We start from the raw sequence: 138180 nt of genomic DNA, 5'->3' as shown, positions 1-138180 counted from the left end.
AGCAGTGTGGCTTAGTGGAAAGAGCTTGGGCCTGGGAATCGGAGGACCTGGGTTCTCATCCCGGGTCTGCCACCTGTCTGCTGTGTGACCTTGAGCAAGTCCCTTCACTTCTCTGGGCCTCAGTTCCTTCATCCGCAAAATGGGGATTAAATCCCCATTCATCCTACTTAGACTATGAACCCTATGTGGGACAGGGACTGTGAACCACCTGATTAGCTTGTATCTACCCCAGAACTCAGTGCGGCGCTTGGTACATAGTAAGCGCTTAACAAACACAGTGTGGCTCGGTGGTAAGAGCCCGGGCTTTGGAGTCGGAGGTCATGGGTTCAAATCCCACCACTTATCAGCTGTGTGACTTTGGGCAAGTCACTTAACTTCTCTGGGCCTCAGTGACCTCATCTGTAAAATGGGGATGAAGACTGTGAGCCCCCCGTGGGACAACCTGATCACCTTGTTAACCGCCCCAGCACTTAGAACAGTGCTTTGCATATAGTAAGTGCTTAATAAATGCTATCATTATCAATCAGTCGTATTTATTGAGCGCTGACTGTTTGCAGAGCACTGTACTAAGCGCTTGGGAAGTCCAAGTTGGCAACACATAGAGACAGTCCCTACCCAACAGCGGGCTCACAGCCTAGAAGGGGGAAACAGAGAACAAAACCAAACATACTAACAAAATAAAATAAATAGAACAGATATGTACAAGTAAGATAAATAACTAAATAGAGTAATAAATATGTACAAACATATATACATATATACAGGTATATATACATATATACAGGTATGTAGGTTATTAAACACCTTAATTATGAAAAGTTATGAATATAGTTGGCAGACAATCACTGTCCTCAAGGAGCTCACCATCCCCAGAGCACTGTATAATAATGATGGCATTTATTAAGCGCTTACTATGTGCCAAGCACTGTTCTAAGCACTGGGGAGGTTACAAGGTGATCAGTTTGTCCCACAGGGGGCTCACAGTCTTCATCCCCATTTTACAGATGAGATAACTGAGGCCCAGAGAAGTGCAGTGACTTGCCCAAAGTCACACAGCTGACAATTGGTGGAGCCGGGATTTGAACCCATGACCTCTGACTCCAAAGCCCGGGCTCTTTCCACTGTTCCCCCTTTTAGACTGTGAGCCCACTGTTGGGTAGGGACTGTGAGCCACATGGGGCTCACAATCATAATCCCCATTTTATTCATTCATTCATTCAATCGTATTTATTGAGCGCTTACTGTGTGCAGAGCACTGGACTAAGCGCTTGGGAAGGACAAGTTGGCAACATAGAGAGACGTTCCCTACCCAACAGTGGGCTCACAGTCTAGAAGGGGGAGACAGAGAACAAAGCAAAACATATTAACAAAATAAAATAAATAGAATAAATATGTACAAGTAAGATAAATAAATAATAGAGTAATAAATACGTACAAACATATATACAGGTGCTGTGGGGAAGGGAAGGAGGTAAGGCGGGGGGGAGGGGGAGGAGGGGGAGAGGAAGGAGGGGGCTCATTTTACAGATGAGGGAACTGAGTCTCGGAGTGACTTCTAAGGCACAGAGAAGGGAAGTGACTTGCCCAAAATAATAATAATAATAATAATGGCATTTTTAAGTGCCTACTATGTGCAAAGCACTGTTCTAAGCACTAGGGAGGTTACAAGGTGATCAGGTTGTCCCACGGGGGGCTCACAGTCTTCATCCCCATTTTACAGATTAGGGAACTGCGGCCCAGAGAAGTGAAGTGACTTCCCCAAAGTCACACAGCTGACAAGTGGCGGAGTCGGGATTTGAACCCCCGACCTCTGACTCCAAAGTCTGTGCTCTTCCCACTGAGCCTTGCACAGCTGGTGGAGTCAGTGGCGGAGTCGGGATTAGAACCCACGACCTCTGGACTCCCAAACCTGTGCTCTTTCCACTAAAACCACGCTGCTTTTTGTTAATTATTGTTATTATTAAGAGGGGAGCAGGGGGTGAGTGGAGGGGGGGACTGAGGATCTCTCTTGGCTCCTGCATTTCCCAGAAGCGGCCACTAGATGGCGGACAAAGCCTGGGGGTTAATAATAATAATAATAATAATAATAAAATAATAATAATAAAATAATAATAACGATCAATCAATCAATCGTATTTATTGAGCGCTTCCTGTGTGCAGATCACTGGACTAAGCGCTTGGGAAGTCCAAGTTGGCAACATATAGAGACAGTCCCTACCCAACAGTGGGCTCACAGTCTAAAAATGATGGCATTTATTGAGCGCTTACTATGCACAAAGCACTGTTCTAAGCGCTGGGGAGGTTACAAGGTGATCAGGTTGTCCCACGGGGGGCTCACAGTCTTCATCCCCATTTTACAGATGAGGTAACTGAGGCCCAGAGAAGTGAAGTGACTTGCCCACAGTCACCCAGCTGACAATTGGCAGAGCAGGGATTTGAACCCATGACCTCTGATTCCAAAGCCTGTGCTCTTTCCACTGAGCCACACTGAGGCCATCGGTCAGGGAGCGCTCACTGTGTGCAGAGCACTGTGTAAGCGCTTGGGACAGCCCATAGAACAATAAAACAAACACGTTCCCTGCCCACAATGAGCTTACAGTCTTAGAGAGGCTGTGGAATAATAATAATTAGTGTTTCTTGGGTGCTTACTATGTGTCAAGCATTCATTCATTCAATCGTATTTATTGAGCGCTTACTGCGTGAAGAGCACTGGACTAAGTCCTAACTGCTGATACATTGGGTTTTGGGCTCACAGCCCAATAATAATAATAATGATGGTATCTGTTAGGCGCTTACTATGTGCAAAGCACTGTTCTAAGTGCTGGGGGGGAGACAAGGAGATCAGGTTGTCCCACGTGAGGCTCACAGTCTTCATCCCCATTTTACAGATGAGGTCACTGAGGCCCAGAGAAGTGAAGTGACTTGCCCAAAGTCACACGGCTGACAGAGAAGCAGCGTGGCTCAGTGGAAAGAGCCCGGGCTTTGGAGTCAGAGGTCATGGGTTCAAATCCCCCGCTCCACCACTTGTCAGCTGTGTGACCTTTGGGCAAGTCACTTCACTTCTGTGGGCCTCAGTTCCCTCATCTGTAAAGTGGGGATGAAGACTGTGAGCCCCCCGTGGGACAAACTGATCACCTTGTAACCTCCCCAGTGCTTAGAACAGTGCTTTGCACATAGTAAGCGCTTAATAAATGCCATTATTATTATTATAATAAGCGGCGGAGCTGGGATTAGAACCCATGACCGCTGACTCCCAAGCCCGGGATCTTTCCACGGAGCCACGCTGCTTCTCTACAGCAGGAGGGAGCACAGATTTTGAATCCCGAGGGAACTGAGGCACAGAGAGGGAAGTCACATGGCAGGTACGTGGGATTAGAACCGGGGTCCTCGGGTTCTCGGGTTTCTGCTCTTTCTGCTAATAATAATTAACAATAATTACGGTACTGATGAAGTGCTTACTGTGTGTCAGGCAGTAAAGCCCTGTACAAGCAAATTGGGTTGGACACAATCCCTGTCCACCTGGGGTTCACAGTCTTAATCCCTATTTGACATGAGGTAACAAGCACAGGGAAGTGACTTGCCTAAGGTCACGCAGCAGACGAGTAGCAGAGCCGGAATTAGAACCCAGGTCCTTCTTTGGGCGAGTCACTTCACTTCTCTGGGCCTCAGTTCCCTCGTCTGTCAAATGGGGATTAAGACTGTGAGCCCCCTGAGGGACAACCTGATCGCCTTGTAACTTCCCCAGCGCTTAGAACAGTGCTTTGCACATAGTAAGCGCTTAATAAATGCCATCATTATTATTATTATTATTCTGACTCCCAGGTTCTACCCACTAGGGTAGGCTTCTCGATGCTGCCTACAATGGCCTCCGGTCATCATCATCAATCGGATTTATTGAGCGCTTACTGTGTGCAGAGCGCTGTACTAAGCGCTTAGTCCTTCCAGGGATGGAGCAATCTCACTCCCCGGCTCCATGGTAGACTGAGCACCTATGACGTGGGGAGTGGTGCTGTACTAAGCGTTCGGGAGAATACAAATCCAACAGAGTTGCTCGCCGCGATCCCCGCCCTCAAGGACCTTCTGGTCCAGGGAGGTGGACGGACATTAAAACCAATCCATCAATGGTACTTACTGGGGGTTTACTACGTTTAGGGCGTTGAAGCAGTGTGGCCCAGTGGCTAGAGCCCGGGCTTGGAAGTCAGAAGGACCTGGGTTCTAATCCCAGGTCTGCTACTTGTGTGCTGTGTGGCCTTGGGCAAGCCACTTCATGTCTCTGGGCCTCAGTTGGCGTACCTGTAAATTGGTGAGCCCCATGTGGGACGGGGACTGTATCCAACCTAAGCCCACTTCTAGACCGTGAACCCACTGTTGGGTAGGGACCGTCTCTATATGTTGCCAACTTGTCCTTCCCAAGCGCTTAGTACAGTGCTCTGCACACCGTAAGCGCTCAATAAATACTATTGAAAGAAAAAGAAAAAGCTGATTAGCTTGGACCTGCCCCAGCGGTAAGAACAGCGCTTAGTAAATACCATTATCATTAAGCCTACGGGAGGGGACAAGTCAATAGAGCCAGCGGCCACAAGAAACTTGGTAGCCACCATCCCGACAATCACTGGTGGGGGAAATTATGTTGCCAGCTTGTACTTCCCAAGCGCTTAGTACAGTGCTGTGCACACAGTAAGCGCTCAATAAATACGATTGATGAAATTAACGAAGGATGCGGACATAAAGCGTTGTGGGGGCGGTGGGGGGGGGGGCTCCAACGTAGTCCCCGGCTCCCTCGCCCGCCTTCCCCGAAAACGGCCACACAACTATTTTGGTCAAAATTAGTAAAACTTTATTTAAATTTCCACAAAAAAAAAAAAAAAAAAAGTTAAAATAACCAAGGTGGAGAAGAGGCGGCTTCCCGGCCCAAGGTACGGGGCCGGCCACCTGCCTCGGCCTCCCCCTTTGACTCCTCAAATCAAGCAATCAAGCCACGCAACGAGGGGCGAGACCAGCCCGAGGTGCGGGAAGGGGGGACGCGACCCCTCCGCTTCCAGGGACCTCGACATCGGGCGGTCGAAAGGCAGTCGGAAAGGTAGCACAGTCGGAAATGCAAAAACGGGCAAAGAAAAAAGGCCCCCGCCGCCCCCCATCCCCTGCCGAATCCCGGGAGCGGGTCGCCGGGGCCGTCCCGGCCCCCCGCCCGCTCAGTTGTCCTCGTCGCTGTCGTCGGGGCTGATGGCCGGGCTGGTGAGGCTGTAGGTTGGGCTGGTGGGCGAGTACCCCGGGGAGGTGGGCGAGTAGGTGGACCCCTTCGGGCTGGTCGGGGAGTAGGTGGGGCTGGTGGGCGAGTACTTGGGGCTGGTGGGCGAGTAGGTGGGGCTGGTGGGCGAGTACTTGGGGCTGGTGGGCGTGTAGACCGGGGAGGTGGGCGAGTAGGTGGGGCTGGTGGGCGAGTACTTGGGGGTGGTGGGCGAGTAGGTGGGGCTGGTGGGCGAGTACTTGGGGCTGGTGGGCGAGTACTTGGGGCTGGTGGGCGAGTACTTGGGGGAGGTCGGGGTGTACTCCGGGGAGCTGGGGCTGTAGGAGGGGCTGGTGGGGGTGTACTTGGGCGAGGTGGGGCTGTAGCTGGGGGAGCTGGGGGTGTAAGTCGGGGACTGGGGGGTGTAGCGGGGGCTGGACGGGCTGTAGCTGGGGGAGGTGGGGCTGTAGCTGGGGGAGGTGGGGCTGTAGCTGGGCGAGGTGGGGCTGTAGTTGGGCGAGGTCGGGGTGTAGTTGGGGGACGTGGGGCTGTAGCTGGGGGACGTCGGGCTGTAGCTGGGCGACGTCGGGGTGTAGTTGGGGCTGGTGGGGCTGTAGTTGGGGGAAGTGGGGCTGTAGCTGGGGGAGGTGGGGCTGTAGCTCGGGGACGTCGGGCTGTAGCTGGGGGACGTCGGGCTGTAGCTCGGGGACGTCGGGCTGTAGCTCGGGGAGGTGGGGCTGTAGCTGGGGGAGGTGGGGCTGTAGCTGGGGGAGGTGGGGCTGTAGCTGGGCGAGGTGGGGCTGTAGCTCGGGGAGGTGGGGCTGTAGCTGGGGGAAGTGGGGCTGTAGCTGGGGGAGGTGGGGCTGTAGCTGGGGGAGGTGGGGCTGTAGCTCGGGGAGGTGGGGGAGTAACTGGGTGACGTGGGGCTGTAGCTGGGGGAGGTGGGGCTGTAGTTGGGGCTGGTGGGGGAGTAAGAGGGGGAGGTGGGGCTGTAGGAGGGGGAGGTGGGGCTGTAGGAGGGGCTCTGCGGGGTGTAGCCCCCGGGGGAGCGGGGCTCGTAGGCCGGAGACGTCGGCGAGTAGCTGGGCGACATGGCCCCCCCTGCGGAGGGAGGAGACGAGACGAGCCGTCAGCGCCGGGCCTGCGGGCCGGGGGGTGGGGGTGGGGGGAGGGCAGGCAAGGGAGCCTCGCACTTGGGTCTCGGGACGCACACTCACCTGGAGAGGGGATGTAGGGGCTGGACGGGCCGGGGGAGCCTGGGGAGCCCGGGGTCGGAGACCAGGCCGGAGAGTAGCCGGGGCTGAAACCGCTGGCGTCGGAAGCGGCGCTGGGCGAGAAGCCGGCGGCCCCCGGGGTCATGCCGCTGCCTGGGGCCCGAGAAGGAGGGAGGTTAGTGGGCACGGGCCGCGGCCGGCCCACCCTCCGCCCCTCTTCCCCGCCGGCGGGGCTACTCACCGACGCTGGGGGACCAGGCTCCGTAGGCCGGCGTGGCCCCCTGGTTCCAGGGCGTCATGGCAGGAGACAAGCCCCCCATGGGGCTGGGGGCCGATCCGAAGAACATCCCCGTGGCTGCGGGAAGGGAGAGAGTCGGTTGAGCGCCCGTTTCCCCCGCCGGCCCCCGCCCCCCGCCCGCCCCCGCTCCGGCTACTCACGGCCTGCGGCGCCCAAGCCCGGGATGTTGGTGGGGATCTCCATGCCGTACTTGCACTTCTCGGCGTCGAGGAGGAGGTCGAAGCAGCCGGTGCCGGCCGGGGCCAGCTGGCCCAGCATGATGTTCTCCGACACGCCCTTCATGGGGTCGCTCTCGCCGTGGGCGGCCGCCTCCATCAGGACGTCCACCTGAACGGGCCGCGAGGAAGAGGCTCAGGTCCCGCCCCCGCCCCCCAGGGATCCTTCCCCCTCGCCCCCGCCCCGTCGCCCTTACCGTCTCCTCAAAAGAGCACTTCATGAGGGGCCCAGTGTCCTGCCGGTTGACGCCGTGGCGGGTGATGGCCATGAGGTGACCGCGGCAGGTCATGGTGTCGCACAGCAGCGCCAGGTGCCGGTAGTTGACGTAGGAGCCGTCGAAGGAGATGACGTGGTACAGCTCCCGCTCCAGGGCCTTGCGCACCGCCTCGATGCCCAGGACCTGGCGGCGAGGGGCAGACCGTTGGGCAGGGCCGGGCCGTGGTGGGGCCGAGGGAGGACGGAGCGCGTCGGCCTGGGGCCGTCCGAGGGGCGGGGGTTCTCACCGTGAATATCTCCACGATGTCGTTGGAAGTGGTGCGCACGGGATCCACGTCCTTCTCGCTCAGCACTCGCATCAGGCTCACCCCGTCGGTCTCCAGGATCCACTCCTGCAGGGCCTTGAACTCCCCGTCCTCGGTGATGATGATCTTCTTCTTGTTGTCCGTCTGGGGCAGGTGCATGTACACCTGGGGCGGGCAGAATGGAGGGGGCGGGGGTCAAGGACCAGCGGGGGTGGGGGAGGGGGGTGGGGGTGGGGTCCAGGCGGACAGGGTTACCTTGCTGATCTGCTCAATGCCCTGCAGCGTCATGTCCGTCAGCATATTGGACTCAATGCAGCGCAGGAACACATCGTCGTCCATCTTGTCCACCACCTCCTCCTCCTATGGGGCGCCGGAGGGTTGGGGTCTTCCCAAGATATCCAGCCCCGCCCTCAAAGCACCCCAGCCTCCGGTCCCTCCCAAGGGCGGCCACCCAGTTCCTCTCCCGGCCTCTGGCCTCCCCTTCCCGTCGCACCTCCTGCATCTTGTTCTCGTCGCTGTTCATGATGCGGATCCGGAGGACCAGCTTCTCCGCGTTGTCGTCGTTGAAGATGCAGTTCAGGTCATCCCCGAAGCCTGGGTGGGGAAAGAGAGGCAAGGGGTCTGAGGGTCCGCCTCCCCCCTGCATCCTCCACAGCTCCACAGCCCCCAGACTCGGGGTGTCGAGGGGCAGCGGGCCGGGGGCCTCCCCACCCCGCCGGCGAGCCACCCAACCCACCGGCGTTGATCTTCTCGGCGATCTGCTCCATGGTCAGCTTGCGGTCGGTCATGTGCTTGCGGTCCAGCTCGACGCGCAACAGCCAGGGCGAGATGCGGGCCACGTCGAAGTCGGGCATCTCGTAGTAGACGTTGACCCACTCCTGGTCCTCGGCCACCACGGTGCTCTGCGGGTTCGGGTCGTAGTAGATGGCCGTGTTGGCCGTCACCTTCCGCAGGGTCGTGTGCTCCAGGCGGCAAAGGATGTCCTGCGGGAGGGCGGGAGGAAGGGCTCACATGGGCCGCCCCCGCCTCCTCCTCCCCCCCGGGCCCCACACCCGCCGCCCCCGGACCTTGGCTCTCTCGGCGTCTCGGGCCGATTGGCCCAGCAGGAAGACGGTGAGCGAGGGCGTCTTGGGCTTCTTGGAGATGTTGATGAGCTCCTTGAGGCGGGGCACGCCCAGGGTGACGTTCTTGGCGGACACGCCGGCGTAGTGGAACGTGTTCAGCGTCATCTGGGTGGCCGGCTCCCCCAGGGACTGGGCGGCCAGGGCGCCCACCATCTCCCCGGGGTGCGCCTGGATGGGGCGAGGAAGATGGGTTTAGGGCCGGAAACCCTCTCCCTCGCAGGCCTTCCCCGGGGGAATAACAATAATAACAATAGTAATAATAATAATGGCATTTACTAAGCGCTTACTGTGTGCAAAGCACTGTTCTAAGCGCTGGGGAGGTTACAAGGTGATCAGGTTGTCCCCACGGGGGGCTCACAGTCTTAATTCCCCTTTTACAGATGAGGTGACTGAGGCACAGAGAAGTGAAGTGACTTGCCCAAGGTCACACAGCTGGTGGAACGATGAGGTTAATCGTAGTAATCGGGGGGAACGGTAGGGTGGCGAGGTCAATGACAATAATCCAATATACAGTATATGTTATTGCACATTATGTTACATATAATTATTAAAGCTCTTACTACGTGCCAGGCACTGTACTATGCGCTGGGGCAGATACAAGCAAATCGAGTTGGACACAGTCCCTGTCCCACCTGGGGCCTACGGTCTGGATCCCCATTTTCCCGATGAGGGAACTGAGGCCCAGAGAAGTGAAGTGGCTTGCTCAAAGTCACAGAGCAGACAATTGGCAGAGTTGGGATTAGAACCCGTGAGCTCCTGATCCTAGGACTGGGCTCCATCCACGAAATCATGCTGCTCCTTAGGGACAGGGGTCAACCCATTCCATCTCCCATCCCGTACCCCCGCTCCAGGAGGCCGGCCCGGACCCGACCACCCTAACCCCTTGCTAGGCTTCTGCTCACACCTTCCCACCCGCCCTGGCTGGGCCAGGCAGCTTTCCCATTCCGGCCTCTCCCGGCCGGGATATCTGCCCCGTTTCCCTCGGTCCCTTCTCCTGCCTCTCCTGGGGCTGCCTTCGTGCTTTCTAGCTCCTCGGGACGTCGAGCAACAGCAGGGGCTCGGAGCAGGGCAGGGGGGACCCCCCCCTCACCCCGGCCAACCCCAGGCCGCTAGACTCGGCCCGCGGCAGGGACCCAGGGACCGTGGGGAGGAGGGGCGGGTCCTTACGATGGCCTGGTTGAACTTGGACTCGATCTCCCCGAGCAGCCAGTCGAAGGCCTCCCCGCTGAGGCGGAACTCCTCGGCCATGCGGCGGGAGCACAGCGTGGAGCGCAGGTGGATGTTGAAGAGCAGCGTGGCGTTCTCCTGCGCCTGGCGGCTCAGGGGGTCCTCGCCGTTCACGATCACCAGCTTCTTGCTCAGTTCCTTCACGCCTGGAGGAGGGCGGCGGGGTGTGTGTCAAATGACCGGTCCCCTCCCCACCACCCCCGTCCCGGCCGCCCCGCCTTCATTCATCCGTTCAACTGTACTTATTGAGTGTTTACTGCGTGCAGGGCACCGTACTAAGGGCTTGGGAGAGAACAACCCGACGATATAACAGACACCGAGCTTCTAGTCTGGAGGGGGAGACAGACGCGAGTAGAAATAAATCAATGACGGGCGCGGACGTTAATGCTGTCCTGACCTTCCACGACTTTGATGGGGTGCAGGTCGGAGGGGAGGCGGGGGTTGATGTGGAAGATCTTCTGCGCGTTCCAGATCATGCGCAGCAGGTTACAGGGCAGCACCACCTGGGAGGGCGGGGAGGGCACCGAGGGCGCGTCACCACCCGCCCCGCGCCAGCCGCCGCCGCCCCCGCCCCGGCCCCGGCCCGCACCTTGCTGTCCCCGGTGGGGAAGATGACCCGCAGGACTTCCCTGTCCTCCCGCATGCGCTCGAACTCGCGCTCCAGCTCGTTCTGGATGTGGGCGTTGCTCAGCACGTCTTTCACCAGCTCCTCCTGCAGTGTGCGGCGCAGGGCCCGCTCGTTCGTGTAGTCGAAGCGGAACCTGTGCCGGGGGCGGGCGGCAGCTGAGGCCGGGGGGCTTCCCAGGTCTCCTCGTCGGGCCTCACACCCCTCCGGGCCAACCCCGGCACCTCCGCGGGGTCTTCGGGGTCCCGCCCGCCTCCCCGAGCCCCCTCACTTCTTCTCGAAGGCCTTGTTGGAGGGCTTGAGGGTGGCCAGGTTCTGGAACTCGACGCTCTCGCCGGCCAGCCCATCCTCGCCGTAGCGCAGCTGCACCACCTGGTTGATGGAGTTCCTCACAGTGGCGTCGTACTTCACCATGACCGACTCCATGGACTTGATCAGCCGCCGCTGGATGTATCCTGGGAGGGGCGGAGGGAGAGAAGGGGCCCCCCGGGCCGGGCAGGGCCGCCCCTCGGGGTCAGCGGGACCGAGGGCCGACGGGGAACGCGCTTCTCCTGCGATCGGAGACCCCCGCATCTCCTGTTGGCCACTGGGGCAAGCGCTCTCCAGGCCCAGGAAGCCTAGAGGCTGGGGGGAAGGTCGAGCCCTCCATCCAAGGGGGCTGGAGAGGGCACGGCCAGGGCCTCCTTGGGGGGCCGGGCCAATGTGCCCATTAAAGGGCCTGACTGGTGGAAAGCGAGGGACGGGGAGCACGGCCGGGAGTGCCCCCATCCGCCAAGCTAGCTCTCTTCCTCCCTTCAAGGCCCTGCTGAGAGCTCACCTCCTCCAGGAGGCCTTCCCAGACTGAGCCCCTTCTTTCCTCTCCCCCTCGTCCCCCTCTCCATCCCCCCGTCTTACCTCCTTCCCTTCCCCACAGCACCTGTATATATGTATATATGGTTGTACATATTTATTACTCTATTTATTTATTTATTTATTTTACTTGTACATTTCTATCCTACTTATTTTATTTTGTTGGTATGTTTGGTTCTGTTCTCTGTCTCCCCCTTTTAGACTGTGAGCCCACTGTTGGGTAGGGACTGTCTCTATGTGATGCCAATTTGTACTTCCCAAGCGCTTAGTACAGTGCTCTGCACATAGTAAGCGCTCAATAAATACGATTGATTGATTGATTGATTGAGTACCTCACGGTAGGCCCGACCAGCCCGTCTCTCCCCGGAGCCGCGCTTCATTGCAGCTTGGGGCTCAGGGGCCCGACGGAAGGCTGGGCAGATGCCGACGGGCTCGGCCACCGGAGCGCCGAATGCCCCTCCTGAACCCCACTGCCATCTCTGAAGGCCGGGAAGGCCCCAGCAACCCACTCTCGCCCTGCTAACGGCCCCACCGCCGAGGCCCACTCTGCCCTGAGCCCAGCTCTGCTCAAACAAGTCCGGAATCGGGAGCGCTGGGAACCCCCTCACCTGTCTCGGCCGTCTTGACGGCGGTGTCGATGAGCCCCTCGCGCCCGCCCATGGCGTGGAAGAAGAACTCGGTGGGGGTCAGGCCGGCCAAGTAGGAGTTCTCCACGAAGCCGCGGCTCTCGGGCCCGTAGTCGTCCTTGATGAAGTGGGGCAGCGTCCGGTGCTTGAAGCCGAAGGGGATCCGCTTGCCCTCCACGTTCTGCTGCCCCACCACTGCGATAACCTGATGGGGGACGGGAGCCGGAGCACGTCAGACCGGCTGGCCCCGACCCGCCGGGGTCGCCGTTCCGGGCCCCCATCTCCGCCCCTGCCACCTCCCTTGCCCACCCCGTCTGTGAAACGGTCCCCGGATCATTCACCCCACCCACTCCCTCACTCTCCGGCCCTATCTAAGCTACATTGGTCAGGGGCCTGCCAGCAGGGCACGTCTCTGTCCTCTGCGGCATATTTTCTTCTTTGGCATTTGTTACCCCAAGCGCTGGGGTAGAGCCAAGCTAATCAGGTTGGATAGTCTCTGGTCCCACTTGGGGCTCACAGTCCCAATTTCCATTTTACAGACGAGGGAACTGAGGGCCAGAGAAGTGAAGTGACTTAGCCAGGGCCACCCAGCAGACAAGCGGCAGACCTGAACCCAGGTCTTTCCATTCATTCAATCATATTTATTGAGTGCTTACTGTGTGCAAAGCACTGTACTAAGCGCTTGACTTCTAGGCCCAGACTCTATCCGCTAGGACACGCTGCTTCTGTTTTGTGCCTGCGTTTCGGTTGTCTCTGTGTGGCCTTTGCGGGCAGGCCAGTTGTTTGCCTTCTCTGGGCTTTCTGGATCTTTTCATGAGCGCGTCCCCCCCTCCCCGCCACCCCACACTCTGGGAACGTAAGCCTCCCCCAGCCCCCTTTCTCCCTCTGGACCGTCAGGTCCCCGTGGGAAGGCGACCCCTCTATGGACTGTCGATCTGACCCCTTCCAATCGCTCAGTCCAATGCTCTGCGCATCGAAAGCGCTCCATGAGGACCACCCGACGGCCTCTCCCTCCACGTTCGGGGGGGGACGGACAGACGGATGGGAGAAGGGGTTAGGGTGGGGGGCCCCCCCCAGACCTGGGAGATGTTGATCTTGGAGCCCTTGGCCCCGGAGACGACCATGGACTTGAAGTTGTTGTACTCGGACAGGGACTTCTGCGCCGACGAGCCGGTCTTGTCACGGGCGTCGTTGAGGATGCGGTTCACTTGGTTCTCGAAGGTCTGCCGCAGCGTGTTCCCCGGGGTCGGCTCCAGCTCGTTGTTGTGCGCCTTCTCAATCACCTGCGCGCCGGTAATAATAATAACGGTGGCATTTATTAAGCGCTTACTATGTGCAAAGCACTGTTCTAAGCGCTGAGGGTGATCAGGTTGTCCCATGAGGGGCTCACAGTCTTAATCCCCATTTTACAGATGAGGAAACTGAGGCCCAGAGAAGTTAAGTGACTCGCCCAAAGTCACACAGCTGACAATTGGCGGAGCCGGGATTTGAACCCATGACCTCTGACTCCAAAGACCGGGCTCTTTTCCACTGAGCCCCGCTGCTTCTGGTAGGAGGTGATTTGCTTTCTCCCCCGCACTGGTACTTGGTAAGCGCTTACTATGTGCTAAGTGCTGGGGAAGACCCAAGGTCATCTAGACTGTGAGCTCGTTGTGGGCAAGGAGCCTGTCTACCAACTCTCCTGAGCGCTTAGTCCAGTGCTCCGCACAGTAAGTGCCCAATAAATGCCACTGATTGATCGATCATCAGGTTGGACAGAGCCCCCGTCCTGCCTGGGGCTCACGGTTTAAGTCGGAGGATTTCATCCCCGTAGGTGACCGAGGCCCAGAGGAGTAAAGTGACTCACCCGAGGCTGCACAGCAGAGCCGGGGTAAGAATAATAATAATAATGGCATTTATTAAGCGCTTACTATGTGCAAAGCACTGTTCTAAGCGCTGGTGGGGAATACAAGGGATGAGAACCCGGGTCCGGGGACCAACCCCCACCACTCCTGACCCTGTCCCCGCTCAGCCCCTCAGGACTAAATCTCCATCAGCCACCAAGGCAGCTGCAACCTGCAAGGGGGGAGGCCACGGCCCCAGGAGCTGCTAGGAGCTGTAGTTCTTCCACCTCCTGCCAGATTTATCTGGATGGAAGCACCCCGAGAACCTCCAACCCTCCCCTTTCTGGTCTGCCCTCTGGAAAAATCAGTGGCCCGGTAATCTCCTCCTCCTCCTCCCTCCCCACCCAGGACCCCCTCAGCCGCCCAGTTCACCTCGATGACATCCTGTTTGGCCTTCTTGATGGTGTTCTGAATGTCCTGGTAGGTCTTGGCATCGGCGATGGAGTCTCCGATGCCTATGGTGTGGCCTGGAGGAGAGGGAGGGGAGGAAGCGTCAGCGGACTTTGGGGCGCTGCGGGGGTAAGAAGAGCAGGGGATCGAGGGCTGGAAGGGGAAAAAGGAACCGCCCCAGGGCCCGGTCTGGCTCTTCTGTTCTCGCTTTCCACTTGCCCTCTCAGCGGGCTCCTGTGCTCCCAAGGTTTCCGTTGTCACCTCCGCCCGCACCTTTAGCTCTCGTCTCTCACCTGAGCTGCCATCCCACACCTCCTCCTCCTCCTCCTCCTCCTGCCCCGAGGGGACGTCCCGTGGCACCTCGGACTCATCGTGCACACAACGAGTGCTCCGTAAATGCGAGGCCCAGACTGACTGACCTTCGATGAGCAGCCAGTTGTTGATGACGGTCTGGATGTTGGAGTAGAAGAGCCTAGTGGTGTCGTGGCCCATCTCCAGGTACGAAATGTGGACCAGGGACCCGGCCGAGGTGCCCAGGGACTTCTTACACAGGATGCCCATGATCAGCTCGCCGTTCTCCACCACCACCTGGGGGTCCCCCCACGGCAGCCGGTGAGAACCCAGCCGCCTTCTTCCGAGCCTCCCCGGCCAGCTGGCGTCCCCTCCCGGGACACGGGTGCCCCCCCCACCAACCCCGCCGTCCCCCCTACCTTGGTGTCCCCGGGCGAGATGTGCTTGTAGGGCCCGCTGTCTTCGTCATCCGGGTGGGTGCTGTGGGTGCGGATGCAGTTGATGTGGCCGGGCACGATTAGGGAGAAGATCTGCTTGCCCGTCCACAGCGGGCGCGGCTTCAGGATGGCCGGCTGGGGCACCTTCCCGTCCCAGGTCGACAGGAACATCAGCAGGTTCATCACTTCGCCCTGTGCCCATCCCAGGAAGGGCCGGCAGAGACAGGTGGAGAGAGGAAAGGAGAGCGTGACGGGAGAGGCAAGTGCGAGGGGACCACCTCCTCAGGCCTGAGGGCCCCAGTGCCCACGGACCAGCTGCCCCCAACCCTCTACCCCAAGGGCAGCTGGGGTTTTTAGCCCCACATGGAGGGAAGAAGAAACCCCCACCCTGCTCCGCGGTGCATTTCCCCCAGCGGCGTCCCCTCGACTCGGCCCCAAACTCCCCCGGGCCCCGCTCCCGACTGACCCTCTCCAGGAAGACATCCCTCTTGGTGAACTTGCGCACGGCGGTGAGCGTGTCCTGCACGATGCCCATGACGGGCCGGTTGCTCTGCGGGGTGACGATCATGCGGGGGACCATGGCCAGCTCCTGGATCTCCGCCCGCGTCTCCAGCGACTGGGGCAGGTGCAGGTTCATCTCGTCCCCGTCAAAATCCGCGTTGTACGGCGTCGTCACGCTGTGGGGCGGGGAAGGGAGGGGAGAACGTGTTCAGGCCCCCGTCCTGCCCCCGCTCCACTCCCAGCTCCCACTCTGTCCCCGCCACTGACCTGAGGTTGAGGCGGAACGTGGACCAGGGCAGGATGCGGACGCGATGCCCCATCATGGACATCTTGTGCAGCGTCGGCTGCCGGTTGAAGATGACGATGTCGCCATCGCACATGTGCCTCTCCACCTGTGGCGGGGGGGAGTGTTGAATGGGGTTGGAAGCCTGACCCGGAGGGGATCGGGGGTCGGGGGGAGATCAGCACCAGCCCCCCACCTTGTAGCCGATCTGCAGGTGGAGGTCGCTGGGCTTGGGGTGGAAGCGCAGGTCGATGCGGTCCCCGTTGTCCCGGATGATGTATTTGGCCCCCGGGTACTGGCTGTTCCCCCGGCGCACCAGCTCCTGCAGCCTGGACGGACGGACGGACGGTGGGACGCTCGCCCCCGGCCCCCGACTTTCCCGGGGCTGCCGCCGCCCCCGGCCCCCGACCCCCCGCACCTGTCGATGTTGAAGGGCGTGACGATCTCGGCGAAGGTCATGTTGGCGGCGATGGAGCGGGGCACGCCCACCTGGTCGATGGACAGGTTGGGGTCGGGCGTGATGACCGTGCGGGCCGAGAAGTCCACTCGCTTGCCCATCAGGTTGCCTCGCACCCGCCCCTCCTTGCCCTTCAGCCGTTGCTTCAGGGACTTGAGGGGTCGGCCGGACTTCTGCATGGCCTGTGGCCGGGCAGAGAAGAGGGAGGGAAGGGAGTGTTGGAGGGGGGCGGGGAGGCCTGTCCCCTCCCCGTCCGCCTGCACCCCCCTCGCCCCACTCCAGCCTGCTCGGCACCCCCATGAATCTCACCCGGGGCAGGCCGGGCAGCTCGTTGTCCACCATGGTGGCCACGTGGAACTGCAGCAGCTTGACGTCCTCGGCGATCACGTGGGCGGCCGCCCCGTTCTGCTCGTTCCGCCGCAGCTGGTTGTTGATCTTCACGATGTCCGCCAGCTTGTGGGTCAGGTCATCCTGGGGCCGGCAGAGCCCGTCAGCCCGGGGGACCCCCGCCTCCCCCCGCCATCCCCTCCGCCCCCCAGCCCCCCGGCCGCGGGCCGACCTGATTGCGGGCGGAGCCCTGCATGACGACGGCGGGCCGCACGGACAGCGGGGGCACGGGCAGCACAGTGACGATCATCCACTCGGGCCGGGCGTAGCGGGGCTCCATGCCCAGCACGAAGCATTCCTCGTCCGAGATGCGCTTGAAGATCTCGTGCACCCGCTCGGGGCTCAGCAAGATCTTCTTCTCCTGCGAGTCCTCGTTGACGTGCTTCCACTCGGCGTACAGCTCCAGGCCCGTGCGCCGGATGCGGGGCTGGTAGCGCCCGCAGCCCCCGTGGCCCTGCCGCAACGTGGCCGGTCAGAACGCCCGCCCCCCCGGCGGGGCATCCCGGATCATCCCCCTCAACCCCGCACGTGCCTCCCGGTGGCCCCCAGGCCCGGCCCGACATGGCCCAGTGGCAAGAGCACGCGATTGGGAGTCAGCGGACATGGGTTCTAATCCCGCCTCGGCCCCTGGATGTCCCTGGGCAAGTCACTTGGCTGGGAGTCAGTTCCCTCATCTGTAAAATGGGGATTGAGATGGTGAGCCCCACATAATAATTATAATTATGGCACTTATTAAGCACTTACTATGTGCAAAGCACTGTTCTAAGCGCTGGGGAGGTTACAAAGTGATCAGGTTGTCCCACAGGGGGCTCACGGTCTTCATCCCCATTTTACAGATGAGGTAACAGGCACAGAGAAGTGAAGTGACTTGCCCATACTCACACAGCTGACAATTGGCAGAGCCGGGATTTGAACCCATGACCTCTGACTTCAGAGCCCGGGCTCTTTCCACTGAGCCACGCTGCTTGGGACATGAACCGAGTCCAACCTGGTTAGCGTCTCTCTACCCCAGAGTTTAGAACGGTGCCTGGCATATAGCAAGCACTTGTCTTACTCTAAACTGCGAGCTCGTCGTGCCCAGGGAATGTCACCGCTTACTGCTGCACTGTACTTTCCCAAGTGCTCCGCACAAGTAAGCATTCAATAAATACGACTGAATAAATGAATGAACAAATACCACCTGGAGGCCTCCAGGTCCGGCCCGGCCCCTACCTTCTCCTTGGTCAGATCCTCGTCGCCCTCGGGCTGCTCCACGCCAAACTTGTTGTCCATCTCCTCGCCGCCCTCGCAGATATTTTTGCCTTTGCACAGGTCGTAGACGTGGGTCAGGCGCTTCTTGGGCTGCCCCTTCGACTTGCCCAGGATGTCCTTGATCTTTGGGTTGTTCTGGCGGAGGGACACGAGAGAGACGTCACCGGGCCCCCCCCCGGGTGGATCCTCCCCCGCACGCCCGCGAAGCCCGGGGGCCCGCCCACCTACCGCGTCCACGAGCAGCTTGGAGCAGAAGAAGCAGACGCAGCGGAGGACCTTCATGGTCTTCACCAGGAAGCCCACGTGGAACACCGGCTTGGCCAGCTCGATGTGGCCAAAGTGGCCCGGGCACTCCGTCATGTTTCCTGCAAAGGCCGGAGGGTCGGTCCGGCGCCCGGGACCCCGGGGGATCCCGTTTCCCTCCCCGCCCCGCCCGCTCCAGCCCACTCACCTGCACAGGTCTGGCATCGCCCCGTCCGCTCGATCACGCCCTGCCGCGGGTCCATCAGCCCCCCGAGCTTGGGGCGCCCTCCCTCAGTCGTCTCCGGGTATTTGATGCCCCCCTCTGTCACAGACATCCGTTTCTGGGGCGGGGGAAGGAAGAAGAGAGGAAGGGTCACTGATGCCCGGGGTGGGGAGGACTCCTGGGGCACAAGCCAGTGCGGGCACAGATGGCGCCCGCTGTGCCAAGCACGGTCCGAGGCACTTGGCAAGCAACGGGGAAAGTAACGGACTCGGGTCCCGCCCTTCCGGGGCTGAATCTCAGACAGACACAGAAAGCATCGATCCATCAGTGGAATTTATTTATTCATTCATTCATTCAATCATAATTATTGAGCACTTACTGTGTGCAGAGCACTGTACTAAGCGCTTGGGAAGTACAAGTTGGCAACATATAGAGACAGTCCCTACCCAACAGCGGGCTCACAGTCTAGAAGGGGGACTGTTGAGCGCTTGCTATGCGCAGGGCACTGGTCTAAGCACTTGGGAGAGTTCACTGCAACAGAATTAGCAGACACGATCGCTGCCCGTAACGAGCTGAAAGCCTAGAGGGGGAGACTGCCATTAATCATTGATATTTATTGAGCGCTTACTAGGTGCAGAGCAGTGGATTAAGCGCTTGGGAGAGTACGAGCAGTGTGGCCTACTGGACGTAGCCCAGGCCCGGGAGTCAGAAGGACCTGGGATCTAATCCCGGCTCTCCCATTTGTCTGCTGTGTGACCCGAAGCATGTCATTTCACCTGTCTGGGCCTCAGTTCCCTCATCTATCAAATGGGGACTGAAACTGTGAGACAGGGGCTGCGATCAATCCAATTTGCTTATATCCACCCCAGCACTTTGTACAGTGTCTGGCACAAAGTTAAGCGGTTAGCAAATACCATAATTATTATTATTACAATACCACATAATTAACAGACACTTTCCCTGCTGGTAACCAGCTTCCAGGATGCAGTATGCCTGCAACCTGTAGACCGTCAGCTCATTGTGGGCAGGGAATATTGTACTGTACTTTCCCAGGTACAATAAATATGTTTGAATGAATGGGGCAGGAAGAAGGACGGGGACTAATGAGAGGGTGGAAAACTAGGCAAACCAGTGGAGGGAACATAAAAATCATCGTAGTACTTGTTAAGCACTTACTATGGGCCAGGCACTGTACTGAGCGTTGAAGTAGGTACAGGGCAATTGGGTCAGGTGGCCTAGGCAGCCCATGTGAAGATGCGGTGGGAGGGAGAACAGGTAATTTCATCCACACTTCACAGATGAGGAAATAGAGGCCCAGAGAAATCAGGTGACTTGCCCAGCAGGCAAGTGACACAGATTTGGGATTGGGACGCAGGCGCCCTGACACCCAGGGTGAGGCTCTCACCACTTGGCAACTCTACCTGTGGATGACGCGCTGACCGTGCCCAGGCGGGGAGCTCGAGGTGGGTGGGGGAATGTGCCTACTGATATTCTATGAATGTCCATCTCCCCCTCTAGATTGTCAGCTCGTTGTGGGCAGGGAATGTGTCTGTTTATTCTGCTGTCCTCTCCCAAGCGCTCGGTACAGTGCTCTGCACAAATTAAGTGCTCAATGAACACCACTGATCACTGACAGTGGCTGTTGGGGGGCTGGGGTAGGGGCGCATATGAGCAGGGATGTCAGAAATTGGGAAGGCCTGGTAGTGGTGGAGGACTCGAAGCAGCGTGGCCTTGTGGAGAGAGCCCGGGGGGGCCTGGGACTGGACCTGGATTCTCTTCCCGCTCCAACCACCTGTGTGCCGGGTGAACTTGGGCAAGTCCCTTTATTTCTGAGTCTCAGGTACCTCATTTGTAAAACGGGGATTATGACCGTGAGCCCCATGTGGGGCAGGGACTGTGTCCAACCCCATCTGCTTGGATCCATCCCAGTGCTCAGTATGGTGCTCAGCACACAGTAAGCGCTTAACGACTACTACAGTTACGATCATTCTACTTGGGGAAGGGATAGCCCTAGGAAGGGACTAAGACACGGTAAACAAGGAAGTACCAGAAAATCAAGGGAAAATGGCTCCGTCGAGGGCAAGCAGAGGGTCCTGGGGGGCACACTCTGGTCCCTGGTACCTGACTTCTGTCGGGGGGGGGGGGGGGGCACTGGGAACTCAACCAGGACCCAAGGGGCAAGGGATGTGTTTTGGGGAGGAGTCCCAGGAAGACACTAGAGTCCGGGGCTCCCAGGAACAGGGGCAGACCCCAAGTTTGGGCATTAGGCGCCCGGGTCCCGTGGGCAACTCGAGGCCTCGGGTGGAGGAAGAGCCTGGCCCTGGGTAGACGGGGGCTTGCAAGTGACCATGGAGTGTGTATGTGGTGAGGCGGGGGGGAGCTCCGAACCCGGCCCAAGTGACTAGAAGAGCCATCAGGGCACTCGGTGGTGGTGGCCACCACCCGGAGCCAGACTTGGGGCTCCCGGGAGACCCTGTCAGGCGGGGCCTGTCCCGGGGGAATATCCAGAGCCTCACTGACCACCCCCACCCCCCACGGGCCACTTCCAACCCAACCCCGGGGGCCCTTCCCACAACCCGTGCCAGGCCATCCCCAGTAGCCACTGGCAGCCTGCCCAAGGCCGAGGCCCAGCTCCCACGGGGCCCAGCTCCCACGGGGCAGGCCAGGTGCCTGCAGGAAGCCAGCCCAGGCCGGTGGGTCCTCCCCTCCGGCCCCCCAGTTTTCGGGGCTCTCCCTGGGGTTGCCCATCGGGGCCCCCCGGCTTTCCGGGCCCGGGGGTGGGGGGGTGGTAGGACGTGTCCCCCCGGGGTGGCCCAACCGGAGGACGGGCCCGAGGCCTCCCGACCCCACCAGGGAGAGCCCAAGATGGCGGCGGGGGTCGGTGGGGGGCCGGCCGCCCCCCCCCCCCCGTAGCCCCCCTCCCCCCGGGGAGGCCCCCGTTTTCTCTCCATTCAACGGGGCCCCATTCCCGGTGTCCCCCGGCGGGAGGAAACGGGGAGACCCTCCCTCCAGCCTCCCCAATCCCCCCAACCCCCGCGACCCTCGACGAGGAGGACACAAGCCACGCCCGCCCCCGGCCGGAAAACCCCCCGAAAATCCCCTTCCAAACTGGGAGGGGGGGGGGCCGTCGGGGACCCCACCCCCGCCCCCCAAACCCTCCCACACTCCACTGCCCCCCTCTTGTCGCCGTCGGAGAGCGTTTAGCCCAGTGCTCCGCACTCGGGAAGCGTCTGATCAACTGCACTCTCCCAAGCGCTTAGTACAGGGCTCTGCCGCGGGCAGGGAATGTGCCTGCCACACTCTTCTCCTGGCCTCTCCCAAGCGCTCACTACAGTCCTCCGCCCACAGTAAGCGCTCAATAAATAGGGCTGAATGAACGAATGTTATTAGTAGGCCACTCCTGGGGAGAGGCCGGGGCTGGGAGTCGGGGGGGCCTGGGTTCTCACCCCGGGCTAGCTGTGGGAGCTGGGGCAAGCCACCTTACTGCTCTGGGCCTCAGTTTCCTCGGCTGTGAAGTGGGGGTGCCAATCCCTCTTCTCCCTCCCACTTAAGACTGTGAGTCCCATGGTGGGGGGGCGGCGAGGGGGTCAGGGGTCGTGTCTGCCCTATCTGACCCGGACCCTCCCCAGCGCCCACAACACCGTTTGGACACGTAGTAAGCACTTCGCAAGGTCCATCACACCAACAGAGAAGCAGCCCCTTCTCCCCCGGGCACACCCCAAAATTCGTGTGGGGTTCTCCCCAGCGCTTGGCCCAGTGCATATGCTCCGTCAACCTCCCACAGCCCCATCTAGACTGGGGAGGGGAACATCTCTGCTCTACAAGACTCTCCCGAGCGCTCAGTACACTGCTCTGCGCACAGTGGGGCACTCAAGAAATACCACGGACTTGAATGTGTTTACCGGCCTGCTGCATTTGGACTGCCCGAAACGCTTAGGACAGTACCCTGCACATAATAAGCGCTCAATAAATACCACTGAACTGAATGAATGCTCTGCACGCAGAGCGAGCTCAATACTAGTGATAGATTGGAACGTGTCTGCCAGCCTCCTGCAACTGGACTCTCCCAAGCGCTTAGCACATAGTAAGCGCTCAATAAATACCATTGGATTGAATGAAGTGCACATAGTAAGAGCTCAATACCATTGAGGGATTGGAATGTGTCTGTCGGCCTTTTGCAGTTGGGACTCTTTGAGGCGCTTAGGACAGCACTCTGCACGTAATAATTGCTCAATGCCTCCTACTGAAGACACCCCCCTCCAAGAGGCCTTCCCAGACTAAGCCCCGCTTTTCCTCACTTCCCACACTCCCTTCCGCATCGCCTTGACTTGCTCCCTCTGCTCTTCCCCCCTCCCCGTCCCACGGCACTTATGTCCATATCTGGCATTTTATTTATTTATACTGATGCCTGTTTATTTGAATTGATGTCCGCCCCCCCCACCCCCAAGACTGTGAGCTCCTTGTGGGCAAGGGATTGTCACTCTTTATTGCTGTATTGCCCTTTCCCTAGCGCTTAGTACAGTGCTCTACAAACAGTAAGCGCTCAATAAATATAACTGAATGAATGATACCATTGGGTTGTGCTGAAGTTACGCTGCGCACACAGTAAGAGCGTCATACTGTCCACCGGCCTGTTGCAAGTGGACTCTCCGAAGCGCTTAGGGCAGTGCTTTGCACATAGTAAGCGCTCAGTATCACTGAGTTGAAGGAATGCTCTGCACACAGTAAGAGCTCAATCTCAGTGATGGCTTGGATCGTGTCTGCCGACCTGTTGCAACTGGACTCTCCGAAGCGCTTAGGACAGTGCTCTGCACATAGTAAGCGCTCAATACCACTGAGTCGAAGGAATGCTCTGCACACAGTAAGAGCTCAATCTCAGTGATGGCTTGGATCGCGTCTGCCGACCTGTTGCAAGTGGATTTTGTCCACCAGTCTACATGTTTTGTTTTGTTGTCTGTCTCCCCCTTCTAGACTGTGGGCCCGTTGTTGGGTAGGGACTGTATCTACATGTTGCCGATTTAGTAAGTGCTCAATAAATACGATTGAATGAATGACTAAAAGCGCTTAGTACAGTGCTCTACACACAGTAAGCGCTCAATAAATACGATTGAATGAATGCGCTTAGTACAGTGCTCTGCACCCAATAAGCGCTCAATAACTCTCCTCCTCCCCACCCCCCCCGCCCTACCTCCTTCCCCTCCCCACAGCACTTGTATATATACTTGCACAGATTTATTACTCTGTTTATTTTACTTGTACATATTCGCTATTCTATTTTTTAATGACGCTTATATAGCTTTAATTCTATTTGTTCTGACGATTTTGACACCTGTCTCCATGTTTTGTTTTGTTGTCTGTCTCCCCCTCCTGGACTGTGAGCCCGTTGTTTGGTAGGGACCGTCTCTATACGTTGCCGACTTGTCCTTCCCAAGCGCTTAGTCCAGTGCTCTGCACCCAGGAAGCGCTCAATAAATACGATTGGAGGAATGAATGATTCGCCGAAGCGCTTAGGGCAATGCTCGGATTCTCGTAAAAGCGCTCAGGGGCGAGTGATCCCTTCTGAGGGACAGCGGGTCCGCACCCCGACCTGCCCCCCCCCCCCACCCCGCAACTCAGAGAAGCAGCGTGGCTCCCTGTATATATGTATGTACGTATTTAATACTCTATTTATCTTACTTGTACATATCTATTCTATTTATTTTATTTTGTTAGTATGTTTGGTTTTGTTCTCTGTCTTCCCCTTTTAGACTGTGAGCCCACTGTTGGGTAGGGGCTGTCTCTCTATGTTGCCAATTTGTACTTCCCAAGCGCTTAGTCCAGTGCTCTGCACATAGTAAGCGCTCAATAAATACGATTGATGATGATTTATCACTCTATTTATTTATTTATTTTACTTGTACATATCTATTCATTTTGTTAGTATGTTTGGTTTTGTTCTCTGTCTCCCCCTTTTAGACTGTGAGCCCACTGTTGGGTAGGGACTGTCTATGTTGCCAATTTGTACTTCCCAAGAGCTTAGTCCAGTGCCCTGCACATAGTAAGCGCTCAATAAATACGATTGATGATGATTACTCTATTTATTTATTTTACTTGTACATATCTATTCTATTTATTTTATTTTGTTAGTATGTTTGGTTTTGTTCTCTGTCTTCCCCTTTTACACTGTGAGCCCACTGTTGGGTAGGGGCCGTCTCTCTGTGTTGCCAATTTGTACATCCCAAGCGCTTAGTCCAGTGCTCTGCACACAGTAAGCGCTCAATCAATACGATTGATGATGATGAAAGAGCCCGGGCTTTGGAGTCAGAGGTCACGGGTTCAAATCCCGCCTCCGCCAATTCATTCATATTTATTGAGCGCTCGCTGGGTGCACTGGACTAAGCAGTTGGGAAGTACAAGTTGGCAGCGTGGAGAGACGGTCCCAAAAGCGGGCTCACAATCGAGAACATATAGGAAGTGTTTAACAAATACCACCATCATTAGTATTATTATTATTAATTATTATTATTAACTCACCAGTTCGTCGGGGCTGAGGACTCCGAACTGCACCCGCTTGATGGTGCGCAGCGGGCATGCGCTGTCTCCTGAAGGGGGCCCCCCCCCCGTGCATGGCTGCGGCCGCGCCGCGCAGGCGCAAACCTCCCTACAAAAACCCGGCGCCGCCTCCGCCTCGGCGCTCAGTCCCCGCCGGGGCGGCCACCAGGCAACACCTCTCGGGGTCGGAAAAAAAAACGGGGGAGGAAAAGGGCTGGGGGGGGGGGGGGGGAGGAGCAGAGACAGACAGACAGACGGAGGAAACCGCGCGACGGGCTTCCTCTTTTACCCGGACCGTGGGGTTTTAGCCGACAGCCAGAGGGGGAAAAAACAAAGGGGGGGGTGGGGGGGTGGAAAGGAAGCCCTTAGAGATAAATTAAAAAAAAATAATAAATAAGTAACCGGACTCCTTAACGGCTGAGGCGACGGCGGTTTGTCTCTCCCCCTTCCGGGAGGCCCCCTCCGCTCCAACCGTCCCGACCGCGCTCTCAGCGCTTCTGAGGAGAGCTGAGCCCGGGTCCCGCCTTTTATAGCCTCGCCCCCTCTCCTTTCCCGCCCTCCCTTGCGCCGCGGGGCCGCGCGCACGAGGCGCTCCGGCGCGTGCGTCGGACGTTAATTTGGCCCCGCCCCCTGCTCGCTTCCCTCCCCTCCCCCACCCCCCCGGCTGTTGTTCCCGACTAGTCTAAGTGACGGGGCGGGGGGGGGGAGATTTAAAGGAGTCGACCCCGACTCCTCCTTCTTCTCCTCTTCCTCCTCCATTTCCCCGTCCGCGTTTTCCTTAGGAACGACGTGTGAGGGCGAAGGGAAAAGTGGGAATAAAGCGAAGTCAAGGGATGAAGGAAATCGGATTCCGGCCGCCCCCCCCCCCCCCCGCGACCGCGTCGTGGTTTCGCTTCCCGCGGAAAGCGCGCCTCATGAATATGCGATGAGCTCGTGAATATGCATGAGCCGGGGGGGTTGGGGCCGCCCGAAATCAATCAATCAATCAATCAATCGTATTTATTGAGCGCTTACTGCGTGCGGAGCACTGGACTAGGCGCTTGGGAAGTCCAAGTTGGCAACGTGGAGAGGCGGTCCCTACCCAACAGTGGGCTCACAGGCTAGAAGGGGGAGACAGAGAACAGAACCAAACGTGTTAACGAAATAAAATAAATGGAACAGATATGTACAAGTAAAATTAATAAATTGAGTAATAAATACGTACAAACATATATACAGGTGCTGTGGGGAAGGGAAGGAGGCAAGATGGGGGAACCCCTGTCTTTCTCCCCCCACCCCGTTAGGAGGCAAAGAGGACACCACAAACTGAATGAAAATACTTTAATTTATGTTCAACAACCACCCCTTGATCCCCACACTATGTAACCAGAGGAGGGTTGGGGCAGTGGGGCCCTTCCCCTTCCTCTCTCCGGCCCCAGGGAGCCCCCCACGGCCCCCCTAGAGTCCCCGTCCCCTTCCGCAGCCCTCCCCTCAGAAACCCCTAAAAATCCCCTTCACACCCCTCCCCCGGGGCGCCCCTTCCCCTCCCACGCACCCCCGCCAACCTACCGTCACCTAAACGCCCTTCCGGTCACCCCTGAATCCGGGGCCCCCCGCCTCTTCCCGCTCTCCGAGGGTCCGGCCTTCTCGAAGCGGACCGGTCCGCTTCCCACACGCAGGCCTTCCGGTCACCCCCGAATCCGGGCCCCCTGCCCCTTCCCGCTCTCCGGGGGTGCGGCCTTCTCGAAGCGGACCGGCCCGCTTCCCACACGCAGGCCTTCCGGTCCTAAGCCTCGCCTGAGACCGAGGATCCTGAACGGACCACCGCCTCCCGCCCCGATGACCTCAGTCCTCTCCGCCCGACGTCAGGCCCTCCTCGAGGGAGCCCAGGCGGTCCCGGGGCCGCCGACCGGCCTCGACTCCGGCCCCAGGCGTCCCCACGCCGCCTCGGTCGCCCCGGTCGCAGCTGAGGTTCTGGGCGGTGATGATGGCGATGCTCCCCAGGACCACGCCGGCGCCCATGATGTCGGACGGGGCCACGGCCTCGTAGAGGACGTAGTACTGCAGGGCCAGGGCCACCACCACCTCCGAGTGCAGCACGGCGCACACCAGGGCCGGGTGCGCCTTGGTCACGGCGTAGCTGGCGCACATGAAGGAGACCAGGGCGAGGATGGCCACCGCCACCACGCAGCTCCACGTCAGGGGGTCCTGGGGCCAGATGGGGGTCTGCAGGACGAAGAGGCTCGGGAGGGCCCCCAGGACGCCGACCACACCGAACAGGAAGGCCACGGTCAAGAAGCAGGAGGGGAAGTCTAGGGAGCGGTAGACCAGCAGGCCCAGCGCCAGGGCCAGCCCGCCCAGGACGGCCAGCACGTAGCCCAGGGCCATGTAGACGCCCTCGGCCCCTTCCTTCAGGGTGCCCAGGTTGGGCCCGACGATGATGAGGAGGCCCAGGGTGCTGCCCAGCAGGCCGCACCAGTCGTAGCCGCTGAGGCGCTGGCTCTCGAGGCACAGGGCCAGCAGCGTGGAGCAGACGGTGGACGAGCCCTTGCGCACCGTGGAGGCGTTGCCGCTGGGCACCACCAGGACCGCACTGTAGGCGCAGCCGATGCTCAGGACGTTGAGCAGGGCGTGGAGCCAGGCCCGGCCCCGGGCCCCCGCCGGCCCGAACAGCGGGCGGCCCCGGGAGCCCAGGGCCGCTGCCAGGGGCAGGTGGAAGAGGCAGCGACACAGGAGCAGCTCCAGCGAGGGCAGGCGGCTGGTCTGATAGGCCATGCGGGAGAAGGGCCCCACGAAGCCCGCCGGGAGCCCCCCGCCCACCAGGGCCACCAGGAGCCCCTTGGTGACGTCCGAGGGCTGGCAGCGGCGCCACAGGTTCTGGCAGCGGGAGCCCCGCGCCGTCGGGGAGGGAGACCGGTGCAGGAGGTCGGCTAAGGTCCAGCAGGACGAGTTGGGACGCATGGTGCCCTGGAGAGAGACCGAGGACGCCAGCGGAGTCGGGGACGGGCGGAGGAGGCCGGGTGTCGGGGGGACGACGGGGAGGGGGTCCGGCTGCCGGGGAGCGGAGTGGCCTGGTGGCGACAGCCCGGGAGTCAGAAGGACCTGGGTTCCCACCCCGACTCCGCCACTCGTCTCAGTTCCCTCAGCTGGAAAATGAGGATTGAGACCGTGAGCCCCATCGAGGGACCGAGCCGAGTCCTATTATCTCGGATAATAATAATGATGGCATTTGGTAAGAGCTCACTATGGGCAAAGCACTGTTCTGAGAGCTGGGGAGGTTATAAGGTGATCAGGTTGTCCCCCGGGGAGCTCACGGTCTTAATCCCCATTTTCCAGATGAGGTAACTGAGGCCCAGAGAAGTGAAGTGACTCACCCAAGGGCATCCAGCAGATAAGTGGTGAGGCTGGAATTAGCGCTTAGTACAGTTCTTGGCATACGTTTGTACATATTTATTACTCTATTTTGCTTGTACATATCTATTCTATATATTTTATTTTGTTAGTATGTTTGGTTTTGTTCTCTGTCTCCCGCTTTTAGACTGTGAGCCCACTGTTGGGTAGGGACTGTCTCTATATGTTGCCAACTTGGACTTCCCAAGCACTTAGTACAGTGCTCTGCACACAGTAAGTGCTCAATAAATACGATTGATTGATTGATTGATTGATCGAGAGCACCACTGCTACTACTAATAATGCTGAAAGTAATAATATCATTATAATATAATTATTATCAGTATTTTTAGAGGTCATGGGTTCTAATCCCAGCTCCGCCACTTGCCAGCTATGTGACTTTGGGCAAGTCACTTAACTTCTCTGTGCCTCAGTTACCTCATCTGTAAAATAGCGATGACTATTGTGAGCCCCATGTGGGACAACCTGATTACCTTCTATCTACCCCAGCACTTAGAACAGTGCTTGGCACATAGTAAGGGCTTAACAAATATCAACATTGTTATTATTGTTATTATTAGTAGTAGTAGTATTGTTAGTATTACTATTAGTAGTAGTATTGGTAGTATTATTTGTCCCTAGGAAGGGGACAGACCCAGGTTTGAGACTGGAAGGGGTGGCTGTCCGGGACGGACGGGAAGATCCACCTCAGAAGTCAGGAGTGTCCATGTCCATGTCCCTTGACCAAGGTGGGGACTCAGGATAATACTAATAATAATAAAACTATGGTATGTATTAAGCGCTTACTGTTTTCCAGGCCCTGGAAAGTGGATACAAGCGCTGGCGTGGATATAAGCAAATCGGGTTGGGTACAGAATGGGTGCTATGGCATGATATGGTGTCATTTATTTTAATGTAATAATAATTAATAGTAATTTGTGGTATTTGTTAAGTGCTATGTGCCAGGCACTGTACTAAACGCTGGGGTGGATGCAAGCAAATTGGGTTGGACACAGTCCCCGTCCCTTTGGGCACTTGGTAATAATAATAATTCACTCCACCCTCAGCCCCTCAGCGCTCATGTCCATATCCATGACTTCTTTATGTATTTTAATGGTTGTTTCCCCCTCTAGACTGTCAGCTCCTTGTGGGCAGGAAACGCGTTTACCAACTCTGCCGTACTGGACTCTCCCAAGTACGTCGTCCAGTGCTCTGCACACGGTAAGCGCTCAATAAATCCCAATGGGTAGATACAAGCTAATCAGGCTGGACACAGGCCGGGTCCCGCAGAGGGCTCAACCCCCACTTTACAGATGAGGGAACTGAGGCCAAGAGAAGTGAAGTGACTTGCCCGAGGTCCCACAGCAGACAAGTGGTGGAGCCGGGATTAGAACCCGGGTCCTTATGACTCCCAGGCCCGGCATCTAAAATAAATAAATCAATAAACTTTGTTTACTTCTATTAATGTCCATCTCCCCCTCTGGACGGTAAGCTCGTCGTGGGCAGGGAATGCGTCTGTTCTGTTGTTCTGTTGCAGTCTTCCAAGTGCTCACAGTAATAATAATAATGATGGCATTTGTTAAGCGCTTACTATGTGCAAAGCACTGTTCTAAGTGCTGGGGGGATACAAGGTGATCAGGTTGTCCCATGTGGGGCTCACCGTCTTAATCCCCATTTTACAGATGAGGTAACTGAGGCTCAGAGAAGTTAAGTGACTTGCCCAAAGTCACACAGCAGACATGTGGCGAAGCCGGGATTAGAACCCATGACCTCTGACTCCCAAGCTCGGGCTCTTTCCACTGAGCCATGCTGCTTCTCTACTAATGATGGCATTTGTTAAGCGCTTACTATGTGCAAAGCACTGTTCTAAGCGCTGGGGGGATACAAGGTGATCAGGTTGTCCCACATGGGGCTCACAGTCTTAATCCCCATTTTACAGATGATGGATCTGAGGCACAGAGAAGCAAAGTGACTTGCCCAGGGTCACACAGCTGACAAGTGGTGGAGCCGGGATTAGAACCCATGACCTTCCAACTCCCAAGCCCGGACTTTTTCCATTGGGCCATGCTCCTTCTCCGACTTCCCAATGTAAGCCCCGGATGGGATAGGGACTGTGTCCAACCATAATTTAGACTGTGAGCCCGCTGTTGGGTAGGGACCGTCCCTATATGTTGCCAACTTGTACTTCCCAAGCACTTAGTACAGTGCTCTGCACACAGTAAGCGCTCAGTAAATACGACTGAATGAATAATTTGTTTATTGATATTCATGTCTGTCTCCCCCTTAGACTGCAAGCTCCTTGTGGACACGGAATGTGCCTCTCATATTGTTGTATTGTACTCTCACAAGGGCTTAGTCCAGTGCTCTACCCATAGTAAGTGCTCAATAATAGCAATAATGATGGCATTTATTAAGTGCTTACTATGGGAAAACCACTATTCTAAGCGCTGGGGAGGTTACAAGTTGATCAGATTGTCCCATGGGGGGCTCACAGTCTTAATCCCCATTTTCCAGATGAGGTAACTGAGGCCCAGAGAAGTGAAGTGACTTGCCCAAAGTCACACAGCTAAGTTGTGGAGCAGGGATTTGAACCCATGACCTCTGACTCCAAAGCCCGTGCTCTTTCCACTGAGCCACGCTGCTTCTATAAATACGGTTGACTGATTGCCTGATTGATTGATTGAATTATCTTGTATCTCCCCCAGGGTTTGGTTTCAGGCTGGGCACATAGTAAATGCTAAACACAGACTCTTGTGTGTTATGCACATGGTGAACGCTCAGTAAATGTAATTGATTGATAGACAGCCCCATTTGGGGCTTAGAAGAGTGCTTGGCACAGAGTTAGTGCTTAACAGATACCACACAAAATAACATTATTATTATTAGATGAGAAACGTTCAATGCGTATCAAACGATCAATCGTATTTATTGAGCGCTTACTGTGTGCAGAGCACTGTACTAAGCGCTTGGGAAGTACAAGTTGGCAACGTCTCCATCAAAGGATGGAGATGGCGTGGGGAGTCCGTGCTGTGACAGGTCACTATGGGGGTGATCGTTTCATAGACTGTGAGCCCACTGTTGGGTAGGGACCGTCTCTATATGTTGCCAACTTGTACTTCCCAAGCGCTTAGTACAGTGCTCTGCACACAGTAAGCGCTCAATAAATACGATTGATGATGATGATGATACGTGAGTGTGCACGTTTGTCACCTGGCTGGGGGCACACGTCAGGTGCGTATACTCTGTGTCTTAAGGAAGTTGAACCTGTGAAGTGTGTATCGTCTGATACAGGGTGTCAGGAACCCTATATTTTGCTGTGTTTTTAGTGGAATTTACTGGCCTTTTTTTTAGTGGAATCTGTTAAGCGCCTACTATGTCTATCGCATCTCTCATTGTTGCGGCGCCTGGGCCCCAAAGACGTCGTGCGGACGTGTGTGATTGTGGCGGACGAGTCGAGTGGCTGTGTGAGACGTCCCCCGCGTGTTTCAGGGGGCAGAGTGTGTCTCCGTGAGTGTGTCCGAGATTGAGTGGGAGGGCTCAGAGGGAAGCCGGGGGAGGGAGAACGGACCCTAAGGTTAAAGAGGGTTGGGGGTCGGGGTGGGTGGACCCCCTTTTCCAACCCTCCGCCCCCCAGTTCAGTTCACTCACCAAAACTTCCCGGACTGGCTACTTCCTAAGCATTCTGGTCTCTCCCCCTCCTCACCCCCCCATAGAATACACCTCATTGTGACCCTCCCCACCCTGAGAACCTACTGAGGGGTCAGAGGTCGGGGGAAGGGGTGAGGGGGAAGGGAAGAATTCCAGGAAAAGGGAGAGGGGAGGGTGAAAACAGGATGGCCTTTTTTTTTAAAAAAAAAAAAGGTATTTGTGAAGCGCTCACTACATGCCAGGCGCTGTCCTGAGCGCTGAGATAGCTATAAGCTCATCAGGTTGGACGACGTCCCTGTCCCACGTGGGATTCACGGCCTTCATCCCCATTTTTCAGATGAGATCACTGAGGAAGTGAAGCGACTCGCCCGAGGTCACACAGCGGACAAGCGGCAGAGCCGGGATTAGAACCCGGGTCCTTCCGATTCCCAGGCCTGGGCTCTACCCACTAGGCCACGCTGCTTCTCGTTGATGTCTTCCAGGTCGGGGAATTCTGTGTGGATAGTAGGCGTGATCCTGTCCCGTGTGTGGTATTTATTAGAGAAGCAGCGTGGCTCGGTGGAAAGGGCTGGGGCTTGGGAGTCAGAGGTTCTGGGTTCAAATCCCTACCCAACCGCGGGCTCACAGTCTAGAAGGGGGAGACGGAGAACAAAACAAAACATATTAACGGAATAAAATAAATAGAATATATATGTACAAGTAAAATAAATAGAGTAATAAATCTGTACAAACATATATACGTATATACAGGTGCTGTGGGGAAGGGAAGGGGGTAAGTCAAATAAATAAAGTGATGAATCCGTACAAATATATATATACAGGTGATGTGGGGAGGGAAAGGATGGGGAGGGGGACACACCTGCCGGCTTGGGGGGTGTCGTGTTGTGCCCCCCGTGCCAGCCTCCCCGTGGGTAGGGTAAGCGCTTAGTACAGTGCTCTGCACACAGTAAGCGCTCAATAAATACGACTGATTGATTGGGTCCCCGTGCCAGGGTCGCGGGATGGGGGGGACACACCAAGGGGACGGCGACCCTCGGGACCTGAGGCAAGGCCACTGTTTGCCTCAGGGCCCCGGGATGGCTGTGGGGTGGGGGGTGTCTGTGTGTGTGTGTGTGTGTGTGTGTGCCCCCTATTGGGTAGGGACCGTCCCTATATGTTACCAACTTGTACTTCCCAAGCGCTTAGTACAGTGCTCTGCACACAGTAAGTGCTCAATTAATACAATTGAATGAATGAATGAAAGTGTGTAGTGTGTCTGTGTATGGGAAGGGTCTGTGTGTCCGTGGGGAGGGGGGAGCGGGGGCCCGTGTTTGTGTGTCTGTGTGTGTCCGTGGAGAGGGAGAGTGGGGGCCCGTGTTTGTGTGTGTCCGTGGAGAGGGAGAGCGGGGGCCCGTGTTTGTGTGTGTCTCTGTGTGTGCGTGTGTCCGTGGAGAGGAAGAGCGGGGCCCGTGTGTGTGTGTGTGTGTGTGTGTGTGTGTGTGTGTGTGTGTGTGTCCGTGGGAAGGGGGATCGGGGGCACGTGTTTGTGTGTGTCTGTGTGCGTGTGTCCGTGGAGAGGCAGAGCTGGGGCCCGTGTTTTTGTGTGTCTGTGTGTGTGCCCGTGGAGAGGGAGAGTGGGGGCCCGTGTGTGTGTGTGCCTGTGTGTGTATGTCCCCGTGGGGAGGGGGAGTGGGGGCCCGTGTTTGTGTGTCTGTGTGTGTGTCCGTGGAGAGGGAGAGCGGGGGCCCGTGTGTGTGTGTGCCTGTGTGTGTGTATGTCCCCGTGGGGAGGGGGAGTGGGGGCCCGTGTTTGTGTGTGTCTGTGTGTGTCCCCGTGGGGAGGGGGAGCGGGGGCACGTGTTTGTGTGTCCGTGGAGAGGGAGAGCGGGGGCCCGTGTTTGCGTGTGTCTGTGCGTGTGTCCGTGGGGAGGGCGAGCGGGGACCCGTGTTTGTGTGTGTGCTTGTGTCCGTGGGGAGGGGGAGCGGGGGCACGTGTTTGTGTGTCTGTGGAGGAGAACGGGGGCCCGTGTTTGTGTGTGTCTGTGTGTGTGTGTCCCCGTGGGGAGGGGGAGGGGGGGCCCGTGTTTGTGTGTCTGTGTGTGTGTCCGTGGAGAGGGAGAGCGGGGGGCCGTGTTTGTGTGTGTCTGTGTGTGTGTCCCCGTGGGGAGGGGGAGCGGAGGCCCGTGTTTGTGTGTCTGTGTGTGTGTCCGTGGAGAGGGAGAGCGGGGGCCCGCGTTTGTGTGTCTCATTCATTCAATCGTATTTATTGAGCGCCTACTGTGTGCAGAGCACTGGACTAAGCGCTTGGGAAGTACAAGTCGGCAACATCTAGAGCCGGTCCCTACCCAACAGCGGGCTCACAGCCTAGAAGGGGGAGACAGACAACAAAACATATTAACAAAATAAAATAAATAGAAAAGCAAATTTGTACAAGTAAAATAGAGTAATAAATCTGTACAAACATATTCATTCATTCATCCAATCGTATTTATTGAGCGCTTACTGTGTGCAGAGCACTGGACTAAGCGCTTGGGAAGTACAAGTTGGCAACATCTAGAGACGGTCCCTACCCAACAGCGAGCTCACAGTCTAGAAGGGGGAGACAGACAACAAAACATATTAACAAAATAAAATAAATAGAATAAATATGTACAAGTAAAATAAATAGAGGAGTATTTGAGCGCTTACGGTGTGCAGAGCACTGTACTAAGCGCTTGGGAAGTCCAAGTTGGCAAGATAGAGAGATGGTCCCTACCCAATAGCGGGCTCACAGTCTAGAAGGCGGAGACAGACAACAGAACAAAACATATTAACAAAATAAAATAAATAGAATAAATATGTACAAGTAAAATAAATAAATATATAGAGTATTTGAGCGCTTACTGTGTGCAGAGCACTGTACTAAGCGCTTGGGAAGTCCAAGTTGGCAAGATAGAGAGACGGTCCCTACCCAATAGCGGGCTCACAGTCTAGAAGGCGGAGACAGACAACAGAACAAAACATATTAACAAAATAAAATAAATAGAATAAATATGTACAAGTAAAATAAATAAATATATAGAGTATTTGAGCGCTTACTGTGTGCAGAGCACTGTACTAAGCGTTTGGGAAGTCCAAGTTGGCAACATAGAGAGACGGTCCCTACCCAATAGCGGGCTCACAGTCTAGAAGGGGGAGACAGAGAACAAAACCAAACATACCAACAAAATAAAATAAATAGAATAGATATGTACAAGTAAAATAAATAAATATATAGAGTATTTGAGAGCTTACTGTGTGCAGAGCACTGTACTAAGCGCTTGGGAAGTCCAAGTTGGCAACATAGAGAGACAGTCCCTACCCAATAGCGGGCTCACAGTCTAGAAGGGGGAGACAGACGACAAAACACATAAACCAAATAAATAGAATAAATATGTACAAGTAAAATAGAGTAATAAATCTGTACAAACATATATACATATATACAGGTCTGTGTGTCTGTGTGTGGGAGTCTGTCCGTGTGTGTGTGTGAGAAGGTGAGTCTGTGGAAGTGTGGGAAGGTGTGTGAGGCCCGGGAGATGTGGGAGTGGGGACCGGGGGAGGGGTGTGTGTGTGTGTGTGTGTGTGTGTGTGTGTGTGTGTGTGTGTGTGTGTGTCTGTGTGTGTGTCTGTGTCAGTGTGTTAGGGTGTCAGTGGACGTGAGTCCGTGGCTGTGTGTGTGGACCTGAGTGTGAGCGTGAGTCCGTGGCCGTGAGAGTGTGTGTGTGTGTGTGTGTGTGTGTGTGTCTGTGTCAGTATGTTAGGGTGTCAGTGGACGTGAGTCCGTGGCTGTGTGTGTGTGTGTGTGTGTGTGGACCTGAGTGTGAGCGTGAGTCCGTGGCCGTGAGAGTGTGTGTGTGTGTGTGTGTATGTGTGTGTGGGTGTGGGTGGGTGCGTTAGGGTATCAGTGGACGTGAGTCCATGGCTGGGCGTGTGTGTGTGTGAGTGGGGACCTGAGTGTGAGCGTGAGTCCGTGGCCGTGCGTATGTGTGTTTGTGTGTCCGTGTGTTAGAGTGTCAGTGGACGTGAGTCCGTGGCTGGGCGTGTCTGTGTGTGAGTGGGGACCTGAGTGTGAGCGTGAGACCGTGGCCGTGTGTGAGTGTGTGTGTGTGTGTGTCGGTGTGTTAGGGTGTCAGTGGACGTGAGTCCGTGGCTGAGCGTGTGTGTGTGTCTGTGTGTCTGTGTGTTGGGGTGTCAGTGGACGTGAGTCCGTGGCTGAGCGTGTGTGTGTGTGAGTGGGGACCTGAGTGTGAACGTGAGTCCGTGGCCGTGTGTGTGAGTGTCGGTGTGTTAGGGTGTCAGTGGACGTGAGTCCGTGGCTGGGCGTGTGTGTGAGTGAGTGGGGACCTGAGTGTGAGCGTGAGTCCGTGGCCGTGTGTGTGTGTGTGTGTGTGTGTGTGTGTGTGTGTGTGCGGGAGGGGGTGTGTGTGGGGGGGGCCGGGATGATGTCAGCGGCGGCGGCGGCGGCTGCGGGTCCGGGCCCGGAGGACCAGGAGCCCCCGGAAAACCCGGAGCCCCGGCAGACCCCGGAACCCGGGACGCGGAGCCGGGGCCGGACCAGGAGCCCCCGGGACGCCCGGAACGCCCGGAACCCGGAATCCCCGGGCCGCCCGGAGCCGGAGTCGGAGGAGCCGGAGCCCGGAGCCCGGAGCCGGAGGAGCCGGAGCCCGGAGCCCGGAGCCGGAGTAGGAGCCGGAGTCGGAGCCCCCGCAGGAGCCCGGAGCCCGGAGCCCGGAGTCGGAGTCAGAGGAGCCGGAGCCTGAGCCCCCGCCGAAGCCCGGAGCCCGGAGCCCGGAGTCGGAGCCGGAGCCCCACGCAGGAGCCCGGAGCCCGGAGCCGGAGCCGGAGGAGCCGGAGCCCCCCGCCGGAGCCCGGAGCCCGGAGCCCGGAGCCGGAGTCAGAGGAGCCGGAGCCTGAGCCCCCGCCGAAGCCCGGAGCCCGGAGCCCGGAGTCGGAGCCGGAGCCGGAGGAGCCGGAGCCCCCCGCCGGAGCCCGGAGCCCGGAGCCGGAGTCAGAGGAGCCGGAGTCAGAGGAGCCCCCGTCGGCGTCCGGAACCGCCGGAACCGCCGGAGCCCGGACTCCGGAACCCGGAGCCGGAGCCGGAGCCCGGACCCGGAGCGCGGAACCCGGAGCGCGGAACCCGGAGCGGGAGCGGGAACGGCGGCGGCGGCGGGGCCGGGCCCAGGGCCATGAGCTGGGCCCGGGAGCGGAGGCCACAGCCCAGACAGGTGGGGGAGGGCCGGGGCCGGGGGCCGGGACCGGGACCGGGACCGGGGGGGGGGGGCGGGGGGCGCCCGCCATCGACCCCCCGCCCCCCACCACGGGTGACGTCTGGGTCGGGACGGGGACGGGAGGAACGCCTGGGTCCTCCTCCTCCTCCTCCTCCTCCTCCCGACCCCCAGGTTACAGGCGGCCGGGTTTGGGGGAGGGAGGGGGGGCGGGCCCGGCACGCAAAGGGTTAATCCTGCAGGAGGGCCCCCCCCCCCCAAACCGGGACGGGGGGCTCCGGGGGTCGGGCGGGATGCGGGGCTGTGACGCGGCTGGAAGTGCGATGGCGTAGGACGGGCGGGCGGGAGGGCGGGAGGGTGGCTGGGCCGCCCGGGGGACATGGAATTGTGTGTTGGCGTGATGGGCTGTTTGGGGCAGGGGCAGGGGACGGGGGACACGGGGGTAGGTAGATTTTGGGGGGCCCGGGAAGGGTCGTTTGGGGGCCGGGTGGGGGGGCCGGGGGCTACGGGTCTAGACTGGGGAGGGGGCCCTCGGGGGACGAGGTAGATTTTTGTGTGTCCGGGAAGTGTCGTTTTGTGTATCCGTTGGGGAGGGCTGGGGAGTAGGGGTCTAGGCTGGGGAGGAGGCCCTTAGGGGACTAGGTAGATTTTTGTGTGTCCGGGAAGTGTCGTTTTGTGTATCCGTTGGGGAGGGCTGGGGAGTAGGGGTCTAGGCTGGGGAGGGGGCCCTTAGGGGACTAGGTAGATTTTTGTGTGCCCGGGAAGTGTCGTTTTGTGTATCCGTTGGGGAGGGCTGGGGAGTGGGGGTCTAGATTGGGGAGGAGGCCCATAGGGGACTAGGTAGATTTTTGTGGGTCTGGGAAGTGTCGTTTTGTGTTTGGGTGGGGGGGCAGGGGACTACGGGTCTAGACTGGGGAGGGGGCCCTTGGGGGACTAGGTAGATTTTTGTGTATCTGGGAATTGTCGTTTTGTGTTTCCGTTGGGGGGGCAGGGGAGTAGGGGTCTAGATTGGGAAGGGGGCCCATAGGGGACTAGGTAGGTTTTTGTGTGCCCGGGAAGTGTCGTTTTGTGTTTGGGTGGGGGGGCTGGGGAGTAGGGGTCTAGATTGGGAAGGGGGCCCTCGGGAGACTAGGTCGATTTTTGTGTGTCCGGGAAGTGTCGTTTTGTGTTTCCGTTGGGGGGGCTGGGGAGTAGGGGCCTAGATTGGGAAGGGGGCCCATAGGGGACTAGGTAGATTTTTGTGTGTCTGGGAATTGTCGTTTTGTGTTTCCGTTGGGGGGGCTGGGGAGTAGGGGTCTAGATTGGGAAGGGGGCCCATAGGGGACTAGGTCGATTTTTGTGTGCCCGGGAAGTGTCGTTTTGTGTTTCCGTTGGGGGGGCTGGGGACTATGGTCTAGACTGGGGAGGGGGCCCTTGGGGGACTAGGTAGATTTTTGTGTGTCTGGGAATTGTCGTTTTGTGTTTCCGTTGGGGGGGGCAGGGGAGTAGGGGTCTAGATTGGGAAGGGGGCCCATAGGGGACTAGGTCGATTTTTGTGTGCCCGGGAAGTGTCGTTTTGTGTATCCGTTGGGGTGGGCTGGGGAGTAGGGGTCTAGATTAGGGAGGGGGCTCATAGGGAACTAGGTAGATTTTTTGTGTCTGGGAAGTGTCGTTTTGTGTTTGGATGGGGGGGCGGGGACTACGGGTCTAGACTGGGGAGGGGGCCCTCGGGACTAGGTAGATTATTGTGTGTCCGGGAAGTGTCGTCTCGTGGCTTTTTTTGGGGGGGGGGCATGGTTGTGTACGTGTGTGTGTCGGGGGGCTGTGTGCGGCGGTAAGCAGGCGGAACATGACAGGGTGGGCACACGCACCTCGTGTGACTTTGTGCTCTTGGGGGCACATCGAGGGTAGGTCCTTGTCTTGGGGGAGAGGGGGGCGTCCACCGTGCGCGTGGTTTCCGCACAGGCCCGACGATGTTGTGTGCGTGCGTCCGGTCGTGTGTCGGGTCGGTGCGTGGTTTTGCGGGGAAGGGGCGGCCGTCCGGTGTGGCGTTCGACCCTGACTTTGGCCGGGTAACGTAGGGCCGCCGGGCCCGCTCCCCCGGCTGCGCCAGGATGTGGGCGCGTCGTTGCTTGATTTGGGGGTCCGGGGAGCCGGTGAGGGGCCCGCCGTAGGAGCTCGCGAGGCTCGGGGGGGCCTTTGTGGTTTGTACGTTGTTGGGAGGTGTGTACGTGTTTGAGTGCGTCACGCTCGTGGTGGGCCCAGGCAGCCTTTGTGTGGCCGTGTGATGCGATTGTGGGGGGGCGAGCCGGGGTGCGGGGTGCAGTTTTGTCTTTGCGGAGGCTTCGGTGGGGGGACGCGTCGGGTACGGACTTCCTCGCCAGGTTGACCGTTGGGCACGGTTTCGCCCGGGCATCTGTGGGGCACGGCTTAGGTTGTCGTCGCGCCGTCCGGATGTCGTGGAAGCGTGTTGGGAGAATGGGGGGGCGGCGTGGGGAGCTCCCGACGTCAACGCCCTCGTCGTGGCGGGGATCGCGGGGCGCCCCGGCCGCCCGGGGGATGTTTCGAAGTGCGAACGCGTGCGAGGCGGAGGCCGGCCTGTCGACGGCCGGACGGCCGGGGAGCGGATTTTGGGTGGGGTGGCGTGTCCCGCTCCGATCACGCGTGCACCCTCACCGTCCGGAGGCCCGGATGTGCTGCGACCGTGTGACGTCTCTTCATAACCGGAGCGTGTAGCGGCGGGGGCCGGGGGGAACGACCTGTGAAGCGGAGGGAGGGGAACGGTACAAGTCGGGGGCGAAAGGAGGCCGGGTGTGACGGCGGGACTGGGGGGGAAGCGGGCGGATTTTGGGGGCCCCGGGTGCGTTTGTGTTAACGGGGGCGTAGCGTTGGGCGCAGCTGAGGTGGAGCTAGGAAATCGGGGTTTCCCGGTCCCTGTGTGCCTCCCGAGCCCGTGTCTCTTGGCCAACGTCGTCGTCCTCGGGGCCTCCGTTTCTGTCGCCCTTCCCCATCCACCCCATCAGCCATAGCCATAACCGCTTCGATCTCTTCCCCTCCGTCCCCGTGGGCCATTGGGGGTGAGGGGGAGCCCAGAAACCCCTCCCTTCACAAGGGGACACAGGCCAAGTTGAGTCTGGGGGTGGGGAGGACCCCCCCCCCCCAGCCCCCCGGCCGTTTCCCGGTCCAAGCCGTGTTTCCGGGATTTTCTCCGCCCCTTTGGCTTGGGCCTCCTGGAAAGGGGGCGCGTGTTATGCGTGTGTCCGTGGGAGCGTTTGCGGGTGGACGTGGTTCGGCGATGGTGCGTCGGGTTTGTTTACTTGCGTAGGCCCGCCGGGGTGAACCCGTCCGTCGTGTCGCCGGGGCTGGGGTCCGCGAGGCCTCGGTGCGGCCGTCCGTTTGCGGAAGCATAGTTGCGCGTCCAGGCCGGAGATTCGGGGTGAGGAGGCTGCTAGCGGACCCTCAGACCGAACCTCAGCCTCCCTCCGGCCCCCAAGTATCCAAAGAGGAAAGCAAGAGGCTTATTGTTGTGTCGTCCTCTCCCCCGCGCTTAGTCCAGTGCTCTACACGCAGTAAGCGCTCAGTAAATACGATGGACTGACTGGCTCCGCCGCCGGCCCCCCCAACACACACCTAATAGCCTCTCCCAAATGCTTTCAAGGACCCAGGGGTGTTGGCCCCCAGCCAGCCGGCTCGTGCTGGGAAAATCCTGGTCAGAGGGGTGGCCAGTGGAGAGGATTGAGGAATAATAACAATGACGGTATTTGTTAAGCGCTTACTGTGTGCCAAGCACTGTTCTAAGAGCTGGATGATTTCCTCCCATTGGGTCACCCCCACTAGCCCTCCTTGGGTACCCACCGTCCCGCCCGCCCGCCCACCCCCTCTCTTCTTTCGCTTCGTTCGGCCGCCCAGGCCCGCCACCGCCTCAGCCCGACGGTCGCTGGTTTAAAAAAATATCCAGCCAACCCTCCATTTTCCCTACTCACGGTAGTCCTAGAAAATGGAAATCCACAGCAATCTACTTTTGGAGAGGCCAAAGGAAGTGGATTGAGTTTCCTCCCCCCACCCCCATCACCCATGGGTGGGAAGAGGGGTGGGTAGAGAAGCAGCGCGGCGTAGTGGGCAGAGCCCCCGGCCCGGGGGTCCGAAGGACCTGGGTTCTAATCCCGGCTCCGCCTCCTGCCTTGTAACCTTGGGCCAGTCACTTGGCTTCGCCGGGCCTCCGTTCCTTCGTCCGTCAAATGGGGATTAAAGAATGCGAGCCCCACGTGGGACAGACAGGGACGGTGTCCGACCCGATGAGCTTGGATCTGCGCCAGCCCTGGGTACAGGGCCGGGCACCTAATAAGCGCTTAACGAGTACTATTAAAAAGAAAAAAGTGAGGGTCCTGAATAATGCAAAAGCTGGATAACTGAAAGCTGAATAATAATAATAATAATAATAATAATAATCAGGGTGCTCGTTAAGTGCTTCCTAGGTGCCAAACACTGTTCTACATGCTAGGCTAATCCGGTTGGACACAGTCCCTGTCCCACCTGATGCTCACCCTCCGATCCCCATTTTACAGATGAGGTGACGGGCACGGAGACATCTTCTAGACTGTGAGCCCGCTGTCGGGTAGGGACCGTCTCTATATGCTGCCAACTTGGACTTCCCAGGCGCTTAGTACACAGTAAGCGCTCAATAAACCCGATCGAATGAATGAATGAAGCGACTTGTCCAAGGTCACCCAGCAGACAGGTGGCGGAGCCGGGATTAGAACCCAGGTCCTCCTGACTGCCGGCCCCAGGCAGGGATCATCGAACACCCTTGACTTTCCCTTCTCCATTTAATTTCTGTGCCTCAGTTTCCACATATGTAAAATGGAGATTGACTGTGAGCCCAGTGTGGGACAGGTACTGTGTCCAACCCAATTATCGGGTATCTGCCCCCGCGGTTAGGAAAACGTCTGGCTCGTGATCCGTGCAAAATAATTACCACGGTTATGATTATTTGCAAAGTCGGATTTGGCCATTCTGTGGGGGTTTGATCAGCTTAGGTCCTGTTCTCAATCAATCAATCAATCGTATTTATTGAGCGCTTACTGTGTGCAGAGCACTGTACTAAGCGCTTGGGAAGTACACCTGAGGGAGGCAGCTGCTGCTTCCGAAGGCCCCAAACCAGTCAAACCTAGAGAGTCCCACTGGGTCCAAACGGGCAGCCAGTGGGAGAGGCCGCTCCGGCCACCCGCCAATCCGCAAATAATAATAATAATAATAAATAATAATAATGATGGGATTTGTTAAGCGCTTACTATGTGCAAAGCACTGTTCTAAGCACTGGGGAGGTTACAAGGTGATCAGGTTGTCCCACGGGGGCTCACAGTTTTAATCCCCATTTTACAGATGAGGGAAGTTCAGTGATGATGATGATGACATTTATTAAGCGCTTACTATGCGCAAAGCACTGTTCTAAGCGCTGGGGAGGTTACAAGGTGATCAGGTTGTCCCACGGGGGGCTGACCGTCTTATTCACCATTTTACAGATGAGGTAACTGAGGCACAGAGAAGTGAAGCGACTTGCCCAAAGTCACGCAGCCGATTTGGGCCCCCCAAAATATTCCGAGCCGATGGGAAGAGGGGCTAGGCAAGCGACTGATTTGGGGTGCGGGCGCTCATCACAGGAGAGCAGGAGGGCTGAGCCAACGGGGCGGCGCCCCTCAATGAGACCGCCTCCGAGGACCAATGAAGAAAAAGACCTTTGCCAGCCAGCGGTCAGAGAGGACCGGATGAATGAATTTATCCGGCTTTATTTGGGCCAATGAGGGAGGGCTAGTCGCCTGAAGTTAGGGGATCCTTGGGGCCAATCGGGTGGCCCCTGGCGAGTGGGAAGGCGGGATGGGAGAAAGGGGCTGGGGGGCGGGGGGACCCGTCTGGGAGGGGAGGGGGCGCCCGGCGATGGCGCCTCATCACCCCCTCTCCCCCCCTCCCCGGCCCCCTTCTCTCTCCTTCTCCAGAGGGAGGAGACGACGGCGGCGGCGGCGGTGGCGGCGGCGCTTGAGCCCAGGACTAGAGCCAAGACCCCCCCTCCCCCACTACTCCATGTTGACCTCGTCCGCAGGTGAGGCCCGGAGCCGGGGAGAGGGCCGGGGGAGGGGGACCGGGATGACCGGGGTGGAGGGATCATTTTGGCCGGGGAAGCGGACAAAATGGATGCCTGGAACTGGAGGCGGGGCGGTGACGTGTGCCCAGGAAAGCACCAATCCCGGTCTCCCCCTTCCTGACCCTGGCTGCCCCCCCCCCCGCCCCCCAACCGGGGCCCAGTCTCTCTCCAGCGAATCTGACCTCTGACCCCTGCACTGCCACCTTTGGGTGTCCCCGCTCCGACCTTGGGCCCGGGCCCATCCCGGCCCGTGGCTCTCCGTTCCGCTTCTCCTGCCCCTTGACCCCGGGCCCTCCGTCCCCATCTCGAAGCTCTCCGCCCTCCGAGTCTTTCCGACCTCTGACCCGCGTCCTCACCCCGGCCCTGGCCCCCCTGAGCTTTGCCTCGACGTCGGCTCTCCGGACGAGTTAACCCCCGGTCCCCCTGATGCTTTAACCCCTCGGTCCCCGATCCGTAACCCCGGGGCCACGCCCTCCGACCTGGCCTCGGTGGCGCGGACGGGCCGATGGGTCGCGGATGGCTTCTGACGGCCCTCCGTCTTCCCCTGACCTCCGACCCTTAGCCTACGGCTTGGCCCCGCCATCCTCGACCGCTGGACTCGGGTGGTCGGCGCTCCTCCTCGACGTCCCCGATCTCGGCTCGCCCTTCCCTTCCCGCTCCCTGACTGGCTGTCGCCCCCGGGGCGACGGAGGGCCGGGGGTGGCGGCGGGGGCCGGGGGGCCCGTCCCCCGTCCCGACGCCCCGCGTCTCTCCCCGCAGGCCGTCGCCATGGCGCCTCCGGCGGAGGTGAGCGACCCGGCGCACGCCCCGGCCCTCCTGCGCCAGCTGAACGAGCAGCGGCTGCACGGCCTCTTCTGTGACGTGACCCTCATCGCGGGCGACACCAAGTTCCCGGCGCACCGCAGCGTCCTGGCCGCCTCCAGCCCCTTCTTCCGCGAGGCCCTGCTGGCCCCTCCGGCCCCGCCCCCGCCCGGCGGCCCGGCCCCGCTCCCGCCGGCCCGGGTCCTGGAGCTGCCCGGCGTCCCCGCCGCCGCCTTCTCCGACGTCCTCAACTTCATCTACAGCGCCAGGCTGGCCCTGCCGGGCGACGACGCGGGCGCCGCCCAGATCGAGGCCCTGGGCCGCCGGCTGGGCATCCCCCGCCTGCAGGAGCTTGGGGACGGGGACCCCTGGGGGGACCCGGCCGGGGGCGAGGACGAGTGGGCCGGCGACGAGCCCGGCACCACCAAGACGCCGCCGCCGCCACCGCCGCCCCAGGCCGCCCCGACCGCCCCCCGCCTGCCCCGGCCCCGCCGGCCCCTCTCCTGCCCCCGCTGCGGCAAGGGCTTCATCCACGCCAAGAGGCTGCAGACGCACGAGACCCAGTGCCGGAGGAGCGCCGGCCGGGCGGCGGGGGCGGGCGGCACGGACCCCGGCCCCGCCGCCGCCGCCCCCGAGCCCGCATCCGCGCCCCCGCCGCCTCCGCCGCCGCCGCCCGCCCCGCCCCTGGCTGCGGCCGCCTACCGGGCCGGGCAGGAGCACCTGGTCAAAGTGGTCGGGGGTCACCTGTTGTACGTCTGCGCCGCTTGCGAGCGCAGCTACGTCACCCTGTCCAGCCTGAAGCGCCACGCCAACGTCCACTCCTGGCGCCGCAAGTACCCCTGCCGCTACTGCGAGAAGGTCTTCGCCCTGGCTGAGTACCGCACCAAGCACGAGGTCTGGCACACCGGAGAGCGGAGGTGAGCGGGAGGAGGCTGAGGAAGAGGAGCCCCCTCCGTCCTCTCCCCCTCCTCCCCTGTCTCCCCCTCTTAGACTGTGAGCCCACTGTTGGGTAGGGACTGTCTCTATATGTTGCCAACTTGTACTTCCCAAGCGCTTAGTACAGTGCTCTGCACACAGTAAGCGCTCAATAAATATGATTGATTGATTGAAGAGGAGGAGCAGGAAGAGGAGGGGGAGAGAGAGCAGAAAGAGGAGGAGGAAGAAGAGGAGGAGAGCAGAAAGAGGAGGTGGAGGAGCGGGAAGAGGAGGATGAGAGCAGAAAGAGGAGGAGGAGAGCAGAAGGAGGAGGAGGAGGAAGAAAAGGAGAGCAGGAAGAGGCGGGGGAGAGAGCATAAAGAGGAGGAGGAAGAAGAGGAGAGCAGAAAGAGGAGGTGGAGGAGCAGGAAGAGGGGGATGAGAGCAGAAAGAGGAGGATGAGAGCAGAAGGAGGAGGATGAGAGCAGAAAGAGGAGGAGGAGGAAGAAAAGGAGAGGAGGAAGAGGCGGGGGAGAGAGCATAAAGAGGAGGAGGAAGAAGAGGAGAGCAGAAAGAGGAGGTGGAGGAGCAGGAAGAGGGGGATGAGAGCAGAAAGAGGAGGATGAGAGCAGAAGGAGGAGGATGAGAGCAGAAAGAGGAGGAGGAGGAAGAAAAGGAGAGCAGAAAGAGGAGGAGATGGAGGAGGAGGAACAAGAGGAGAGCAGGAGGAGGAAGAGAGCAGCAAGAGGAGGAGGAGGAGGAGCAGTGCGGCCTAGCGAAAAGAGTCCGGGCCTGAGAGACTGAGGACCCCAGTTGTCTTCCCGGCTCTGCCACTGGTCTGCTGGCTGACCCTGGGCAAGTTGCTTTGCTTCTCTGGACCTCAGTGTCCTCATTGGCCAAATGGGGAGACCGTACCGGTTCTCCCTCCTACTTAGGCCGGGCGTCCCACGTGGAGCCCGGTGATCTTGTATCTACCCCTGGCACTTAGGACGGTGCCTGGCATATAGTGAGCGCTTAACAGAGAATGGTTAAAAAAGAAGCGTGAGGGGCCTGGCGTGGCAGGTGGCAATGGGATCGGGGTGGGGGGGGTCCTCAGGGGGTTGGGGGGTGGGGAGAGAGAGAGAGAAAAGAGGAGAAGTCTGGAGAAGTCCAAGGTGCAGCCAGACTGATGGAGAAGGCTCATCATACCATTCCTTGGTATCATCACCATGTTATTAAGCACTTATTATTACTATTACTATTATTAATAATAATAACTACTATAATGGTATTTGTCAGATGTTTACTCTGTGCCAAGCACTCTACAGAAGCAGCGTGGCTTAGTGGAAAAAGCCTGGGCTTGGGAGTCAGGTCATGAGTTCTAATCCTGGCTCCGCCAGTTGTCTGCTGTGTGACTTTGGGCAAGTCACTTAACTGCTCTGTGCCTCAGTGACCTCATCTGTAAAATGGGGATTAAGACTGTGAGCCCCACGTGGGACAACCTGACAACCTTGTATCTATCCCAGCGCTTAGAACGGTGCTTGGCACATAGTAAGCGCTTAACAAATACCATCAGCAGCAGCATAATCAGGTCAGGTACAATCCCTGACCCACACAGAGCTCGTGGCCGAAGACGAGAGAGAATGGAGATCGAACCCCCGTTTTCCAGATGAGGAAACTGAGGCACAGAGAAGTGAAGGGACTGGCCCAAGATTGCACAATAGGCCAGCGGCAGGAGCGGGATTAGGACTAGGCAAAGCTCTGAGTGAAGCTGAAGCAGATGAGATGGGGGTCCCTTCTGCCTCCCCCCAACACTCCCAGGGACTCACAGTCTGAGACCCTGACTTTTTTTTTTTAGAATGGTACGTGTTAAGCGCTTACTACGTGTCAGACACTGATCTAACCTCCGCCACTTGTCTGCTGTGTGGCCTTAGGAAAGTCACTTCACTTCTCTGGGCCTCAGTCCCCCCCCTCTGCCAAGTGGGGATTCAATCCCCGTTCACCCTCCTACTTAGACCGTGAGCCCCAGGCGGGTCCCGATGAGCTCACGTCTCCCCCGGCGCTCGGTACAGCGCCCGACACATAGTAAGCGCTTAACAGAGACCACGCTGATGATTATCGTTAGCCCGGCAGAGGCGGAGCCAGGAAGGAGGCGGGAGCCGATCCAGGAAGGGAGACGAGTACGGCGAGAGAGACATAGCGGGTGGGATTCAGTTATTCATTCAATCGGATTTATTGAGCGCTCGCTGTGTGCAGAGCACTGTACTAAGCGCTTGGGGAGTACAAGTTGGCAACATACAGAGACGGTCCCTACCCGACAACGGGCTGAGATTGGGGGGGGCGGTGGAGACAGCCCTGGAGTGGCGTGGGGGATGCGCCGGGAGAGGAGGGGTGGCCCTGAGACCCTCCCCCGTCCCCTCGCCCCTCAGGTACCAATGCATCTTTTGCTGGGAGACTTTTGTCACCTATTACAACCTCAAGACCCACCAACGCGCCTTCCACGGCATCAGCCCGGGCTTCCTGGCCAGCGAGAAGACACCCAACGGCGGCTACAAGCCCAAGGTCAACACCCTCAAGCTTTACCGCCTGCTGCCCATGCGGGCCCAGAAGCGGCCCTACAAGACCTACAGCCAGGGCGGGCTGCCCCCGCCGGTCGCCCCCTCCGCCCTGGGGCCCCCCGCCCCCGGGGACCCCCAGCCGCCTCCGCCGCCGCCGCTGCCGCCCCCGCCGCCCGCCGTCCAGGAGCCCCGGCCCGAGCCCGGGGCGGCCCCGACGGTCATCACCTTCGGCCGCCCGGCCCCGTCGGTCATCGTGCACAGCGGGGCCGTGGCCGGGGTGGGGGCGGGGCCCGTGGCGGCCGCCCCGGCCCCCGCCCTGCCCGGGGGCCAGGCCGCCTCGGTCATCGCCTACAGCTGCCCCCCGCGACCACCCAAGAAGCGGGAGTACCCGCCCCCCGCGGGCCCGGCGGCGGCGGGGACGACCACCGCCACGCCGACGGCGGCGGCGGCGGCGCCGACGGCGGGAACGACCGAGGAGGGCCCGGAGCCCAAGGCCCGCGGCGGCGCCCGCCCCGCCCGCACCCTCACCTACACGGCCAAGCCGGCGGGCGGCGGGGCCGGCGAGGGCCGCGGCGGCGGGGGCGGAGGCAGCGCGCCGGGCGGCTCCGGCGGGCCCCCGCCGCTCTGCCAGATCACCGTGCGGATCGGCGAGGAGGCCATCGTCACCCGGCGGATCTCGGAGACCGACCTGCGGCCCGACGAGGCGCGGGACCGCGGGGGCGGCGGGGAGAGCGAGGACGAGGAGAGCGAGCGGGAGGCCGGCGGGGACGGGGACGAGCTGTGGCGGCCCTACTACTCCTACAAGCCCAAGCGTCGGGGCTGCGGCGGGGGGCCCCCCAAGGTCCGCCGGGCCCCCCGCGGCTGGCGGCGGAGGCTGGAGCGGCGGGCCCCCGCCGCCGCCGACGACGACTGGGAGGACGACGGGGCCGGGGCCGAGGCGGGGGCCGGGGGCGAGGCCTCCCCGGCGGGGCGGGCCGGCGACTGGAAGCACCAGTGCGGGGCCTGCGGCAAGAGCTTCTCGGCCCTGAAGAAGCTCCGCAAGCACCAGGAGGCCCACGGGGGCTCCCAGGCACCCCGCGCCGGCCGCAAGCCGTCGGCCCGCTTCGCCTGCCCGCACTGCGCCAAGGTGTGTAAGACGGCGGCCGCCCTGGGCCGGCACGCGCAGCGGCACGCCGGGGAGCGCGCACCCCCGGGCGGGGGCGGCGGAGCCCCCACCGCCGTCATCGCCTACACCAAGGGCGCCGGCGGCGGGGCCGGCCCGGGGAGCGGGGCCTCGGGCGCCGAGGGGCCGGGCGTCAAGGAGGAGGAGGCCCCGCAGGAGATGCACGTGTCGTCGTCCAGCGGGGAGGCCGGCCAGGGCGAGGCGGCGGCGGGCGAGGCGGCCTCCCTGCAGGACCCCGTCATCTCGGGCGGCGAGGAGCCCGCCGGCTACCCGCCGCAGGAGTTCCCGCTCCCCCTCGTGGGGCCCCGGGCGCGCCGGGAGGGCTGCGCGGTGGCGGCGGCGGTCGAGAAGGGCGGCGGCGGCGGCAGCGGCGGGGGTGGGTACCCCAGCGCCATCCAGTTTGGGGGCGCCGGGGACGGGGAGCCCGGGCCCAAGATGGCCTTCTACCCGGATCCCTACCCCCTGGTCTACGGGCCGCAGCTCCTGGCCGCCTACCCCTACAACTTCGGCAACCTGGCCGCCCTCCCCGTGGCCCTCAACATGGTCCTGCCCGACGAGAAAGGTGGGGCCCTGCCCTTCCTCCCGGGGGTCTTCAGCTACGCCGTCAACCCCCGGGCCGCCCCCACCCCGCCGCCCCCCGTGCCCCCGACCGCTCCCCTCCCGCCCCCCGGGCGGCCCGGCGGGGAGGGGGCGGGAGGAGGGGGACGGAGCGAGGTAGGGAGGGGCATGTGATTGGAGCTGGGAGGGGTGTGTGGGGGAAGTAGGGGAGGACCCCCCCCCCAAAAAAAAAGCCTCTCAGTCACTGGCCCCCCGCGCTCTCCCCGTTACCCCCTTTTCGGCTGGCTCTCCCGCCCTCTCCCAGTCTTTGCCCCCGCCAGGAGGGTCTTCTTCCCTGCCCCGCTCAGGGTCTCCTGAGAGTAGGCCCTTTTTCGGGGGGGAAGGCCGAGATGGCTTCTCCCCTTCCCAGACTGGGGGGATCGAGGATCCCCGCTGCTTCCCTCCCCCGGGGTCACGGAGGGGGTCTGGGGGAGAGGAGATTCCAGGGGGGATGGGAGCAGAAGGGATGTTCCCACCTCATCCCTCCTTACTTCTCCACCTCGCCCAAGCCGCAGGCCTCGAGGGGGGCAGAGGCTGGGCCGAAAACGGGGGGTCGGGGGTCAGGGTATCTCGTCGGTGATGCGGGGCCTCCCGGGGCAGCATCGACGATGGGACAATTTAGCAATATTCCTAGGTAGATGTACACACCCCCTCCCCTTCTCTCCCCCGTCCCCAACCCCAGGGACCCGCACCTGGGCGATGGACCCGGCTCCTCCCCCGTCACATTCCAGGGTCTCCCCGCACCTTCTCCCAAGGGGAAGACGGTGGCATCACCCGTGCTCTGACCAGTCTGTTGGATGTTTCCCGACCCCGCGGGGAGGGAGGGAGAGAGAACGTGGTGTCCCAGGAGTTCCCCGGTCCGTTTCCTCCGGCGCACCTCCCTGACACTTCCAGGCTCCCCTGCCCCCCTCTCGCCCCCCGCCTCACCCCGCAACTCGCCCCGATCGCCCTCTTCACAGTCGGTCTTTTGGAGAGCGGGACGGTTCTCCCCCAAACACCCTCCCCCGGCTTTGGTGATGGTCTCGCTCCGGGCCGGACCCAGAGGAGAGGGGAGACAGTCAAGTCCCAGTGGAAAGAGCAGGGAGGAAGGGGTCTCCCCCGCCACCCACCTATTCAGGGTTGGGGGATGTGTCCTTTGGAGCAGGAGGGGTGGTCCTCCGGCTCTCCCCGACTCCCTGCCCCGCCAAGAGAGGCTGTGGGGTCGGAAGAGGGATTGAGGCCGGGCTCCTCTTCCGGATTAAACCAAACAATGAGAGTGGGCCTTCTGGGTACCCCTGCTCCTCGGGAGGGGGTCCTCACCAATATTAAGACGCGTGTGGGGCAGGGGGTTCTCAGGTCTAGCATCCCACCTGCCCCTCGGGGCAGCGGGCCTCTCCCAGGCAAGACCAAAGGGCCGGAAAAAGGTAGAGGCCGAAAATGCTGGCCCAAGAGCTGAGAGTTGCTTCCTTGAGAATGTGGGATGGACGGACAGCCCATTGGGATTTGCACACACACACACACACACACACACACACACACGCGCACACATACCCCAATTCCCCAAAGCCTTTCCCACGCTTCTGGGGGCACCCCTAGTCGGGGGGAAGCCCCTGCCTCCTCCTCTTCGAGGTACCTGCTCCATCACACTCCGGGACTGTTTCGGGGGCCTCTCCCACCCACCACCCTATACACGAATCAGCACCTTACACTCCGTCACTGGCTCAGCTTCCCCCCCCCCGCCTCTAGGGATGGGAAGGGGAGGTCCGACCCCACCTCCCCGAGTCCCAGATAGTCTCCCCCCCCAACTCACCTCCCCTAATTTGCACTAGTTAAACCCCAGTAGCGGGTGCCCCTCCGTCTCCTTCCCCGCCCCGTGACTCTCCACTGAGGGCGGAGGCCAAGCCCCATCTCTCTCCCTCCTCAACTTGCCCCTGCTCCGTCGGCTTAGACCATCCCTCTCCGGCCACCCTGAGGGAAGGGGAAAGAGGTTGGGGGAGCGGGGACCAGTGGGGCCTAGGCTTTGGCCCACCGGGGACCAGAAAAGGGGTGGAAAGGTCTGAAGCATCAGGCCTTGCTCCCCATCCAAGGCGGGGGGGAGCGCAGAACAGCCTAGAGCTGAGCCACCTGTGCTTCCGGCTATCAAATCCAAATGGTGGCTGGGCTTCCCCGCTCCCAACCTCCCCTGGTTGCATGGGGCAAGACGGCTGCCCTCCCGGCATCCTTCGCCGCTCCCGGCAACTTGGCCAAGCTCCCCTGATGGCCTGGGCCCAGATGGCCGCCCTCCCGGCAACCTTCGCTGCGGGGGCAAGATGGTGGCCCCTGGAGGGGTCAGAGGGGCGATGGGTTTGGACCATCCCCCTTCCCAGGCTCCCTCAACCCCCTTGGCACCCCCTCCTCCGGGCGGTGGTCCGGAGTCGGGGGGGACGAGGTCAGGAGAGGCCAGGGCGAAGAGGAACGAGGAGCAGGGAATGGGGTGGCCTCCCTGTACATAACCAATCTCTGTGTGTGTCTCTTTGCACTTTTTTCGGTCTTGGCCGCCTCAAACGCGACGTAGAGTTTCCTACTGAATGTACCGAGCGCCGGTTTTTAAGAAAAATAAAACGATGGGATAAAAATGACAAAACAAAACAGAAAAAAGAAAAGAACAAAAAAAAAAAGAAACCAATCACAAAAGACGCAATCTTGTTTCAGGCACTTTAGAGAAAAAAAAAAGACTGCGGGAAAAGATTAATGCGAAAAAAAGAGGAGAAGAAAAATATATATAAATATATATACACACATATATATCTATAGCGGACCCATGCGAGAGGTGGAGGTTTGGGGGTGGGGGCCGATGGAAGGAGAGAGCGGGGCTGGGGATTTCCTGGCGTGGACCTCCGCCGAAATTTGGAATTCCTGAAAATTGAGATTCCAGAAAATCGGATCTCCCCGCCACGTCAGGCGCTCTCTCCTTCCCCAGGAATTTTGGTGAGAGCGGGGGCCCTCTCCGGGCTGGTGATGCAAAGGGGAAGGAAAGACAAAGAAGGAAACAAAAACCACACACACACACAAAAAAAAACCCCTATAGCTCTATATATTAAGAAGCCAGAAATCTAGAGACAAAACCCAAATGATATTTATCTCTCCGCATCCGTGTGTGTACAATCTCTCCACCTTCTAGGCCAATAAATCAACCAGGCAACCGTACTCTGCTCCGCACTTGGGGGTCTTTGTGCTGTGTATTTTTTTGGGGGGGTGGGCAGTGGCATGGGATGGGAGGGGGGAAGAAGGCCTTTTTCCAAGCCCCTCCGGCCGGGAGCTGGATTCGGATGAGACCCCCGACTCTAATCCCAGGTGGGTCAGAACTGCAATTCCCGCAGGCCTTGAGAACAAGGCCCCTCTCAGCGCTGGTGGGGTCTGGGGTGGGAGTTGTCTGCTGTCCCAGAGGTTTTTTGGGAGTTTTAGATCCAGGTTGTCCTGGATCGCTTCAGTGATGGGGAGAGGGATCTCTCTCCCTGCCCTCCCCAGTGGTCTACGCAGGGAAACTTTCCAGCCCCCTTTTCCATAATAAAAATTGTATTAAGCGCTTACGATGTGCCAGGCGCTGTACGAAGCGCTGGGGTGGGTTCGAGCAAATCGGGTTGGACACGGTCCCTGTCCCATGTGGACCTCGCAGTCTCAATCCCCATTTTACAGATGAGGTCACTGAGGCCCAGAGACGTGCAGCGACTTGCCCAAGGGCACACAGCGGACAGGTGGTCGAGCCAGAGTTAGAACCCACGATTTCTTGACTCCCCGGACCGTGCAGGGTATTTGCTGCCGAAGGATAGCCTCCTGGAAGCCTAGTTCCCCCTCTCATCATCATCATCATCAATCGTATTTATTGGGCCCTTACTATGTGCAGAGCACTGTACTAAGCACTTGGGAAGTACAAATTGGCAACAAATTTGCCAATTCTCCACTATTACGTTCAGTCCTTTATACTCTTGTTACTTTTTTATGGTACTTGTATAAACGTTTTCTCTGCCCAAGCACTGAGAAGCAGCATAGCCTAGTGGAAAGAGCCCGGGCCTGGAAGTTGGAGGACCTGGGTTCTAATTCTGACTCTGCCAATTGGTTGCAGTGTCACTTCACTTCTCTGGGCCTCAGTTCCCCTGTTCTCCCTCCTGCTTAGACAGTGAGCCCCATGCGGGATGGGAACTGTGTCCAACCTAACTGATTTATATCTACCCCGGCGCTTAGTACAGTGTTCGGCACATAGTGTTTAACAAATGCCATCAAGCAAACAAATTGAGCACTGGAGTAGATAGAAAAATTGGGCACCCTGAAGGTCAGTCCTTCAAGGGTCTTCACTGAGCGCTTACTATGTGCAGAGCACTGCGGTTAAGTCCTTAGGAGAGTAGAATCCAACAGAATTAGCGGACACGTTCCCTTGTCCGCAACGGGCTTTCAGTCTAGAGGGGGAGACGGACATTAATCATCAATCGTATTTATTGAGCGCTTACTGTGTGCAGAGCAGTGTACTAAGCGCTTGGGAAGTACAAATTGGCAACATATAGAGACAGTCCCTACCCAACAGTGGGCTCACGGTCTAAAAGACTTAATGTAAATGCCCCACATAGGGTTTACAACCTTAATCTTTATATGCTTTACAGAGAAGCAGAGGGGCTCAATGGAGAAAGGACGGGCTTTGGAGTCAGAGGTCGTGGGTTCAAACCCCGGCTCTGCCAATTGTCAGCTGTGTGACTTTGGGGAAGTCACTTCACTTCTCTGTGCCTCAGTTCCCTCATCTATAAAATGGGGATTAAGACTGTGAGCCCCCCGTGGGACAACCCGATCACCTTGTAACCTCCCCAGCGCTTAGAACAGTGCTTTGCACATAGTAAGCGCTTAATAAATGCCATCATTATTATTATTATTATTATTCAAACCCCGGCTCCGCCAATTGTCAGCTGTGTGACTTTGTGCAAGTCACTTAACTTCTCTGTGCCTCAGTTCCCTCATCTATAAAATGGGGATGAAGACTGTGAGCCCCCCGTGGGGCAACCCGATCACCTTGTAACCTCCCCAGCGCTTAGAACAGTGCTTTGCATATAGTAAGCGCTTAACAAATGCCATCATCATCATTATTATTATATACCTGTAATGTATTTATATTAATGTCCAGACTGTGAGCTCGTTGTGGGCAGGGGTGTGTCTGATGTTATATTGTACTCTCCCAGGTGCTTATTACAGTGCTTTGCGCACAGTAAATGCTCAGTAAATGTGATGATAATCTTAATCCCCATTTTACAGATAAGGTAACCAAGGCCCAGAGAAGTGAAGAGACTCGCCCGAGGTCGCACAGCAGATGAGTGGCGGAGCTGGAATTGGAACTCGGGTCCTTCGACTCCCAGGGTCGGGCTCTGTCCTGCTGTCCTAACCCCGGCCCTCAGGGGAAGGGGTCCGGTGGGGGGAGGTGGTAGCTGGCGTCCAGAAAGATGGTCAGGGTGCCCACGCTGGTGAAGATGATGAACGTCCAGAGGAAGAGGCGATCCACCACCATGGCCATGTATTGCCAATCTTCCTTGAGCTGAGGGCGAAAAGAAGGAGGCGGGAAACGCTGAATCCACTCATTCCGTCGTATTTCCTGAGCGCTTAACCGTGTGCGGAGCACTGGACTAAGCACTTGGGAGAGGACAATAGAACAATAAAGAGATACATTCCCTGCTCACAATGTTTGCCTGAGACCTCCAAGACGGCCCGCCGTTGGGTACTAATAATGACGGCATTTGTTAAGCGCTTACTATGTGCAAAGCACTGTTCTAAGCGCTGGGGAGGTTACAAGGTGATCGGGTTGGCCCACGGGGGGCTCACAGTCTTAATCCCCATTTTACAGATGAGGGAACTGAGGCCCAGAGAAGTGAAGTGACTTGCCAGAAGTCACACAGCTGGCTATTGGCAGAGCCGGGATTTGAACCCACGACCTCTGACTCCAAAGCCCGGGCTCTTTCCACTGAGCCACGCTGCTTCTCTATATGTTGCCAACTTGTACTTCCCAAGCGCTTAGTACAGTGCTCTGTACACAGTAAGCACTCAATAAATACGATTGAATGAATGAATCAATCGATCAGTGGCATTTATTGAACACTTAATCAATCAATCAATCGTATTTATTGAGCGCTTACTATGTGCAGAGCACTGTACTAAGCGCTTGGGAAGTACAAATTGGCAACACATAGAGACAGTCCCTACCCAACAGTGGGCTCACAGTCTAAAAGGGGGAGACAGAGAACAAAACCAAACATACCAACAAAATAAAATAAATAGGATAGAAATGTACAAGTAAAATAAATAAATAAATAGAGTAATAAATATGTGCAACCATATATACATGTAAAGAGCACCGTACTAAGTGCTTGGGAGAGTACAATCCAACGGAGTGGGTAGACACATTCCCTGCCCACAACAAACTTACAGTCTAGAGGGGGAGACAGACAGTGTTAATAATCCTGAATGATTCTTACCATCGTGGAATGATTCTTACCACCATCCCACGAGACGCAAACTAAGCCCCCCTTTTCCTCTGCTCCTCCTCCCCTCCCCATTGCCCTGACTCCCTCCCTCTGCTCTACCCCAGCACTTGTGTATATATGCACATATTTATTATTCTATTTATTTTATTAATCATATGTATATATCTATAATTCTACTTTATTTATATTGATGCTATTGATGCCCGTTTACTTGCTTTGTTTTGTTTTGTTGTCTGTCTCCCCCCCGCCCCCTTCTATACCGTGCGCCTGTTGTTGGGTCGGGGTTGTCTCCATTTGTTGCCGAATTGTACTTTCCAAGCGCTTAGTACAGTGCTCTGCACACAATAAGCGCTCAATAAATACGATAGAATGAATGAATGAATGGGACCCTTTCAGTTCCCAACAACTCTCCCCTTCCCTGCTCCCATCTAAGGTTTGATCGCTCCCTCCCAAGCCCCTTTCTCTTGGAAGCAGGATGGTGTAGGGGAAAGAGCCCGGGCCTGGGAATAATAATAATAATAATAATAATAATTTTGGCATTTGTTAAGCACTTACTATGTGCAAAGCACTGTTCTAAGCGCTAGGGGGGATACAAAGTGATCAGGTTGTCCCATGTGGGGTTCACAGTCTTAATCCCCATTTTACAGATGAGGTAACTGAGGCTCAGAGAAGTGAAGTGACTTGCCCAAGGTCACACAGCAGACATGTGGCGGAGTTGGGATTCGAACCCATGACCTCTGACTCCAAAGCCCGTGCTCTTTCCACCGAGCCACGCTGCTTCTCTGGGAAGTAGAAGGACCCCGCGGCTCCGTGGCAAGAGCCTGGGCTGGGGAAGCAGAGGTCGTGGGTTCTAATCCTGGCTCAGCTGGGTGACTTTGGGCAAGTCACTTGACTTCTCTGGACCTCAGTTCCCTCATCTGTAAAACGGGGATGAAGACTGTGAGCCCCAGGTGGGACAAGCTTGATTACCTTTTATCCTCCCATGCCAGCGAATAGAACGGTGCTTGGCACATAGTAAGCGCTTAACAAATACCATCATTATCATCCCGGCTCCGCCACTTATCTGCTGGGTGACCCTGGGCAAGTTACTTCACTTCTCTGGGCCTTTGTTCCCTCATCTGCAATATGAGGATTTTGAACGCTATGCGGGACCAGGACTGTGTCCAACATGATTCCTCTGTATCTACCCCAGCGCTTACTACAGTGCCTGGCACATAGTAATAATAATAATAATAATAATAATGGCATTTGTTAAGCACTTACTATGTGCAGAGCACTGTTCTAAGCACTGGGGAGGATACAAGGTGATCAGGTTGTCCCAAGTGGGGCTCACAGTCTTAATCTCCATTTTACAGATGAGGGAACTGAGGCACAGGGAAGTAAAGTGAATTGCCCAAAGTCGGAGCTGGAATTTGAACCCAGACCTCTGACTCCAAAGCCCGGGCTCTTTCCACTGAGCCACGCTGCTTCTCGTAAGCGCTAGCATTCATTCATTCATTCAATCGTATTTATTGAGCGCTTACTGTGTGCAGAGCACCGGACTAAGCGCTTGGGAGGTACAAGTTGGCAACGTGTACAGTGCGTGGGACATAGTAAGCGCTTAACAAATCCCATCATTATTCACAAATACCAGCACAAAAAGAGTTTTCCCAGCTCCCAAAGGGCGAGGGCAAGGCAGCCACGGCACTGCCGATTGCTGAATCCCAGGCGGAGTGGGAGCGGGAGCCAGGCGGGTTCAAAACAAAACAAAAGGAAACGGTTCTCGACCCAGCGGGGTGCCAAAGCCCACGGCGTGCGAAACCACAGGACGCTGTACAGGACGGAAAGATCGGCAGAGGCGAGAGGGGTTTGGATCCAGTCGCGGGCCGGGCGAGGCCTGGGGCCGGGAAGGGTGCGGGTTCCGAGGAGAGACGGGGAGGAGGAGGAGGGGTACCCGTGCCCGTGAGGGTGGGCCGCCTGGGCCTCAATCATCATCATCATCATCATCAATCGTATTTATTGAGCGCCTACTATGTGCAGAGAGCACTGTACTAAGCGCTTGGGAAGTACAAATTGGCAACATACAGAGAGACAGTCCCTACCCAACAGTGGGCTCACGGTCTAAAAGTGTCAGTCAATCAGTCGGTCAGTCCGTCGGTTGTGTTTATTGAGCGCTGACTGTGTGCAGAGCACTGGACTGAGCGCTTGGGAGAGGACAACACCCAAGCGCTTAATACAGTGCTCTGCACGTAGTAAGCGCTCCATAAATACCATTGTTTGACTGATTGAGTGACAGAGGAGCCCCAAGAACCTGGGGAGACTGTGAGCCCACTGTTGGGTAGGGACTGTCTCTAGATGTTGCCAGCTTGGACTTCGCGAGTGCTTAGTCCAGTGCTCTGCACACAGTAAGCGCTCAATAAATACGATTGATTGATTGATTGATTGGCTAATAATAATAATAATAATAATAAAAAACAAGGGGGTGGGGCGTGACTCCAAGTGTTGGCCGTACCGCATCGTAGTCCTCCTGTTCCTGGAGCTGCTGGGCGATGTAGGTGATGGAGGCCATGGCCTCCCGCAGCTCGGGAGGCAGGGTCGGGCCCCGGCTCGGCCCCTGGCTCGGCTCGTCCGTGAACCGTCGCAGGTCCGGCCCTGACGCTTCTGCCTGGAGCCTGGAGGGGGGCAGGAGGAAAAGGGGGTGCTCCCGGACCTCTCACCCCATGTCAAATAAACCGCGGCATGCCCCCCAGGACCCCGCTCTCTCCTACCTTAAACCATGCCCATCTTACCTCCTTCCCTTCCCCACAGCACCTGTATATATGTATATATGGTTGTACATATTTATTACTCTATTTATTTATTTATTTATTTATTTTACTTGTACATTTCTATCCTATTTATTTTATTTTGTTGGTATGTTTGGCTTTGTTCTCTGCCTCCCCCTTTTAGACTGTGAGCCCACTGTTGGGTAGGGACTGTCTCTATGTGTTGCCAATTTGTACTTCCCAAGCGCTTAGTCCAGTGCTCTGCACATAGTAAGCGCTCAATAAATACGATTGATTGATTGATTGATTGATTGATTGATGCCCAACCCCTGTCCCTCCACTTCCTCAGGGATGAGTGGCAAGTCTAGCCCCGGCTCCACTCAGCTCCCGCTCTGTCCAGCCTCCCTCCTCCTTGGGGTAGCGAAAAACTACCCTTCCCCCGGGGATAGAGAAGCAGTGTGGCCTAGTGCAGCGTGGCTCAGTGGAAAAAGCCCGGGCTTTGGAGTCAGAGGTCATGGGTTCCAATCCCACCTCTGCCAATTGTCAGCTGTGTGACTTTGCGCAAGTCACTTCACTTCTCTGGGCCTCAGTTCCCTCATCTGTAAAATGAGGATTAAGACTGTGAGCCCCCCCCCGGGACAACCTGATCACCTTGTATCCCCCCAGCGCTTAGAACAGTGCTTTGCACATAGTAAGTGCTTAGCAAATACCACCATTAATTAGCGGACAGAGCGTGGGCCTGGGATTCAGAAGGACCTGGGTTCTAATGCCGGCTCCCTCACTTGTCTGCTGTGTGACCCTGGACGAGTCACTTCCCTTCTCTGGGCTTCAGTTACCTCATCTGCAAAGTGGGGATTGACTGTGAGCCCCAAGTGGGACAGGGACCGTGTCCAACCTGTACTTCCCAAGCGCTTAGTACAGTGCTCTGCACACAGTAAGCGCTCAATTAATACGATTGAATGAATGAATGACCTGATTATCTGGTACCTACCCCAGTGCTTAGTACAGCACCTGGCGCAGAGTAAGCGCTTAAGCTCATCGTGGGCAGGGAATGTGTCTGTTATAGTGTACTCTTCCGAGTGCTTGGTATAGTGTTTTGCACACCATGAGTGCTCAATAAATGCAACTGAATGAATGCTTCTCAAATGCCATTAAAAACTACAACTCCCATGAGACTTTGAGGGCACAACCTCCCCCAGAGACTCATGGGAGTTGTAGTTCCATTCCAATCAATCAATCAATCAATCAATCAATCAATCAATCGTATTTATTGAGCGCTTACTGTGTGCAGAGCACTGTACTAAGCGCTTGGGAAGTACAAGTTGGCAACATATAGAGACGGTCCCTACCCAACAGTGGGCTCACAGTCTAAAAGGGGGAGACAGAGAACAAAACCAAACATACTAACAAAATAAAATAAATAGAATAGATACGTACGAGTAAAATAAATAGAGTAATAAATATGTACAAATTTATATACATATATACAGGTGCTGTGGGGAAGGGAAGGAGGTAAGATTGGGGGGGATGGAGACGGGGATGAGGGGGAGAGGAAGGAAGGGGCTCAGTCTGGGAAGGCCTCCTGGAGGAGGTGAGCTCTCAGTATGGCCTGAGGTAGTTTCTTGGCAACTACCTATGTTGCCAACTTGTACTTCCCAAGCGCTTAGTACAGTGCTCTGCATACAGTAAGCGCTCAATAAATATGATTGATTGATTGATTGGCAGATTCGGAGAGTTGCATGGAAAGAGGTGACATCTCTATGGGTGCTCCACCGTCCCTGCCTTTCCCTTCCCTCGGTCCCTTGCTGCTTCTACCTGCTGGGCTTGGGGGAGAGGAAGTCCCGGGGTGGTTTTCGGATGAAATACTCGTCCGTCCCCCTGCCGAAGCCCCTTCCCGGGACGTCCCTCAGGACGGGCAGCGGTTCCGGTTCGAAGACGGGTTCCGGCTTGGGCCTGTGCAGGCCTAGGTACTTGGGGAGCTTGTGGATGAAGATCTGATGGGGGAAGGAGAGAAAAGTGGGGCCGAAGGGGACGCAACTAAACAAACCGCCTGTGTGGGCTTCTACCTAGCTCCAAGTCTGTCAGGGTCGCACTTCTGGATGCCATTGCCCTTTTCTGTTTTGTTTTGTTTTTAATGATATTTGGTAAGGGCTTACTATGTTCCAGGCACTGTACTGAGCGCTGGGGTAGAGACAAGTTAATCGGGTTGGACGCAGTCGCTGTCCCACACAGGGCTCACAGTCTTAATCTCCATTTTAGAGGTGAGGGAACTGAGGCCCAGTGAAGTGATGTGGCCGGGGTTACCCAGCAGACAAGTGGCAGACCGGGGTTTAGAACCCAGGTCCTCTGATTCCCAGGCCCGTGCTCTTTCCACTAGGCCACGCAGCTTTTATTTCCGGCAGTTTTATCCGAGTGGGATCTGCCCCATAGAGCCCCCTCCCTCCATCGTCTTGAGTCGGGAGGCCCTAAGGAGAAGACCCTGGAGTTGTGACCATTCAGAACCACAGACGTCCTGGCCCCGGGTCCTGCCGGGAATGTGGCTCGCATTCTCCTCCAGTTGTCAAAGAGCTCATGGCTCAGTCCCCAGTGGAAACTATTCATTCACTCAGTTGTATTTATTGAGCACTTAATGTGTGCAAAGCACTGTGCTAAGCACTTGAACTCCAACTCCAACCCCCTCCATTCAGCTGCTTGCCGAAAAAAGGTGGCCCTGCCGCCTGGGCCTTGGCCTTGGCCTTTGGGGACAGGGGCCTGGCTTCGGGCCCTGAAGCCCCCTCCTCTCTCTCTGTCTCTGCCTCTCTCTCTCCGTTTCTCTGTCTCTGTTTCCCTGTTTGTCTCTGTTTCTCTTTCTGTCTCTGCCTGTTTGTCTCTCTGTCTGTTTCTCTGCCCCCTCTGTTTCTCTCTCTCTCTCTCTCCATTTCTCTATTTCTTCCTCTCTTTCTCTGTCTCTGTTTCTCTGCCCCCTCTCTGTTTCTCTCTCTCTCTCTCCATTTCTCTATTTCTTCCTCTCTTTCTCTGTCTCTCTGTTTCTCTGCCCCCTCTCCGTTTCTCTCTCTCCATTTCTCTATTTCTTCCTCTCTTTCTCTGTCTCTCTGTTTCTCTGCCCCCTCTCTGTTTCTCCCTCTCCATTTCTATTTATTTTATTTTGTTAATATGTTTGGTTTTGTTCTCTGTCTCCCCCGTCTAGACTGTGAGCCCACTGTTGGGTAGGGACCGTCTCTATGTGTTGCCAACTTGTACTTCCCAAGCGCTTAGTACGGTGCTCTGCACACAGTAAGCGCTGAATAAATATGATTGATTGATTGATCTCTCTGTCTCTGCCCCTCTCTCTGTTTCTCTGTCTCTGTTTCCCTGTTTGTCTCTGTTTCTCTTTCTGTCTCTGCCTGTTTGTCTCTGTGTCTCTGTCTGTTTCTCTGCCCCCTCTCTGTTTCTCTCTCTCTCCCTCTCTCCATTTCTCTATTTCTTCCTCTCTTTCTCTGTCTCTCTGTTTCTCTGCCCCCTCTCTGTTTCTCTCTCTCCATTTCTCTATTTCTTCCTCTCTTTCTCTGTCTCTCTGTTTCTCTGCCCCCCTCTCTCTCCCTCTCTCCATTTCTCTATTTCTTCCTCTCTTTCTCTGTCTCTCTGTTTCTCTGCCCCCTCTCTGTTTCTCCCTCTCCATTTCTATTCATTTTATTTTGTTAATCTGTTTGGTTTTGTTCTCTGTCTCCCCCTTCTAGACTGCGAGCCCACTGTTGGGTAGGGACCGTCTCTCTATGTTGCCAACTTGTACTTCCCAAGCACTTAGTCCAGTGCTCTGCACACAGTAAGCGCTCAATAAATATGCGTGGTTGATTGATTGATCAGCATCTAGAGCCAAGGAGCCCCTTTATGGGAGATGTGACCCCCAGGGTCTATTGGAAGATGTCATTTTTGGGTCTCCCTGATGGGTCCATCCCTCTAACAATAATAATAATAAACAAATATCATTAAAAAGAAATAAAAGAGGCCGTGACATCCAGAAGTGCAACCCTGACGACTCGGAGCTGGGCAGAAGTCCCCTCAGGCAGTTTGTTTAGCTGCTTCCCCCTTTAGTTGCTCCTCCCTCATCCCCCCCGAGTGGGATTGCCCATCCCTGCTCTGGAGATTCCCATCATCTTCTGGGGGAAGAGGCCCAGTTTCCTGGAGTTCCAATCACCACAGGGATGACCAGGCAGGACATCCCTGGGCCTTCCCAAGAGTCGGAAGTCATCGGGGCTGGGAGGTGCCGGCCACTGCAAAGGCCTCCGGGATTGAGAGGCTCTGGCTCTCGCCGGGGCGAACGGCAGACCTCACCTGTCTGACCCAGAGGGGCATGGCGTGCGTGTTGGGCGAGCGATGGTGGAGGTTGAGGACCACGACGCTGAAGATGACAGAGAAGGTGACCAGCACCATGGTGAACATAAGGTACTTGACGATGATGGGGACGGCCAGGGACGTCTCGGGAACTTTGTCGGCAAGCAGGAGGAGGAACACCGTCAGGGTGAGCAGGGCAAAGATGGACAGGGTTATCTTCTCTCCTGAGGGAGGGAGAATGGCATGTGGACATGGGCAAAGGTGGGGGGGAAGGAAGTAAGAAGGTCATGGGTTCTAATCCTGGCTCTGCCATTTGTCTGCTGTGTGACCTTGGGCAAGTCACTTCACTTCTCTGGGCCTCAGTTACCTCGTCTGTAAAAATGGGGATTGAGACTGTGAGCCCCATGTGGGACAGGGACTGTGTCCAACCTGATTACCTTGTATCTACCCCAGTGCTTAGAAAAGTGCCGGGCACATAGTAAGCGCTTAACGAATACCATCATTATAATTATTTCCCTCACATCTAACTCACACACTCACCTACTCCAACTTACACACATATATTCACACATTGACACGTGCTCAAACACAAGCACATATTCCCACGAGGCCACAACACATGCGCTCCCGCACTCCCTCAAGCTCAAACGCACAAATATATTCACACAATCCCACTAGGCCACAGCACATACACTCAGACACACACATACTCACACTCATACACATATGCACTCACACACACACGTCCCTCACATATACACTCATGCACTCACATACTCAAACTCACCCCCATACTCAGACTCATATGCTCAATAATAATAATAATAATGATAATGGCATTTATTAAGCACTTACTATGTGCAAAGCACTGTTCTAAGCGCATGGGAGTTTACAAGGTGATCAGGTTGTCCCACATGGGGCTAGCAGTCTTCGTCCCCATTTTACAGATGAGGGAACTGAGGCCCAGAGAAGTGAAGTCCCAAGCGCTTAGTACAGTGCTCTGCACACAGTAAGCGCTCAATCAATATGATTGAATGAATGAATGAAGTGACTTGCCCAAAGTCACACAGCTGACAAGTGGTGGAGTAGGGATTTGAACCCATGACCTCTGACTCCAAAGCCCGGGCTCTTTCCATTGAGCCACGCTGCTTCTCAAAAACACACTCGTCCGTTCACACACTCCCACGAACATATAGAAGCTCACAAATACATACATTCACATACTCACGCAAACACACATAGACTCACATATATATACATTCAAACACAGTCACACACATATAATGATGGCATTTATTAAGCACTTACTATGTGCAGAGCACTGGTCTAAGCACCGGGGAGGTTATATACTCACACACACGCCGAGGCACAGTCACCCCTCCCTCCCACCCCCGTGCCCGCGCTCACCAGCGTCAGGAGGCAGGTAGAAGACGAAGATGGCGAGGAGAGTGATAAGGATGCAGGGGATGATGACATTGACCAGGTAGAAGAGGGGCTTCCGGCGGATGATCAGGTAGAAGGTGACATCTTCCCGCTGCCCTTCCGTGGCCACCTCCGGCCCGTGGAGCTTGGACGGCTTGTGGATGATCTCCCATTGGCCGTTCTCTACGGAGAACCGGTCAGGGGGCCCGGGGGTGGGTTCAGAGCCAGGGTGGGCCGAGGATCAGGGCAATCAATCAATCAATCGTATTTATTGAGCGCTTACTGTGTGCAGAGCACTGTACTAAACGCTTGGGAAGTCCAAGTTGGCAACATAGAGAGACAGTCCCTACCCAACAGTGAGCTCACAGCCCTCACCCTGGGCTTCAAGGCTGTCCATCCCCTCGCCCCCTCCTACCTCACCTCCCTTCTGTCCTTCTCCAGCCCAGCCCGCACCCTCCGCTCCTCCGCCGCTAATCTCCTCACCGTACCTCGTTCTCACCTGTCCCGCCATCGACCCCCGGCCCACGTCCTCCCCCGGGCCTGGAATGCCCTCCCTCTGCCCATCCGCCAAGCTAGCTCTCTTCCTCCCTTCAAGGCCCTGCTGAGAGCTCACCTCCTCCAGAAGGCCTTCCCAGACTGAGCCCCTTCCTTCCTCTCCCCCTCGTCCCCCTCTCCATCCCCCCCGTCATACCTCCTTCCCTTCCCCACAGCACCTGTATATATGTATATATGGTTGTACATATTTATTACTCTATTTATTTATTTTACTTGTACATATCTATCCTATTTATTTTATTTTGTTAGTATGTTTGGTTTTGTTCTCTGTCTCCCCCTTTTAGACTGTGAGCCCACTGTTGGGTAGGGACTGTCTCTATATGTTGCCAATTTGTACTTCCCAAGCGCTTAGTACAGTGCTCTGCACATAGTAAGCGCTCAATAAATACGATTGATGATGATGATGATGATGATAAAAGGGGGAGACAGAGAACAAAACCAAAGGGGAGGAGGCTCGGGGACAACGTCAGCCCGGCGGGAAGTCGAAGGTCTAGGAAGCCCGTGGGGCCTCCTCCACCAGGGTGGGATTCAGAGGCAGGGGACTGGCCGGAATGACCTTCGTGGCCAGCCCGAGGATCTAGGGTTTCCGCAGCCGAGCCGGGTGAGGTCCCTGCGTGTCGCGGGCATGGAACAGCAGCCCTGTGGCTCCTTACCTGCCTCCACTGCATGAAAGGCAGTGTGTCTGTTTATTGTTGGAGTGTCAATCAATCAATCAATCAATCAATCGTATTTATTGAGCGCTTACTGTGTGCAGAGCACTGTACTAAGCGCTTGGGAAGTACAAACTGGCAACATATAGAGACAGTCCCTACCCAACAGTGGGCTCACAGTCTAAAAGTGTCCTCTCCCAAGTGCTTAGTATAGCGCTGTGCACACAGTAAGCACTCAATAAATGCGATTGACGGGTTGAGTGAATGAAAGGGAAGCGGAGGAAAAAGAAGAGAGGAGGAGGAGGTGGAGGGGAAGGGGGAGGAGGAGGAAGAGACTGTAAGCTCATTGTGGGAGGGAATGTGTTTGTTTTTTGTACCGTCAATCAATCAATCAATCATATTTCTTGAGCGCTTACTGTGTGCAGAGCATTGTACTAAGTGCTTGGGAAGTCCAAGTTGGCAACCTATAGAGACAGTCCCTACCCAACAGTGGGCTCACAGTCTAAAAGGGGGAGACAGAGAACAAAACCAAACATACTAACAAAATAAAATAAACAGAATAGATTTGTACAAGTAAAATAAATAAATAAATAGAGTAATAAATATGTACAAACATATATCCATAGATACAGGTGCTGTGGGGAAGGGAAGGAGGTAAGATGGGGGGGATGGAGAGGGGGGACGAGGGGGAGAGGAAGGAAGGGACTACAATTGATGGGTTGAGTGAATGAAAGGGAAGTGGAGGAAAAAGAAGAGAGGAGGAGGAGGCGGAGGGGAAGGGGGAGGAGGAGGAAGAGACTGTAAGCTCATTGTGGGAGGGAATGTGTTTGTTTATTGTACCGTCCTCTCCCAAGCGCTTAGTACGGGGCTCTGCACACGGTAAGCACTCCATAAATACGATTGACTGGTTGAATGAATGAATGAAGGAAAAGTGGAGGAAAAAGAAGAGGGGAGGGGGAGGCGGAGGGGAAGGGGGAGGAGGAGGTAAAGACTGTAAGCTCGTTGTGGGAGGGAATGTGTTTGTTTATTGTACCGTCCTCTTCCAAGCGCTTAGTACAGGGCTCGGCACACAGTAAGCACTCAATAAATACGATTGACTGGTTGAATGAATGAATGAAAGAAAAGTGGAGGAAAAGGGAGGAGGACTGTGAGACTGTGAGCCCACTGTCTTTTAAACTATGAGCCCACTGTTGGGTAGGGACTGTCTCTATATGTTGCCAGCTTGTACTTCCCAAGCGCTTAGTACAGTGCTCTGCACACAGTAAGCGCTCAATAAATACGATTGATTGATTGACTGATTGATTGAGGAGGAGGAGGAGGCGGAGGAGACTGTGAGCTCGTTGTGGGAGGGAATGTGTTTGTTTATTGTACTGTCCTCTCCCAAGTGCTTAGTACAGTGCTCTGCTTACAGTAAGCACTCAATAGATACGACTGGCTGACTGGCTAGAGGGAAGGGATTGGGATGCGGGGGTTAGGGATCTGACCGATGAAAGTGGGCTCATGGATGAGTATCCCCGGGCCTGCTGCATCCTGGCTGGGGCTGAGGCGGAGCTGGGAGCTGTCGTAGCTGTAGGAGCTGAACACCATGGAGCAGTTCTGCCAGTCGAAGGGGAAGTAGGTGACCTGGGGAGGGGGCGGGAGGCGGGGGGACACGGGGTGTCAGCCCAGGGGTGGGCAGAACCCCGGGGGAGATCGGGAGAGACCAGTGGGGGTGGGCAGAGAATCCACTGGAAAGGGGCCCGGGGAGAAATCTACTAGGGGTTAGGGGGAATACCCTGGGAGGAATAATAATAATAATAATAATAATGATGATGGTATTAAGCGCTTACTACGTGTAAAGCACTGTTCTAAGCACTGGGGAGGTTACAAGGTGATCAGGTTGTCCCACGGGGGGCTCACACTTTTAATCCCCATTTTTACAGGTGAGGGAACAGAGGCCCAGAGAAGTGAAGTGACTTGCCCAAAGTCACACAGCTGACAAGTGGCGGAGCCGGGATTTGAACCCACGCCCTCCGACTCCAAAGCCCGGGCTCTTTCCACTGAGCCACGCTGCTTCTCTTAGGGGAGGGGATCCTCCCGGCTCTACCACATGTCTGCTGTGTGACCTAGGGCAAGTCACTTCACTTCTCCGGGCCTCAGTTCCCTCATCTGCAAAACAGGGGTTAAGACTGTGAGCCCCATGTGGGACAGGGACTGTGTCCCTGTCATTAGCTTATATCTACCCCAGTGCTTAGTACAGTGCTCAACAAGTACTGTTAGTATTGTTATCATTATCATCATCATCATCATCCACTGGGAGGGACCAGGGGGATCCACTAAGGGGGGCATGGTGATCCATTAGGAGGGACCTGGGGGGATCCACCAGATGGACTAGGGAGGGCAGCGGGGAGGGGGTCTGCAAAATAGGGATTAAGACTGTGAGCCCCATGTGGGACAGGGACTGGGTCCAACCTCATTAGCTTATATCTACCCCAGTGCTTAGTACAGTGCTCAACAAGTACTGTTATTATTGTTATCGTTATCATCATCATCATCATCATCCACTGGGAGGGACCAGGGGGATCCACTAAGGGGGGCATGGCGATCCATTAGGAGGGACCTGGGGGGATCCACCAGATGGACTAGGGAGGGCAGCGGGGAGGGGGTCTGCAAAATAGGGATTAAGACTGTGAGCCCCATGTGGGACAGGGACTGGGTCCAACCTCATTAGCTTATATCTACCCCAGTGCTTAGTACAGTGCTCAACAAGTACTGTTATTATTGTTATCATTATCATCATCATCATCATCATCCACTGGGAGGGACCGGGGGATCCACTAAGGGGGGCATGGTGATCCATTAGGAGGGACCTGGGGGGATCCACCAGATGGATCAGGGAGGGCAGTGGGGAGGGGGTCAGGGCGGGCCCGGGCAGGCGGCACCTGGATGCTGCAGCTACTGCGATAAATGGCGGGCGGCTCCCAGCGCACCGTCCCGTCCGGGGTCACCAGCACGTTGATGCCAAGGCCAATGTCGAAGATGCCATCGTTGCTGGGCGGAGGGGGAGAGGGCAGGGCCCAAACGTTGGGAGAAGCTACTGCTCCTTCTGCAGGGCCCGGAACCCAGCCCCCTCCCCTCCCCAGCCCTCCGAGCTTCGCTTCTCCTCTTGGACCACCGAGGCCTCTCTCCCCAGGCGGCCCCCCACCTTTTTCCAAGTCCCCCCGCTCTCGCCTCACTTATTCATGAGCACAATATCTGGAAGCCAGACGTCATCCGACGTGATTCGCAGGGAGTCGATCCCCTGGTGATCCTCGGGGTCCCAGCTCAGCCGGTAATCGGTCCACACCTGCCACAGGGAGGCCGCGGATGGGGAAGGGATCAGGATGGGAATCTGAGACTATTATTTTTTTAGTTAGTATTTGTTAAGTGCTCACTTTTAAAAGAAAACGATACTTGTTAGATGCCTACTATGTGCCAGGCACCGCTCTAAGCGCTGGGGTAGATACAAAGTAATCAGGTTGGACACAGTCCCTGTCCCACGTCACAGTCTCAATCCCCATTTTACAGAGGTGGGGGAAGAGACCTTACCAGGTCCAGATAAACCTTTGTGATCATCTCCTCGTCCTTTTCGTTCTGAAAGAGAAGCGGGTTAAGGGTTATTTATTTATTTATCATCATCAATCATATTTATTGAGCGCTTACTGTGTGCAGAGCACAGTACTAAGCGCTTGGGAAGTACAAGTTGGCAACATATAGAGACAGTCCCTACCCAACAGTGGGCTCAGTCTAAAAGATCTATCTATATATTTACTTCAACTCATTCATTCATTCAGTCGTATTTATTGAGCGCTTACTGGGTGCAGAGCACTGTACTAAGCGCTTGGGAAGTACAAGTCGGCAACCTACAGAGACGGTTCCTACCCAACAACGGGCTCACAGTCTAGAAGGGGGAGACAGGTAACAAAACGAAACATGTAGACAGGTGTCAAAATCATCAGAACAAATAGAATTAAAGCTATAATATTTAATGTCCATCTCTCCCTCTAGTAATAACAAAGTAATAATGATGGCATTTATTAAGCGCTTACTATGTGCAAGGCACTGTTCTAAGCACTGAGGAGGTTACAAGGTGATCAGGTTGTCCCACGGGGGGCTCACAGTCTTAATCCCCATTTGACAGATGAAGGAACTGAGGCCCAGGGAAGTGAAGTGACTTGCCCAAAGTCACACAGCTGACAATTGGCGGAGCCAGGATTTGAACCCATGACCTCTGACTCCAAAGCCCGGGCTCTTTCCACCGAGCCACGCACGCTGCTCTAGACTGTAAGCTCGCGGTGGGCAGGGAAAGCGTCTCTTGATGGTTGCACTGTCCTCTCCCGGACGCTTAGTGCAGTGCTTGGCACATAGGAAGCGCTTAACAAATACCACAGTGATTATAATTTCCGTTCTAAAGCCGCCCCTCCGCAGCCCTGGTCACGACCCCAGCCCCTGGGGAGGTTACAAGGTGATCAGGTTGTCCCACGGGGGGCTCACAGTCTTAATCCCTATTTTACAGACGAGGGAATGGAGGACCAGAGAAGTCAAGTGACTTGTCCAAGGTCACACAGCTGACTAGTGGCGGAGTCGGGATTCGAACCCATGACCTCTGACTCCAAAGCCCGGGGGCTCTTTCCAGTGAGCGACGCTGCTTCTTTATGCATGGCTCAATGGAAAGAGCCCGGGCTTTGGAGTCAGAGGTCATGGGTTCAAATGCCACTCTGCCAAACTGTCTGCTGTGTGACTTCGAGCAAGTCACTTCACTTCTCTGTTGCCAACTTGTACTTCCCAAGCGCTTAGTACAGTGCTCTGCACGCAGTAAGCGCTCAATAAATACGATTGATTGATTGATTGATTGATTCTCTGTGCCCCAGTTACCTTATCTGGAATATGGGAATTAAAAAAAAACAAACTGTGAGCCCCCCGTGGGACAACCTGATCACCTTGTAAGCTCCCAAGCGCTTAGAACAGTGCTTTGCACATAGTAAGCGCTTAATAAATGCCATTATTATTATTATTATTTGACGTCTGTTATCTCCCCCCTCTAGACTGTAAGCCCGTTGTTGGGCAGGGATTGTCCCTCTTTATTGCTGAATTGTACTTTTCAAGCGCTTAGTACGCTCTGCACTCAGTAAACACTCGGTAAATACGATTGAATGAATGATCCCGCCCTTGAACCACCCGTGCCGGTCTTCATTAGGTCCCGCCCCTCTCTAGGCCCCTCATCAACCTCATTCATTCATTCAATCCTATTTATTGAGCGCTTACTGTGTGCAGAGCACTGTACTAAGCGCTTGGAAAGTACAATTCGGCAACATATAGAGACAATCCCTGCCCAACAACGGGCTCACAGTCTAGAAGAGAGAAATTATGTGCCTTGCCTTAAGTCACAGACTGTGAGCCCATTGTTGGGTAGGGACTGTCTCTATATGTTGCCAACTTGTACTTCCCAAGCGCTTAGTACAGTGCTCTGCACACAGTAAGTGCTCAATAAGTACGATTGATTGATTGATTGATTGCAAATGTCAGAGTCTGGATTAGAACCCAAGTCTCCTGATTCCCAGGCCTGAGCTCTTTCCTCTAGGCCACTTCTAGCTCTGCCCCTGCCCCCCCCGCATCAATAATAATAATAATGATAATAATGGCATTTGTTAAGCGCTTACTATGTGTAAAGCACTGTTCTAAACGCTGGGGAGGTTACAAGGTGATCAGGTTGTCCCACAGGGGGCTCACAGCTTTAATCCCCATTTTACAGATGAGGTAACTGAGGCTCAAAGAAGTTAAGTGACTTGCCCAAAGTCACACAGCTGACAGTTGGCAGAGCCGGGATTTGAACCCATGACCACTGACTCCAAAGCCCGGGCTCTTTCCACTGAGCCAATCTTCCGCAGGCCCTGCCCCTCCATCTCGGTGTCAATCTCCGGAAGAGAATCTAGAGAAGCAGCGTGGCTCAGTGGAAAGCGCCCGGGCTTGGGAGACAGAGGTCGTGGGTTCTAATCCCGGCTCCACCACTTGTCAGCTGTGTGACTTTGGGCAAGTCACTTCACTTCTCTGAGCCTCAGTTACCTCATCTGTAAAATGGGAATTAAGACTGTGAGCCCCACGTGGGACAACCTGATCACCTTGTGTCCCCCCCAGGACTTAGAACAGTGCTTCGCACATAATAAGCGCTAAACAAATGCCATTATTATTATTATTATTATTAGCTGTGTGACTTTGGGCAAGTCACTTAACAGCTCTGTGCCTCGGTTTCCTCTTCTGTAAAATGGGGATGAAGACTGTGAGCCCCACGTGGGACAACCTGATCACCTTGTATGCCCCCCCAGCACTTCGAACAGTGCTTCGCACATAGTAAGTGCTAAACAAATACCATCTTTATTAAGAAGCAGCGTGGCTCAGTGGAAAGAGCCCTAGCTTTGAAGTCCGAGATCATGGGTTCAAATACTGGCTCTGCCAATTGTCAGCTGTGTGACTTTGGGCAAGTCACTTCACTTCTCTGAGCCTCAGTTACCTCATCTGTAAAATGGGAATTAAGACTGTGAGCCCCACGTGGGACAACCTGATCACCTTGTATGCCCCCCCCCCAGCACTTCGAACAGTGCTTCGCACATAGTAAGTGCTAAACAAATACCATCTTTATTAAGAAGCAGCGTGGCTCAGTGGAAAGAGCCCTAGCTTTGAAGTCCGAGATCATGGGTTCAAATACTGGCTCTGCCAATTGTCAGCTGTGTGACTTTGGGCAAGTCACTTCACTTCTCTGTGCCTCAGTTCCCTCATCTGGAAAATGGGGATTAAGACTGTGAGCCCGCTGTGGGGCAACCTGATCAACTTGTAACCTCCCCAGCGCTTAGAACAGTGCTTTGTACATAGTAAGTGCTAATAAGTGCTATTATTATTATTATTATTATTAATAATAATAATAATCTCCCACGGGCCCCACCCCTACATCCCCCGAGGCGGTCTTCTTTAGGCCCCGCCCCCCTCCGGGCCCCACGTCCATCATAGAGAAGCAACGTGGCTCAATGGAAAGAGCCCGGGCTTTGGAGTCAGAGGTCATGGGTTCAAATCTCGACTCCACCTATTGTCAGCTGTGTGACTTTGGGCAAGCCACTTAGCTTCTCTGTGCCTCAGTTACCTCATCTCTAAAATGGGGATTAAGACTGTGAGACCGCTGTGGGGCAACCTGATCACCTTGTAACCTCCCCAGCACTTAGAACAGTGCTTTGCACATAGTAAGTGCTTAATAAATGCCATTATTATCATTATTATTATTATTAATCTCCCACAGGCCCTGCCCCTGCATCCCCCAAGGCGGTCTTCTTTAGGCCCCGTGCCCCTCCGGGCCCCACGTCCATCATAGAGAAGCAGCGTGGCTCAATGGAAAGAGCATGGGCTTTGGAGTCAGAGGTCATGGGTTCTAATCCCGGCTCCGCCACTTGTCAGCTGTGTGACTTTGGTGACTTTGGGCAAGTCACTTCACTTCTCTGGGCCTCAGTTCCCTCATCTGTAAAATGGGGATGAAGACTGTGATCCCCCTGTGGGACAACCTGATCACCTTAATAATGATGGCCTTTATTAAGCGCTTACTATGTGCAAAGCACTGTTCTAAGCTCTGGGGAGGTTACAAGGTGATCAGTCTTAATCCCCATTTTACAGAATGAAGCACAGAGAAGTCAAGTGACTTGCCCAAAGTCACACAGCTGACAAGTGGCGGCTCCCCAGTTGTAACCTCCCCGGCGCTTAGAACAGTGATTTGCACATTGTAACCGCTTAATAATTAGCATTATTATTATTATCTGCAGCAGGCCCCGCCCCCTCAGGGCCCCACGTCCATCATCTGTCCCCTGTCGTGGCTCACCAGGCTGATGAGCTGCGCCAGACGCAGGCCGATGCGCACGGGGACGCGCTCCTCGGGGGTCCGCGCAGGCCGCACGTCCTTGTTGTAGTCGCCGAACAGCTGGTCCAGCAGCGTCCCCTCCGCGGGAGGCCCCCCGGACCCTGAGCGGGGGGAAGGGGGGTTGGGAGCCGCACCCCAGAGGGATGAAGGACCCCCCGGGGGGATCCAGGAGCCCCCCAACCTCACCCTTACCCCGTACCTGCGACCAACGAGGCGGCCAGGACTCCCAGCAGCAAGGGCAACCCCGGCCCCATGGCCTCCGTCCCGGATGGATAGAGGGGATCGGGTGACCAAAGAGGGGGAAGTGACGAGGCCGCCGGGAATGTCCACCTGTTGCCTGCCATCCTGCCACTTCCCTCCACTCCATCCGAGTAGGCCGCACCCCCACTGCCCACTTCCCTACCCGGGGCCCAGGCGCCCTGCTTCCCCAACCCCTGGACGGACGGGCAGACGGACGCGCGGATTGTAGAAATTTCCTTTAATCCGGAGAGCGAATGGGGCCGAGTTTAGATCCTTCCCGTCCCATCCCACCTCGAGGGTCGTAACCGCGGCCAGGGAGGGAAAGTGGAGGGAAGGACAGAGAACTAAGGCTTTATCCAGCATGCAGCAAGGTCACTCCTTTGGGGAAAGTTAGGGGCAGACGTCGGTGGGGCGGAACACATCACTAATCCTTGTCAAGTTTCCTCCTAGAAGTCGGAGGAGCAGCGTGACTTAGTGGGAAGAACCCGGGCCTGGGAGTTGGAGGACGTGGATTCCAATCCCGCTCTGCCACTTGTCTGCTGAATGACCCTGGGCAAGTCACTTCACTTCTCTGGGCCTCAGTTCTCTCATTTGTAAAATGGGAATTAAGTTCTGAGCCCCATGTGGGACAGGGACTGTGTCCAACCTGATCCCCTCACATCTACCCCGGTGCTTAGAACAGTGCTCGGCCTATAGTAAATACTTAAGAAATGCCACAATTATCATCATCATTATTATTAGAGGTCCCAATCCCCCCCAGGGCAATTCCCCCGACTTCCTGAACCTTCAGTCGGTCATATTTGTTCAGTGCTTATCGTATGCAGGGCACTATACTAAGTACTTCTGGGGGTTTGGGGGAGGGAGTCACCTTCCCCTCTCCCTCCTCCCCACCCCCTTTCTGAGCCCTGCACTAAGCGCTCGATCCCTTCCCCCAAATCCTTCCAGTCCGCTGGGGGTTTGGGGGTGTCATCTTCTCTTCCCCCGCCGTTTTTTGCCCCAATTTGGGGAAAGGGAGTGGAAGGGGAGCAGATGAAGAGGTTTATTACTGAGGGGGGGAATCCCCCCTCGTCTCTGCCCCCCAAAAGTCTTATAGCAATAATGGAGACCACAGAAGTGGCCTTTGGTGAGGTAGGTGAATGTGTGTATCCCTAAAGAACCCTGGTGTCCTCCCCCCTCAGCCCCATCCCTCCCCCGCCCCCCACGCTGGTTACTCCATTCCCTTCCAGAATCCAGGCATGCATTTTCCCTCCCGTGGTCAGGAGAAGGGGCAGGATCCTGGAGGCTAGCGATTTTGGAGGCTCTGGTACCCTGGAAAGTGCATTTAAAAACAACGAGTGTTTGGGTGGAAGAACCAGATTTTTAGAAAACTAGCTAAGAAACTAACAAACACTCTAAGGTGGCTCTTGGTACGTCAGGTACGTGGCTTGGTCTGGATGGAGAGCACCTAGCCTCTCAAGAGCCCCGCGGCCCTGGATATCCTTGTGGGATGGGTCTAGAACCACGCTCAGTCTGGAGCAAGACCGTGGCTATCCAGAATCCAGCTCCAGCCAGGGAGAAGAGGTGACTTGAGCTGCAACCTAGAACTGAGATCCGCTGGGACGGAAATTATGGCTCTATTGTGATCTAGACTAGGTAGTTTAGAACGGGAGGGCTGCGATCATCTGGGACCAGGCCCAGGTCGGTCCAAGACTATGGCTCAGTGGTGACCTAGAACCAGGTGGTCTAGAGCTGGGGGTGGAGAGGGGTGTCCTCTTGGACCCAGAAGGGAGGCCTGTGATGCCCTGGAACCAAGCTCAGTTCCTCCCCAAATTATGGCTCTGCTGCGATCTAGAACCGAGGGAACGGGGTGGTCTAGAACCTGGTCCTTCTGGACCGAGGAGGGAGGCCTCTGGTGATCTAGAACTGGGCTCAGTCCAGCACCGGACTGTGGCTCTGCTGTGATCTAGAATCGGCTGCGATTCTTCGAGCGTCGGAATCGGTCCAAGGATGTAGGTCTGCGGCGGTCCAGAAACAGAGGAAACAGCTTGGGTAATGATCCAGAAGCGGGAGACGTCTGGGTGGAGAACATTCCAGAGGCGCGTCCAGGTTTGTAGACCTAAACGAGGGTGCCACGCAACCCACGAACACGCCTGTGGTGACTCTGGAACCAGACGGGGACCCGGGCTGAGGTCCGCGCACTTCAACGATCTAGAACGGGGTTCCGTCCTGATCCAGTATGTGGGCCCGTCTCTGACAAAGTGGGGTTTGGGGAGGCAAAGGGCGGGGATGGAGGGCCAAGGTGAAGTGGGGAAAGAAGGCCAAGGGAGGACTTGGTCTTAGTTTCCTCCTCCTCCTCCTCCAGTCTCCCCAAGAGTCAGAGTCCCCCACTGGACGAGAGAAGACCGGACCACCATTTTTGTGGGTCCATCCAAACCCAGAAGGTTCTGGGGGTCCCAAGCAGGAGGGGAGGCCGATGTGGGGGGAGGAGAGGGCGATAGGATGGATGGGGTCCGGGGCCCACGTGGCTGCGTCTGTGGGAGGGAGAGGGGTGAGTGGGGCTGGCCCGATTCTTGGGGCTACGTCTCCAGGGACTCAGCTGCCAGGGGTATTTCTTCCTCGGTAGGGGATGACTCGGGGACTTTGTGGAGAGATGGTTCCCGGTACATGGCCACTGCAGGGGAAGAGACCACCGGCACAGAGACGGAGAGAGACAGAGACAGACAGAGAGCACATGGTTAAGCCCTGGGCTCCTCCCTCAATCCAGGACATGGCGGGACAGGGATGTCCGCCCTCCTCCCAGCAGCTCCCTGACAGAGCTGCCCATTCCCTGGATGCATCCCGAAGAAGCAGCGTGGCCTAGTGGCTAGAGCCTGGGCCTGGGATTCAGAAGGACCTGGGTTCTAATCCCGGCTCTGCCACTTGTCTGCTGAGTGACCTTGGGCAAGTCACTACACTTCTCTGGGCCTCAGTTCCCTCATCTGAAAAATGGGGGCTAAGACTGTGAGCCCCACGAGGGATAACCTGATTACCTTGTATCTACCCCAGCGCTTAGAACAGTGCTTGGCACATAGCAAGCGCTTAATAAATGCCATTAAAAAAAAAAAGTGGAGGAGCCGGGACGGCAGAATAATATAATAATAATAATTAAGGCATTTGTTTAGCGCTTACTGTGTGCCAGGCATGGTACTAAGCGCTGGGGTGGATACGAGCAAATCAGGTTGGATATATTTTATTTTATTTATTTATTTTATTTGTACATATCTATTCTATTTATTTTATTTTGTTAGTATGTTTGGTTTGTTCTCTGTCTCCCCCTTTTAGAGTGTGAGCCCACTGTTGGGTAGGGACTGTCTCTATATGTTGCCAATTTGTACTTCCCAAGCGCTTAGTACAGTGCTCTGCACATAGTAAGCGCTCAATAAATACGATTGATGATGATGATGACGATGATGATGATATAGTCCCTGTCCCACGAGGGGCTCACAGTCTCAATCCCCATTTTACAGATAATAACGATGGTATTTATTAAGCGCTTAATATGATGAAGTAACTGAGGTCTAGAGAAGCGAAGTGAGTTGCCCAAGTGGCCGAGTCGGGATTAGAACCCCCGACCCCCAGATTCCCAGGCCCGTGGTCTATCCATTATGCCATGCTGCTTCTCAGACCGTTCCCCACCCCGGTGCCGCCCGCGGTCAACTCGGGGAGGGTCCGGGGGTGCAATTCAGACCTTCCAGCAGCTTGGGCAGGAAGTGGGCCGCGGCTTTGGTCTTCTTGACTCGGTTTCCCTTCATGGCCCGGCCCTCCTTGTCCAAACCCAGGTACCAAGCGCGTCCGGAGCGACACTGGCGATACAGGGCCGAGGCGTAGAGGACGTAGTAGTTCTCGAAGACGCACTCCTTGAAGCGGCACTCGGCCGTGAAGTGAGGCTGCGGGATTGGGATCGGAGGGTCGGGGTGAGTCAGGGAATGGGATCCTGGGACATAGTCCTGAGTTTTGTCTGCTGAGGGAACTTGAGCAACTTAATGGGTCTAGGTTTCCCGCTCTGAAGAGTGAGGACAAACAATGTTTTTGCCCTCCGTCTTAGGCTAGGAATTCCGTGTCGGGAAGGCGCAGTGTCTGATCTGACTATCTCTTATGAGAAGCAGCCTGGCTCAGTGGGAAGAGCACGGGCTTGGGAGCCAGAGGTCATGGGTTCTAATCCCGGCTCTGCCACTTAGCTGTGTGACTTTGGGCAAGTCACTTCACTTCTCTGGGCCTCAGTTCCCTCATCTGTAAAATGGGGATTAAGACTGTGAGACCCACGTGGGAGAACCTGATCACCTTGTATCCCCCTCAGCGCTTAGAATAGTGCTTTGCACATAGTGAGCGCTTAACAAATGCATCATCATCATCATCAACCAGGGATGAGGAAAGGTGGTGTCTGAGTTCCTGAGGGGAGCAGAGAAGGGTGCCTGGGTTTTGAAGAGAGGCAGGGATGGGGGAGGAAGGGGAGCGGGGATTAAGGGGGCACAGGGGGAGTAGGAGTTGTGAGAGAGGGGACAGACGTGAGGGGGAGGTACCCCAGGGGTGGCAGAAGAGCTCCGGGGGCAGAACGGGATGAAGGAGCGCAGTAGACTCGAAGCTCGTTATGGGCAGGGAACGTGTCGGCTCATTCTGTTGCACTGAACTCTCCTGCGCGCTTAATACAGTGCTCCACACTCAGTAAGCGCTCAGTCAATCCCACCGATCGACTGATGGATTGATCAGGGCGGGGCTCTCACCGAGGCGTACAGCAGACCCTCCGCGTTCATCGCCATGTATTGGCCCGATTTGGCGCTCTGGATGGTGACCATGCGTAACCCCACGGGGATCAGGTTGAAGAGGGCTAGGGAGAGGGGGAGCGGAGGTCACCGGAACACAAAGACACAGAACCCCCTCTCCTCGTTCCCACAGAGCCGGGAGACGCCTCCCCTGCCTCCCCTCAATGCCGAGAAGCCTTCCCCAACTAAGCCCTCGTTTCCTTTTCGCCCACTCCCTTCCGCATCACCTTGATTTGCTCCCTTTATTCCCCCCAACTCAGCCCCGCGGCACTTCTGTCTATATTCTAGACTATATCTGTATCTATATCTTCTAGACTGTGAGCCCACTGTTGGGTAGGGACCGTCTCTATATGTTGCCAGCTTGTACTTCCCAAGCGCTTAGTACAGTGCTCTGCACACAGTAAGCGCTCAATAAATACGATTGATTGATTGATCGATCCTCAATTTATTTATATTAATGCCTGTCTCCTCTAGACTGTAAGCTCGCTGAAGGCCGGGAAGATGTCTGTTATATTATACTCTCCCAAGTGCTTGGTCCAGTGCTTGGCACACCGTAAGCGTTCAATAAATACGATTGTTAATTGATAGATGTAGGAAGGAAGGATGGAGATGCCACAAGGATCAATGATCTGGTCTCAAGTATGCCCTCCACCATGCCCCCAGACCGCAAGTCCCCTGAAGGCAGGGAAGGTGTCTGTTATATTGTACTCTCCCAAGTGCTCAGTACAGTGCTCGGCACACCGTAAGCGCTCAATAAATACGATTGTTAATTGATAGATGCAGAAAGGAAGGATGGAGATGCCACGAGGCTCAATGATCTGGTCTCAAGCATCCGCCCCACCATGTCGCCAGGCCGCAAGTCCCCTGAGCCTCGGTGGGGGTGGTTCCCTTGCTCCCTTGTAGTCCTCCTCGAGGCCCTTGCACCCCCATCTCCCCAGCTCACTGAAGGTGCTGGTGTCTTCCTGGGTCCCCTGGATGGTCCCATCAGGATTGGCCTGGAGATAGAAACCCTGACGGCAGAAGAGTTTTGTGACAATGCCTTTGAGCTGGGGCTCTGTCCGGGGAGAGAGAGGGAGATAGAGGTGAGAGGGAGAGAGAGACACACATAACTTCATCACCCTTAAAATATAGATCTGCAGACTTTTAGGGGGTTGGAAATTGGGGTGTGGGTCCCGGGAGGTTGGGGGTTCAGACCCGTGCGGGGGTCGGCCTTTATTCCCATGGATTTTGCTTCCTCCCCCGGTTTCTGAAGGGAGCCAGGGCCCGCTCCTCCCCCTCACCACCGGCCTCTCTGGCTTAATTTATTGAAATTTATTTAAATAGCTTAATTCCTTCTCAATACCTTCCGTTCAGGCAAGGAAGTGGGGAAGCAGCGGGGAGTGGGAGAGCTGGAGAGACAAGAGATGGAGGCAGAGAGAGCTATGGAGACAGAAGGGGCAGAGCGAAAAGGAGAGATAGAGGGGGGGAGAAACTGGAAAAAGAGGGGGAGTCAATCAATCGTATTTATTGAGCGTTTACTGTGTGCAGAGCACTGTACTAAGCACTTGGGAAGTACAAGTCGGCAACACATAGAGACAGTCCCTACCCAACAGTGGGCTCACAGTCTAGAAGGGGGAAGGGGCTATTGAGCGCTTAGTACAGTGCTCTGCACACGGTAAGCGCTCAATAAATACGATTGAATGAATATTGAGGCGGGGGAAAGGGGAATGGAGGAGGAGGAAGAGGGGGTGGACTAGACTAGACTGTGAGCCCACTGTTGGGTAGGGACTGTCTCTATATGTTGCCAACTTGTACTTCCCAAGCGCTTAGTCCAGTGCTCTGCACACAGTAAGTGCTCAATAAATACGATTGATTGATTACTTGATTGGAGGGCTCGACCCGGGGAAAGAAACAGGGGTTGGGGGTAAATGCAGAGTCGGGGGGCGCTGGGGTGGGGGGGAAGCCGGAGTGAGGGAGAGGACAAGGCCTGGACCTCTCCCCCTTCTAGACTGTGAGCCCACTGTTGGGTAGGGACTGTCTCTATATGTTGCCAACTTGTACTTCCCAAGCGCTTAGTACAGTGCTGTGCACACAGTAAGCGCTCAATAAATACGATTGAATGAATGAATGAATGAATGAATGAATGAATGAATGGTCGGGCTTGCTGAGTCAGCAGCAGCTGCTGCTGCTGCCTCTGAGTTGGGCCTGCTCCAGCCCTCCTCATCCCCCTCGGGTGGCCGACCGGACCCCCAGGGCCACGGACCCCCAGGGCCACGGACCCCCTCCCCCGGGGCCTGGGGGAGCCCAGGGAATCTGGGGGGATACCCGGAGTAGGAGGAGGGAAACCTTGGGTGAGACCCTGAAGGGCGAGGGGGAAGGTGATGGGGGAGGTGATGGGGGAGATGATGATGGGGGAGATGATGGGTCCGGGGGCTCAGTCGAGGGGGGCCGAGGAAAGTTCCATCCCGCGGGAGGGGAGGGGGGGACGGGACGGTGTCCTTCAGGGGGCGTCGACGTGGAGGCGAAGGTGGGGACCCCCAGGGGTCGTCCCTCCCAGCCCCGACTCCCCCAGGGCTGGCCTGGGCGACCCCCTCCCCCCCCATTATCCTTAGGCAGGTGGTACGGTCCCTCCCGGGCCCGGCGGGGGAATCCCCCGGCTCCTCCAGGCCCGCAGGTGGTGGGGGCGGTGGAGTGGACGCTTCCCCCTCAGAGCCTGTACTTCCCAAGCGCTTAGTACAGTGCTCTGCACACAGTAAGCGCTCAAAAAATACAACTGAATGAATGAATGAGTGAGCCCCCTCCCCATTTCCCCGGGGGGCCCGGGCGAGGCGGGGGGAGGGGGGCGAGCCTCAAGGTGCACGTGCAGCCCTCCCCGGCGTCCCCCCCGCACCCCCCTCTCTGAAGGGGCCCGGGGAGGACAGGGGAAAGGACCGGCCTCGGCCCACCGGAGGGAGGGCGGACACAAGGCCAGGACAGGCAGGGTTAGGGGCCAAGCCGCAGAGCCCGGGCCCCCTCCCCACCTCCCGCGTCCCTTCAAGGTGGCCGGGGAGGGGGGGGGGCGCGGGAAACTGAGTCACGCCGGGGACCCCGGGGAGCGGGCCACTCACCGGGCGCCTTCTGGAGCCTGGCCCGGCGCCCCCCGCACAGCCGGACCTTGCTGAACAGGATGAGCAGCTGCTTCTGGCAGAGGGACTTGGTTCCTCGGGGGCAGACCCGCCTCTGGGCCGCCACCGGCCGGCTGCCGCCCGGCTCCCGGACCTCCCTCTTCTGCCGGATCAAGCCGCTGGCCAGGGCCGCCATGGCCCCCCACCCCACCCCACCCCACCCCCAAAACCGCCTCAACCTCCCCCCACGCCCCTCTGGGAGCCAGAAGGCCCTGGCTGCCAACCCCGCCCCCGCCACTTGTCTGCCGGGTGACCTTGGGCCAGTCACTTCACTCCCCTGGGCCTCGGTTCCCTCATCTGGAAGATGGGGACGGACACTGGGCGCCCCACGTGGGACGGGGACTGGATCCCCCCCGGCGCTTAGTACGGCGCCTCGCGCGTAGTAAGCGCTTCACCAGGACCCTGTAAAAGCACCCAGCGACACCCAGAAACCTGCCACCCCCGCGGAGCCCACCGTCTGAGCCCGGGCCCCCCAGAAGCCGCTCAGTAAAGCCCCCGCACTGGCCGTAAGTCACTCCCTGGAAACCTGCCCATCGCCCCTCTTTCTCCAGCTGCCCCCCACTCTTTCCCCTCCTGCCCCCTCCAAGTGCTCCCTGCCCCCACTAGCCCACCGGCCCCCCAAAGTCCTCCTCCGCCTGACTGATTCCCACCCACCGAGCCTCAAGGCCCCCCGACCCTCTCCCTGGCTCTTCCTCTGCGTTCCCCCAACTCCCCCATCGGTCTCCCGGTTACCGGATCCCCCCCTTCCCCCCTCCCCGGTTATCGGTTTGGCCTCCTCTCCTTCCCTACCGCGACTCAATCTCAATTGAGTCACTCAACTGAGTCAATCACTCAATTGATTGATCGACTCCCTCCCTCCCAGCTCCCCTCCTGGGGGGCTCCAACCCATGGCCCCTCCACCCCCTCCCCTTCTTAGTCAATCAGTCAATCACTCAATTGATTGATTGATTGATCGACTCCCTCACTCCCAGCTCCCCTCCTGGGGGGCTCCAACCCATGGCCCCTCCACCCCCTCCCCGTCTCTGCTTGCCCCCTCCCCTTCTTAGTCAATCAGTCAATCACTCAATTGATTGATTGATTGATTGACTCCCTTCCCTCCCAGCTCCCCTCCACCCCCTCCCCTTCTTAGTCACCTTCTTAGTCACCTTCTCCTTAGTGGGCTCTATCGGGGGTCCCCAACTTTGGGGGGCAAGAGGCTACCCTTAGGATCGAGCCACGGGGACAGAGGCAAGAAGCAGGTGGAGATTCCCCCCCCCCCCCACCACCCCACTTTTTTGAGGTCGTATTCCTCGAGGGGGGTGTGTGCATCTGGGGGCCCCCCCTATAGCCGGGCCTCCTTCTTTTCCCTCTCCCCAACCCCCTCGCCCCCCGGGCTCGACCCCCAAAACCTGTCCTTCGCTCCGATGCCTCTGGCTCCGGCTTCCCGCCTCTCCCAGACCCCCTTCCTCCCCCCAGGATGGGCGAGGGGGCTGCGGGGGGGAAGGCCCGGCTTCCCCGGGGGGGTCCGGGGACCCGGCCGGCGACTGGAAGAGGCTGCGGGGACCCGGGAGGAGGAGGAGGAGGAGGAGGAGAAGAAGGGGAGGAGGAGACGGTGGTGGTTCCCACAGCTCCCCCCCCGCCCCCTCCTCTGCTCCAAAGCGCCGGGCCCGGGGGCGGGAAGGGGAGACAGGGGGCCTGGGTCCCCGGGGGGCTGAAAGGGAGTGGGGGGAGGCCCGTTTTCATTTATTTATTTATTTAATTTGTACATAGCTATTCTATTTATTTTATTTTGTTAGTATGTTTGGTTTTGTTCTCTGTCTCCCCCCTTTTAGACTGTGAGCCCACTGTTGGGTAGGGACTGTCTCTATATGTTGCCAATTTGTACTTCCCAAGCGCTTAGTACAGTGCTCTGCACATAGTAAGCGCTCAGTAAATACAATTGATGATGATGATGATGACTGAGGGAGGAAAACCGGGGGGAAAAAGAAGGGAGCGGGAGGGACGGGCTGCCTGGATCCTGGGGATGGACCTGCAGGCCGAGGGAGACGGGCGGGGGGGGGCGGGGAATAATAATAATAATGATAGCATTTATTAAGCGCTTACTATGTGCCAAGCACCGTGGGGAGCTTACAAGGGTGATCAGGTTGTCCCCCGGGTTTCCCAGTCTTCATCCCCATTTTCCAGATGAGGCCCAGAGAAGTGCCCAAAGTCACACAGCCGGCGATTGGCAGAGCCGGGATTGGAACCCATGACCTCTGACTCCAAAGGCCGGGCTCTTTCCACGGTTTTTCCAGAACCTGGAGGCCGCCTGGGGCTTAAACCCCAAACAAGAAGCTGGGCTGGAGCCGAAGGACCGGCAAAGTGGGGCCCTGGCGGGTGCTTCTCCTGGCCCCAGACTGAGCCAAATTGGCCGACCACTGGCCCAACACCCCCCACCCCCATCCCGGCCTGAAAATGCTGTGTCAGTGTCCCCCCCGCCCCCAACACCACTGGCCAAGGATGGGGCAGGGGGCACCCGTCCCGGGGACCAAGTCGAGAGGGCCCGAGGGTGGGAATAATAATAATAATAATAATAATCATGGCATTTGTTAAGTGCTTACTATGTGCAGAGCACTGTTCTAAGCGCTGGGGGGGATACAAGGTGATCAAGTTGCCCCATGTGGGCTCACAATCTTAATCCCCATTTTACAGATGAGGTAACTGAGGCTCAGAGAAGTGACTTGCCCAAGGTCACACAGCAGTCACGTGGTGGAGTCGGGATTTGAATCCATGACCTCTGACTCCAAAGCCCGGGCTCTTTCCACTGAGCCATGCTGTTTCTCTGGGAAGGGGAGCAATGCACGGACAGGAGCTTCGAGTCTGGGCACCGTCTTGGGAGTCAGGGGACCTGGGGTCTAATCCCCACTCTGCCACTTGTCTGCTGTGTGACCTTGGACAAGTCATTTCACGCCTGATACCTCTTGTTTCGAAGTCTGTCTCCCCTCTTCTAGACTGTGAGCCCGCTGGGGGTTAGGGATCATCTCTCTTTGTGGCTCTATTCATTCATTCAATCGCATTTATTGAGCGCTTACTGTGTGCAGAGCACTGGACTAAGCGCTTGGGAAGTACAAGTCGGCAACATATAGAGACGGTCCCTACCCAACAACGGACTCAATCTATAATGGAGCTGGGATTCTGAATTGTACTTTCCAAGCCCTCAGTCCAGTGCTCTGCTCACAGTTAAGTGCTCAATAAACACGACTGAATATGTTTTGTTCCCTGTCTCCCCCTTCTAGACTGTGAGCCCACTGTTGGGTAGGGACCGTCTCTATATGTTGCCAACTTGTACTTCCCAAGCGTTTAGTACAGTGCTCTGCACACAGTAAGCGCTCAATAAATACGATTGAATGAATGAATGAATGACCGTCTCTATATGTTGCCAACTTGCACTTCCCAAGCGCTTAGTACAGTGATCTGCACACAGTAAGCGCTCAATACGATTGAATGAATGAATGACCGTCTCTATATGTTGCCAACTTGTACTTCCCAAATGCTTAGTGCAGTGCTCTGCACATAGTAAGTGCTCAATAAATATGATTGAATGAATGACCGTCCCTATATGTTGCCAACTTGTACTTCCCAAGCGCTTAGTACAGTGCTCTGCACACAGTAAGTGCTCAATAAATACGACTGAATGAATGACAGTCTCTATATGTTGCCAACTTGTACTTCCCAAGCGCTTAGTACAGTGCTCTGCACACAGTAAGTGCTCAATATGATTGAATGAATGAATGACCGTCTCTATATGTTGCCAACTTGTACTTCCCAAGCACTTAGTACAGTGCTCTGCACACAGTAAGCGCTCAATAAATACGATTGAATGAATGACCGTCTCTATATGTTGCCAACTTGTACTTCCCAAGCGCTTAGTACAGTGCTCTGCACACAGTAAGCGCTCAATAAATACGATTGAATGAATGACCGTCTGCATATGTTGCCAACTTGTACTTCCCAAGCGCTTAGCACCGTGCTCTGCACACAGTAAGCGCTCAATAAATACGATTGAATGAATGAATGAATGAATGAATGGATGAATGAATGAATGAACAAAAGTTACCCCATCTGGAAAATGGGGATTAAGACGGTGAGCCCCACATAGGGCTGAATCTGTGTCCAACCCCATCGTCGTGTGTCTCGGCCCAATGCCCGGCCCCTAGTAGGTGCTCAACAAATACCACAATCAGTGTCATCATTATTATCGTTATGAATTCATTCGTTCATTCATTCGTATTTACTGAGCGTTTACTGTGTGTGTTAATAATTAATTAATTAACGATTAATAAAATCCCGGCCGCGCCCCCCTCTACCAGCGTGTCTCTATGGGGCGCCGAGCCCTCCCACCCCGCCGCCCTTCCTGGCCGCTTTGGCCCCCTCCACCGCGGCCCGCAAGGCCCCCACGGGCTCCGCCCTCGCCCGGGCCAGCTCGGAGGCCATCCCGGAGGCGTCGGCGTCGGCGTCTCCCAGCAGGTCCCAGCCCTGCAGGAAGTAGTGGGGGAGTTCCCGGGTTTGCAGGCAGCGGGCCAGCTCGTCCAGGAGGCCGAGGCAGCAGGCGGCCGCGTTCTCGGGCCGGGCCAGGTAGAGGCCCGGCAGCCGTTCGCAGGCCCAGTAGAGCAGGGTCTTCAGCAGGTAGGCGACGGAGCCCGCGGGGTCGTCGTGGGCTCGGTGGTCGTCGAGGAGGAGGCCGCGGTTTCCGGCTGCCAAGGGTCGCAGCACGGCCTGGGCGGCGGCGTGGGCCTGCAGCAGGGGCGGCGGGACGCGGGCCTTGAGGCGCAGCTCCTGGCGGGCGAAGCAGAGGCGCCACGGCCCCCGCGGGGCGGGCCCCGGCACCAGGTAGTAGCCGTCGGGCTCCGGGCCCGGCTCGCCCGCCCAGGCGAGGGCCCGGGCCCCCCGCGGACGGCCGGGCAGGGCCACGGCGGGCACCAGGTCGTAGAGGAGGAGGCGGCGGGGCGGGGTGGACGTGGCCAGGAGGAGGGTGGTGACGGCGCCGTGGCGGGCGGCGTGGACCAGGCGCGGGCCTCCCGGGGCCGGGAAGCTGGCGGCCGCCGCCGCCGTCAAGCGGGAGAAAAACCAGGCGGCCACGAGGGCCGGGCAGAGCGTGGCGTCGTCCGCCTCAGCCACGTGCTCCCGCGTGCCCTCCCCGGCCGGCCCCGTCCCTTTGGCGTCACCGGGCGTCTCGTCTAATGGGGGGCCGCCGCACGCCAGGCAGTCCCGCCACGTCCTCTGGGCCGTGCCCGTGAGGCGAAGCCAATGGTGGCCCGGCGTGGCAGCGGCGACGCGCGGCGCCTCCCGCTCGTCCCCGAGCACGGGCACGAGCAGCGTGAAGGCGGCGTCGTAGTGCGGGCCTCGGGCGTAAGTCCCCAGCCGTCCGGGGCCCAAGTCCACGGAGCCGTCGCGGACCCCTCCGCGGAGCAGCAGGAGCTCGGTGCGGGCCGGGAAGCGGGGGTCGCGCCCGTGGGCCACGCCTGCATGGAGAATAATAATAATAATTGGCATTGATTAAGCGCTTACTATGTGCAAAGCACTGTTCCAAGCGCTGGGGAGGTTACAAGGTGATCAGGTTGTCCCATTGGGGGGGCTCAAAGCTGTCATCCCCGTTTTACCGATGAGGGAACTGAGGCCCAGAGAAGTGAAGTGACTTGCCCGAAGTCACACAGCTGATAGTTGGCGGAGCCGGGGTTTCGCCCGTGGGCCACGCCTGCACGGAGAATAATAATAATAATAATAATAATGATGGTATTTGGTAAGCGCTTACATGTGCAAAGCACTGTTTCAAGCGCTATGGAGGTTACAAGGTGATCAGGTTGCCCAAGGTGGGGGGCTCACAGTCTTCATCCCCATTTTACCAATGAGGGAACTGAGGAACAGAGAAGTGAAGTGACTTGCCCAAAGTCACACGGCTGATAGTTGGCGGAGCCGGGGTTTCATTCATTCATTCAATCGTGTTTATTGAGCGTTTACTGTGTGCAGAGCACTGGACTAAGCACTTGGGAAATCCAAGTTGGCAACATAGAGAGACGGTCCCTATCCAACAGTGGGCTCACAGTCTAGAAGGGGGAGACTGACAACAAAACAAAACATATTAATGAAATAAAATAAACAGAATAAATATGTATAAATAAAATAGAGTAATAAATACATACAAACATATACACATATTCATTCATACATTCATTCAATCGTATTTATTGAGCGCTTACTGTGTGCAGAGCACTGTATTAAGCGCTTGGGAAGTACAAGTTGGCAACATATAGAAATGGTCCCTACCCAACAGTGGGCTCACAGTCTAGAAGGTGGAGACAGAGAACAAAACAACATATTAACGAAATAAAATAGAATAAATATGTACAAATAAGATAAAGAAATAGAGTAATAAATCTGTACAAACATATATACATATAGACAGGTGCTGTGGGGAGGGGAAGGAGGTAAGGCGGTGGGGGGATGAGGATGGGGAGAAGGGGAAGAGGAAGGAGGGGGCTCAGTCTGGGAAGGCCTCCTGGAGGAGGTGAGCTCTCAGTAGGGATTTGAACTTGTACTTCCCAAGCGCTTAGTCCAGTGCTCTGCACACAGTAAGCGCTCAATAAATACGATTGAATGAATGAATTTGAACCCATGACCTCTGACTCCAAAGCCCAGGCTCTTTCCACTGAGCCACGCGGCTTCTCCAATAATAATAACGATGGCAAAATGGCAAAATAATGATGGCCATCAGGCAAAAACTTCTCACCCTCGGCTTCAAGGCTCTCCGTCCCCTCGCCCCCTCCTACTGTAAGCCCACTGTTGGGTAGGGACCGTCTCTATATGTTGCCAACTTGGACTTCCCAAGCGCTTAGTATAGTGCTCTGCACACAGTAAGCGCTCAATACGATTGAATGAATGACCGTCTCTATATGTTGCCGACTTGTACTTCCCAAGCGCTTAGTCCAGTGCTCTGCACACAGTAAGCGCTCAATAAATACGATTGAATGAATGAATGAGTGAATGAAGGAATGAATGAACTACTTACTGAGCAGGGAGAAGACAAAGTCTTTGGCCTGGATGAGGTCGGGGCCGGCCTGCGGACCCCCGGCCCAGCTCTCCTGCACCCCCAGTTCCTGGATCAGTTGCGTCAGCTCCCGCAGCTGGGCCCCCGAGCAGAAGTCGATGTCCGTGAGGGGCCGGGCGGGGGCCGGGGGGGGCGGCCCCCACCAAGGGGCGACCCCCCAGCCCCCCGATGCCATGACCTGCTGAGGAAACGGGGAAGGGGGACCACACAGGGGTGGAGAGACGGCAAGAGAGTAGACGGTGGAGAGAGGGTCATGGGTTCTTAACCCGCTTCCACCATGGATGCTTGTCTGCTGTGTGACCTTGGGTAAGTCACTTCTCTAGGCCTCAGTTCCCCCATCAGCAAAATGGGGATTGAGACTGAGAGCCCCGTGTGGGACAGGGACTGTGTCCGACTCGATGTGCTTAGTACAGTGCCTGCTACGTAGTCAGCGCTTAACCGATCCCACCATCGTTGTTCCGGCGCTTGGTACGGCGCCTGGCACATGGTAAACGCTCAGCGGGCACCCTCATCATCATTATTATTCTCCTCTGCTGCCTCTCCCTCCCGCTGCGGGCTTCAAATCGGATGCCGATTTGCATTTCGCTCATTTAATATCAGAAGAGTCCCGAGGTGGCTTTGGGGCCCGGCTGCGATGATGAGGCAGCGTGGCTCAGTGGAAAGAGCCCGGGCTTTGGAGTCACAAGGCATGGGTTCAAATCCCGGCTCCGCCAACTGTCAGCTGGGTGACTTTGGGCAAGTCACTTCACTTCTCTGGACCTCAGTTCCCTCACCTGTAAAATGGGGATTAAGACTGTGAGCCCCCCGTGGGACGACCTTTGTAACCTCCCCGGCGCTTAGAACAGTGCTCTGCACATAGTAAGCGCTTAAATGCCATTATTATTATTATTATTGTTATTAAGTCACTTAACTTCTCTGGGCCTCAGTTCCCTCATCTGTAAAATGGGGATTAAGACTGTGAGCCCCCCGTGGGACGACCTTTGTAACCTCCCCGGCGCTTAGAACAGTGCTTTGCACATAGTAAGCGCTTAAATGCCATTATCATTAGTATTATTATTATTATTAAGTCACTTAACTTCTCTGGGCCTCAGTTCCCTCATCTGTAAAATGGGGATTAAAACTGCGAGCCCCCCATGGGACAACCTGATCGCCTTGTAACCTCCCCAGAGCTTAGAACAGTGCTTTGCACATAGTAAGCACTTAATAAATGCCATTATTATTATTATTATTAAGTCACTTAACTTCTCTGGGCCTCAGTTCCCTCATCTGTAAAATGGGGATTAAAACTGCGAGCCCCCCGTGGGACAACCTGATCTCCTTGTAACCTCCCCAGCGCTTAGAACAGTGCTTTGCACATAGTAAGCACTTAATAAATGCCATTATTATTATTATTAAGTCACAACTTCTCTGGGCCTCAGTTCCCTCATCTGTAAAATGGGGATTATTATTATTAAGTCACTTCACTTCTCTGGGCCTCAGTTCCCTCATCTGTAAAATGGGGATTAAAATGGAGAGCCCCCCGTGGGACAACCTGATCTCCTTGTAACCTCCCCAGCGCTTAGAACAGTGATTTGCACATAGTAAGCGCTTAATAAATGCCATTATGATGATGATGATGATGATGAACAGTGATTTGCACATAGTAAGCGCTTAATAAATGCCATTATGATGATGATGATGATGGTGGCATGTCCTCTGCACCCCCTCCTCATCCCCCCAAAACCCCATCCTGTGACCCTGTGGGGTCACCTCTCCCTGCAACCCCCACTGCACCCCCTCCCCTTACCTGATGGGTAGTGGGGGGTCTGGTGGGGACCCCCTTTCTGCTCGGGGCTAGACTTGTTCCAGGTGAGAAATCCTCAGGTAACTTCCTTGTTCTCCCCTGCTCCCGCCCCTCTGAGCTCAGGTGGACCGTGGCTCCCCCGAGGCATGCTGGGAGATGTAGTCCCTTGCGGTAACTCCATCACCCGAAGCATCACGGGAGAGGCCCTCTTTCAATCAATCAATCAATCAATCAATCAATCAATCATATTTATTGAGCGCTTACTGTGTGCAGAGCACTGTACTAAGCCCTTGGGAAGTACAAGTTGGCAACACATAGAGACAATCCCTACCCAACAGTGGGCTCACGGTCTTTCGGTCTTCCCATCAATCAATCAGTGGTATTTGTTGAGCGCAACAATGACTCTCCCCCCCTCCCAAAGCCTTACTGAAGGCCCATCTCTTCCCTAAGAGGCCCTCCCTGACTAAACCCACCTTTCAATCAATCAATCAATCGTATTTATTGAGCGCTTACTGTGCGCAGAGCACTGGACTGAGCGCTAGGGAAGTACAAGTTGGCAACATATAGAGACAGTCCCTACCCAACAGTGGGCTCACAGTCTAGTAAAGTTCAGGACTAAGCAAATACCAAACCCAGGACTCCAGACGGAGGGAGAAACAGAGACGAGAGGAGAAAAAAAAAATGCAGCGAGCGTTTCAGGCGCGTTACTGTGATTAACTCTGAAATTTATTGAGCTCCCCAACTCAGAGCGTCCCACCAGAGGGGAAATTAGAGGCTGTAAAGCGATCCACTCACCGCCACGTTCCCACACGTTTAGAAGGCGGTAAACATGAACATAAAGGCGACTCCCGGAATAACGATGTTGAAAAGCATTTTTTGACTCCGGTGACATTTTGGCTTTTTTTGTTTGTTTGTTTCCGCCCCAGCCCTTGGCCTGGGACACTTGCTGTCAACTGCGACTCCCGAATTCCCGGGAGCCTCTCGGGTGTCAATCAATCAATCATATTTATTGAGCGCTTACTGTGTGCAGAGCACTGTTCTAAGCGCTTAGTACAGGTACAGGTGTCAGGCTAACTCCGGGCCATTCGCGGGGAAGGATGGCGGGCGGGGCGAACTGAGGGAGGAGAGGGGCGAGCAAGGACCGGTCCCTTCCCTCACGGGTCAGGCGGCGCTTTCCCTTTCTCCCACTCCCTTCTGCGTCACCTTGACTCGCTCCCTTTATTCATCGCCTCAGCCCCACAGCACTTAGGTCCAGCTCTGTCATTTATTTCTTTCTATTCATGTCTATCTCCCCCTCTAGACTGGAAGCTCTTTGTGGGCAGGGAATGTGTCCGTTATGTATTGTTATGTTGTCCTCTCCCAAGGATTTAGTACAGTGTTCTGCACACAGTAGATGCTCAATAAATACGACTGACTGATTTGACTACAGCAGAATTAGCAGACACGTTCCCTTCCCGTAACGATCTCACAGGGCTCCCGTCTGCCCTACTGCCACGACACGCTGGGAACCGTAGTTCCGGACTTCCTGGCTCCTTTTTTTTTTTCTTGATGGTATTTGTTAACCAATCAATGGTATTAATTGAGCACTACTAGGTAAAAAACACTGTACTAAGCACTTTGGAGAGTACAATATAACAGAACCAGCAAGATACGTCCCTGTTAAGCGCTTACTATGTGCCAGGCACCGTACTACGTGCTGAGGTAGATAGGAGATAATCGGGTTGGACACAGTCCCTGTCCCACATGGGGCTCACGGTTTAAATCCCCATTTTACAGACAAGGGAACTGAGGCTCAGAGAAGCGGAGCGATTTGCCCAAGGTCACACAGCAGACAGCCGGAGGAGCTGGGATTAGAACCCAGGCCCTCTGATTCCCAGCACTGGGCTCTTTCCACCGGGCCACGCAGCTTCTCGGTCGCCAGCAGTTCTGTCGTCGTCAGAGCGCGAATTGAAATGGGGGAGAAACGTTTATTGGACCTGGAGCCGGAGTTCGGCTTGGCTGAGAACAGTGTTTTCCGGAACGGAGCCGGCCAGGATGGCTTCTTTGAGGTCGGCGTTTAGACATTTGCTTCGGGATGGGGAATGTGTCACCCTCCCAGCCCGTTCTGTATGACGCTACCGCTTCACACTGTGAATATATTATTATCCACCTCCCCCCATCTAGACCGTAAGCTCGTTGTGGGCAGGGAACGGGAACGGGTCCATTTATTGCTGTACTCTACTCTCCCAAGCGCTTAGTACAGTGGTCGGCACACAGTAAGCGCTCAGTAAATACGACCGAATGAATGAACGAGTGAACGAATACCCAACCGAGCGTAGCACAATGCCTTCACGGTGGAGAAGCGGCGTGGACTAAACGGGCCGGGGATTAGGGTTCTGATCTTGTCTGCTGTGGGACCTTGGGCAAGTCACTTCACTTCTCTGGGCCTCAGTGTCCTCATCTGGAAAATGAGACTGACACTGTATTTATTTATTTATTTATTTTGCTTGTCCATATCTATTCTATTTATTTCATTTTGTTAGTATGTTTGGTTTTGTTCTCTGTCTCCCCCTTTTAGACTGTGAGCCCACTGTTGGGTAGGGACTGTCTCTATATGTTGCCGACTTGGACTTCCCAAGCGCTTAGTCCAGTGTTGTGCACACAGTAAGCGCTCAATAAATACGATTGATGATGATGATGATGATGATGAAAATGGGGGTTAAGACTGTGAGCCCCCTGTGGGACTCCCCTCTTCAAAGCCCCTTCTCCCCCTCCCTTCTGCGTCACCCTGACCCGCTCCCTTTATTCATCCCCCCTCCCAGCTCCACACCACTTATCGATCCATCATTGATTTATTTCTCCTAATGTCTGTCTCCCCCTTAGACCGTAAGCTCGCTGCGAGCGGGGAATGTGTCTGCCAACTCTGTTAGTTTGTACCCTCTCCCGAGTGCTTAGTACAGTGTTCTGCACATAGTAAATGCTTAAGAAATACTATTGACTGACTGACTGACCGAGAGTGGCTTGGGGATGAAGACTGTGAGCCCCACGTGGGACAACCTGATCTCCTTGTATCCCCCCAACGCTTAGAACAGTGCTTTGCACATAGTAAGGGCTTAACAAATACCATTCTCTTCTAGACTCTGAGCCCACTGTTGGGTAGGGACCGTCTCTATATGTTGCCAACTTGTACTTCCCAAGCGCGTAGTACAGTGCTCTGCACACAGTAAGCGCTCAATAAATACGATTGAATGAATGAATGCATGTGCCCGATCCAATTATCTTGCATCCCAGCACATAGTACAGTGCCTGGCACCAAACAAATACCATTTAAAAGAAACGTTAGCATTTGCTGCACACGACTTTTGAGATCATCCTCTAGGCCGGGAGATCACTGTGAGCGGGGAATGTGTCCACCGACTCTGTTGCATGGTGCTCTCTCTAGCGCTTAGTAAAGTGAGCCCACTGTTGGGTAGGGACTGTCTCTATATGTTGCCAACTTGTACTTCGTAAGCGCTTAGTACAGTGCTCTGCACACAGTAAGCGCTCAATAAATACGATTGATGATGATACACAGTAAGTGCTCAATAAATATGACTTTATTTTAGACTGTGAGCCCACTGTTGGGTAGGGACTATCTCTATATGTTGCCAACTTGTACTTCCCAAGCGCTTAGTACAGTGTTCTGCACACAGTAAGTGCTCAATAAATACGATTGATTGATTGATTGATTGACTTGTACATAGCTAATTTATTTTGTTAGCATGTTTGGTTTTGTTCTCTGTCTCCCCCTTTTAGACTGTGAGCCCACTGTTGGGTAGGGACTGTCTCTCTATGTTGCCAACTTGGACTTCCCAAGCGCTTAGTACAGTGCTCTGCACACAGTAAGCGCTCAATAAATACGATTGATTGATTGATTGATTGACTGCCTGATTCTGTCTCAACCGAGGGAGGTGGAGAGTTTCACTGGCCTTCTGCCTGGAAGTGAAGTTTGACTGTCCGAAGGGCAGAGCATGCTGGGAGTTGTAGTCTACTCCCAGGGCCGAAGGGGCAGAGCATGCTGGGAGTTGTAGTTTGGTTTCAGGGGCAGAAGAGCAGAGCACGCTGGGAGTTGTAGTCTTCTCCTTCATGGGTGGGAGGATGGGGAAACCAGGGAAACCTAGTTCCCACTGTAATCTCTCACGTCTTTAGGGAGTAAGCCTAGAAAGAGCTCAATAAATACTTCTCTGTGCCTCGGTTTCCTCATCTGTAAAATGGGGATTTCTGATGGGTTTTGGAAGCAAGTCTTTAACCATCATCATCATCATCAATCGTATTTATTGAGCGCTTACCGTGTGCAGAGCACTGTACTAAGCACTTGGGAAGTACAAGTTGGTAACGTAGAATGTGATTCCCCAAGCGGGACAGGGACTGTGCCTGACCGGATTAACTCGAATCGACCGCAGCGCTTAGAACAGTGCCTGGCGCATATTAAGCGCTTAACAGATACCATCGTTATTATTATTATTATTATTACTCCCTCCTATTTGGACTGGGAGCCCCATGTGGGACAGGGACTGGGTCCAACACGATTAGCTTTTATCTACCCCAGCGCTTAGTTCAGCGCCTGGCCCTGGCTTAACAAATATCATGAGAAAAAATGACCGATCGATCGATCGCTTGAAAGGAGGGTGGAACCTGTACACTGCCAAAGAGGGTTCGAGTGACTCGGTCTCCGTGACAACGGCTGGTTCAATTCCAACACCACTAGCCCCCAACCACAGCAGCGCGTCCTGTAGCCTGGAAGCAGTGCAGCCTAATGGCTAGAGACCTAGGTTCTCATCCTGGCTCCGACCCTTGTGTGCTGTGAGACCTTGGGCAAATCCCTTCACTTCTGTGTGCCTCGGTTCCCTCATCCGTAAAACGGGGATGAAGACTGTGAGCCCCATGTGAGACGGGCTGTGTTCCAACCTGATGACCTTGTATCTACCCCGGTGCTTAGAAGAGTGGTTGCCACATAATAATGTAATAGTTGTGCCGTTTGTTAGGCGCTTACTATATGCCCAGCACTGCCCAGCACACAGTAAGCGCTTGTTCTCTGTCTCCTCCTTTTAGACTGTGAGCCCACTGCTGGGTAGGGACTGTCTCTATACGTTACCAACTTGTACTTCCCAAGCGCTTAGTACAGTGCTCTGCACACAGTAAGCGCTCAATAAATACGATTGATGATAATGAGTACCTCGACTAACATGATTAATGACTGGAAGCTCCCCGTGGGCTGGGAGCGCGTCTCCCAACCCTGTCGCACCGTCCTCTCCCGAGCGGTCAGCAGAGTGCCGCGGCTGCAGCAGGCGCTCAATAAGCACCACGGCCCGATGGCTCGGCCCGCTCCTCTTTTTAATCGTCCTTCCCCTCTCGCTTGTAGCCGCTGGACCCGAACGGCTCCCAGGCCGGGCCCGCCATGGGTTGGTACCTCCAGTCCTGGTTCGGCTCCTCCAGGGTCCCGGGGGCGGCCGGAGGCGGGGCGGCGGGGGGCACCGGGGGCGAGACCTCCACCGACCCCTCGCGTACCCTCCGCCTGAGCTCTCGGGCGTCGTAGACCACGTGGCTGAGGGAGGGCCGGGGGCTGTGGCTCAGGGGCATCCAGGACGGGTTGGGGGGCACGGAAGAGCGGCGGGAGGATGGTGGGGAGCCTGGGTCCGGGTTGGACCTACGGCCGGTGGGCTCGGGGCCGCCGGGGGGGACGCCTACCGAGTAGCCGTAGGCCTCGGCTCCCGGCTCGGCGCCTCCGGCCGATGCCCGCCTAGACGTGGTACCCCCCAGGCCCGGGGGGAAGCGGACGCCCACGGGGGCCGGGGCCGGGAGGCTTCCCCGGTGGTTCCAGATCCCCGGGGCTGTCCCGGGGTACGGGGGAACCGGCCCGTCCCAGCCGTGGCGGCAGGACGAGGGGCGGCGGGGCCAGGAGGCCTTCTCATCGTCCATGTCGGGGGCCCAGGGGTCCGGGGCGCTGGGCCCGTGGCGGCAGCGGGGGGGCCGGCGGGGTCAGCGTCAGCTTCACGGGGTCCATGGTGCAGCGGACCCGGACGTCGGGGGCCGGCGGGCTGAGGCGGTGGTCCGGGACCCCCGGGAAGTGGGGGCGCAAAGCCGGGGGGCCGGCCGGGGCTGGGAGGCCGGGGCCTGGGAGGAGAAGCTGAGGACCCCTGAGTGGGGGGTCGGGGGGGGGAGGGGGAGGGCGGCCGGGCGTCGGGGAAGACAGGTGGGGGCGGGGGTGGGGGGTAGAAGGAGGAAGATAGGTCGGGGACCGGGGGGAAGGCAGGTGGGGTCACGGGGATAGGAGGTAGACAGACAGGAAGGGAAGGGGAGATTCTCGGCAGGGACGGGAACTAGGTTGGTTTCCATACTCACATTTTGGGCAAAAATAATGGAAAACTCTGCGTAGGGAACCTCGGAGGCGGCGCCAGATCTGGAGGTATCCAAGGCACGGTAGTTTGAAGGCCCGCCGTCCTCCCCCACGGCCTCCCGGTGCCGAGGCCCTCCCGGGCTCTGGGCCCCCGCCTCGTGCTGCCGCCCCAGGCCCGCGCCACCTCCCCGACCTCACCAGCGTCACCAGGTTGAGGCCGATGTTGATGGCGATGATGAGGCCGAGCAGGAGGAGGACGGCGTCCCCCAGGTCCTGGCAGGCCTCCGGGTGGGAGCCCGGGCAGGAGGACGAAGACGGCGAGGAGAAGGAGGAGGAGGAGCACGAGCCCGGGGCCTCGTGGTGGGCATGCTGAGCCATGGGGGAGGTAAAGACCCAGCTCAGGCCGGGGCCGCCCCCTCGCCCGGCGGGGGCAGGGCCGGAGGGGAGGTCGGGACGGGGAGGTGATCACGGCAGGGAAAGGGCCGGGTCACAATGGGGCTGGGCCTACCGACCTGGGCCACTCTTGGGTCTTGCCCAGGAAATGTCTGTCCCCCCTGCCCCACCCGGGGTCTCACGCCTAGCACAGGGTTCACCCCCTTAGGATGGGAGGGCGGGCAGACACACACATACATACACATATTTACGCACACACATACACACACCCAGTACATAGCTCTTCCCCCCAGCACACTCGTTACAGGAGTCTGTTCCCCTTGGGGTGGACACATACACACCCACATACATACATACGTCCAGTACAGCGCTCTCACCCCTTGGGCAGTCACATACACACCAAAACACACACACAGACCCCCGGGCCTGGTGAACTCCCACCCCCGAGCTCCCTCCCGCCCCTCACCATCCCTGGTGGGGACCCTCCACCCTCCACCGGTCGTCATCTACCGCCACCCCCGGGGACCAGGTAAGCCCCATTTCCCTTTTCTCCCCTTCCCTGGCGGCTCCACCCACCCCCCACCGGCCCCACATCCCGAGGGGCTGCGTCTCCGATCCTGGCCCGATCCGACGCCTCTGTCTCCGGCTCCTAATCGGTTCATCAGTGGCCATCTCTCGCCTTCCACGGACACCTTGTTACCATGGCAACCCTTGCCCCATTCCCCCCCACCCAGCCCACCTCCTCCCCTCTAAATGGATAGGCCGGGCCCAGCTCCCGTGACAGGAAGTAGTGGCAACATGGTTTCCATGGCAACTCCAAGGACTCATCTTCCCCCCCACCCCGGGGACCCCCACTTGGAAGCTGGGGGATTGGGGGTGTCTTGGGGCAGAGGGCCTCTCCGGTCTTTCTCGGCCTTTGGGGATGTGCCCCGTGGCAGGCTTCTCTGGCACCCCAGGGAACCAGGCGGTCCATCCCCCGGCCCCGGCCGGTCCCCTCCTGAACGCCCCCTCTCCAAACAGCAGCTCTCCATCTTCCCTGCCCACCTCGGGAGCGGAGCCGGCCCGTCCCCTTGCCCCCCACCCCGGCCCGGGCCCCCAGGGACCGAGCCGGTCAGTCCCTGGAATCACAGCCAGCTACAGGAACAGTTAAACTTTTATATTTACAATAATTCTTCATCATCTCTTGCAAGGTTTAAAAATGTGTACAGAGCTGCGGGGGTGGAGAGAGGCGTTGGTGGGGCTTAGGGTCCGTGGCTGAATCCGGGGGCGGGGGTCATCGTCGGCCTCTGTCCTGCCCCCCTCCCTGCCACCCCCCTATTCCCTATTCTGGGCCCTGCCTGTCTCGGCCTTTGGGAGGTGGATGGGGACTTGGGGGAGGCGGATGAGTAGAGATTGGGGGAGTCTGAGGGAAGAGGGATCTGGGAACTTCTCGGGGGGGTAGGGGGCAGGGAGAGGTGGGGGATGATGGAGGTTTGACCTGATGGGGCTCATGGAGGTGTGGAGATGGTGGTGATGGGATGGGAGAACTGGAAAGATGAGAGTCTTGGGTTTGGAGGCACAGGAGCGGCGGAACCGGCATTTGGGGGGTTAGGGGTGTTGGGGGGTCTGGGGGGGAATAGACTGGGGAGGCTGGTGTTGGGGGGGGGGGTGGCACGGAGGTCATGGGTCCCCAGCTCTGCCCAGGTCAGTCAGTCTCCTGGGATCTGAGGCAGGGGAGGGAACAGCTCTTCCTCCCCCTGACAAATTTACAAGTTTGGCACTGAATTCCCGTCTCTCTTCTAATCTTTTTCCCGGTTCCCAACCCGTCCTGCCCGCCCCACGGCACCTTTTCCGGGAGGACTTCTCAAATGCTTGCGCCCCCACCCCCACCCCCTACGAATCCCTCCCTCTGGGGTCTTCCTGGCATTCCTCCCCTGGAGCCTCCTTGACGCCCCCCAATCCCTGGTCCAGCTGCTCGCCGACCCCCGCCTCCGGACCCCCCTCCGGGGACGGCGGGGGCGGAAGGGAACAGGGAGGCAGTTGAGGGTGGTGGTGGCGGGAGGGACCCAGAGACGGTGACGAAGGGACAGAGTGACACAGAGACAGACGAGGGGAGAGAGGGAGATGAGGCCGGCAGAGACGGAGCAAGAGGGGGACGCGGAGGGAGACAGCCTGAGTCCCAAAGCTCCACAGGCAGAGACCGAGGGCAAAGTCCGGGGGTGGGGGGTAGGGAAGGGACAGGGGAGGAAAGAGGGGAGTTTTGAGTTCTCGGCCCCTTGGTCTCCATCCATTCCCCCGCTCCCTGCCCACAGCCACCATAACCTCCGCCCTGACCTCTGACCCTTCGCCAGCCCCGACCTGAGACTCCTTGGCACGTTTTGGGGAGGGGCCTGGCTCCGGCCCCTCGGCTCCCAACCCGGGTTTGGCACAGATGGCCGCTGGTGAGAGGAGGGAGAGACAGAGAGAGATAGAGAGAGAGACAGAAAGAGAGAGAGAGGAGGCCTGACCCTTGCTGGCAGCCCCAGGGCTCCCGCAAACATGCAGGGGGGCCCATTCAGGCTCCAGCGACAACGCAAGGGTGGCAGGGGTGGGGAGGGGGGGTGTTTGTACAAAATAAACCACTCTGTCTGTGTCCCCCCGCACCCCCCGTGGATTTCCGGGCCAGGGACTGGGGAGGGAGGAGCCTGGGGTCGGGGAGAAGGGAACAACGGAGAGGGGCCTGGGGGTCCGGAAGAGAGGGCATTTACGGGAGAGGTCCGCTTGGCCTGCCCGGCCTGTGTTCGTGAGGAAAACCCTGCTTGGGGCTGGGGAACGGGCCTCCCCGTGGCTTAGTGTGTTCCACCCGGGTGTCGGAGGGGTGTCCATTCTCCCCGGCCCCCGGTCCCGTCTCTTCCCGCGACGGGCCGTTCTCCGGGTGGGCCGCGGCCCCTCGGCCCGGCCCGCGGTTGGCCGGGACGGAGCTCGCGGATATCTCCGGCTGGGCGGAGGAGGGTCCGTGGAAGCCTCCTCAAACGGGCTGGGGCCGGGGGTCGGGGGCGGACCCCCCTCTCTCCCCGGGGGGCACGGTTCGCCGAGGCCGGACCCCGAGCTCCCCCCGCCACGCGGCGAGGCCGCGGCTTCGCGCGGGGTAGCCCGTCCGCGTCCGGGCCCGGAGTCCGCCTCCCCGGGGTCGGCGGGGAGACCCGAGTCTGTGGGTACAAAACGCATCTCCCGCCGGGGGGGCGGGGGGGGGAGCCCCCGTGGAGGCCCAGGTCCCCGCCCGGGGGCAGAGGGGCCCGGCGGCCTCTCGTCCGGGAGTCCCCGGTTGGGAGAGGCCGCGCACGTGCCGTCCCCCCTCCCCCTCCCCGTCCCCCCGGGGTCCGGGGCTGGGGAGGGGTGGGGGGGAGACGGGCCCCTATACCCGGGTGGTGGAGTGGGGGTGGGGCAGCGTGTTGTTGTGGCCGGCGGGCGGGGGCGGGGGCGGCGGGAAAGGGCCGAAGGGGTGCAGGCCCGGCGGCGGAGGCCCCAGGCCGGCGGGCAGCAGCGTGATGGCGCCGGGGGCCAGCAGGGGCACGTCGTCGGGGGCCCGGCGCAGCGCCAGGGTGTAGTCGGGCGGGCAGGCCGGGCGCAGGCCCTCCCCGGGGTCCCCGGCCGCCCCCGCGGCCCCCCGCTTCAGCTGCAGCGACACCAGCTCCTCCTCGGCCCCGGCCCCCAGCAGCTCGTGGGGGGCGGCGGGGAGCGGGCCCGACCCGGGGGGCCCCCCGGCCCCGGCCCCCGGCGGGCTGAGGCGACGCCGGAGCTCGTGCCGCCGATCCCGCTTGTAGTAGAGGGCGGCGAAGGCCAGGATGTTGAGGAAGAGGAGGGAGGCGCCCACGGCCACGGTGACGCTCAGCTCGGCCGAGTAGTCCCGCGTGTCGCCGGGGAAGCGGTCGTAGGCCCGGGGGCCCAGGCCCGGCTCGGGCTCCGGGGCCGGGGCCGGAGTCGGGGCCGGGGCCCGGCGGGTGGCGGCCGGGGCCGGGGGCCCCCCGGGCCGGGGCGGCCAGCGGGTGGCATGGGGCGGCTGGCGGGTGGTGGTGGTGAAGATGTCGGCGTGGAGGTTGTGCAGGTGCGGGACCAGCTCCAGCCAGAAGGCCACCTTGTTGGCCCGGTAGTTGTCGCGGACGCGCGGCTTGAGCCCGATGTGCAGGTACTGCTTGTCCTTGCTGTTGAACTTGGCCCACACCACCTCCTCGAAACGGTTCGGCTTCGTGTGGATGAACTTGGTGTCCTGGGGGACCGGCTGGTTGGGGTCCCTGTGGGCGGGGGGCCGGGGGGGGGGACGGTCAGAGGGGCCGGACGGGGGACGGGGCCGGGCCCAACCTCAGACCGGCGGACGGTCGGAGGAGCCGACTGGGGTGAAGCCGAGCTAAGGCCGGGGGGCGGGGGACGCGGAGAGGCACGGGGAGGTCGGGGCGGGAAGGCGGAGGTGGCCGGAGAGGAGACGCAGAGAAATGGGAATCGAGAGGCAGAGACGGGACAGAGGGGAAGGAAATAGGAATGACGAGACGGGGACGGGGGGCCGAGAGACGGAGGAGGAGAGGAGGGAAAGTGGGGCCGAAGAGACAAGGACGGCAAGGGGGATTGAGAGACGGAGAGAAGGGATTCCCGGAGAAATGGGAACCGGGAGACAGAGACAGTTGGAGGGATTGACAGGAAGAAAGACGGAGATGACTGAGACAGAGACGGCTGGGGGACTGAGAGACAGGGAGACCTGACAGGGAGAGATGGGGATGACGAGACAGAGACGGCAAAGGGGACTGAGAGACGGAGAGATGGATATGAAGAGACAGCCCTGACTTCTCTCTCACCTTCTCTGTGGTCTCGCATTTCTTCCTGCTTTCAGGACATCTCTACCACCACCACCTCAAACTTAACGTGTCTTCATTCAATCGTATTTCATTCGATCGTATTTACAGAGCGCTTACCGTGTGCCTCCCACCCAAACCCTCGCCCGCTCTTTCCATCACCGTAAACTACACCACCACCCTCCCTACCTCACAAACCCTCGACCTCGGCATTACCCTCGACTCGTTTCTCTCATCCAACCCGCCCGTTCCATCTGTCGCCAAACCCTGCCGGTTCAACCTCCACGACATCGCTAAAATCCGCCTCTCCTCTCCGTCCACACTGCTATCCCGTCGATCCAAGCACTTCTCCTACCCCGCCTGGATGACCGCATCAGCCTCCTCGCCGATCTCCCGGCCTCCTGTCCCTCCCCACTCCGGTCCATACTTCACTCTGCCGGCCGGATCATTTTTCCACAGAAACGTTCAGTCCCCGTCTCCCTACTCCTCGAGAACCTCCAGCGGTTGCCCAGCCACCTCCGCATCAAACAGAAACTCCTCACCGTCGGCTTTAAACTTTAGACTGTGAGCCCACTGTTGGGTAGGGACCATCTCTATATGTTGCCAACTTGTACTTCCCAAGCGCTTAGTCCAGTGCTCTGCACACAGTAAGCGCTCAATAAATACGATTGATTGATTGATTGATTGATTTAAAGCCCACGATCCCCTCGCCCCCTCCTACCTCGCCTGGCTGCTCTCCTACTCCGACCCAGCCCGCACACTTCTGTCCTCCAACACCAACCTACTCTCCGTTCCTCCATCTCGTCTATCTCGCCGACTCCTTACCCTCATCCTGCCTCTGGCCTGGAAAGCCCTCCCTCTTCATATCCAACAGACCGCCGCTCTCCCCCACCTTCAAAACTCCCTGAAAATCCCATCTCTTTCCAAGAGGACTTCCCCAGTTAAGTCCTCTTTTCCCCTACCCCCTTTAAGCATTTGATATTCACCGTAATGATAATAATAATAATAATGGCGTTTGCTAAGCGCTTACTATGTGCCAAGCACTGTTCTAAGCGCTGGGGGGATACAAGGTGATCAGGTTGTCTCACGTGGGGCTCACAGTCTTAATCCCCATTTTACAGATGAGGTAACTGAGGCTCAGAGAAGTTAAGCGACTTGCCCAATGTCACACAGCAGACATATTCTATTTATTTTATTTTGTTAGTATGTTTGGTTTTGTTCTCTGTCTCCCCCTTTTAGACTGTGAGCCCACTGTTGGGTAGGGACTTTCTCTATATGTTGCCAATTTGTACTTCCCAAGCGCTTAGTACACTGCTCTGCACATAGTAAGCGCTCAATAAATACGATTGATGATGATATGGCAGAGGCAGGATTAGAACCCATGACCTCTGGCTCCCAAGCCCGGGCTCTTTCCAAGCCCCACAGCACTTCAGTACCTATCCATACTTTATTCGTATTGATGTCTGTTTTGTTTTGTTGTCTGTCTCCCCCTTCTAGACTGTGAGCCCGTTTTTGGGTAGGGACCGTCCTTATATGTTGCCAACTTGGACTTCCCAAGCGTTTAGTACAGTGCTCTGCACACAGTAAGCGCTCAATAAACACGATTGAATGAATGAATGTCTGCCTCCCCCTCTAGACGGTAAGCTCCTTGTGGGCAGAGAACGTGTCTATCAATTCTGTCGTACTGCATTTTCCCAAGTGCTTAGTACAGTGCTCTTGCGCACAGTTAGCACTCAAAAAAACCCCTTGATTTGATTAATGGAGGGATGTCTGGCTCCGTAGCTCAGGGGTTAGAGCACTGGTCTTGTAAACCAGGGGTCGCGAGTTCATATCTCGCTGGGGCCTCTATAGCCTCGCCTTTTTTAAGCGCTTAGTACAGTGCTCTGCACACAGTAAGCGCTCAATAAATATGATTGATGATTGACAGGCAGAGGATGAGAGACAGACTGATAGGAATGATAAGCCAGAGACGGCTAGAGGGATTGAGAGACAGAGAGATGTGAGGCAGAGAAATAGGAGTGAAGAGACAGAAACCGATGGAAAAGATCAAGAGGGAAAACGGCCGGAATGAAGAAAGAGACAGTTGGAGGGATTTAGAGACAGGGAAGCAGCAACACGTGGATTGGGAAAAGGTCTTGGAGTAGGAGGAACTGCGTTCTAATACCAGCTTCTGCTGTATGACCTTGGGCAAGTCATTTGACTTCTCTGTACCTCAGTTACCACATCTGTAAAACGGGGATTCAGACTCTGACCCCCTTTGGGCCGACCTGATGACCTTGTATCTACCCCAGCGCCTAAAACAGTGCTTGGCACATAGTAAGCGCTTAACTCACGTGGGACGGGGACCGTGTCTGATCTGATTATCTGGGATCAATCCTAGCGCTTAGTTCGGTGCTGGGCACGTGGTAAGCGCTTAACAAACACGCCAGTTATGATCGTTTTATCAAGGTCCTGGATTTCCCAGCATCCGGATCCGTGTCGTCCCTTCCGCCAACTCTAGCGCTTAATCCTCCTTAGCGCTTGTATCTGTCTGTCTGTCTGCTGAATTCATTTTGGGATCTGTGGTTCGAAATGTATGTATTCGTTATTATTTGTCTTCCCCCATTAGAATGTAAGCGCCTTATAATAATTACAGTACTTGTTAAGCGCTTACTATGTGTCAAGCACTGTTCTAACCATAGTGGAGGTGAGGGTGGGGGATATGGAGTTATCAGTTTGGACCCATTCCCTGTTTCGCATGGGGCTCACAATCTAGGTGGGAGGGAGTATCAGTGAATAAATCAATCGTATTTATTGAATTGTTATTGTGTGCAGAGCACTGTCCTGAGCGTTTGGGAGACGACAACACAGTATAACAGGCACATTCCCTGCCTGCAACGATCTTACAGTCTAGAAGGGTAGGATTTAATCCCCATTTTACAGTTGAAACTGAGGCAGAGAGCAAGGAAGTGACCTGCCCAAAGTCACACGGCAGGACCATGGCGGAGCCGGGATTAGAACCCAGGTCCATTGACTCCCAGGCACAGGCTCTTCCCACTAGGCCACACTGCTTCTATTTCCTTATGAAGAGTATATTGTACTCTCCCAAGCACTTAGTACAGTGTTCTGCACACAGTAAACGTTCAATAAATACGATTGACAGACAGACAGCAGGCGCGTCACTTCATTATTCTGTACTTCCCAAGCATCTAATACAGTGCACCACCCCAAGTGGGTGTTCAATAAATGCTATTACTACTACTACTGATACTACAAGGACGCTACCCTGAAGGAACTTGACAACTCTAATGGGGCAGGGCATATGTCTGGTATACTGTTACACCGTGCTCTCCCAAGTACTTAAGACAGTGCTCTGCACACAGTAAACGTTCAATAAATACGATTGACAGACAGACAGGAGGCGCGCCACTTCATTATTCTGTACTTTCCAAGCATCTAGTACAGTGCACCACCCCAAGTGGGTGTTCAATAAATGCTATTACTACTACTACTGATACTACAAGGACCCTACCCTGAAGGAACTTGACAACTCTAATGGGGCAGGGCATATGTCTGGTATATTGTTACACCGTACTCTCCCAAGTACGTAAGACAGTGCTCTGCACACAGTAAACCTTCAATAAATACGATTGACAGACAGACAGGAGGCGCGTCACTTCATTATTCTGTACTTTCCAAGCATCTAGTACAGTGCACCACCCCAAGTGGGTGTTCAATAAATGCTATTACTACTACTACTGATACTACAAGGACCCTACCCTGAAGGAACTTGACAACTCTAATGGGGCAGGGCATATGTCTGGTATATTGTTACACCGTGCTCTCCCAAGTACTTAAGACAGTGCTCTGCACACAGTAAACGTTCAATAAATACGATTGACAGACAGACAGCAGGTGCGTCACTTCATTATTCTGTACTTTCCAAGCATCTAGTACAGTGCACCACCCCAAGTGGGTGTTCAATAAATGCTCTTACTACTACTACTGATACTACAAGGACCCTACCCTGAAGGAACTTGACAACTCTAATGGGGCAGGGCATATGTCTGGTATATTGTTACACCGTGCTCTCCCAAGTACGTAAGACAGTGCTCTGCACACAGTAAACGTTCAATAAGTACGATTGACAGACAGACAGGAGGCGCGTCACTTCATTATTCTGTACTTTCCAAGCATCTAGTACAGTGCACTACCCCAAGTGGGTGTTCAATAAATGCTATTACTACTACTACTGATACTACAAGGACGCTACCCTGAAGGAACTTAACAACTCTAATGGGGCAGGGCATATGTCTGGTATATTGTTACACTGTACTCTCCCAAGTACTTAAGACAGTGCTCTGCACACAGTAAACGTTCAATAAATACGATTGACAGACAGACAGGAGGCGCATCACTTCATTATTCTGTACTTTCCAAGCATCTAGTACAGTGCACCACCCCAAGTGGGTGTTCAATAAATGCTCTTACTACTACTACTGATACTACAAGGACCCTACCCTGAAGGAACTTGACAACTCTAATGGGGCAGGGCATATGTCTGGTATATTGTTACACCGTGCTCTCCCAAGTACGTAAGACAGTGCTCTGCACACAGTAAACGTTCAATAAGTACGATTGACAGACAGACAGGAGGCACGTCACTTCATTATTCTGTACTTTCCAAGCATCTAGTACAGTGCACTACCCCAAGTGGGTGTTCAATAAATGCTATTACTACTACTACTGATACTACAAGGACGCTACCCTGAAGGAACTTAACAACTCTAATGGGGCAGGGCATATGTCTGGTATATTGTTACACTGTACTCTCCCAAGTACTTAAGACAGTGCTCTGCACACAGTAAACGTTCAATAAATACGATTGACAGACAGACAGCAGGCGCGTCACTTCATTATTCTGTACTTTCCAAGCATCTAATACAGTGCACCACCCCAAGTGGGTGTTCAATAAATGCTATTACTACTACTACTGATACTACAAGGACCCTACCCTGAAGGAACTTGACAACTCTAATGGGGCAGGGCATATGTCTGGTATATTGTTACACCGTACTCTCCCAAGTATGTAAGACAGTGCTCTGCGCGCAGTAAGCGCTCAATAAATACAACTGGCTGACAGACTGACTTAATGGGGAAGACGGACATGAAACACAGACAGCAAGACTACAAATAAGAATACCCCTGGAACTAGCAAATCCTCTCAATTCAATTTTGTTTTGGACAGAGAACGTGTCCGCTGACTTGTACTGTCCTCTCCCAAGCGCTTAGCACAACACTCTGCTTAAAGCGTTCAAAAGATGCCTCTGATGGACTGATTTAATTTCTCAGGCTCTCACTCTTCCTCGCTGCCCCTCCGTCTCTCTGGCTGTCTCCGTTTTCTCATTCCTATTTCTCTGTCTCTCATCCACGGTCCGTCCGTTCCTCCAGCTGTCTCTGTCTCTTTACTGCTGTCTTTCTTCCTCTCGGTAACTGAGGTACTTATTAAGCGCTTACGGTGTGTCGGGCACCGTTCTAAACGCTGGGAAGTCAGGTTGGACACGGTTTCCCTGGGAGTCTGAAGGTTGTGGGTTCTAATCCCGGCCCTGCCATTTGTCTGCCACTTGTCTGTGGATTAAGACTGTGAGCCCCACGTAGGACAACCTGATGACCTTGTATCTAGTCCGGCGCTTAGAACAGTGCCCTGGCACACAGTAATCACTTAACAAATACCATAATAATAATAATAATAATTAGTAGTAGTAGTAGTAGTAGTAGTAGTAGTAGTAGTAGTAGTAGTAGTAAATACCATTGATTGATTGATTTGATGGATTTCATTCATTCATTCATTCAACTGTATTTATCGCACACTTACTCTTGCAGAGCACTATACTAAGCGCTTGGGAAGTACAAGTCGGCAACATATAGAGACGGTCCCTACCCAACAACGGGCTCACAGTCTAGAGGACTGTGACCTTGGGTAAGTCACTGCGGTTCCCTGGGCCTCAGTTACCTCATCTGTAAAATGGGGATTGAGACTGTGAGCCTCACGTGGGACAGGGACTGTGTCCAACCCAAACTGCTTGTCTCCACCCCAGCACTTAGTACAGTGCCTGGCACATAGTAAGTGCTTAACAAATCCCACGATTAAGCAGCACGGCCCTGGGAGTCAAAATAATAATGATGACAATAATAATGATGGTATTTGTTAAGCACTTACTATGTATTCATTCATTCAATCGTATTTATTGGGCGCTTACTGTGTGCCGAGCACTGATCTAAGTGCTGGGGCAGATACAAGGTAATCAGGTTGTCCCGCGTGGGGCTCGCAGTTTTAATCCCCATTTTAAAGAGGAGGTAACTGAGGCCCAGAGAAGTGAAGTGACTTGCCCAAAGTCCCGCAGCTGACAAGTGGCGGAGCCGGGATTAGAACCCACAACCTCTGACCCCCAAGACCGGGCTCTTTCCACTAAGCCACGCTGCTCCTCCATGGGTCATGGGTTCTAATCCTGCCTCCAACACTTGTCTGCTGCGTGACCTTGGACAGGTCACTTTGCTTCTCTGAGCCTCAGTTATCTCATCTGTAAAATGGGGATTGAGACTGTGAGCCCTCCATGGGACAGGGACTGTATCCAACTCCATTTCCTTGTATCTACCCCAGCGCTTAGTAATAATAATAATAATAATAAAGGCATTTATTAGGCGCTTACTATATGCAAAGCACTGTTCTAAGCGCTGGAGCACTGTTCTAAGCGCTGGGTGCTTGGCACATAGTAAGCACTTAATAAATGCCATTATGATGATTATTATTACTATTATTAAATCAATACCCTAATTCTTACCCCTTCTCTCCACTTGCTTCTTGCATATTTATATTTATTTGTGTCCAGCCTCAGCAGTTCAGTGTAGGTGTACGTTAACTCTTCCTATGCCTAACTCCCTCAAGTGTGGGTCAGAAATGTATCTTGTTCTTCTCCCAAGCGTTCACCTCCTCTGTAAAAGACTCTGAGACTCATGTGGGACATGGACTGTATCCAACCTGATTCCTCAGTATCTATCCCAGTGCTTAGAACCATTTTCTGGCATATAGTAAACGTTTAACACATATCATTATTTTTTAAAAAAGCAATTAGTACAGCGCATTCCACTCACTAGACGCTCAATAAATATGAATCCTATTATCACTTAGTACAGCACTTCTTCACACAGTAGGCTCAAAAACGTTCCCGGCGGATTGAGCGGCAGAGTGGAAGACAGACAGATAGGGAAGAAAAGATAGATTGAAACCCAGAGGAAGAAATGCCAGTGAGAGATAGACAGTGGGACAGAGAAAGACACATGGAGAGAAACAGAGGCAGGGAGACAGACCCAGAGACCAGAGGCTAAGAGGAGAGGATGGCAAAGGAAGGAAAAGAGAGAGAGAGAGAGAGAAAAAAAGAAATAAAGGGAAGCAGCATGGCCTAATGGCTAGAAACCGAATCCCAGCTCTGCCACCTGTCTGCTGTGTGACTTTGGTTGAGTCACTTCACTTCTCTGGGCCTCAGTTCCCTCATCTGTAAACTGGCGATGAAGACTGTGAGCCCCATGTGGGACATGGACTACATCCGACCTGATTACCTCGTCTCTTAGCGCAGTCCCTGGCACATAGTAAGCACTTGACAAACACCATAAAAAATAAGTAAATGAAGAGATGGAAATGGAGGAAGAGAGATAAAAATGAGGAGCCAGAGATGACTAGAGAGACTGAGAGACCCAGCAAGAGGCAGCGATGAAGAACGGCAGAGAGGTAGAGAGTCCTTTAGGTACTGAGGGACACAAAGAGACGGGGACATTGACGAAAGACAGAGAGAGAAGAAAAACAAACTACTGGAAAGTTTGGGAGAAGCAGGGAGGGGATGAGATAAGAAAAAGACCCAGGGAGATGGAGAAAGACCACTAGAGAGATGCTCAATAAATACGATTGAATGAATGAGAGATGCAGAGAGGCACAGATGAAGGACAAGGTTCAATTCAATCAATCATATTTGCTGAGTGCTTACTGTGTGCAGGGCACTGTACTAAGCGCTTGGGAGAGGACCACACAAGAATATAACAGACACAATCCTTGCCCACAAGGAGCTCACAGTCTAGAGGGGGAGAGAGACATTAATATAAATAAATAAATTAGGGACATGGACATAAGTACTGTGGGGCTGGGGGTGGTGAATAAAGGGAGCAAGTCAGGGGGATACAGAGCGGGGTGGGAAAAGAGGAAATGAGGGCTTAGTCAGGGAAGGCCTCTTGGAGGAGATGGGCCTTCAGTAAGGCTTTGAAGGGAGGAGAGTGACTGTCAGATAATAATAATAATAATGGCATTTATTAAGTGCTTACTATGTGCAAAGCACTGTTCTAAGCGCTGGGGAGGTTACAAGGTGATCAGGTTGTCTCACGGGGGGCTCACAGTCTTAATCCCCATTTTACAGATGGGGGAACTGACCTGCCCAAAGTCACACAGCTGACAACTGGCGGAGCTGGAATTCGAACCCATGACCTCTGACTTCAAAGCCCGGGCTCTTTCCACTGAGCCACGTTCCAGGTCAGAGGCAGGATGTGGGCGAGAGGTTGATGGCGAGACAGATGACATGGAGGTACAGTGAGTAGGTGGGCAATAGAGGAGTGAAGGATGCGGGCTGGGTTGGAGTAGGAGAGCAGTAAGGCGAGGTAGGAGGGGATGAGGGGATTGAGGGCTTTACTCTATCCTAATCCTCCTCGACCTCTCGCTGCCTTTGACACTGTGGACCATCCCCTTCTCCTCAACATGTTATCCAACCTTGGCTTCATGGACTCCGTCCTCTCCTGGTTCTCTTATCTCTCTGGCCCTTCATTCTCAGTCTCCTTTGCGGGCTCCTCCTCCCCCTCCCATCATCATCATCATCATCATCATCATCAATCGTATTTATTGAGCGCTTACTGTGTGCAGAGCACTGTACTAAGCGCTTGGGAAGTACAAATTGGCAACATATAGAGATAGTTCCTACCCAACAGTGGGCTCACAGTCTAAAAGGGGGAGACAGAGAACAAAATCAAACATACTAACAAAATAAAATAAATAGAATAGATATGTACAAGTAAAATAAATAAATAAATAGAGTAATAAATATGTACAAACATATATACATATATACAGGTGCTGTGGGGAAGGGAAGGAGGTAAGATGGGGGGGGATGGGTTTCCTCGGTCCCCTTCTGTTCTCCATGTATACTCACACTCCCTTGAACTCATTCACTCCCACAGCTTCAACTATCATCTCTGCGCAGATGACACCCAAATCTACATCTCCTCCCCTGTTCTCTCTCCCTCCCTCCAGGCTCGCATCTCCTCCTGCCTTCAGGACATCTCCACCTGGATGTCCGCCCACCACCTAAAACTCAACATGTCCAAGACTGAGCTCTATATCTTCCCTCCCAAACCCTGTCCTCTCCCTGACTTTCCCGTCACTCCCATCCTTCCCGTCTCACAAGCCCACAGACTTGGTGTCATCCTTGACTCCGCTCTCTCGTTCACCCCACACATCCAATCCGTCACCAAATCCTGCCGGCCTCACCTTCACAACGTGGCCAAGATCCACCCTATCGACTCCATCTAAACCACTACCTTGTTGGTACACTCTCTCATCCTATCCCCACTGGATTACTGCATCAGCCTCCTTTCTGATCTCCCATCCTCCTGTCTCTCCCCACTCCAATCTGTATTTCACTCTGCTGCCCGGATTATCTTTCTACAGAAACGCTCTGGGCATGTCACTTCCCTCCTCAAAAATCTCCAGTGGTTGCCTATCAACCTTTGCATGAAGCAAAAACTCCTCACTATTGGCTTCAAAGCTCTCCATCACCTCGCCCCCTCCTACCTCACCTCCCTTCTCTCCTCCTCCAGCCCAGCCCGCACACTCCACTCCTCTGCCGCTAACTTCCTCACCGTGCCTCGTTCTCTCCTGTCCCGCCGTCGACCCCCGGCCCACGTCCCACCTCCGGCCTGGAATGCCCTCCCTCCTCACATCCTCCAAACTAGCTCTTTTCCCCTCTTCCAAGCCCTACGGAGAGCTCACCTCCCTCCGACTGAGCCCCCCTTTTTCCTCTGCTTCTCCTCCCCTCCCCTCGCCCCTACTCCCTCCCTCTGCTCTACCCCCATCCCTGCCCCATAGCAGCTGTGTACATTTGTACACATTTATTACTCTATTTTATTAATGATGTGTATATATCTATAATTCCATTTATCTATTTTGATGCTATTGATGCCTCTCTACTTATTTTGTTTTGTTATCTGTCTCCCCCTTCTAGACTGTGGGCCCGTTGTTGGTTAGGGATTGTCTCCATCTGTTGACAAATTGTTAGGGATTGTCTCCATCTGTTGACAAATTGTACTTCCCAAGCGCTTAGTACAGTGCTCTGCACACAGTAAGTGCTCAGTAAATACAATGAATGAATGGTGAGGAGTTCCTTTTAGAGGTGGGGGTAAATGAGCAACCACTGGAGGTTCTTGAAGAGTGGGGAAACTTCAAGAAAGTGGACTGAACTTTTGTGTAGAAAAATGATCCAGGCAGCAGAGTGAAGTATGGACCAGAGTGAGACAGGAGGCTGATACAGTAATCAAGGCAGGACAGGATAAGTGCTTAGTTTAACATGCTAGCAGTTTGAATGGAGAGAAAAGGATGGATTTAAGTGACATTGTGAAGGCTGAACCGGTAGGATTTGATGACGGATTGAATATGTGAGTTGAATGATGATGATGATGATGACTATGGTATTTGTTAAGCGCTTACTATGTGCCAGGCACTGTACTAAGAACTGGGGTGGATATAAGCAACTCAGGTTGGACACAGTCCCTGTGGGCTCACGGGCTTAAACCCCATTTTACAGGCGAGGGACCTGAGGCCCAGAGAAGTTAAGTGACTTGCCCAAGGTCACACGGCTGCCAGTTGGCAGAGCCGGGATTTGAACCCACGACTCCCAGACTGGGCTCTATCCACTATGCCATGCTGCTTCTCTGTGAGAATGAAAGAGACTTTTAGACTGTGAGCCCACTGTTGGGTAGGGACTGTCTCTATATGTTGCCAACTTGGACTTCCCAAGTGCTTAGTACAGTGCTCTGCACACAGTAAGCGCTCAATAAATATGATTGATGATGATGATGATGAAAGAGAGGAGTCAAGGATAATGCCCAGCTTAGAGAGCTGAGACAGAAAGGATAGTGGTGCTGTCTACACTGATGGGAATGCCACGGGGAAGGCAAAGTTTGGGTGGGAAGATAAGGAGTTCTGTTATGGACACGTTAAGTTTGAGGTGATGGGAGGACATCCCAGTAGAGATGTCCTGACGGCAGGAGGAAATGTGAAACTGCAGAGAGGAGGAGAGATGAGGGCTGGAGATGTGGATTTGGGAATCATCCACATAAAGGGGGTAGTTGAAGCCATGGGAGCGAATGAGTTCTCCAAGGGAGTGGGTGGAGATGGAGACTAGAAGGGGGACCCAGAACTGAACCTTGAGGGACCCCCACAGTCAGGGGGTGGGAGGCAGAGGAGAAGCCCGCGAAAGAGACTGAGAATGAGCGGCCACAGAGAGAGCTAGGAGGAGAACCGGGAGAGGACAGGGTCAGTGAAGCCGAGGTTGGATAACGTTCCCAGGAGAAGGGGGAGGACGACAGCGTCGAAGGCAGCTGAGAGTTCGAGGAGGACTAGGAGGGAGTAGAGGCCGTTGGATTTAGCAAGAAGGAGACCATTTATGACCTGTGAGAGGGCGGTTTCGGAGGACTGAAGGGGACAGAAGCCAGATTGGAGGGGTTCAAGGAGAGGGTTGGAGGAGAGGAACCGGAGACAGCGGGTGTAGACGACTCGCTCAAGGAGTCTGGAGAGGGACGATAGGAGGGACGTGGGCTGATAACTGTAGGGAGCCGTGGCGTCAAGGGAGGTTGGTTTTCTTTCAGGATGGAGAGACACGAGCATGTTTGAAGGCAGTGGGGAAAAAGAGCGAGACTGACAGAGACACAGAGGGAGTCAGAGATGAGGAAAGGACCAGAGGGATGGAGACCACTAGAGAGATGGAGAGATGCAAAGATGAAGACAGAGAGATAATAATAATAATAATAATAATAATGGTGGTATTTGTTAAGCGCTTACTGTGTGCTTAGCGCTGTTCTAAGCACTGTACTTGTACTTCCCAAGCGCTTAGTACAGTGCTCTGCACACAGTAAGCGCTCAATAAATACAATTGATGATGATGATGGGGGGATACAAGGTGATCAGGTTGTCCCACGGGGGGGCTCACAGTCTTAATCCCCATTTTACAGATGAGGTAACTGAGGCCCAGAGAAGTTAAGTGACTTGCCCAAGGTCACACAACTGACAAGTGACTGAGCTGGGATTCGAACCCATGACCTCTGACTCCCAAGCCCGCACCCTTTCCACTGAGCCACGCTGCTTCTCTGGAAGAGATGGAACCACTAGAGAGACTGACAGAGACAGAGAGGGAATCAGAGATGCAGCATGGCCTAGTGAGTCAGAAGGTCACGGGTTCTAATCCCAGCTCCACCACTCGTCTGCTGTACGGCCTTGGGCAAGTCACTTCACTTCTCTGTGCTTCAGTTCCCTCATCTGTAAAATGGGGATTGAGACTGTGAGCCCCTCGTGGGACAGAGACTGTGTCCAACCTAATTTGCTTTTAACCACCCCAGCGCTTAGTACAGTGGCGCACAGTAAGTGCTTAGCAAATACTATTATTATTTTTATTGTTATTATTATGGTGAAAGGGCACAGAAAGCTGTGCCCGCTTTGGGCGTTTGATATTCACCCAACCCTCATCCGCACAGCACTTATGTATATATCTATAAATTATTTATTCATATTAATGTCCGTCTCCCCTTCTAGACTGTAAGCTCGGTGTGGGCAGGAAACGTGCCTGCTGCCTCTGTTGCCCTGAACTCTCTCGAGCGTTCAGTACAGTGCTCCGAACACAGTCAGAGCTCAATAAATACCGCTGATTGAGACAGAGGCAGAGAGGGGGATTGAGAGCTGCAGAAAGAGACAGAGATGACAGGAGGGGACCCTCTAGACTGTGACCTCATGGTGGGCAGGGATTGTCTCTCTTTATTGCTGCATTGTACTTTCCCAAGCACTTAGTACAGTGCCCTGTGCACGGGAAGCGCTCCATAAGTAGGATTGAGTGAACGCATGAAGAGGAACAGAGAGAGGAAGAACGCTCAAAGGACTGAGAGACGCGGAGACGGAGATGACGACACAGAGAGAAGAAAACCACTAGAGATCGAGAGAGTCAAAGCTGAGGGAAGGACAATGAGAGATGGAGGTGGCGAGGGAGCTTGAGAGACGTAGGGAAAGACAGAGACGGAGAATGGGCCCGGAGGGACCAGGTCAGAGAGAGAGAGATGACGGAGACGGAGAGACAGAGAAAGACACACACACACAAGACTTGGAGAGGCAAGGAGGAGCCCCCGGTATCGTTCTCTCCCAAAGTCTCAGTCCAGTGCTCTGCACACAGTAAGCGCTCAATAAATACCATCGATCGACTGGTTGATTAAGTCAGGGATCGCTGGGGAGGGACCCCTCTGTATCATCCTCTCCTAAGTGTTCCGTCCAGTGCTCTGCACACACTAAGTGCTCAATAAATACCATCAGTCGACTGGCCGATTGAGCGTGAGAGAGGGTCGTGGGAGAAAGGGGCCTCTGCATCATCCTCTCCCAAGCGCTCAGTGCAGCGCCGTGCTCACAGTAAGCGCTCAGTTGAGCCCAGGAGAGGTAAGGGACCGGGAGGGAGGGGTCTATCGTCCCCTCCTAGGCGCTCGGCCCAGTGCTCCGCACACGGCGAACGCTCGACAAATACCGTCGCTCGACCGAGCGAGCGAGCCCGAGACGGGTCCGGGAATTCCGGGGGTGGGGAAGGGCGGGATTCCCCCGTCCCCGGGTCGGGCCGCCCCCGCCGCTCACCCGGTCTTGGCGAAGTTGGTCCAGTAGGTCATGACCACGGCGCTGAGCATGACGTCGTTCTTGGAGAAGTTGCAGGGGAAGAGGTCGGTGGCCCCCACCATGGGGACCCCGAAGACGTAGGGGAGCTCGTCCCCGTGGGCGGCGTCCGCCCACTCGGGCCGCCCCTCGGCCTGGCAGTGGTGATAGAAGGTGTAGAAGTAGACGGGCGACTGGTAGTCGGCGTGGAGCTTGGCGGTGGCCACGGCCGGTGCCACCCATTGGTGGTCCGTGAAGAGGGCCAGCAGGGTCTTCCGCCGCGTCTCGCCGTTGTCGCGGTCGGCCCAGTCCGTGTACATGAACTTGATGGTCTCCCGCAGGATGTCTTTGCCCTCGGGGTAGCCGTACAGGTTGTCCACGAAGTTGGACACGGTGAAGTCGAAGTAGCTGGCCGAGATGCCGTCCTCGCTCTCCACCGAGTCCTCCACGAACTTGAGCCCCTCGCCCTGGTTCACGCCGATCAGCATGTCGTAGTTCAGGAACTCGCCCTGCTGCATCAGGATCTCCGGGTCGTCCGGGACCACGTCCCCGTCCACCACCGGCCCGAAGGCGATGTGGTACCTGCCCGGGGCCGGCGGGAGGGGAGGCGGCGGCCGGGTTGGGGGGCGAGAAGGACAACAATCACTACTAGAGAAGCAGCGTGGCTCAGTGGAGAGAGCACGGGCTTTGGAGTCAGAGGTCACGGGTTCAAATCCCGGCTCCGCCAATTGCCAGCTGTGTGACTTTGGGCAAGTCACTTCACTTCTCTGGGCCTCAGTTACCTCATCTGGAAAATGGGGATTAAGACTGTGAGCCCCCTGTGGGACAACCTGATCACCTTGTAACCTCCCCAGCGCTTAGAACAGTGCTTTGCACATAGTAAGCGCCTAATAAATGCTATCATTATTATTATTACTAGAAAAAAGCCCCCTTTTTCCTCTCCTCCTCCCCATCCCCCCCGCCCTACCTCCTTCCCCTCCCCACAGCACCTGCATATATGTTTGTACAGATTTATTGCTCTATTTATTTTACTTGTACATATTTACTATTCTATTTATTTTGTTAATGATGGGCATCTAGCTTTACTTCTATATATTCTGATGACTTGACACCTGTCCACATGTTTTGTTTTGTTGTCTGTCTCCCCCTTCTAGACTGTGAGCCCGTTGTTGGGTAGGGACCGTCTCTATATGTTGCCGACTTGTACTTCCCCAGCGCTTAGTACAGTGTTCTGCACACAGTAAGCGCTCAATAAATATGACTGACTGAATGAATGAATACTACTACTAATAATAACAGTTGCGGCCTTCGTTAAGCAGCAAGGCGTAGGGGCGAGAGCACAGGCCTGAAAGTCAGAGGACGTGGGTTCTAATCCCAGCCCCGCCACTTTCATTCAGTCGTATTTCTTGAGCGCTTACTGCACTAAACGCTTGTCTGCTGTGTGACCTTGGGCAAGTCACTTCCCTTCTCTGGGTCTCAGTTCCCTCGTCTGTAAAGTGGGGATTAAGACTGCGAGCCCCATGTGGGACGGGACTGTGTCCAACCTGATTAGCTCAGATCTGCCCCAGTGCTTGGAATAGTGCTTGGCACATAGCTCCTAACAAATACTGTTATTATTATTATTATTATGCGCCGACTACGTGCCAGGTACTGTACTGAGCCCAGGTCTCATCCACTTCTGTGGTGCCGCTGGGCTCAGCTGCCGGGGGCGGGAAACAGGGCCCAAGTGAGGCCTGAGGCCTAGTGCCGCCCACTCACCAACTATGAGCCTTCTGGTCTTGTCTCATGGCACGGGCTCTTTCAGTCATCATCATCATCAATCGTATTTATTGAGCGCTTACTGTGTGCACAGCACTGTACTAAGCGCTTGGGAAGTACAAGTTGGCAACATATAGAGACAGTCCCTACCCAACAGTGGGGGGGGGGGGGTCCTCCAGTCCCGCCCCAGGTTCCCCACACCATGGGCCCTTGGTGTCTTGATCCAAGTGAGCCATCCCCCTGTAGGGCCCAAAGCGTCCCGGGCCCTCCCGCCCAACCCAGCTTGAGTCTCCTCCCGGGAACGGTGTTGCCTACCGGGCGGGCTGGACGTCCTGGTCCACCAGCTCCCGCGAGGACTTGCGCCTCAGACACTCCACGGCCTCGGCGCTGTCCGCGTAGTCGCAGCCGACCTTGGCGGCCAGCAGCCGGGTGTACTTGAGCGGCTGGTAGTTGACGGACCAGCTGGAGATGGCAGTGCCGCTCTGCGCGATGGCTTTCTGGAACAGGCCTGGGCGGGGATGGAGGGGGTGGAGGAGGTGGGAGGCTGAGGAGCCTGGTCCTCCCGGGACCTGGGGGGAGCGGGCGGGAAGATGGAGGGTGGGGAAGGGGGCAGAACGGCGACGGGGCGGCCGGGGACGGGGGACGCCTGGGGCCGTGAGGAGAGAAGGCCTTGGGATGGCCTGAGGGCAAAGGGGTTGGATAGCGTGGGTGGGAGGTGGCGTAAAGGGGAAAAGATGGGAGACAGGAGGGGAAGGAGCCCAGGGAAAGAGGAGACCCCAAGCTCCTGGGTGAGGGAGCCAAGAAAGCTGTCCCAAAGTCCCCAGGACATGAAGATGGGGACCTTGGCACCTCTGGAGTAAAGATCTAGGAGTCCCACTTACCACCACCCCCAACCGGGTCTCTGGGACAGAGATCCCGGAGTCCTGGTCCCCCCAACCCCAGATCCCTGGGATAGAGAGCCAGGAGTCCAGGCTACCCTCCTGATGTCTGGGGCAGGGAGCTGGGAATCCTGGTTCCCCCCCAGGTCTCTAAGGTAGAGAGAGATCCGGGTTCCTCCCAGATATCTGGGGCAGAGATCCAGAAGTCCCAGTTGCCCCATCCCGGGGAGGGCAGGAGGGAGGGGTGGGGGGAAGCGGGGAGCAGGGGGCAGGTGACATATACCTTCCGAGTGGTGAGAGAGGATGAGGAGGTTGACGCAAGAGGCGCCCGCCCCGGAGCCAAAGATGGTGATGCGCTCGGGATCCCCGCCGAAGTGTCCCACGTTCTCGCTGAGCCAGCGCAGGGCCTGGATCTGGTCCAGGAGCCCGTAATTCCCCTTGGCCGCCTGGTCCCCTGTGCTCAGGAAGCCTGCCGGGAAGCGGCAGGGAGCGGGAGAGGGGGGGAGAGAAAACAGCCGTCACCTTGACTTTGTAGAACGCTTTTTCCCAGATTGCCAAATGAATCAAAAGTACGTACTGAGTGACTACTGGGGGCAGGGCACCGTACTAAGCACTTGGGATAGCTTATTTAGGTCCCGGAGAGGATAGTGGAGTTGGCACACCCACCCCAACCTCGATTTGCAATCTCATTTTGCAAACTAATGTACTCTGAACTTTATTATTTTTTCATGGTATTTGTTAAGCGCTTACTATGTGCCAGGCACTCTCCTCAGCACTGCGGTAAGATACCCGCTAATCAGGTTGGACACAGTCCACGTCCCCCGTGGGGCTCACAGTCTCAATCCCCATTTTCCAGATGCGGTAACTGAGGCCCAGAGAAGCGAAGCGACTCGCCCAAGGTCCTCGGCAGACAAGCGGCGGGGCCGGGATTAGAACCCGGGACCTACTCACTCCCGGGCCAGTTGTATCTACCCCACTCACTCTGTACGGTGTTGGGTCCTGGCCCCCGTCCTCCTGACCCCTACCCGGCAGCATAAGGGTGGCCTCCCGCACACAGTAAGCAATACCACTGACTGACTGATTCCAGCCCCAGCTCAACTCCCTGCAACTCTGCTTCTCTTCCCCATCCTCCAGAGATCTCTTCTCCAGGCACCCCCCTGCCGGGCAGACCCACGGGAGCCCCTCCCCTCTCCCCACCTGGCCGCTCCCCTCCCTCTCCAGACCCCCCCAAGCCCCTCCCCCTCCCCACCTGTCCCCTCCCCTCCCTCTCCAGGCCCCCTAAGCCCCTCCCCTCTCCCCACCTGGCCCCTCCCCTCCCTCTCCAGACCCCCCAAGCCCCTCCCCCTCCCCACCTGTCCCCTCCCCTCCCTCTCCAGGCCCCCTAAGCCCCTCCCCTCTCCCCACCTGGCCCCTCCCCTCCCTCTCCAGACCCCCCAAGCCCCTCCCCTCTCCCCACCTGTCCCCTCCCCTCCCTCTCCAGGCCCCCTAAGCCCCTCCCCTCTCCCCACCTGGCCCCTCCCCTCCCTCTCCAGACCCCCTCAGCCCCTCCCCTCTCCCCACCTGGCCCCGCCCCCTCCCTCTCCAGGCCCCCTAAGCCCCTCCCCTCTCCCCACCTGGCCCCTACCCTCCCTCTCCAGACCCCCTCAGCCCCTCCCCTCTCCCCACCTGACCCCTCCCCTCCCTCTCCAGGCCCCCTAAGCCCCTCCCCTCTCCCCACCTGGCCCCTCCCCCTCTCTCCAGACCCCCTAAGCCCCTCCCCTCTCTCTCCAGACCCCCAAGCCCCTCCCCTCCCCCACCTGACCCCTCCCCTCCCTCTCCGGACCCCCTCAGCCCCTCCCCTCTCCCCACCTGACCCCTCCCCTCCCTCTCCAGGCCCCCTAAGTCCCTCCCCTCTCCCCATCTGACCCCCCCTCCAGGCCCCCTAAGCCCCTCCCCTCCCACCCCAGACCCCCCAAGCCCCTCCCCTCTCCCCACCTGTCCCCTCCCCTCCCTCTCCAGGCCCCCTAAGCCCCTCCCCTCTCCCCACCTGACCCTTCCTCTCCCTCTCCAGGCCCCCTAATTCCTGCCCCTCTCCCCACTTGTCCCCTCTCCTCTCTCTCCAGACCCCCCAAGCCCCTCCCCTCTCCCCACCTGACCCCTCCCCTCCCTCTCCAGACCCCCTAACCCCCTCCCCTCTCCCCATCCTCTCTCTCCAGACCCCCTAGCCCCCTCCCCTCTCCCCCCCCTCTCTCTCTCCAGGCCCCCTAGGCCCCTCCCCTCCGTGCCCCAGCCCCCGGCCCCCTCACCGAGCACGCCGAGCCGGTAGTTGAGGGTGACGACGATGACATTGCCGTAGGCGGCGAGGACGGAGCCGTCGAACATGTTCCCGGTCCCCTCCATGTAGGAGCCTCCGTGGAGGAAGAGCATCACCGGCTTCTTCCCGGAGTCCCGGATGTCTAAGGGGGCGGAGGCAGCAGGGAGAGGGGGCCGGGGGTCAGCGGGGTCAAACCCGGGGGGTTGAATCGGACACCGGTGGAGGGGTGGGGGTGGGGGGGGGAGACCCCAGACCGATGCTCAGAAAGGTCACAGGCCCCACCTGGGGGGTCCCAGCTACTTTCCAAGCACCCCCATCCTTACCCCCTAATTCCCACAAATCCCAATCCGGGCCCTCCTCCTCCTCATCATCATCAATCGTATTTATTGAGCGCTTACTGTGTGCAGAGCACTGTGCTAATTGCTTGGGAAGTACAAGTTGGTAACATATAGAGACAGTCCCTACCCAGCAGTGGGCTCACAGTCTAAAAGGACTCTCCTCTCCCCAATCAATCAATCAATCAATCAATCGTATTTATTGAGCGCTTACTGTGTGCAGAGCACTGGACTAAGCGCTTGGGAAGTACAAGTCGGCAACACATAGAGACGGTCCCTACCCAACAGCGGGCTCACAGTCTAGAAGACTGTGACCAAGCCCTCCCCCGCACCCCCAGCCCACCTTCCCGAGACCCCCACAAAGCCCCAGGCTGAGCCCCTAATCAGGGGTCGGGAACCTTTTGGTACCAAAGAGCCAAACCGCACGAAACCCCCCGAACCGCCTGATGTACAAAAAGCCAATCATACTATTGGAACACACACGTAACTCTTCTTCCACCGTGACCCTCACGGTTCGGATGCCTCGTCCCTCAGTCGAAGCAGTCGTTATTTACTGAGCGCTCGCTCTGTGCACAGCACCGTACTAAGCACCCCAGAGGGCTTAGACGCATTTCCTGCCCTCATGGAGCTTCCGGCCTCGGAGCGGCAGTTTTCCCTGCTTCCCGCTGCTCGAAAGCCACATTTCGGCCTCGGAGCAGCAATTTTCCCCGCTTCCCGCTGCTCCAAAGCCACATTTGGCTTCGAATGTGGCTCCCGAGCCAAAGGGAGCAGACTCCTGCCCTAGAGAGGCTTCAATCTGTGCCGTTCTCCTCAACCGCCGCCGCCCAAAGCGTGATCTAAGGGTCAGACAGGCCGAGCCGCTGGGTACCGACAATAAAGCCTCCCTCAACCCCCTCCCCATGAAGGACAGATTCCCCATCCTGGTTGAAAGAGCCTGGGCCTGGGTATCAGAGGACCTGGGTTCTACTCCTAACTCCGCCACTTGCTTGCTGTGTGACCTCAGGCAAGTCACCTAACTTCTCCGTGCTTCAGTTTCCTCATCTGTAAAATGGGCGTTCGATACCCGTCCTCCCTCCCCCCTTAGACTCTGAGCCCCATGTAGGATGGGGACTGTCTCCAACCTGATGACCTTGTGCCAATCAATCGTATTTGTTGAGCACTAACTTTGTGCGGAGCACTGTACTAAGCGCTTGGGAGAGTACGATGTAACGGAGTCGGTAGACGACGTTCCCTGCCCGCAGTGAGCGTTTGTCTACCCCGGCATTTAGGGTTGGTACAGTGCTTTGCACACAGTAAGCGCTCAATAAATATGATTGATTGATTGATTTGGGCAAGTCATTTCACTTCTCTGGGCCTCAGTTACCTCCTCTGTAAAACGGGGATGAAGACTGTGAGCCCCGCGGGGAGCAACCTGATCACCTTGTAACCCCCCAGCGTTTAGAATAGTGCTTCATTCATTCATTCATTCATTCATCCCGTCGTATTTATCGAGCGCTTACTGTGTGCAGAGCACCGTACTAAGCGCTTGGGAAGTTGGGAAGCAGCGTGGCTCAGCGGGAAGAGACCGGGCTTTGAAGTCAGAGGTCATCGGTTCAAATCCCGGCTCTGCCACTGGTCAGCTATGTGACTTCGGGCAAGTCACTTCACTTCTCTGGGCCTCAGTTACCTCCTCTGTAAAATGGGGATTAAGACTGTGAGCCCCACGTGAGACAACCTGATCACCTTGTAAATTCCCCAGTGCTTAGAACAGTGCTTTGCGCATAGTAAGCGCTTAATAAATGTCATCAACATTATTATTATTATTTAGGGCAGTGCTCGGCACCTAGTAAGAGCTTAAGCTTACACCGGTTATTATTATTATTTAGCGGGGAGGATCTGGGAAGAAGCAGAGAAGCAGTGTTGCCTAGTGGAAACAGACTGGCCTGGAAGTCAAAGGACCTGGGTTCTAATTCCAGCTCTGCCAATTGCTTGTTGTGCGACCTTGGACAAGTCACCCAACTTCTCTGGGCCTCAGTTTCCTCAACTGTAAAATGATGATGGCATTTATTAAGCGCTCACTATGTGCAAAGCACTGTTCTAAGCGCTGGGGAGGTTACAAGGTGATCAGGTTGTCCCACGGGGGGCTCACAGTCTTAATCCCCATTTTACAGAAGAGGGTACTGAGGCCCAGGGAAGTTAAGTGACTTGCCCAAAGTCACATAGCTGACAACTGGCAGAGCCGGGATTTGAACCCACGACCTCTGACTCCAAAGCCCGGGCTCTTTCCACTGAGCCGAAAATGGGGATTCAATACCTCTTCTCCCTCCTTCTTAAGACTGTGAGCCCCCTCACGGGACAGGAACTATGTTTGACAGAATTAACTTGCACGTGCCAGCACGGTGGCACTTAGAACCACGTTTGCCACGCCAATCAATCAATCAATCAATCAATGGGATTAGTTGAGCACTTACTATCAATCAATCAATCGTATTTATTGAGCGCTTACTATGTGCAGAGCACTGTACTTGGAGCTTGGGAGAGTACAACCAAACTAGCCGAAATGTTCTCTGCCCACCATGAGCTTAGAATAATAATTATGGTATTGGTTAAGTGCTTACTCTGTGCCAGGCACTATACTGAGTGCTGGAATCTAGAAGGGGAAATGGACATTAATAATAATAATAATAATAATGATGGCATTTATTAAGCACTTACTAGGTGCAAAGCACTGTTCTAAGCGCTGGGGAGGTTACAGGGTGATCAGGTTGTCCCACGGGGGGCTCACAGGCTTAATCCCCATTTTACAGATGAGGTAACTGAGGCCCAGAGAAGTTAAGTGACTTGCCCAGAGTCACACAGCTGACAAGTGGTGGAGCCGGGATTTGAACCCATGACCTCTGACTCCAAAGCCCGTGCTCTTTTCCACTGAGCCACACTGCTTCTAAATATGTAAGTAATTCTGGAGGAGGGGATGTTATGAGCGTTAAACTAGTAAGCGCTCAACAAGTACCATTCAACAAACAAACAATCTGGGGGCCAGCTGGGCCTAATGCTTCTACAAACACCACAATTGGCATTATTTAGGGGGAAGGATCTGGGGGCTGGCTGGGCCTAGAGAGAGAAGGTCTGAACCAGCCCTGGTGTGGGGGAGAAGTAGAGTGATCACTCCCCAGCAGTTTTCACTCACTCAATCGTATTTAGTGAGCGCTTACTGTGGGCAGAGCACTGTACTAAGCGCTTGGAAAGTACAATTCAGCAATGGAGACAATCCCTGCCCACAACGGGCTTACAGTTTTATCCCAGATGGTCCAATTTTCCAGCTGGCCTGGGCCCCGGCCATTTTTTAAAAAAATTTTCAGTGTCAAGCCTCCCTCCGCCCAGATTCCAGCCCCCAAGTTCTACGGCTCAGGCGCTGGGCCGGACTTCGCTCTGACGTGGGAGGGGAAAATCGCGCTGGGTCTGGAGTAAGTGTGGAGGCACCTTGGGTTCAGAGACCCCAGGAGCAACGTTGTAGGTGAGCACCAAAATGGCCAACTTCCAGAAGAGAACGCCCATAGCATCATCGCCCTACGCTGCGGACCCAGCAGAGCATGGGCGCTTGGCACCCTGACCATCTCCTGGCCTGGCATAAGGGCGGGCTGTTAGCGGCCGCCCTGAGGACCGGACACAAGCCTCCCACCCCAGGCATCCCTGCCTATGGCTGGTTGAGGCCCAGAAAGGCCTGAGGCCCGGTCGTTCCCTCACGCCACTCTGCCCGCCGACGACACCAGAGGCCCCAAGACCCGTGACCTTCCCTCCATCCTGGTTGTTGGGGGGTGGGAGGAGCGCCACCCTTCCCCTCACCCTCCCGAGAAATGGGGCTCGTTAAGGCCTGAAGCTGGGACCCCCAGACTTTCCCTCTGCCCCGCTGGAGCGGGGGACAAAGCGGTGTGAGTTATGGGGGTGTCGAGCCCTGGGGTCCAGGGGGACCCCCAGGGAGCTCCTGTCTTCTCTTCCCCGCCCTACTTCCTTTCTAGGTCACCTCCCTGGTAGCCATGGCAACCCCCAGCCTAATTAATCCAGTGTGAGGAGGCGGGCGGAGCGGGCCGTCTTAATGAGGCTGACTGCTGCCCCTCCCCCCCGCCCCTTGGCCTGGTTTGGGGTCTTCCCCCCAACCCGGGGGTGCCCTTCTCTCACCCCGCTCCCCAAGGCCTAGGCCTCTGGCCTCCTCCACGGTCCCCACTTGTTCTCCTCCAACCTCAATCATTCCCACATTTTCACGCCTCAAAGACCCCGCCCCTCCCGGCACAGGCCCGCCCCTTCCACGCCTTTGCTCCTTGCCCACTCCCCGCTCCCCCCCCAAGTGACTCCAAATCCCAGCAGGGGAGTAGGGAGAGATGTGGTTGGGGACCCCACCGGCCCCATGACCCCGCGACCCGTCAGGCGCCAACTCTCCCCCAAACTCTCTCTCCCCTGCCGATTCCAAAGCAGCCAGACCCATTGAGCTCCCGAAGTCCCGGATCCCCCAGATCCCCCCACCTTGCGCCCCCAAACCCCAACCCCGAACGCTTCATCTGGGAAGTCTTCGCATCCATCCCTCTGCCTCTGGGCACGACTGCCGCATCTCCCCTTCCCTCAGTAGCACCGGCTCTGGGGAAATCTAGGGAAGACGTCGTCCTTTCCTCCCCCCAGCTACTGCCGACTCTCCACAGAGGGGGACTAGTTCTATTCTGCTCACCCTGCCCTCGTCAGAGACGGCTATAACCTCCGACCCCCTTCGCGCTGGACCTCAGCAGTCCAGACAAACTCCCAAAATACTGAGTTTCCCAGCAGAACTGACGATGTGCTACAACCTTGTCGCCGCTCCCCAGATCTCCCCCAAAGACCGCCACGTTTTAGCTCTCAACCCGTCCTTTCTTCGGCTTCCTCCTCCTCCCCAGTACATTCCCCACCCCGGTCCACGACCTCCACTTCCCCCGCTGGGGCACCCCCAGACAGGCCCCCCCAACCCTCCTACCCCTCCCGCCGTGGACGGGACGGTGGGCACACGGGCACTGTGGGTGGGAATCCGAAAGAATGCAAAAGCAACCGAAAAACAAGATCAAGAAAGAAGAAAGAAAGAAAGAAAGAAAAAAAGCCAGAAGCTCTCGGGTGGATTGGACAAGAAAAGAAAAAAAAAAACTTTTTTTTGGTGGGGCGGGGGAAAGAAAAAAAAAATTCCTCGTTTGTGGGACTGGTGGTGAAATCTCAGGTTTGGGAATCACAGTGTTAAAAAGGCCCTGGACTTTTCCCTCATTCCGGACATCTTTGCTTTCCAAATTATAAATGTTCCATTATTGGGTGTTTTTTAAAACATTCCACTCTTTTGAGTTCTCCAGAGTTTTCCAATTTCCTGACCTTTTTTTTTAATCTGAAAATTTGGTTCAACCTTTTCCCATTTTTCAAATGCTCCAACTTCCTGCCGGGTTTGCCCAATCTAGCCGCATTTGCCCATCTGGTTCCAAAACCTCAGCCTTTTTCAGCTTCCCGATTCCCTGCCGTCTTCCCTCAAAATTCGGAATTGTCCCAATTTCACACTTCTCCCCAGATTTTGAGTCTCTTTTTCTCTTCCGTGGGCTCTCAACGTATTTCGGATGGGAAGATCTTCCCGTCCTTTCCCAAAGTCTACTTTTCAGACTTTGCTGATGTTTTCCTTGCAAATTTTTTCCAACTGGTCATTTTGGGTCCAATCGCCAAATGTCTTGTTTCTCTATAACTGTTGTGATTATTATTGTTACTGTTATTATGTCGTTATTAGGCCCAACTTCAAATGTCTCCCACTGAATTTCTTCCCTTTCTAAATTTCGATTTTCATCCAACTTTTCCAGGTTTCTCCCCCTACCCTCCACCCCCGCCCAATTTTCCGGACTGGTTCCAAATTTCCAGAATCTCCAAATGTCCCGTTCTGGAACCCCTTCTCCTCTTCCCCGATTTCCTTTCCCAGAATCTTTCCCTTTTGGTGGTGGTGGTTGAGGGCCGGGAATCTGGGGTTCGGGGGGCCTTTGGGGGGGTGGGGGGGACGACAGGCGGACGCCCCCATGCGATTCGGCGGCGGCGGAGAGTCTACCTGCGTCTGGCTGGGGTGGATTGAGCGTCGACTCGTCACGGGATTTGGGGAGCCGACCTAAGACCGGGAACACAAAACAGAGAAAAAAAAAAAAGGACCATTTGTTGGGGGAGAGGCGGGGGTGGAGGAAGAGGGGTGTCGGGGGGGGGGGGGATGTTTGGGAGGAGATCAAAACCAGGGCCCAAAAAAAGCAAGAAAAAGGAAACAAGATGGGGGGGGCAAAAAAGGCAAATCCCCCCGGATCTGCCCCCCACAACCGGAAAATCCAAAAAGGCCGCCGGGGCGGCGCGGACGGGTGGGGGTTGCGGTGGCAGTGCCTTTGGGTTCGGTGCTGGAATCCCCTTCGGAGCTGGAAAGTCAAAGAGCGTTAGAGGCGAGAGGGCGAGGGACCCGTCCTGTTCACTCCTCCGAGACCCCCTCAGCCAGGGCCCCCTCCCCAGCCCAAACCCTCAGGAGGGACGGCGGTGGGGGGCCAGAGAGAGAGGGGGGACCCAGGCATCACCCTGTGACCGGGGTGGAGGGAGGAGAGGGGGAAGGGGACCCCGAGTATCCCCTGTCTGCTTCCTGGAGGAGGGCAGGGGGAGAAGATGGAAGGGGAAGGGTGAAAACAGGCCGAACCCCCTCCCCATCCTTCCTCTGCCCCGTTCAGCCCCTTCCTGGGGGTCTGAGGCTCCATGGGGAAGGGGCTGGGCCTTCCTTTGGCGCCCCACCCCTGGCTCCCGTCTCCCCGGCCGACCTCGAGGTCACCCGGGGCCAGGAGAGCGTCAAACCGGAGGCGGGGGTCGGGGAAGACGACTCCCTCTGACTTGGGGGAGCAAGGTGGGAGAGGGAGAAGGCGCGATCGGCCCCCGCTCAACGCACGCGTACACACGCACAAACACACACATTTCTGGTTGTCCTCGTCCTCTTGTTTACGGGACCCAGGCATCCGGTCCTCTCACCCCACCCCGACCCGGCCTCTGATTCACTGCCCCGGCCGCTGCTCCCTTCAGGGACCCGAGCATCTGCCCCTGAACTCAGCTCCCAGGCTCGGTACCTGGTACCCACCAGTAACCCGGCCCCACGACGCCCCGGAAATGGAGTAAGCGGGAAAGGACGCAGGGCGAGGGGTCACGGGGCGAGGGGAGCCTGGAGTCAAGGAGATGGAAGGAAAGGAGGGGTGGAGAGAGCGGCGGGCGGGGACGGGGGAGATAGTCTGGTCAAGAAGGAGGGCGGTGGAGGGGAAGACCATGAAGGTGGAGGAGACATTTACGCTCCCGGTCGGGGAGGTGGGCACGGTTGGTTGGGGGATACTGGTCCGGTCGGCGGGGGGATTTCGGTGCGGTTGGTGGGGGGATGTTGGTGCCGTCAGTGGGGGTACGTTGGCGTGGTTGGTGGACCGTTAGTGTGGTCAGCGGGGGACGTTGACGTGGCTGGTGGAGAGACGTTAGCGGGGTTGGTGACGGGATGTGGGCCCTGTCGGTGATGAGGATGATGGCATTTATTAAGCGCTTACTATGTGCAAAGCACTGTCCTAAGCGCCGGGGAGGTTGGGAGGGGGATGTTAGAGAAGCAGCGTGGCTCAGTGGAAAAGAGCCCAGGCTTTGGAGTCAGAGGTCATGGGTCCAAATCCCGGCTCCGCCAATTGTCAGCTGTGTGACTTTGGGCGAGTCACTTCACTTCTCTGGGCTTCAGCTGCCTCATCTGTAAAATGGGGATGAAGACTGTGAGCCCCCAGTGGGACAACCTGATCACCTTGTAACGCCCCCAGCGCTTAGAACAGTGCTTGGCACAGAGAAAGCGCTTAACAAATGCCATCATTAGTAGAGAAGCAGCGTGGCTCAGTGGAAAGAGCCCGGGCTTTGGAGTCAGAGGTCATGGGTCCAAATCCCGGCTCCGCCGTCAGCTGTGTGACTTTGGGCAAGTAACTTCACTTCTCTGGGCCTCAGTTGCCTCATCTGTAAAATGGGGATGAAGACTGTGAGCCCCCAGTGGGACAACCTGATCACCTTGTAACCTCCCCAGCGCTTAGAACAGTGCTTGGCACAGAGAAAGCGCTTAACAAATGCCATCATTAGTAGAGAATCAGCGTGGCTCAGAGGAAAGAGCCCGGGCTTTGGAGTCAGAGGTCATGGGTTCAAATCCCGGCTCCGCCAATTGTCAGCTGTGTGACTTTGGGCAAGTCACTTCACTTCTCTGGGCCTCAGTTCTCTCATCTGTAAAATGGGGATGAAGACTGTGAGCCCCCAGGGGGACAACCTGATCACCTTGTGACCTCCCCAGCGCTTAGAACAGTGCTTGGCACATAGTAAGTGCTTAGTAAATGCCATCATTATTATTACGGTCGGCGGGGGGACGATGGTGCGATTGGTGGGCATTCATTCAATCATATTTATTGAGCGCTTACTGTGTGCAGAGCATGTACTAAGCGCGTGGGAAGTACAAGTTGGCAACATATAGAGACGGTCCCTACCCAACAGTGGGCTCACGGTCTAGAAGGGCAGATGTCGGTGTGATCGGTGCGGGGATATCAGTGTGGTCGGTGGGGGGGGACAGTGGTACAGTTGGTGGGGACAACCTGATCCCCTTGTTTTCCCCCCCAGCGCTTAGAACAGTTCTTTGCACATAGTAAGCGCTCAATAAATACGATTGAATGAATGAATGAATGGGGGGGATGGATGGGGGACGTTGGTGTGGTCAGTGGGAAACATTAGCAGGGTTGGTGGGGGGGATGTTGGCATATTCGGGGGGGATGTTGGCATATTGGGTGGGGGGAAATCAGTGCATGGCGGTGCAGTCGGGGGAGGATTTCGGCGCGGTCAGTGAGGGGACGTTGGTGTGGCCGGGGGGATTTTAGTGCGGTCGGTGCGGGACGTAGGTGTGGTTGGCGGGGGGATATTGGTCTGCTCAGTCGGGGGGTTGGTGCACGTTGGCATGGTCTAGGGGAATCAATAAATCAATCAATCGTATTTATTGAGCGCTTACTTTGTGCACAGCACTGGACTAAGCGCTTGGGAAGTACAAGTTGGCAACATATAGAGACAGTCCCTACCCAACAGTGGGCTCACAATACAATAAATCGTATTTATTGAGCGCTTACTTTGTGCACAGCACTGGACTAAGCGCTTGGGAAGTACAAGTTGGCAACATATAGAGACAGTCCCTACCCAACAGTGGGCTCACAGTCTAGAAGCAGCCTGGCCTAGTGGCAAGAGCCCGGGCTTGGGAGTCGGAGGACGTGTGTTCTAATCCCGGCTCCGCCACTTATGTGCCGGGACCTATGTGCAAGTCACTTCACTTCGCTGGGCCCAAATTACCTCATCTGTAAAGTGGGGATTAAGCCTGGGAGCCCCATGTGGGACGGGGACTGTGTTCAACCTGATTATCTCCTAGATTTATTACTCTATTTTTTTTACTTGTAAATATTTACTATTCTATTTATTTTGTTAATGATGTGCATCTAGCTTTATTTCTGTTTGTTCTGATGACCTGACACCTGTCCACATGTTTTGTTTTGTTGTCTGTCTCCCCCTTCTAGGCTGTGAACCCGTTGTTGGGCAGGGACCGTCTCTATATGTTGCCAACTTGGACTTCCCAAGCGCTTAGTACAGTGCTCTGCACACAGTAAGCGCTCAATAAATATGATTGAATGAATGAATGAATGAATTTATTGAGCACCTACTGTGTGCAGAGCACTGTACTAAGCGCTTGGGAAGTACAAGTTGGCAACATATAGAGATGGTCCCTACCCAACAGCAGGCTCACAGTCTTGAATGAATGAATCTCCCCCAGTGTTTAGAACAGTGCTTGGCACACAGTAAGCGCTTAAATTCCATCATCGTTATTTTTATTACTGGGGGACATTGACGTGACAGCTAGGGGGGATTTGGGCATGGTAGGCGGGGGATGTGGGTGCGGTCGGCGGGGGACGTTGGCGTGGTCAATGGGGAGACATTAGTGGGGTTGGTGAGGGGATGTTGGCGTGGTCAGTGGAGGGATGTTGGCATAGTCAGTGGGAGGACACTGGTGCAGTCGGTGGGGATGTCGGCGTGGTGGGTGGGGGAATGTTGGTGTGGTAGGTGGGGGACACTGGCGTGGTCTTTAGTGAAATATTAACAGGGTTGGTGAAGGATGTTGGAGCGGTCGGTGGGGGATGTCGGCCTGGTGATTGGGGGATGATGGCCTGGGGATCGGGGGGATGTTGGCACTGTTGGTTGGGAGTGTTGGTGCAGTCGGTGGGGGATGTCGGTGCGGTCAGTGGGTGATGGTGACGCAGTCAGTGGGCGATGTTGGCACGGTGGTTGGGAGATGTTGGTGCACTTGGTGGGGGGTGTTGGCACGGCGCCTTGGGGGGAAGTTGGCGCTGTTAGTGGGGAGATGTTGCCACGGTCGGCGGGGATTGGTGTAGCGGATGGGGGGATGTGGGCACTGTCGGCGGAGGATGTTCGTGCGGTCATTGGGGGATGTCGGCGGGGTCAGTGAGGGACGGCGGCACGGCCGGCGGGGAACACCAGCACCATCGGCGGGGAGGCGTCGGCGCGGCGGCTGGGGAATGTTGGCGTGGACGACGGCAGGTGTCCGCGGCCGGCCCCGGTCGGCGACGGGGCGGGCGCGTGGGACGGGGCCAGGCGGGACGTCGGCCCGGCCCGGTGCGGGGGAAGGAGGGAGCGAGGAGGAGAGCCCCCCACCGCCCCCCACGGCCCCCTTACCGTCCTCGGTGGGCACGTAGAGGTTGAGGTAGAGGCAGTCTTCGCTCTGGTTCTGCACGTAGCCGGCCGCCACCTCCAGGTTGTCGGTGAACCAGACGGGCAGCATGATGGCGGGCAGCACGCCGTGCAGGTTCTGAGGGCAGACGGGGGCGAAGGCCGTGGCGTTGCGGACCCCCGGCCAGGAGGCGGGGGCCTCGGGGGGCTGGAAGCGGCGGCCGCCCACGGGCGGCGTGGCGTAGGGCACCCCCAGGTACTGGACCACGGGGCCCAGGATCTCATTGTTCAGCTCCTTCTTCACGCCTCGCACTCGGCCGTAGGCCGTCCCCACCACCGGGTACTTGTCCACTCCGGCCCCGGGTCCCGTCCCCGCCCCGGCCCCCGCCACCCCAGGCCCCAGCAGCCCCAGCAGCGCCAAGATCCACATGCTGGAGGGGGGGCTCCAACGGCCCCCTCCCTGTCCCCCCCCCCTCCCGCCCTGCCCCTCCCTCCCGGGAGGGGAGGGATGGAGGGGGGGGGGAAGGAGGGAGCTGGGGGGGGCGAGGGAGGGGGCGAGGAGGAGGAGAGGAGAGGGGGAGATGGGGGGGACGGGGAGGGGAGGGATGCTGAGGGAGGGGAAGGGGCTGGAGAGGTGGGGGAGAAGAGGAGGGAGTAGAAGGGGTGGGAGGGGAGGAGGAAGGGGAAGGGGGCTGAGGGGTTGGGGATGGGGATTAGTAAAGGAAAGGGGAGAGTCTATTGCGCTCCATCGGCTCTGGGAAGAGGGGCAGGGAAGGGCAGGGGAAGGAGGGTCAGGGCGTTGGGGGAAGCAGCGTCCGGGCCGGGCTGGGGGAGACAGACCGCAGGACCTGGATGGAGAGAAATGGGGACAGAGGGGAGGGGGAAATTGGGAGAGGAGGAGGTCGGAGAGACGGGGAGCGAGAGGCAGAGACGCAGACAGAGAGGGAGAGACCCGGAGGCGGAGAGGGAGAGACACAGAGGCAGCGGCAGAGAGGGAGGGACACAGGCGGAGACGGGGAGAGAAACAGAGTCAGAGACAGGGAGCGAAATAGAGACAGGGAGCGAGGGAGACACCGGCAAGGAGAGAGGGAGAGAGAGATGGAGAGAGAGAAGGAAAGAGGAGGGCGGGAAGGAAGGGAGAAGGGGAGACAGAGAGAAGACAGGTGGTTAGTTTTCGGGCCCAGTGCGGCCTCCACCTCCCCGGGCCCCGGCCCCCGGCCCCCGGCCCCCGGCCCGCACCCCCAAGGGGCTTGAGTCCCCCTGCCCAAGGGGCCCCCGGCGCCCCTCCCCCAGGGGGAGAGAGAGAGAAAAACCAACGGCAGAAGGAGAACACAAAGTCGCTAATTAGCAGGAAGTGGCGGGTTTGTTTATCCGCTTTAATTACCCCAGACTTGTAATTACATTTCGGCGCGGGCCGGCCGCCCCCGGGCCCAGGCGGCCCGGCTCCGAGGCCCCGGCCCCGGGCCTGCCCCGGCCCCGGCCCTGATTTCTGCTCTTAGCCGTGGCCCAGCCCCGTCCCTCCGCCTCTTGTGCCCCCCGGCCCGGGCCCCCAAAGTGGCCTCCTTCCCGCTCCCCCCGCCCCGCAGCCTCCTCCGGGGTTCAAGGCGCAGCCGGTTGCCGCGGTAACGTTGCGGGCCGCAGCAGCCCCGTCACCCGGGTAACCGGCTCCAGGAGCACACAGATCCCCCCCGCCAGCATCCCCCCATCACCGGGGGGCTCGGGCCTACCCCGGACCCTGGGACCCGGGGCTCCCTTCACCCCCACCCCAAATCCTCCCAGCTTCAAGGCGGAGACCCAAGAGGTCCGGTCCTTCCCCAGCTCCCCCCGGGCCACGATCCCCCCCCGGGGACCCCCGACCCTCGGCTGTCCCCCGGAATCTCCGTGGGCCCCTCCCGCCTCCCCAGCCCGCAGAGGCCGGGAGAGGAAGACCACAGTGGACACGGTGCGAATTGTGACGGTTTGGAAGGTAAGTGACGGCAAAGCCTGGTCCACTGGGAAAGGACCGGACATTATTGGGCATCGGGAGGACGCCTGGCCCCTGGGGACCGAAGTCGGGGGGCGAGGGAGGAATCCGGTCGTTGGAAGGGGAGGGCCACGCAATGGGGGGCCGGGATGGCTGGGCCCGCATCATTTGCCCTGTCCAGCCTAAAGGGCCCACAATTTGGAGAGACTGGGCCCGGCCGGCCCCTCACATCCCCCCCCCCCCCCCCAAAGCCCCTCCTCCTGCCCCCTTTGCTGACCAATAAGGAGGCAGCACGAGTGACCCAGGCCTGGGGGCCATATTGGGTGGGGAGGGGACTGGGGGGAGGGAAGGGACTGGGGAATGGGGAGGGGGGTAGGCCCCGCACATTCATTCAATCGTATTTAGTGAGCGCTTACTGTGTGCAGAGCACTGTGCTAAGCTGCACAGAAACACCCTCTCCCGCCGGGGGCCTCCAGTTCCCTTCCCTCCTTTCCCCCTCCTCCCCTTTCCTCTTGAGCCCCCCCCCCCCCCCCCAACTCCCTTGCTCCTAAACGTGGCCATAATTCTCCGCCGAGGCTGGGGATGTGGCCTCCTTTCTTCCCTCTTCCTTCCAATCATCCTGTCCAGCTTCCCCGAGTTTTCCCTTCCGCCCCCTCCTCAGTCATCTTCTCTCCCATCCCGCCTCCCCACTTCAGGGTACCAGGCCTCTTCGCCCCCCTTCCCCGTCCCTCCTCACCCCCCTCCCCTCCACTTCAGGGCCCCAGCCCTCTGACCCCCTTCCCCATCCCTTCCCACTGCCCCCTCTCCACTTCAGGGTCCCAGGCCTCTAGCCCCCTTCCTCAACCTTCCCTTTCCCCGTTCAGGGTCCCAAGCCCCCTTTCCCCAGGGCTCCCACTGCCACCCCCCCATCCCTTCCCACTCCGCCTCTCCACTTCAGGGTCCCAGGCCTCTAACCCCCTTCCCCAACCTTCCCCTTCCCCCTTCAGGGTCCCAAGCCCCCTTTCCCCAGGCCTCCCACTTCCCCATTCTCATCCCTTCCCACACCCCCCTCTCCACTTCAGGGTCCCAGGCCTCTAACCCCCCTCCCCAACCTTCCCCTTCCCCCTTCAGGGTCCCAAGCCCCCTTTCCCCAGGCCTCCCACTGCCCCCTTCCCCATCCCTTCCCACGCCCCCCTCTCCACTTCAGGATCTCAGGTCCCTCTCCCCCTTCCCCAACGTTCCCCTTCCCCCTTCAGGGTCCCAAGCCCCCTTTCCCCAGGCCTCCCACTCCCCCCTTCAGGGTCCCAGTTCCCCGGCCCCCCTTCCCAGCCCTCCCCACTACCAGAGGGTGCTTTGGGATGATCCTCGTTAGGAACGGGCCTGAGGCAGGAGCCTGGAGGGGGGAGCAGGGGCTGGTGGTGGGAGGGAGGGCGAGGGTGTCTGGGTCCCTCTTGCATAACCAGCCCCCCACCCCCACCCCCCCGCACTGAGCTGCCTGGGTTGTGTGTGTGAGTGTGTGTGTGTGTGTGTGTGTGTGTGTGTGTGTGTGCCAACGCGGGGCAGAGAGAGAGAGAGAGAGAGAGTCCCGCGGCCACGCCATGCCACGGGCCCAGGCAGGCGCCTAGCTGCTGCAGGTGTCAATTTATGCCGGAGATGAGGGCAGAGCCACCTCACCCTTCCACCCCCGCTCTCCTCCCCTCCCCGACACCCCTCCCCCCCGCCCCCCCGGCTCCCACCCCCCACCCAAGCTCCGGCTCGAAGGGCCGATCGCCCTCCCCCCACCCCAGGTGCCCGGAGCTTAAGCCAACCCGGCCCCCCCCCCCCCCTCACTCACCCCAACGCCAGTCCTAGCGCCCGGCTCCCCCTTTCCCCCTCCTTCCCGTCCCCCCCCGCCCCCCGCCCGCCCCGCATCTCACTCCTTTCCCTTCTCCCTACCCCCTGGGTCTTTACCTCCCTCAATCTCTCCGCCTCCTCCATGTCTCTCCCCTTCTGGCCCTCCGTCTCTCCCTCGGCCTCCATCTCCTTCTCCATCTTTAGCGCTCCCCTCTTTCTGCTTCCCTCCAGCCTCCTCTCTTTCCCCATCTCTCCTCATCACCCTGTCTTTCTCCTTCTCCCATCACCCTCTCTTCCTCTCTCCCCATCTCTCATCACTCTTTCTCCCTCTCCCTCTCTCACACCCTCTTTTTCTCTCTCCCCATCTCTCCCAATCACCCTCTTTCTCCCTCCCCATCTCCCTTCTTCACCCTCTTTCTCCCTCCCCATCTCCTTTCTTCATCCTCTTTCTCTCCATCTCTCATCACCCTCTCTTTCTCTCTCCCCGTCTCCCGGCATCACCCTCTTTCTCCCTCTCCATATCCTCCCTCATCTCTTTCTCTCTCCCCAGCTCTCATCACCCTCTCTTTCCCTCTCCCCATCTCTCATCACCCTCTTTCCCTCTCCCCATCTCTGCTCATCACCCTCTCTTTCCCTTTCTCCATCTCCCCTCATCTCCCTCACCCTCTCTTTCTCTCCATCTCTCCTCATCACCCTCTCTTTCCCTTTCTCCATCTCGCCTCATCTCCCTCTCCCTCTCCCCCTCTCCATCCCTCCTCATCACCCTCTCTTTCTCCTCTCCGTCTCTCCCCATCACCTTCTCCTTCTCCCCCTCTCTCCAGTCCCTTTCGCTCGCTCCGTCTCTGTCTCTCCATCTCCCACCATCACCCTCCGTTTCTCCCTCTCCCTCTCCTCCTCTCTCTCTGCCCCCCACCCCTCGCCTTCCCACTCCCAGCCGCGGATCCCCAGCCGCTGGGGGATTTGATGGGGGAGACCCCTGCTTCACGCGTTCAGCTCCAGGCCGCAGGGCCTGCAGTGGGGAGCTCCCCAGAGGGGTGGGGAGACAGGGGCCCCTCCTGTCCCCCTCGCCCCCCGGATCCCCCTGCAGCAGGGAGGGAAGCGGAAACACACGGGGTCTGTGGGGCCGCTCAAAGGCTCATTCATGGGGCCGGAGATGGCCAGAGGGCCCCTTCCCCATCATCTCTTACCTGCCTCGGTCCCGGGGCTGCGGCTCTTCCAGGAGGCGGTCGGAGGGAAAAAGGGGGAGGGGGGCCCTCGGAGCCCCCAGGCCCGACTCGGACCCCGCCCGCCGCCCTCCGGGAGGGGACCGGGAGGAGGGAGGGGAGGAGGGGAGGGGATCTCAGCCTCGACCCCCGGGAGGGTTGGGGGGGAGGAGGAGCCGGATGGGAAGGGATGGAGGGATCGATGGATCCCGGGCTGAAGGCAAGCTTGCTCAAAGGAGGGGGGATGGAGGGGGGTTGATGGAGAGGAGGGGGGGTCCGGGGGCCGCCCTCGGGGTCCCCAGGCCGGAGCCCGCCCGCTGGGCCTCCATCCCGGCCGGCCACGGACGGAGCCGCCGGACGAGCAGCCGCAGCAGCCGCCGCCGCCGCCGCCGCGAACGCGTCACCGGCCCCCCGCCCCCCGAAGCCCCCCGCCACGCCCACCCGAGGCGGGACGCCGGGGCCCCGGGGACCAGCAGCAGCAGCAGCTGGACCAGGAGGAATCATCAGCATCAGCATCAGCATCATCATGGCATTGATTAAGCGCTTACTATGTGCCAAGCACTCTTCTAACCTCTGGGGAGGTTGCAAGGTGATCAGATTGTCCCACGGCCCAGGAGCAGCAGCTGGACCAGGAGGAATCATGATGATGATGATGATGATGATGATGGCATTGATTAAGCGCTTACTATGTGCCAAGCACTCTTCTAAGCGCTGGGGAGCTCACAAGGTGATCAGATTGTCCCACGGCCCAGGAGCAGCAGCTGGACCAGGAGGAATCATCATCATCATGATGGTGATGATGATGATGGCATTGATTAAGCGCTTACTATGTGCCAAGCACTCTTCTAAGCGCTGGGGAGCTCACAAGGTGATCAGATTGTCCCACGGCCCAGGAGCAGCAGCTGGACCAGGAGGAATCATCATCATGATGATGGTGATGATGATGATGGCATTGATTAAGCGCTTACTATGTGCCAAGCACTCTTCTAAGTGCTGGGGAGCTCACAAGGTGATCAGATTGTCCCACGGCCCAGGAGCAGCAGCTGGACCAGGAGGAATCATCATCATGATGATGGTGATGATGATGATGGCATTGATTAAGCGCTTACTATGTGCCAAGCACTCTTCTAAGCGCTGGGGAGCTCACAAGGTGATCAGATTGTCCCACGGCCCAGGAGCAGCAGCTGGAGCAGGAGGAATCATGATGATGATGATGATGATGGCATTGAGTAAGCGCTTACTATGTGCCAAGCACTCTTCTAAGCGCTGGGGAGCTCACAAGGTGATCAGATTGTCCCACGGCCCAGGAGCAGCAGCTGGACCAGGAGGAATCATCATCATCATCATGGTGATGATGATGATGGCATTGATTAAGCGCTTACTATGTGCCAAGCACTCTTCTAAGCGCTGGGGAGCTCACAGCCTTCA

At 56.7% G+C, this 138180-nt stretch overlaps 8 protein-coding genes and 1 non-coding gene across 9 annotated transcripts; 2 read left to right on the top strand and 7 right to left on the bottom strand.

Annotated features, from left to right (window-relative positions):
- Positions 1-5125: 5125 nt before the first annotated feature.
- Positions 5126-25035, bottom strand: POLR2A (RNA polymerase II subunit A; the record flags this gene model as incomplete). Its single annotated transcript, XM_038768224.1, has 29 exons — positions 5126-6328; positions 6445-6594; positions 6683-6796; positions 6880-7066; positions 7152-7355; positions 7459-7641; positions 7732-7836; positions 7970-8070; positions 8213-8459; positions 8544-8768; positions 9768-9973; positions 10225-10330; positions 10417-10588; positions 10724-10907; positions 11910-12132; positions 13007-13210; positions 14183-14277; positions 14620-14788; positions 14911-15120; positions 15395-15605; positions 15697-15821; positions 15909-16041; positions 16131-16351; positions 16479-16640; positions 16729-17010; positions 17769-17942; positions 18036-18172; positions 18259-18391; positions 24787-25035. Coding segments are annotated over 29 exons (6048 nt in total), but the record flags the coding sequence as incomplete, so codon positions are not given.
- A 1593-nt stretch (positions 25036-26628) lies between these two features.
- On the bottom strand, positions 26629-27744 carry SLC35G6 (solute carrier family 35 member G6). The gene has a single exon (XM_038768223.1). It carries the CDS (start codon positions 27742-27744, stop codon positions 26629-26631), a length of 1116 nt encoding a protein of 371 aa, XP_038624151.1.
- Positions 27745-36978: 9234 nt separating this feature from the next.
- ZBTB4 (zinc finger and BTB domain containing 4) lies at positions 36979-50997 on the top strand. The gene is made up of 7 exons (XM_038768221.1): positions 36979-37045; positions 43018-43121; positions 43923-44881; positions 47288-49292; positions 49441-49495; positions 49907-50032; positions 50984-50997. Exons 3-7 carry the CDS (start codon positions 43932-43934, stop codon positions 50995-50997), a joined length of 3150 nt encoding a protein of 1049 aa, XP_038624149.1. The 5' UTR covers positions 36979-37045; positions 43018-43121; positions 43923-43931.
- A 3497-nt stretch (positions 50998-54494) lies between these two features.
- Positions 54495-73496, bottom strand: CHRNB1 (cholinergic receptor nicotinic beta 1 subunit). Its single transcript, XM_038768220.1, has 11 exons — positions 73442-73496; positions 73204-73343; positions 68898-68942; positions 68546-68655; positions 68252-68360; positions 66815-66953; positions 64111-64308; positions 62704-62927; positions 60208-60386; positions 58140-58299; positions 54495-54705 (listed from the first exon to the last, which is right to left on the bottom strand). The coding sequence occupies exons 1-11, from the start codon at positions 73494-73496 to the stop codon at positions 54565-54567; spliced, it is 1500 nt and encodes a 499-aa protein (XP_038624148.1). The 3' UTR covers positions 54495-54564.
- A 1237-nt stretch (positions 73497-74733) lies between these two features.
- On the bottom strand, positions 74734-81539 carry FGF11 (fibroblast growth factor 11). The gene is made up of 5 exons (XM_038768826.1): positions 81347-81539; positions 79204-79314; positions 78222-78325; positions 77189-77387; positions 74734-76132 (listed from the first exon to the last, which is right to left on the bottom strand). Exons 1-5 carry the CDS (start codon positions 81537-81539, stop codon positions 76038-76040), a joined length of 702 nt encoding a protein of 233 aa, XP_038624754.1. The 3' UTR covers positions 74734-76037.
- Positions 81540-85723: 4184 nt separating this feature from the next.
- Positions 85724-88641, bottom strand: TMEM102 (transmembrane protein 102). Its single transcript, XM_038768219.1, has 2 exons — positions 88428-88641; positions 85724-86883 (listed from the first exon to the last, which is right to left on the bottom strand). The coding sequence occupies exons 1-2, from the start codon at positions 88639-88641 to the stop codon at positions 85739-85741; spliced, it is 1359 nt and encodes a 452-aa protein (XP_038624147.1). The 3' UTR covers positions 85724-85738.
- A 6951-nt stretch (positions 88642-95592) lies between these two features.
- On the bottom strand, positions 95593-97675 carry LOC119947315 (spermatid maturation protein 1-like). The gene is given in 5 exon segments (XM_038768947.1): positions 95593-96234; positions 96236-96381; positions 96610-96667; positions 96803-96973; positions 97574-97675. Coding segments are annotated over 5 exon segments (1104 nt in total). The 5' UTR covers positions 97670-97675; the 3' UTR covers positions 95593-95601.
- Positions 97676-100370: 2695 nt separating this feature from the next.
- Positions 100371-132085, bottom strand: NLGN2 (neuroligin 2). The gene is made up of 7 exons (XM_038768577.1): positions 131782-132085; positions 127094-127150; positions 120687-120836; positions 118685-118870; positions 117839-118031; positions 115751-116347; positions 100371-101247 (listed from the first exon to the last, which is right to left on the bottom strand). The coding sequence occupies exons 1-7, from the start codon at positions 131885-131887 to the stop codon at positions 100371-100373; spliced, it is 2166 nt and encodes a 721-aa protein (XP_038624505.1). The 5' UTR covers positions 131888-132085.
- On the top strand, positions 103572-103644 carry TRNAT-UGU. The gene has a single exon. It is a non-coding gene; the product is annotated as a tRNA-Thr (tRNA).
- Positions 132086-138180: the final 6095 nt, after the last annotated feature.

This window comes from Tachyglossus aculeatus, chromosome Y4 (assembly GCF_015852505.1).
Source record: "Tachyglossus aculeatus isolate mTacAcu1 chromosome Y4, mTacAcu1.pri, whole genome shotgun sequence".
Lineage (NCBI taxonomy): Eukaryota > Metazoa > Chordata > Mammalia > Monotremata > Tachyglossidae > Tachyglossus > Tachyglossus aculeatus.
This window is presented reverse-complemented; position numbering and strand designations above follow the sequence as displayed.

What these genes read in the sequence shown, in the direction of transcription:
- TMEM102 (XM_038768219.1), bottom strand. Translation starts at nt 88,641, where the DNA reads ATGGCATCGGGGGGCTGGGGGGTCGCCCCTTGGTGGGGGCCGCCCCCC. An exon ending in CTTTGTCTTCTCCCTGCTCA is followed by an intron (nt 86,884 to 88,427) that starts GTAAGTAGTTCA and finishes TTCTCCATGCAG; the next exon opens with GCGTGGCCCACGGGCGCGAC.
- ZBTB4 (XM_038768221.1), top strand. Translation starts at nt 43,932, where the DNA reads ATGGCGCCTCCGGCGGAGGTGAGCGACCCGGCGCACGCCCCGGCCCTC. An exon ending in GAGGAGGGGGACGGAGCGAG is followed by an intron (nt 49,293 to 49,440) that starts GTAGGGAGGGGC and finishes GCCCTCTCCCAG; the next exon opens with TCTTTGCCCCCGCCAGGAGG. An exon ending in CCGCTCAGGGTCTCCTGAGA is followed by an intron (nt 49,496 to 49,906) that starts GTAGGCCCTTTT and finishes GTCACATTCCAG; the next exon opens with GGTCTCCCCGCACCTTCTCC.
- SLC35G6 (XM_038768223.1), bottom strand. Translation starts at nt 27,744, where the DNA reads ATGCGTCCCAACTCGTCCTGCTGGACCTTAGCCGACCTCCTGCACCGG.
- NLGN2 (XM_038768577.1), bottom strand. Translation starts at nt 131,887, where the DNA reads ATGCTGCCCGTCTGGTTCACCGACAACCTGGAGGTGGCGGCCGGCTAC. An exon ending in TCCACCCCAGCCAGACGCAG is followed by an intron (nt 120,837 to 127,093) that starts GTAGACTCTCCG and finishes CCGCCCCCTTAG; the next exon opens with ACATCCGGGACTCCGGGAAG. An exon ending in CAGGACGTCCAGCCCGCCCG is followed by an intron (nt 116,348 to 117,838) that starts GTAGGCAACACC and finishes GGCCCCGGGCAG; the next exon opens with GTACCACATCGCCTTCGGGC.
- CHRNB1 (XM_038768220.1), bottom strand. Translation starts at nt 73,496, where the DNA reads ATGGGGCCGGGGTTGCCCTTGCTGCTGGGAGTCCTGGCCGCCTCGTTG. An exon ending in CCATGAGCCCACTTTCATCG is followed by an intron (nt 64,309 to 66,814) that starts GTCAGATCCCTA and finishes GGTTCTCCGTAG; the next exon opens with AGAACGGCCAATGGGAGATC. An exon ending in CTACCTGCCTCCTGACGCTG is followed by an intron (nt 62,928 to 64,110) that starts GTGAGCGCGGGC and finishes TCCCTCCCTCAG; the next exon opens with GAGAGAAGATAACCCTGTCC.
- FGF11 (XM_038768826.1), bottom strand. Translation starts at nt 81,539, where the DNA reads ATGGCGGCCCTGGCCAGCGGCTTGATCCGGCAGAAGAGGGAGGTCCGG. An exon ending in CAGGCTCCAGAAGGCGCCCG is followed by an intron (nt 79,315 to 81,346) that starts GTGAGTGGCCCG and finishes CTCCCCGGACAG; the next exon opens with AGCCCCAGCTCAAAGGCATT. An exon ending in CCTGCCCAAGCTGCTGGAAG is followed by an intron (nt 76,133 to 77,188) that starts GTCTGAATTGCA and finishes CTTCCCCTGCAG; the next exon opens with TGGCCATGTACCGGGAACCA.